Here is a 121896-nt window from a genome sequence, read left to right as displayed (position 1 = left end):
TAGACCTGCAGAAATCCACCACCATCTTCTTGGTCATGGAGGTGTTCAATAGGAGTCAGAAGGCAGAAAGCCCTTGCTGAGGACACTGAACACAAACTGAAAAATACATGAAGGCTGAGTATGCCTCTCTTGAGTTTTGACTAAAAGTCCGGGAGGAAGAGCTGATGGCGCTTAGGAAGGGAACAGAAGGAAAACACACCTTCCTGGAGCCTGAGTTCAGCCCTGTATCTTCCACAGAGCAACTGGACCAGGCACTTACCATGGGAGAGCCCTTGCACCAAGTTACCCCTGAGGGAAGAGTGCCATGCGACGCCGGAAGAGGGCATGAACAGTGAGGGCTTTGGGGAAGCCACCTTTCTCCAGGACTAGCAGCCCTCCCTGGGTACCGCAGCGCTGGCCTTCAAATCCCAGGGTGCCTTTCCACAGACGTCAGACTCCATGCTTCTTCAGATGTTATAGCTAGCACAGTTGCTAACATTATCCCATTTCATCCCCTTAAGGAGGACTTCTCTGTGGATTTATATCTAAAGTTAGTTGCTTATGTTACCTCTGTATCAGCATTAAGTCTAATGTTCACAGTGAACCATTAACCAGAATTTCTCTATACCATAGGCACGACAACCTGTTAAGAGCTGGGCATTTTGACACAATGTCATGAGCTCTGGTCTGGGTTTTTGAGGTGACATAGTACCATAATCAACACTGTGTTATGCTGAGCTGAGAGGAAATTTCCATGTTTTCTTTCTTATGAGTGAACCATCTGTGGAAGGGGATCCTTACCAAAAACCAGTGACTCTTCATCAAGTGACTATCTACAGTAAACTGCAAGAATTTAAACCTCAGACTTCAAAGAGTTACATTAAATCATTAAAAAATGCCCTGATTTCAAACTTGGGCATTTGCAGACTCTAAATTATTAAATTACATGGCTTTATGTATCCTCTTGACCCTTGGTGAATTTTCTTTTAGTCTAAGGTGCATGATCTTTTATCAACTAATTTCACCACTTCAGTATTATTTATTTATTTATGTTTACCAGTGTCCACTTCATCAGAGTGGGGCTTATGTTTTGTTATTTGCTATGTCAGGTAGAGGTATCCTCAATATTCAGTGCCCTGTTGCAGGATGTGTACCGTGTGCCATCAATGGTATTTTTCCATATAACCCATGAGCCCTTGTTATGTAGTGTCACACTCATGTTCAGTTGAATGTGTTGTGAATAGTAAGAGCTGACACACTCCCCCCCCCCCCCCCCCCCCCCCCCGTTCTAAAACATTAACTTCATTAATACCCATCCATATTCTTCTTTTCCATATCAGTGATACATAATAACCTCAGCTTTAAAAAGACTGAGCCAAAGTTTGTTGATCATCAGAGTGTCACTTGTGAGAGCAGATCATCTGCTGATGGAATTCAGGATTTAAGGGACGGATGTATTCGGACTCTGTGGGAGAGAGGAACCAGACTCAACAGGTGAGATCAATCTGTATTACCCACATACTTGGGTATTCTGGTACTCTCATGTTTTGGTGGCATACATCGCTAACATGCAAATCTGGAGTATTTACACCACTGGTCTGCATGGCGACCATATTGGTCAACCTTGACCCCACATTCTGGGATAAGGACTTCAACTAAGATGACCACAGTGGCATCTGCACAATTTCTGTGGGTTATGGAAAACAGAGGGTCTCCTGCTCGCTAAGCAAAGGCTCCCTTTGTGTAACTGTGACCTAGTCTAAGCTTCAGGAGAAATCCCAGTGGACAAACAATTACGAGAAATGGAGTCTCCATTGTCCTCAGTGTCCCAGAGAGGCTGTAGCCACAGCAACAAAAGCATCAATAAAAAGCTGCTTTTTAAGCACACTTTTGTATTATTCTCTCGTTTGGTTTAATTTGCTCCTAGGTACAAAGTTAAAAAAAAAAAGGCCTATTAGTAATAATTCCAGTCATCAAGTTAATAACTGCAATATTGGGAGTGTGGACAAGGATTCCCATCACAAGATTCAGAAATCATTCAAAAGCAATGTCATAAGCACTGGACTTTTTAGAGTGTACAGGGAGTGCTCAAGTGCATTAATGACTTGCGTCTTGTGAACTCTTGTCTGACGATGGTGTCACCAAACCGAATAGCAATAACCCTAAAGTTCAAGTTCACTGAACTTGTAACTTCTCTTTATTTTACCATGTTTCTTAAATATTAATCCAAGTACTTCAACATTCCAGCAGAAAGGAGAGACTATAGGATTCAGAAGCCTGAAAACAACCCAAAATAAAACTCGACTATAATCTAGGGGACAGGCAGGGGGGAAAAAGCAAATGTTGTAGAAGCCAAACTTCCAAAATAAACTGACCTTCAAAGCAGGTATTTACATTTACCAAACAAGTGCCAGCAGTAAACAAGTGCAATGCACTGAAAGTCAAATCATCTTAATGGCCAAACTAACCTGTTCATCTTCTAATGGGTATCATAGAGTGTAGATGAATGTTTAATCTGTTTTACATTTGGAAATCATGTTAGCCATTAAGGAATATGATAATTTAGCTACATATCTCTACATAACAATTCACACCTTTACATTTTCTTTTTAAATTTGAAATTTGGATGAACACTGACACCTGTTTATCTATTGCACTCTATTGATTACACAGGGCATCATTAGAGCAATTAGACCTTAAGGAGTTCCATAAAATCAATATCATCCAAGTACCGTGTGTGTGTGGGGGGAAGGGGGGGGGGCTTTCGAAATAATAGTGACCGTAGTTCCACATTAAGCAATAACAGACTTTGAACGGTCTCTGAGACATATATATATTGCTGCTCCAGTTTATGCTTGTGTTAAACTTCTCTCAACTTGATCAAATTTACTAGATTAGGACAGCTCACACCAGGGAAACTAGTCGTTTCAAAACAGCAGTGAAATTTTGGACACAAAGTGACAGAAACAGACCAGACTCCACAGGTAAGACGTCTCCCATTACATTTTATGATTCACTTTTGAATTTTCAATCGTTTGGTAGTTTCCCAGACTCTTGCAGAAATAAACCAATTATTTTTTCTAATACATGTATTTTCAACAAACTACCACCAAAGTAGTTTTTACTGTGTGTGTATCCTGCATTTGCCTTATTTGTCGAGACTTGCATATTCTGACTAATGAGTAATCACACACCCTGCACACCTTTAACTCTTTGTTTATTCTCTTGTCCTAGTTGTTGTATTCTCTAATAGAGCTCCTACCAGCACAGCTATGGCTTTAAACCTGTCTCGCTGCATGTACCTGTAGGGGTCGTCAGGCCGTAAACCATATTACCCATAATTCCCTGCTTGACCGCATGGGTAATCTGTACCCATCTTCTCAGGTTTCACTGTAACGGTATTGGTTACAGCAATGGAGCAGATACAGTGATGACGCAATTTTCGCCATAAAACCGCGGAAAATTCCAAACTCTTTTTTTCCGTTCTTTTCCACCTCTTTCCAGCCCCGCAATGCTGCAACTCAGCGGGTGTCTCTTTTCTCTGCCGAAGAAAAGGACAGCGTAACAAAGAAGCGAGACATTTGTACAACCAAAGTTTAATTTACTTTCTCTCGCGCAGTTGCAACTTTAACTTCTACCGGCTAGTTACACTGTAACGCACACAGTAATCGACGGAAGAAAAGGCGACCGGATCCCTTTCTACTTCTTTAAACGTCGACGAACTAAATCGAGAACCCTTAAAGATCATCGGACGAATAACGGAGCCCCGAAGATCTTCAAGTGACAAGGAAAGGAACTTCTCTCTGGACCTGCGAATCGCACTGCTCATCAGACTACCAAAGACGCACCTTCGGTCGCCACGCAATGAGCTATTCAAAGTAAGGCTGGCATCTGGGCATACTTTAGTATTAAGATCATACGCAGTTAACGTGAAGAAAGTGTTATCATTTGAATTCTTTTATGATTTTTAATGTACACGCTGTATTTCATGTACGATGCGTTTTTTTTTAGCCGTTTATTATTTTCTTGTGAAGGATAGATCTGGCATGCGTTCTCTCTCTCTCTAACTCCCTTTTTCTGATTGCACACCTCCAACATTGGGATTGCAGCGGGACTTAAGGGTTGGGTAGAGTTGTTGAGTTTAGGGCCTACTTACTTGAGACTAGCTCTCAAGTTAGACATTCTTTGGTCTCTCGCACCCATGCGATTCTCGTTGCCACCCCACTCTAGTTGGTGCCTAGCACACACGCTTGCGCACTAAATCCTCATACCACGCATACCTCTTGCTGTACACATGCGCACAGCCTCTCTCCCTCGCTCCTCCTCCTCTCTTCTGTGCGCCTGCGCAGAGCCTCTCTCCAAAGAACTCCTCCCTCTCTCTTCAGTGCGCAGCTGGGCACACGCCCACATACACGCACGCGCTCTCTCTCTCGCTCTCTCTCACACACACACACACACACACACTCACTCATCTCTGGTCTAACACTCATTCAGTTCTACACTGAATGCCTGTACATAGACTCATCACCATTTTGTTACCCTTTGATCATTCTATTTGCTGCTGATTATTGATTGTACCATATCAGTATTGGTTTGCCAAGTAGTATTGATTATGTTAATAAATAGTATCATTGAAATAAACTGTTGTCCTGTCTGTTTCTGCCGCAGTATCTACTGAATGCCAACCTCTGCCATCAAAGCACTCCCAATTACCTTCAACCTGGTTGTTCATGAGTGTTATGGGTTTAGTAGTGTAATTGCAATACATTAGTACTGCAATACTCTCTAAGACTGTAGCACAGTGTTACAGCTAGCTTATCCCATTAATCTTAGTTGTTTAATTAATAAAATATTGAACATCGAAATTAATGGTTAATAAATTTTATGAGACTGATTTATGAGACTGATTTATAGATCCTACCACACCTACATCTTTTGGTGTCTCTGTGTTAGGATATCAATTGCACCTACATACCTGTGTGTTCTAATGCTGTCTCACCTGTCGGTCGCCTATGGCTCCCACCTTCAGTTATGGGGCTTTCAAGCGACTAACCTTTGGGGTGATTACTGGTCTGCACCTGATCCCTATGTCATGGTGTGGTGTGGCTCAAATTTTGGAGGAATGAGTGAGTCTCTTACAAACACATATAACCCTTCCTGGTCAGTCAGCTTTAACTTCCCAAACGCCAATGTCGGAGACAACCTGAGAGTGGAGGTTTGGGACAAAGACCTTAACTTTGATGACTTGCTTGGCAGCTGTACCCATCCCGTGCAAAAGGGGAGCAAAACTATCACCTGTACATTCAGTGAAGGGACACTGACTTTCAGCTATAAATTTGAATAAACTCTGCTTTTGTCCATAATTCTAACCAAGCAGCCTACAAAAGTCACCCTCTTTCTTGCTCATCCTGCCTTGTCTTAGAAAGTGGATTCACTCTCTGTGGAGAGTCAGACGTGATGCAAATATTTACAACGAAGGGCAGTGATTTCACCATCTCTCTGAGTGTATATCATTTTGCATTAACTGTAGCATATGCAAAAGTGACATAAACAAAAAGGCTTTTTAAAACTGCACATTCGTCTGTCGATGTATTTCCCTCTTTAGCTTGTTGTAAAGTAAGCCATATCAGCACGTGTAACACATTTATACAGGTTACTTCAACAGTGACAATGTTGTGAGCATGGACAAGAATCTCCATGACAACAGTGTTAAACAATCAAGAAGCTTTCGGATAGTTTTTCTTTAAGAACAACCTTGTCAGTATCAGGAAACCAAACGGGTTTATAATCATCAAGAAAAAACAAAAACCTCACTGAAATATCTGAGTATCGTTAAATGTGGTCATGTTGAAACTGCAATGAAAGAAAACTGTTCAAATGAGATTTTTCAAATATGGATAATAAGAGTGATATGATTCAGAGAAAAGGAACAGAAAACACATGAAAAGCGTTGCAGTCTGCTGAAAGCTGAGTGCTATAGGAACTGAATCCAACTGAACTTCAGTACATAACAGTGCTTTAAGAAATATATACATTGTAGTTTTCTTGTTCGTTTTTAACTAAACTAAGTCATTGCCTCTTTAGCATATCACCCCTTGAAGACGTTTGTAGTCGGAAGTGAGAGGGTTTTTTTAAAGTACAACATGGTTCCACATCTTAAAATAACATAAATTTCAATCAGAAGTGACACATGTAAACACAACATAAGTGTGTCCACTCATTATGAATCACTCCTACACACACACACACACACACACACACACACACACACACACGGTGTCAGTAGCACGTGCACCAGTTGCTGTCGTCATTTGGCATCAGCACTCCAGTTATCAGCAGAATCAGATCCACAAACCACCCAGCGTCAGGAGCTTGCCCACAGCCATGCCTGTGTGGCCAGGACAAAATCTGTCCACTCCAACAGCCCAGGAAATACGAATACAGCACTGTGGTGATGAAGTAGTGTCCAGTGTATCTGTGGTGACAAGACAAACAAACACATTCACAGAGACCACTCAGCATCTAATAACAACGGCTTATATGACAAGTTTGCCCTTTAACTCTTCATTCATGTTCAAGTCTAACACTTGAAGCTCACCTTTATTTATTTATTTATTTATTTATTTATTTATATTACTTCTTCTCAGTTTGATAGTATATATTTAAGACATACTCAGTTAGTCTCACTGGGTAGAAAAGAAAGAAACAGAAGGGAACTGTTGTGTTTACAGACATAACTGAGACAGACTCCGATACTTCAGAATGTCATAGGTACTACGCTCCCTCAACACTAGGTGGCTCTGTAAGATAGTGAATAAAAAAAAGACAGCTGTAAGAACACAGAAGAAGTGAGTGAAGTATGCTATGCGATGTACGTGACCAAAAGTTGTTGTTGGAAATACAGTGAAGTACTCAACGATTCACTCATCTCCTGTGACTCAGTACCAACATAACAGGAGCCACTTCATAGATTTAGGCAATAAACTGAAATCAGGCTTCTTCCCATTCATTTGTCTCTGCTCTCGAGAGATTGCTGTGCCCACACCAGAAAATTGTATGGGATTGAATGCGGTCTGGTGAGAATAAACATCTAAAAACATGTACGGTTCACGTTTTAATACGTTTGTCCCTCAAACCGCAAAACCCTCAAAAAAGACAAAGACTTTTAAAACACAATGCAATGTCGCAGTCTTTCTACTGTTTCCCACTAATGGCAAATGTATCAGGATCAGTCTCGGGCATCAATAAGGCTTATTTATCATATACTAAGCACTTTTGCGCTGTTATACAAACCTATAACAAGCTTAGAATTGCTAGCTTTGCAATTGTCTTGGGAAGCTGTCTTGGGAATCTCGCTGATATTGAGGTCCCACCTACATACTTCTTCTGATACACTTGCTTTAATTCTCTTAGAATTGTTTGTACTGCAAGTTGTCTAGGAAATCTCTAAGTGACATATTTGGGGATCAGTACGCTTGTGGGACAGCCCCATTACAACATATTTTGGAGGTTTTACTGAAAATCGTCTGTTACAACTGCTGTAATTCTGTGGAAATTTTTAGCATCATGTCAGCACGAAGTTGCAGTAACTGATTCAGTAATCAGGGAAATAGTGATGTACACAAGTACACTATGATTGAAGCGAACTACTGCTGTTTCCTGTTTATGCCACCTGTTAACTTGAAGTGCTTTGTTGTACCCCAGAAAACAGCCTCTTGCCATGGATACTTTCCGCTGTTATCAAGTAAAGAAGTAAGGCCCTTTCCTGCTGCCTTATCACCTCAACAGGCACCCCCCTCTCTCTCCCGGGGATGACGTCACAAGGGCTCATCTAGTTCTCAGGAAGAGAAAAGCCATAATAGAATAGAATACAATATCTTTACTGTCATTAAACAAGTACAATGGTCACTGCACCGGTAAAATGAGATTAAGTTCCAACTTCCATACTCAGTGCTACAGAAAAGACAATAAATTGGTTAAAAAACAAATGTAGAACAACATTATTGCTAACATTATCCAATTTGATCCCCTTATGGAGGACTACTCTGTGGACTTATATCTAAAGTTAGTTGCTTATGTTACCTCTGCATTGTGTTCTTACAAACACAGTCCTGCACTGGACTCGAACCAGCAACCCTCAGGATGGGACGTGGGCGTGCTAGCAAGGAGGCTAAAACCCATGGGCGCGAGTTTCGATCACCTCTTAACATGTTGGGGGAGTGAGGTGTACTCACTGCGCAATACTCTAGTTGTTGGCTACCATTACACTTATCATGCTTCATTCCTGCAGCTGAGGACAGATGAAGATAAATTTAATCTGTTAATCCAATCCATGACCTTAGGTCCTAGGATCTGGGCTATCAGCTACCTCAACAATTACCACCCACATTTGATGAACTGTGTCAAGCTCTCCAGAGCAAACACCAGGCCCCTACCAACTTCCTGACCAAAGCAAGAGTGTTGGCACAGAGGAAACAAGGATGATATGAGAACCCAAGGGATTACCTAGAGGCCTTGTCAACATTTATCAGCAGGACTGCTACCCCCAAAATTATGAGCAGAACCTGTGGACTGCTTTCTTAGAGAACCTTCATGATGATATTAAATATATCGTCACTGAAGTAACAAAAGTAGCAGCCATGCTAATCCCTCAAGTAGTGGACACTGCCGAGCGCATATGGCACAGCCTTCTCCATAAGAAAATAGCAACACAAAAGCAACCAGAGGTGTTTGCTGTTAATGCTGCAACAGTATGTCTCGCCAGACAGCAACCCGCCTGCCGAGCCAAGGCAGCTGACAAGCCTCACAGCCCACTTTGAACAGACTAATGGATGCAGCCTCCTAAGGACCACTATGGACAGCCCCGCTCACTGCAGTGCAAGCGCCCAAATAACTGCAACAACCACCCTCAACAAGAGATGAGATCTCACACTGACAGACTGATGGCAATAGAGGTGTTACTGAGAGCTGAACAGCATCCTGTTGCTTCAACACCGCCACCTGGTAAGTCTCTTGGGAAAAAGAGGTCACCCAAGAAAAAGACTTCAACAGTTGAATCCAACTCCTCACAAGTATGGTTTCCAGCCTCTGCAACCACTGACCCCCCTGCCCCCCCCCCCCCTTTGGATTCCCCAGGGGCTGAGCTGCCCCTGCTGCCAGCTAGAAATGGATTGATCCAGATTTGCCCACTGATAAGAAAAGGTCCAGCTAACAGACTGTATGCAAAGGTGAAGTTAAACAATGCCATGGAAGTGGAGGCCTTTCTGGACAATAGGAACAGAAGCCTCCTCCGTGACCCACTCACTCTTCAGTGAATGTCAAAAACAGGCACATGTCAAAGGTCTACCACTGCAGCTTCAAGCCAGTGATCTGAACTTCACAGCCTTTGGCAGCACAAAGTCACAACCACTCAGGGGTATATTTCAGCCCGAATTAACACTTGGGCAATTTTCAGTCAAGCACCGTGTCTATGTGTCCTTCCATGAGGACACAATGCTTTTGCTCGGCATGGACCTCCTAAGCCGTTTCCAGGGCCTTTTTGACTGCCATGAAATTGAACAGATATGGACAAATTTGTTGGTACCCTTACAGCTCATTGAAACAATGCTTCATTCCCTCTGAAAAGTGATGAAATTAAGAGCAATTGTCTCATGTATGCCTGCATGGCTTTGGTTTGTCAGAGTAAAGCAAAGAAAGTTTGGCCTGGACAGATTTGTTGGTGCCCCTAGAAAAGATTATAAATAACCGGATAACTGTTTTCTTTAATTAGTATCACACGTCTTCAGTCTCGTAATCCGTCATTCAGTCTATTTAAATGGAGAAGAGTAGTCACTTTGCTGTTTGGTATCATTGTGTGCACCATACTGAACATGGACCAGAGAAAGCAAAGGAGAGAGTTGTCTGAGGAGATCAGAAAGAAAATTATAGACAAGCATGTTAAAGGTCAAGGCTATAAGCTAGTCTCCAAGCAGCTTGATGTTCTTGTGACTACAGTTGCAAACATTATTAAGAAATTTAAGGTCCATGGGACTGTAGCAAACCTCCCTGGACGTGGCTGCAAGAGAAAAATCAACCTCAGATTGAAGAGGATAGTACAACTGGTAGACAAAGACTGAAGGAGAACTTCCATAGAGATACAAGCTGAACTCCAAGGTCAAGGTATATCGGTGTCTGATCGCACCATCCGTCACTTTTGGAGGAACACTGGGCTCAATGGAAGAAGACCCAGGAGGAGTCCACTGTTGAAAGACACAACAGCCAGACTGAAATTTGCTAAAATGCATATTGACAAACCACTATGCTTCTAGGAGAATATCTTTTGGGCAGATGAGACAAAACTGGAGCTTTTTGTCAGGTCACATCAGGTCTGTGTTCACAGACAAAAAATGAAGCTTTCAAAGAAAAACACCATACCTACTGTGAAACATGGAGTAGGAGTCTAGGTTATGTTTTGGGGCTACTTTACTGCATCTGGCACGGAGTGCCTTGAATCTGTGCAGGGCACAATGAAATCTCAAGACTATCAAGGCGTTCTGGAGCGAAACATACTGCCCAGTGTCGGACAGCTCTGTCTCAGTCACAGGTCATAGGTCCTCCAACAGGATAATGACCCACAACACGCAGCTAAAAGCATCCAAAAATGGCTAAGAACAAAACATTTTGACTATTCTGAAGTGGCCTTCTTTGAGCCCTGATCTGAATCCTATTGAACATCTATGGAAAGAACTGAAACATACCATCTGGAGAGAGCACCCTTCAAACCTGAGACAGCTGGAGCAGTTTGCTAAGGAAAATTGGCCCAAACTACCTGTTGACGGGTGTAGAAGTCTCTGAGAGCTGCACAAATTGCTTGTCTGCAGCGATTGCCTCTAAAGGTTGTGCAACAAAATATTAGGTTAAAGGTCTCTGGCCACCTCCAGTGGGTGGAACGTAGATGCACTATGACACCTTTCTGAATGGCCTCTCTGAAGACATCAAAGATGAGCTAATCACTCAGAATCTGCCTGACACCTGTGAGGCCTTGGTGAACCTGGCCATCTGAATCGACGCACGGGCGCCAAGGTACATTTTCCAGGGGCCCTCTGAGAGCAGGGCCCCACGGTTCCGATCAGTCAACCAACCCTCCCTTCATCACCAGTCCATTCTCATACTCTGGAGCCTGGGCCCATGCAAATCAACCGTGCCCGCCTGACCCCAGCTAAGAGACAGAGAAGGATAACCACCCGTTCCTGTCTGTATTGTGGTCAACCAGGACAATTCATCGCGACCTGCCCAGTAAAGCGCTCACCAGTAGGACGAGGAGTACCGGTGAGCATGACCCCTGTCAAAATCTCCTCGACACAACGCACTCTTCTTCCTGTCACTCTGGAGTGGGAAGACCAAAGACTCGAAACTTCAGCCTTGGTCGAATCAGGTGCTGAGGAAAACTTCATTGACTCCTGCTTGGCTGCTCAGTGGGGGTTGCCTACTTCTTTGCTCAAGTCGCCATTGGTGGCCCACGCATTGAATGGACGGAGGTTAGCCAACATCACACACGTCAGCATCCTGCTGAGTCTCAGTCTTTCTTGCAACCATCATGAACAAATACTCTATATTATTGATTCCCCACAAGCACCCATCGTCCTGGGTCACCCTTGGCTATCCAAACACAATCCTCACAGACTGGTGCAGCAGCAAAATTGTGGGTTGGAGCTCATTCTGTCTCTCTTGTTGCCTCCATCATGCTCAGATTCCCGTCTTTCCAGAGTCCAAGTCCTCCGAGGAGTTTCCTGACCTCTTTGCTGTTCCTCCTGAGTACATGGACCTGAAAGCTGTGTTCAGCAAGCCCAGGGCCACGTCCTTACCCCCACATCGCCCTTATGACTGTGCCATAGATCTCCTGCCTGGCACGTCTCCTCCTAGGGGGCGCCTCTACTCTCTGTCCCGTCCTGAAACTGAAGCAATGAATAAGTACATTCAAGAGTCCCTGGCAGCAGGTATAATCCGTCCTTCTTCTTCGCCTGCAGGAACACGATTCTTCTTTGTTGATAAAAAGGATGGCTCCCTTCGTCCTTGCATCGACTACCGGGGCCTCAACGATATAACCATCAAAAATCGCCACCCTCTTCCCCTCATGACCTCAGCCTTTGAACTACTTCAGGAGGCATCCGTCTTCACCAAGCTGGATCTCCGCAATGCTTACCACCTGGTCCGAATCCGTGAAGGGGACGAGTGGAAGACTGCCTTTAACACCACTGGCCACTATGAGTACCTGGTAATGCCCTTTGGTTTAACTAATGCACTTGCTGTGTTCCAGGCTCTGGTCAATGACGTCCTCTGGGATATGCTGAACCACTTTGTCTTTGTCTACCTCGATGATATCCTGATCTTTTCTAACTCCCTTGCAGACCATGTCTCTCATGTCCGCAGAGTCCTCCAACGCCTGCTGGAGAATCAGCTCCTTGTTAAAGTGGAGAAGTGTGAGTTTCACCAGGACACAGTCTCCTTCCTTGGGTTTGTTATCTCAGCTGGCACTGTTCAGATGGATCAGAAAAAGATCAAGGCAGTATTAGAGTGGCCTACCCCTGCCAACCGTCGGGAGCTTCAACGCTTTCTGGATTTTGCTAATTTTTACCGCCGTTTTATTCGTAATTACAGCACTTTGGCTGCCCCACTCACTGTCCTAACCTCATCGGCTGCTGAATTCTCCTGGTCCCCTGCATCAGAAGCAGCCCTCCTTAACCTGAAGCAGCGTTTCACATCCGCCCCAGTCCTGATCCAGCCTGACCCTGAACTACAATTCATCATGGAGATGGATGCTTCCGACATCGGCGTTAGAGCAGTTCTTTCCCAACGCTCCCCCAAGGACAATAAGGTCCATCCTTGTGCCTTCTCCCATCGTCTCACCGCCACCGAGCAGAATTGACATGGGCAACAGGGAGTTACTGGCGGTCAAGTTGGCATTGGAGGAGTGGAGACATTGGCTGGAGGGGGCCCATGTTCCATTCCTCATCTGGACTGACCACAAGAACCTGGAGTACATCTGAACGGCCAAAAGACTCAACTCCCGTCAAGCTCGATGGTCCCTATTCTTCTCCAGATTTAACTTCACCCTGTCCTACCGTCCTGGCTCCAAAAATATCAAACCTGATGCTCTTTCCCGAAGATTCACCTCTCCAGAAGGTTCTCAAGAACCAGATGCCATTCTTCCCTCTTCCTGCCTTGTGGCCGCTGCACAGTTGGACATAGAATCCACTGTGCATGCTGCCCAGCTGAATGAGGCAGGCCCCAGTCAGTGCCCCACTAACCGTGTTTTTGTTTCCAGCATTGTAGGTTCACAGGTCCTGCAGTGGGGTCACTCATCCCAGCTGTCCTGCCATCCTGGAGTCAGATGCACGCAGGCCTTCATTGGTCGGCGGTTCTGGTGGCCATCTATGGGGAGAAGATATCCGCAACTTCGTCGCAGCCTGCTCGGTCTGTGCCCAGAACAAGACTTCCAACCAGCCATCTGCCGGCCTGCTACAACCCCTGCCCGTTCCCAAGAGACCCTGGTCCCATATCTCCCTGGACTTTGTCACCGGTCTGCCTGCATCAGAAGGTAACACTACCATCCTCACTGTTGTGGATCGCTTCTACAAGTCAGTACATTTCATTCCTCTACCCAAACTTCCTTCCGCCAAAGAAACAGCAAGTTTCATGATACAACATGTGTTCAGGCTGCATGGCCTACCTGTTGATGTGGTGTCAGACAGGGGCCCGCAATTCACATCCAACTTCTGGAAAGCCTTCTGTAAACTTCTTGGTGCATCTGTCAGTTTGTCGTCAGGTTTTCATCCACAGACTAATGGCCAGATAGAGCGGGCTAATCAACAACTAGAGACGGTGTTGCGGTGTATGGCTTCCCAGAATCCTGCCTCTTGGAGTCAACAGTTACCCTGGGCAGAGTACGCCATCAACTCCCACACGTCCTCATCCACTGGCCTGTCCCCATTCAAGTGTTCCCTTGGCTACCAACCTCCACTGTTCCCAGACCAGGAGGAGGAAGTTGGGGTGCCCTCTGCTGAGGCTTTCATTCGCTGCTGCCGTCAAACCTGGAGGCGTACTCGCTCTGCCCTTCTTCTGTCCACAGCTAAGATGAAGCACCAGGCTGACAAGCATCGCTCCAAGGCTCCTCTATATCGCCGGGGACAGTGTGTGTGGCTCTCCACCCGAGATCTTCCCCTCAGAGTGGATTCCCGCAAGTTGGCCCCTCGGTTCATCTGACCTTTTCCCATTGTCAGAGTCATCAGCCCCACTGCAGTCCATCTCAAGCTTCCTACAACCCTTCGACGCATTCACCCCACTTTTCACGTTTCCCGGATCAAGCCGTTCATCTGTTTATTTTTTTTTCCCTAATTGTAGACAGAAGGCTGAGAAACTTAAGCACCTGACACCCATCCCCTGGCTCTCCTTACTTTAGAGAGCTCTGTGATCATTTCTGTGACCCCTGAGAGAAGTCCACCGTACACAGTTATCACAGTCATGCAGCAGAGGCGTGAAATGAAATATCCAACTCCATGGGAATTTCTCTGCTGTTTTGTAACAGATGCAGTGAAATGTCACCTAACAGCTTCATTTTTTACCCCAAAGTACCCATCCCAAACCTCCTACAGTACAGTCAGTGGTTGTATTTACTTTTTTGGTGTATCCACATGCAGTAACACCTTCTTGTTTCTTAGGTATACTGTTGGATCTGACCTTGACAGCTTTTCACAAGCGACATATTTGACCTTCACAACTGTCACTGAGATCAGTCGACTAAACTAAACCTATGGATCATTAAGCTGGTCTCCCAGTATTATGGTGTTAGTCTTTGGGAAGTGTGTTCTCAGTGGTAACACTAATAGATAACTCTCAGTTCTTTTCAAGTTGGGAAGGGGTTTCCATAAATATAGACCACTCAACTATGGGTCACAGGGGAACATCGTTAATGCAGCTCAACTGAAATAGTAAAAACAGAATAGGAGTGAGAGAGGAGTACAGTATGTATAACTTTGCTTTGTGTAATATGTATGTGGCAATTAAGTCCTTTTAAAAGCCGATTATTTATTTATTTATTTTGATCTGGTTCAAAAGTTCTTTCCATTACACTGACAAAGATCTGCATGTAGCCTGTACATTTATATTACAGGTGTAGTTTAGGCTACAAATATACTGCATTCTTTTAATCCTCTGATTTATTGTCCTAAGACATAGTAACTTATACATTTGTGCATAGAGTGTTCTCATTTTAAAATGCCAGTGAAACGTTCAGAATCTAGGGGCTTAATTATGTACCGTCGAACCATAGCAACAATAGAGAAAGAGGGGGAAAATATGGCAATGGCATAGAGGTTACGCACGATGGAACCAGGGAATTGTTTCTCATAGCTGCTTTTAGTTCACTGTTGCTTTTAGTTCACACTGCGTCTTGGCTCCAGAAACAAACTATATTTCGTAAATGATATATCACCAGCACCAGTAACCTGATATGTTTCAGTGAAGTACCCGGAATGAATTTTGAAGTAGAAGTACCAACTTAAACGTTGAGTAACAGTAACGAATTTTACAGCGTATTTTCATAGGCAAAGCGAACGCTGGAACCCAAATGACTAACGGCTTGTGTGACAGTAACATTTTCTGGCCAGCAGAGGGTGTGACGCACCATACTGTATATCTGTTGACTTAAAACACAGAAGAACGCTTTGAGCGATGCTTTTATTCCTACAAAATATTGAGCAAAACCTAGATGACACACAACTCTTTGACTTATGATGGAGCAGTCTTCTTTTCTTTTACCTCAAAATCCACGATTCAAATATGTTATTACGATCATTTGAATATTGAGGGAGCCACGAAGTTATAAGGATATATATAAAAACATAAAAGAACAGTTTGAAAATTTCGGGTGCCATGGAAGTAAAAGTTGTAACCGTGGCCAGTGCTCAGAAATGCATTACATGGAAAGAAGTACACATAACTTGGAGCCCTGAGCAGCGGGTGGAAAATAATGTGTGTCTTCTCGTCTTTTGTCCCACATCTGAACAGGTTCGTGCTTGGAGAAAGCCAAAGGACAACTCTCACCCACGTAGCCAGTTAAACACACTGTTAGATTTGTTATGGTATTAGCAGTCAGCTTGTGAGTGTCAGTGGGTTTTGGTTATTGACATAATAATATTCACCGTGATAATAATTGCTAACATAACCCTCCACAGTATTCAGATCTACACGTCATGCGCATACATAGGAAATTCTAGAGTAGTAGGGGACCGGTCCAATAGCACACCAAACACAGTTCAGGACCAGGATGACAGTTTTCCAACAATGAGTGAAGCCCCTCTCGAAGTCGAAATGGTGTCCAAAAAAGTTTGATTTGATAAGAACTGTGAGTATTTATATCCCTTGTGAAAACTTCACATGAGTTTCTTTATTTGAAGTGAATTTGGTCCTGAGTGCGGAGCTAAGGATTCATTATGCACACACCATAGTCTCATAACAACCGTATATAAATGTTCACTAAATAGATCTGGATTTTTATTGCTCGCATGCACGCACACACACACACACACACACACACACATACAGGTTACCTTGATCTGAATATTAGGAAAAACAAATGTTTTATATTTTTGAAATCGATAAGCAATTTTCTTGTCTTTAGTTGTGATATGCAATGCACAATTATACATGCCTGGGCTTCACAGTCATATGCACTGAACTGATTTCAGTTTACCCTCACACCATGGTATTATCTTCGTCAGCCCTCAAAAAACTAGAGAAGGATGTGTGGCCTATTCCCACGCGCCCCTCCTCCGCCTTTTTTGTCCCCTTGCCAAACTATGTGAAACGTTATCCGAGTACCAGGTTACACTGAGTAGTTATTTTAAAACTCAGAACTCAGCTACCTCGAAAGGATCATGGAAGTAAACGCGAACGGACTACCATAGCTCCTAGCACCGCGCCGTTATTTGAAGTAAAATGAGGCAACATCAAATATTGATCCACGCTCGATTTATATTTGTTGTTCTTTCTCTATCTATGCGTCTCCAATGTCTCTGCCAGTAGTATTGCCTGGATCTTGTTGTCGTTTTACCGGGGCTTCGTTGGCCCCTCAGTTACAAGACACAGCATATAGAAGTCGCAACCGCTTCATGTCCACTGTTCCGTCGCGTATGCCTGGATCTCAATCGCGGCTGATTCCGGCACTGCTACCCGGTCGCCCCCTGCTCTCTCTCGGACTACTGCAGCTTGTTCTCGGCTGCTCCATGGTGGCGCTCTCTTTCGGGGCTCTATCCCTCAGCAACTCGCCTCCCATACGGACTTCGTGTCCGTTTTGGGCAGGGTCATCTGTGAGTATGGGTTTACATGGGAAGCTTGTGTTGCTAAACAAAAATAGAGGTAACGTTGGTTCTCACAGCCCTTAGAGGAAAGAGTCTGTTGATAACAGGGCGTGACCCGTGTCTGACTCGCAAATACAGGTATTCTTCATTTATGAGAAATTTGGGCTGAATTTAGTGCTGTATCAACAGGTATCACAGATGATACTGTGTATGTAAAAATACCAGGGATTGTTTTTGTTTCCAGAAGTATTGTTTGGTGTATATAATGCTGTCTCTGTTGTCCTGTGAATTGAGTTTATGTCAGGAATGAAATACAGGATTGGCTCTGGACCTGTATGAAAGAGTGGGGGCATTATTATACATATACGCTCTGGGAAGGAGACGGTGTACCTAGTCTAAATTCACAATGAAAGAAAAGCTTGACTAATGTTTGAAAATCTATTTATAAAGGTTTATACAATCCGGTTCAGTAGTCTGTTCACTAGGGCAATTTATTACTGCTGATGAAGAAAGAAACATGTTCATAGTTAATATGATGAAAAGTTCACGCATCTAAAATGTAAATCTACTATTCCATTTAAGGAATTTCAGGAAAGACAGAAGCCCATCAAGAAACAATAACTGTTAAATCAGAGTCTTTGTTTACTTTTTACTGAAGAGAGACTTGCCCTGTCTTGTCAGAAAGCTATACTACGTAATGGTATTAACACACCTTTCACAGAAACACAGTCAGCCAGAGAAATACTTCAGAGAAAACTGTAAGGTAATTTTGCTGTCTCTCTGAAGGAACCATAGATGTTCTTCCAGAAAAACGATCTTATCATGCATCTTATTATTTGTTTGCTTTACTGTTTACTTAAAACCTCACCTTTAAAGAACACCCCCATGGATATAATAACGTAGCCACTGTATAAAGTAAGTAATTAGATAAATAAAAATTGCCCATTGCATTTTCAAATGGAGAGGGTTTAAGTTAAATCTTTGACTGACAGATAAAAAATTCATTGAAGTAAAGCTGACTGGCCCTCACATTTGGAGAACCAGTTGGCAGCTATCCATCTCAGACTTTTTTTAAGGCTCTAGATAGGCCTAAAATTCTCATTGTTTTGTTTTAAAGTGGAGTTTTTACCATGTAGGTTTTGCCTTCCTAGTTTTCTCAGAACAGAAGGAAGAGGACCTCAGATTCTCTACTTTTGAATTATCATCACCATGTAACTTCTGTGAACTGTTGTTCTGTGTTACATGTAGCACCGTGGTACTGTAGCACCGTGGTACTGTGGGAACTATATTTTACTCCTCATTTAACACCTACTTGTGATGAGAGGAATGGTAATGAAGCTGACTTGACAGGAATTGACTAAAATTCTTTATAAAACTATTATAACATTGTGAAACCTGGCCCCAAAATATAATACCACTGTTAGCCTATGGTCTGCCATTGACATTCCATACAAGTAGTTCACTCTCACATCAGGACAACTCTACTCCTGCCCCCCTTCACAAGCCCTGATTTCCCCTAAGACGTAGACAAACAATTGCCAATTACTGGGAACCAATAGCAACTGAAATAGCAACTGTTTCCTGTTGTGATGTTAATCAGATAACAATCTGCTGATTGCACCAAGGTGACAGCTTCAGAGGAATTGTTCCTTAAAAGCAGCCAGTTTCTGCCTACACTCCTTCAAGTGTTTTGGTTATGTTGTGAGAGAGAAAAAAAGACACCCTCGGGATGATGAAATGGGAAATTTGCAAATGAATTTGTGAGTGAGTGCGGCGTCTCAGCATATTCCGTGCGATCTCTCTAAGACGTATTGCTGTGAAGGTACCATTAAGCCATGCGTTCACCGTGCAACGATGCTGTCATGCCATAGAAAAACATCCTAGGGTGGCCGTATTTTGGGAAACAGAAAATGAATTATGAGCTCTATTGTACAGTTTGACAGCAAAGAAGGGGAACAGGGCAAAGTTGCATGGGCAGGAAGTTTCATGAAGTGGGAAACTCTCCAGTTTGTCCAAGAGGAAACACATGGAAACCAAGTGTGCACAGAGAGGTTAAGAATGATGAGAACAGTTCGCACAAGAGACAAGGGCAGAGACGGGTTTGTAAGCTTAAGCGTTGTTGAGGGAAAAGTGTTTTAGGCCTAATGTGTGTACTTGCATACCGTTCTTTATTAACTTAAGTTTTTTCTTGCTTTTTTTCTTGTTTATTTATTTTCTCTTGCAGGTAATTCTCTCTGGGATAATAGGTCTAACAACATGGAGACGGCCAATGCTTCTTCTGGTATGTGGTCCGGAGTTTTCTCATTTCTCTTGGACAGCTGGCCTGCGATTTGAGTTCAAGAGAAACAGTTAGAGAAGCAACTTGCAGGAGATTTTCAATTCAGAGATCAGTAAACTAAACACGGTCCAATTTTATACTCCTTTGGGTTCAAATTTGTATTGGAAGTCCGTGCATGTATTTGTGTTTGTGTGTGTGTGTATTTGTTTGAGAAGAGTTATCTTGGCTCTGTGTTTCTCCTTCCTTAAATACTTCTTGCTTGGCACGTTCAACTAGTTTACACAGCCGAGGGTTACAACCAAATGAAATTTGACATTTTTAACAGATGTAGTGCAACTCTATGCTGGAACTTCTGGAAACGCCTGAATGTATTCCAGTTGCATAGTATTATCATTTTATGATGAATGCTGTCTAAGCTCCACATTCTACAGATTAGTGAAAGATTAATGGAGTTAAAGTTGCCTATGGGCAGATATGCCCAAAGGTTTTGGGGGGGGAAGATTAAGGTTAGGGTTATGTTTAGAGGTTTTGGCGTTTATTTCAAGACCAAATCATTATCAGCATGCCGAAAATCAGGGGCTGTCTTAAACGAAACCCATCGGTAGCAGCTTTGAAATAGTCGTGTTAATCGCACTGAAAGAGCACGCTAAATTTATTACAGACCTTCCTGCTGGCGGTAATATTGCCTTTGACTCTCACGTCCTAAAAATTCCATCTGTAGAGTTTCTTTCAGAGGTCATATGATCCCTTAACTGTCACATGATTCAAGCTGAAAGAGCAAATTCACTTTACAAATGTCAGCGTTTTGCATATTGTATAGTCAAATAAGTTTCCATGATCAGCCATGCTGAAATGTCGTTGTCAGTAAAAACAATAGCCGTGATATGGATACTCAAGTGTTTGTCTTCACTCTTTATGGGTTTTGATTATGTGTCGTTCTTATATGAGTCTGTAGTGAAATGTTCGTTCAGCTTAATTTGTCAGAAATAGAAACTATTTGACCTCTCATATATGTAGATCTGCTTATCAGTTATTTTTGCAAAGTAGAGGACGACAGTCGGTTTTCATGGTTCCGTTGTGTCTTCTAATTTCTTGATAAGGACAAAATCTCTCTCTGTCTCCCTCCTTCCCTCTCTCCCTCTCTCTCTCTCTCTCTCTCTCTCTCTCACAGGTGAATTTGTTTGTTCTGCTATCAGTGATATGTGTCCTGTTAAACTTGGCTGGGTTCATTCTCTGCTGTCAGGGTGCACAGCTGGTCTCTAACACCACTCATTGCCAGCTGGTAAGCAAACTACACATTAGAGACGCATTTTTAGCTGTGTTATCCCAACACGAACAGTAGATGTGCGTCACAGAAACAAACACATGCGCGCACACACACACACACACACACACACACACACACACACACACACACACTTTACAGATGGGCCTGCTATTGCTTACTGTTTCCCTCCCAACTAGGGGCTCTGTGGTCATTATGAAGTCTCAACACTCAAGCTTGTTTGTTTTGGTTCTCACTCATAAATCTGCAAAAGAATGATCAAGAAGATATGAATGTGCTAAGATGCCAAAACAAAGAAACCTCCACCCCTACGTGTTTCCTTTAAACTGCCTAAAGCCTGCCATGGATCACGTTTAATAAAAGAGAGAAATGCAGTCAGAGATCTGGAGGAGGTGGAAGGAGATAAAACGAAAAAACAATGTAATGATATCAGAATTTAAACTTTGATGCTATGGCAATGCCTAAATTCTCTGTAGTTTCCTGTGGCCGTCCTATCAGTGAGGTAGTAAATGATTGGCTTTTTAAAAAGAACATGACCAAAGCAAACACATTTTTCCGGGATTTATCGTACATCTCTAAAATGCTCTAAGCTGTGGCTTTCGATTATGTGCCGGGCAGACGTTTCAGTCCCAGACAGGTTATGGGGACACTTTTATGGGGTCAGTAATAGGTCACATTGTCAAAAAACACGGATGACCCCTGTTCTGGTGGCAAGGGCAAAGTTCACATGCAGTCCGTTATCCCGGTGGGGTGATTCTTAGCGACTGAGTGGGAGACCTCAGCAGACTGCTTCTAATAATATCTTTGCTGCCTATTTTCTCTAGGAAAAGCATTGTAGTGTTTACATAACTTACGATGAACTATTTTTGTTTTGTTTGTTGGTTAGCACTAATGGAAAGAGCAGGACCTGTTTATGCCTCGTACTCTGTTATGATTCAGAGGGTCTGAGGGAAGCAACAAAAAACGACTCACATTTGCTTCTTATATTCCACTCTGTCTGTGCCTCCCTTTTGTGAGGATTTGAGAATGTTAGTGAAAGTACACATAAACAAAATGAATCTTAACTATTTATTTTCTGGGTCTTTGTTATTTGTAGCTGTGCAGCTCAGAATTTAAGGTTTTAAGTCATGGAACCATAGGGTTGTTGGTTCAAATTCAAATCGCATCTGAACGGAAGAACCCTATGGGTTTTAGGTTTTAGGTTTGACAGTGAGCTGAACAGAGGAACCTGAGGGTTTTAGGTTTTAGGTTTGACAGTGAGCTGAACGGAGGAACTTGAGGGTTTTAGGTTTGACAGTGAGCTGAACGGGGTAACCTGAGGGTTTTAGGTTTTAGGTTTGACAGTGAGCTGAACAGAGGAACCTGAGGGTTTTAAGTTTTAGGTTTGACAGTGAGCTGAACGGAGGAACCTGTGGGTTTTAGGTTTGACAGTGAGCTGAACAGGGTAACCTGAGGGTTTTAGGTTTTAGGTTTGACAGTGAGCTGAACAGAGGAACCTGAGGGTTTTAGGTTTTAGGTTTGACAGTGAGCTGAACGGAGGAACCTGAGCCCTGTATCCGCTATTCCTCTGAGCTCCAGAGCGGACACAGCTGTTTTTTATGACCACCCCTGCTGCTCGCCATCTCACTCTTCCTCTCGTCCTCTCTCTCCCCCCTTTTCTCCTTCTCTCTCTCTCTGGTCCTCTCTTTCCCCCTTTTTCTTCTTCTCTCTCTCTGTCTCTCTCTCTCACCCTCTCTTTCTCCCTCTCTCTCCTTCTCTCTCTCTCTCTCTCTCTCATCCTCTCTTTTCCCCTTTCTCTCCTCTCTCTCATCCTCTCTTTCTCCCTTTCTCTCTCTCTCCCCCTCTCTCTTTCTTTCTCTCTGTGCCCTTCTCGCTCTCCCTCTCTCTCTCTAACTCTCACTCTCTCTGTCCAAGTGAGTAATAGAGTATCTTGCTCTCACCATCTGTTCCCAAAACTGGTGTTACCTTCACTGTATGAAGGTTAAAACTCAATGTGGTTCTAAGAGACACACACTTGTGTCAAATCAGGATAATCTTTGTGTGTTTATGTGTGTGTGTGTGTGTGTGGGTGCGTGTGTGTGGTGGCAATGTCTCCCATTAGTTTGGCACTAGCCTGTGTGTTTGATACAATTGTCACATTATTAATATGTTAGAGCATAAAGTTACTTTAAGCACATGATAAGCAATAGAACAGCCAGTAAAAATAAGGGATATGTGTGAAGCAATATTTGTTCTTTGCTACAGATTTTCCCACGAAAACATACTGTGTGTTTCAGAGCGAACTCGGAGACATCTGTAACTGCTGTTCAGAGAGTCCCACCACGAAATGTCCAGAAGAGAAACTGCTGAAAATCTATCCAGGACACTCATGTGGAACAATGAGAGTTCTGCTGAAGGTTTGTGTGTGTGTGTGTGTGTGTGTGTGTTTTTCTGTGTATGAACAAAATGAACATGTTTGCCAAGGCTCAGTGCTATGAAACCCTAGAGGCACAATAATGGAAAAAATAAAGTACAAAAAAATGTCTCTTTCCCATTTCTCAACACTTTATCAGTCCAAGCAGTAGATCAGATATAACCTTTTTTTTTAACTGGGGCACCAGGGCTGTTTGCTTTAGTAATGGCGTTTTCAGTTTTTGATTGAACTGGAAACACCATTTCAGATTGTTTACATTTTAGTCTATTTGGCAACTTACTTCTTCAGACGACTTTTATGCATGACTCATTTACAATTTCTTTTTCTTTTTTTTTGTGAATGAAATATATCAGTTTAATGAATGACCAGTTCTTGCAATTTTGACTCAACCTCTGATAAGGGATTCAGTGGAATGACCGATATTATATCTCAAAATGCTCTGTTTGTTCCAGAAAGTTCTGTTTGCACTGTGTGCACTTAATGCCCTGGCCACAGCAGTATGTCTGGTAGCTGCTGCTCTCAGGTATCTCCAGATCTTCACTGCCAGACGGCCCTGCACGGTGAGAAAGCCTGCACAACAGATAAAACACATTCTCACTATCCCCTCATTTCTTCTTACATGATGTAGATTGGGTGTTAATTAAGTTTAAAAAAAAAAACTCTAAGAGCTGTCAAAGAACTTAAACTTGGCGTTCAGTCAAGAGCAAGTTCTTATACTGCTTTTTTTGTCCGTGGTGATTTTTCTAGTGTGACTTTGGAAAGGACTTGACTCTTCTGCTCTTCAGGACTCTCATGTTTTATTTACTTTGAATATTCTTATAATATGGTTTTAAAAACATGAAATGGGATATCTGATAATGTAAAATACTGAGGAGTTTGTGATCTGACCTACAAGGACTTAACCAAAAGGACGGAATCAAATTCACATATAACAACATTAGAAACTTTAAACAGGATTAGAAACATAGCAGCAACAACAACAGCAACAAAAAATTCATGGGTTTGGAAATAAAATAGAAGATCATGGTGAAGATCATGGTGAGAAATGATTTAACTCTCAGATCACCTATAGCCAACTTGTATGGTCATTTTTCCGTTATTATAGTCACTATGGTAACAGCAGTTATGTTTTCGTAGCACCTTTGAGATGCATACAGTGTGGTGGCTTACTACTTCAGTGCATGTGAAATACATTCAGTCTGCTGGGTTAAGTAGCTCAAATGCCGTTTTGTTGTGCAACAGTTATAGCTATTTTGGTTTTGATGCTTTGGTGTTTATGCCAAAGAACCATAAAGTGCAAACAGTGCTTGTTAGTCTGCTCTCTCGTGGACTCTCAGCTGGCATAACGACATTAAAATCCCTAATCTTGTCGGTTCCCACTAGCATTGGACTGTACATTTTTCTGCAAAATTTGAAAAGGAAGATTTTGAAATGATTTTGAGATGTTTCCTCATGAACCTATTTTGGAATACATATGCTCAGGTTATTTCTACATTTCTATATAGGTTCAGAATATGTGTGCTCAGGTTGTTTCTCGCTGATTTCTTACCGTATCCTTCACACAAGCTCAGGCATATTCGTAACCATTCATAGTCCTTCACAAACAGTCACCCTCTGCAGGTGCTGAAATTTTTTTTCTCTTACTCTGATTGTCATTGGCAGGAGGAGCCAAGGTCAATTCCAGAGGAAGGAGAGGAACCAAACAATGTCCCTGACCCAGACGAGTTCGTTCCGCCTGCCCCACCTCCATCTTACTTCTCCACCTTTTACTCCTACACACCGCGACTGGCTCGCAGGTACTTGGCCAACACCATCTCTTCTTCTAAAATGTTCTGCGTCCACAGTTTTGCACTTTGGTGGTCTTTAAGTCCTAAAAGGCTGAAATCTCTGGGGTTCATCTAGGGGGCGCTCTCAGAAAAAAAAAAACCTCAAAACAAAACCAAAAAACAGCAGTAGTAGAATAGTGTTTCACAGAGCTATGTTTATGAGTGAGTGTGTTTCGACAGGATGTTTGGTGACAGTGTTATTCCTCTGCCGCACATATACGGTGCCAGGATAAAAGGTGTGGAGGTTTTCTGTCCGCTAGATCCTCCACCTCCGTACGAGGAGGCCACAGCAGGGACAAACCCACCCCCAGCACAGGTAAACGTTTTCACGTACCGTTCCTATTAATAATGACAGTAACAGCAGCACAGACTTAATTATTTGTTCACCGGGATTCTCTGAGCTCCATTACCTTTGCCCTGTTAAAACTATAGCATGCCAGATTCATGTGTCGCTAACCTTTAAGGTAGAGATGCCCAAATTCACTGTTCAAGGGCCAAAGTCCTACTGCTTTTCTTGTCACTACATGTGGTCTCTGACTGTCTGAAGAGCGCACGCACCTGTTCCCCTGGTAAATATCAGCATCTACTTAATAGGTGAAAATGAAAAGCAGCAGGCGTTTGGCACTCCAGAGCTGGATTCTGGCACTTTGGCTGTAGGGCCCTGATGAACAGAGTTAGAGGGATTAGTTTTACAGAAAGATGTGAAAATTATAGGGGCGAATGACCCTGGCTTTTTGGAAGCACTGTAATTGTATCAAGCGAGGAGGAGCTGTTTGAAGATCTCAGAGATCCTGGCGGAAACGCTGGGAATGATAAGGACGAAAGTCTGTTAACTGGAGGTTCTAGGTTCACATCTCGAGGACGACGGTTCACTGCCATTGTGCTCCAAAGCAAGGCATCGCTGCTCCCAAGGAATTCGACCTCTGGCTATTTAGAGTAATAATAGCAAGTTGCACTGGATGAGACCATCAGTTATGTGAATTAAAGTTCGTGTAAAACAGTCCCACACTCTGTTTGTAAGTAAATCAAGGATACAAACTTTTGGAGAACCTCCTCCAGTGCGGCCTTCTGTCCAAACCTCAGCCTGTCTCAGAAGACTATTTAACCAACAGAGCTTGCTTCTTCTGATCAGTACAACACCTCTATAGCTTTGCTTGCCTCCCCTGGATTTGTATAAAAGGAGTGTGAAAATGATTTCAGTTCGACAAAAGAATGGCACTGTCTGCTTATCGAGGCAAGATAACCTCATATCATTTTTACTGTGTGCTCTCTGAGCACATTAACAAGCAAATAGTCTGGCAGCTTATATTGGCAGACCACCCACTAAATAAAGTCCTTGCCCACAGAATGAATGTCCCTCTATATTTTTACCGTATCTAGGAAACGGAGATTCATGTGACTAATCTGACAGAGGGGCTCACAGAGTGCTCCGAGGCAGAAACGTCTGTTGATGGTAAGAACCGCCCACACTGCTGATTGTATAGAAGTAGCTTTGTATGTAAAGAATGAGTTGGACATGTTTAAATAGAAGTGTACGCGCACACACACAGGCACACACACACACACACATACAGACATACACACTAGGGGACTTCATTAGCACAATGTAAAAAATTACAGTGTCATAAATTTCTGCCCAATTATCAAATTTTCCTCTCTGTTTTTTGCTCTCACACAAAAAGGTCTGTTGGTTGGCGTTAGAATACTTTGGGTGAGAAGATAAATTCTTTTTATGGAATTAAGTTGAATTTTTCCAAACAGTTTTAAAACGCATCTACACTAAATAGCACAATTACAATTTCACTTTGCTTTTTTCATAACCAATACTTTTCATTGAACCAGGACCTTGGTCACCCCCTAAAAGAGTCTACTCTGTAAATGAAGTCACTGTTAGAAATCTTGAGTGGGTATTTGCCCTAATCACTGTGCTTGAGTGTTAATTCACCGATGTCAAAGTCACTGCTCAGCTCCATATATGCTCAGATTGAGTGGGCTATAATCTTTCTGTCACATTACAGTATCCGTCCGTGGTTAGCGCCGTTTGACTATTAAAAAACATATTTATTTTAGTATCTTTGGCACCATATAGCCCTCCCTGTTTCATCTCAAACCGCACACTCTCTCTTTCGAAAGTATATTTGGAAATGCTACGAGTAATTTCGAAGAACTCCAAGCCCTCTCTCAGAGCATTTCTTATAAATATGATCTCACACATTTGTTGAAGTTTATAGGGTATTATGTCCATCTCACTGCTCCGTTTTCCATATGTGTCTTCGAGGAACAGAGCTCTTGTTCCTAGAAGTTTAGGAGTCATTGAGGTCTATGGTAATCTGAAGAGAATGATTTGAGAAAAACAAAACAGAACTTCTGTAGACCAGATGGAATTAATCTGGAACATAAATGACTTGTCCTTACTGGGAATTGTAGAGTAATTGAGGCTTTGGAACCGGTTGCTGGCATTGGGCCGGTTTTGCATTTCTCTGTCCCAAAACTCTGGTTTTCGAACACACACTTTGTAAAACAGTTGTCTGAGAATAATTGTCAGATATATTTTAAGCTTTTAACTGGCCAATTTATTTCCTGAACTGTCTGTCATTTCAGAAGAGCGCAGTTTATAAATGATTTTATGGCGTACTCTGTCATAGCCTAAAATCACAGCTCTTTGTGTTTGTCCCTTTTTTGTGGTAAAATTTCAGTTCAAAATAGATTTCAAACAACTATGTCCAACTCTTATAAAACTACTCCAAAACCATTCGTGCACGACAGTGACTGACAGGTCACTGAAGAGACAAAGTTTGTGTTAATCCTCTGTGCAGCCTCTCTCTTATGCGCCATTGTTGAAAGTAAAGCTGTAAACTTTTCGGTCCAGACAGGTGCCTCCAAACGACACAGCTGAGCTCCACACCTCCTGTACAGCCCAGACACACACACGCCTCTGCGTCTGGCGGCAGGAGACAGCACCGGCAGCGCCTCCGCAGGTCCAACAGTGACCCTGTTCTGATGGACCTGGCCGCCAAAGGTATGGCACAGTTCTAATGTCTGAAGTTCCTGACAAACGCTTCCTGCCATGCTAGCGTTTATAAGCATGTTGATAAGCAGCGATAAGCATCTTATAGGACGTGTCGTGAGGCATTGTAAATCTGTATCATATGTCATGATTTTTTTTTATATAAAAGATTTGGTGACAGGTGTGTTCCCGGTTCCTGTAGAGTGACTTTGAGAGAGAGAGAGAAAGAGAGTGTGCATGTGTGTATGTGTGTATGTGTGCATGTATGTATGTGTGCATGTGTGCATGTGTGCATGTGTGTATGTGTGCATGTGTGCATGTGTGTGTGTGTTTGTGGAGCCTGGAGCCTGGTCTGACACTTCTCATAGTAAATCTTAAGTCCCAGGCGTCTGTCAGCAGCTAGATCAGTAAGGCTTTAAATATAGAAGCCTCTCTTTCAGGGTGGCACTGTTTTAGTAGGGACATCTGCAGGCTCAGTTTGCAGCAATGTAAAACTCAGCTCTCATTTTCTCACACATTTCTCTTCGACGTATCTCAGAGAGTCTGTGACACACACACACACACACACACACATGCGCACACACAGTTAAAAACTCCCCCCCCCCCCCCTCTACAGTGATGAGCTGCGAGGCAGCCACACAAACAGAGCTCGGCCCGGGGGGACCAGGGGGGCAGGGAGTCCCGGCAGGGGAGCCAGGAGTCTCGGTGCAGCCTACGGTGACCCTCCGTCGGGGCCGTGGCCCACGCAGACCTCGCCCCTCCTCTATGGTGGACTACCAGAGCTACAGAGATACCAAGCTACTGGTGGCCCGGTTCTTGGAGCAGTCTTCCTGTAGCCTCACCCCCGAGGTTCAGGAGCTGGTTAACAGCATTAAGAGCGTCCTGCGTTCTGATGAGGAACATATGGAGGAGGCAGTGCGATGTGCCAGCTTCATCGACCAGGTCAGACTCTTGTTTATCCATAGGTCAACTAAATCAAACGGTTTGTGGAGTGCTGCAGCGAGAAGCTGTTGTGGTGTAGCTAGGATTTTTGGATATTTTTCTGTTGCTTCCTGAAAAAGAGGTGGGGGCAGGATTGTTTCCTTTCATGTATCGTCATTTCCTAAACTGAGCTGAAAGTGAAAAAAGCCCAGCCACTAATGCAAGTTCAGTTCAATTCAATTCAATCTAATTCAGTTAAATTCAGTTCAGTTCAATTCAATTCAATTCAGTTCAACTCAGTTCAATTCAGTTTAATTCAATTCAATTCAATTCAATTCAGTTTAGTTCAGTTCAGTTTGATTCAATTAAGTTTAGTTTAATTCAGCTGAATTTACAGTAGTCATTGTCACACAGGACCTTTATAGACTTGTTGACCTGAGATCCAAACCTAAGGAAAGGCTCCCTTTGGCTATAATAGAAAGAGCCCTGAGAAGAACCAAGACTTGAAAGGCGAACCCATCCTTCTCTGGCTTGCTCAGGGCGGTTAGAGTACATGAGTAAAATGTAGTTTTCATGTTTCATGTGCTAACTTACTGGCATCCGAAATAAACTGACAGTCGTTTGCCAAATCTTTGGCTTAACAGGTTATAACTGTTTCGGAAACTGCTCAGACCGAGCAAAGCAGGCAGATGAGGCAGGGGAACCAGGTTGTCTGCACCTCTAACACGCTGCCCCTGAGGAAAAGGCCGGGTTTGCTCCATCTCCGCAGCTGTGGTGACCTGAGCACGTTCACCTGGGCAGACTTGCAGGATCGTAGGCCAGCACCTCGGGCAGGTTCACGCGCGGGGTCCCGTGCAGGCTCACGCATGGAACAGGAACGCCCCCACAGTCTGATTGGAGTGTTCAGAGAGACTGTTCTCTGAAAGGACCTGTCAGTCATACAGACATTTAAAACACTAAAAGCGGACATAAGAGCGCCCTCTAGGGTACAGGAGTAGCAGAAATTATAGCAGAAATAATCATGAGGGCTGCAGTTGCAAATGAAGTGTTGAATGATGTAAAAAAAAAAAAAAATCAAAACCATTAAAAAAAAAAAAAAAAAATCACGTGTTGTGATGTCTCAAAATAGTTTTACACTTTCCTATCCCAAGCCGTTTGTTGTACAATTTAAGATTTTTATTGCGTTTTTATGACACATCTGGACAGTTGTTGCCAGGTGTTTGCAGGATCTGTGACACTGGAAAACAAACTGGTGCATGATTTTCACAGCTAAGACTATGACTTCTTTCCATTGTGAAAGTGTCAATAATTTATTTGTGTCAGAATATTTATTGCCCTTTTCAACATAATGTATTGTGAACTACATGAAGTTAAGACACAACAGATTGCCTGTTTGAGTATGTTATCCATACTCCCCAGTTCAAGCTAATTCTATACAATCTTTTGGTTAAGTTTTTTTTTTTATTATTATTTTTTTGTTTGTTTGTAGATTTGATTCAACCACGGAAATTAAACACACATTAGAAAGTTGACCTCAAAATTGCCCCGTGTGGAATCTTGATTTCATAGTATTTCATGTGTGTCAATATTATTCATCAGAGGGATGTGAAGTATTGAGTGTTTTATTAAGATTCTCTCTCCAAACCATTCCAGTACTTTGAATGTGTATTAACTGCCATTGTCTGATGCAGAGTCAGTTTAAACGTCTGACGTATATTCGGATATCCATATCCAGTCCAAAGGCTCCTGGGAAACATGAAAAAGTCTGTATTCTTGGAACTGAGATGGGGTTGATTATGGAGGTAGTCCCTGCCTTTTTTCATTCGGGCTGGAGACAGAACATTGACGACAGTTCTGTAAAGCAAAACCAAAACATTAAAATAAATTACTCATCGCAGTTGCTTAACCACAGATACTTGCCCTTGCGTATTTTGTAACGCTTCTTCTTAGACACGTGTAATTTGAATCATACTTATAGGCACAAACCCACGACGACAGCCGACCAACTCCTCTAAACACTGTTTTTTTTTTTTTAGAGTACGAGACACGTCAAAAAAAAAATTACCCGGTTGCGGTGCCTGGGGGAATTCCGCACGTCACTGACCAGGTGTGAGTAAAGTGGATGGAAAGGGCCAGAGAGGCCCTGGAGACAACAGTATGCGGCGTTTGGCTGCCTGCTCCCCTTCTTTCTTTGCCTTAACACATAATCATTCAAAATAAAGATGCCACGATGGGGCCCTAAAAGAAACGTGACACGAGTCCAGGAACCTAAAGGACATGATGGCTTTGGAGCACGCACTCTACAGCATTCGAAGAACGCTGCCCCTTGTCCTGTCAGGCTCCCTCACGGCCGGCTGCACTTGTAGGTTATCAGGAAATGGGCGGCTCCAACAACCCCCCCCCCCCCCCCCCCGATCCCTCACATCTGCATAGTGCTAAATCTAAACAGCTGCTCTTGCCCAAGTAAGGTTTAATGGTCTGAGGGGTTTTTTTTGTTGTTGTTTTTTCTTGCTATTCAGACCAATCCATTTAACCACACCCAGCATTCTAAAACAAGTGAGATAAGGTTTATTGTAAGCGGTGGAGTGACGTAAGACTTTCTGGGTTTACTTTGAGTAAAACTCTTGAAATGCAGACCCCTTAGTTGTCTTTCGTCGCTGTTCCAGTCCAATCAGTCGCGCAACTTCAAAACTACCTCTGAAATTTAACGAAATTCACAAAGAAACTTGACCTATGGAAAACTATCCCCGTTCATACCCCCCCCCCCCCCCCCCCCCCAAAAACAGACAGAACCATGTTGACATGCTGAGACACAAGTGAAGCAACAAGCCAGTTTTGTCTGTAAGTTGTTTATTGTTGTAAATACTGATACAAACATTCCCGCTATGGTGAAGGAATGTAGCTCAATCTTCATAACGTCACAGAAAAAAAAAGCTAGCAAATAAATAAGCATCGCTGCTGCTTTACAGAAAGTGTCATTTTTTTCTCTTCTTCTTTCTTTCTGTCTTTACACATATCGACAGACATAGATAAGTATAATTACATTCAGAACAAGTGTGTTATATTCACTACAGCCATACCAAACCCACGGCGACCATCTACGTCAAGCGTTCTTCTCCTACATCTCGACTAAAAACATTTCCGGAGAGCCGTGGCATTCTACAGTACCAAAGGAGAGAAGTGGGGATTTCTGGAACATTCTTTCAATACAGCACACCACATATTCAAGCCTGTTATGTACAATGATTTTTGTTTATCATAACTGATGTCCTTTCATTTTTTTAAAAAATGCCTCGGTTACATATATCTGTCCATTCACATAATTCGTTCCTAATCCCTTCAAAGTATGTTCTGTCATAAAAAATAATTGTCCATTAAAGCTTGTTTATGCTGCCAATCCACAAATCACACAAAAGGTACTTTAATAGATTTCCTTTACAGATACACTAAGGTGCAAAAGTCCAGGACACTTTAGGGGCCAGATTTACTAACCTCATCTGCAAAAAATTCACATTATCTGCACGTCCAAAACTGCTAACATGACCGATGCTTGGTGTGTCACGCCTGCCTCGATCAGTCGGTACCAGTTTTGCATGCGCTAAAATAAAAATCTGCAACATTCCAAAGGTTTTAGTAAATCAGTCCCTGGTGAGGTGTGAGGTTGCTAACACGTTGCTGCAATCAGGGAATTGGCCAGCATTCATACATTGTAAGGTCTTCAGTGCAGCTCCAATTCATCCAGAGACAATGACAGGAACTGCAATCAGCCTGGATTCACAGCCAAATTTTGTAGGGAAAAGTATACAGTAATGACTTGTTACACTGAACGGTACAGTTTCCTTGAAATCATTGACTCATTTGATCATTAGAAGCAAATTTGGTGATAAAATCTATTTATTTCAATCATGGTGACTAGAACTGCACTTTTCCATCTGGTACCCTTTGGGTGTTGAGTTCCAGGCAACATACCACTGCCATGTAAAACATCATCCTTTCTTCCTCTATGTACCTTATACCTTGTTAGCAATACAGTTTGGCAGTTCACCTCAGGTAAAATGTTCCTTTTAAACTGAGAATGCAGTGCAGAGTTGTGTATGAATAATTCATAGAGGAAAAGTGGCAAATTTTTTTACAGGTGTCAAAGACTTTTGTCCTGTATGTCTCCACTGACTGTAGATACTGGATAATATACAGTATATATCATTGCATAAATATGTATATAAATATATATTCATATTTGATGGTCATTGTCCAACTGATTTTTTTTTTGTCTGCAGTGGATTAAACTAACATGTCGAGTCATACCCACTGTAAGCATGAGTAATAACTGATACATCGATGACATCTGAGGACCATGCGTAACAGGAAAATTACAGTAGTACTTGCACTTCAGTTTCATATATTAAACATAGTAAAAAGAACAGCAATGCAACAGGGTCAAAAAATGACTGTTATGGTTGCTTTGCAAAAGATGGGAAATGTTTATGTATTCAGACTAACTTTTTATACCAATTCAACTAGTGCTTCAGTAACAAATGTGCCAAAGTCAGAAATTCTGTGACCATTTGTTTATCCTTTATGTGTGTGGTTTTTTTTTTTTTTTTTGAGGTGTTGTTCTGATACCATGCTAGCGTACCTCCGAGGCCATAAAAACGTATGCTTCGGGAAGTCTGTAGAGCTGATACCATGATCAGAATTAGAAAAATGAGCACTGATGCAAAAGGGTTTGGAGTGGTATTCTGGAATGATCTAAAAGTGAAATTTTGAGTCTGGTCATTTTATTTTTCCTCTAAGAATGTAGTCCATCATATTCATGATGTAGCATTAATCAAGATTTGCAGTTCATTCAGACTCACTCTGACTCTCATGCCCTGTAAATAGCCGTGGTTTCGGAATGTGAGAGTGAAGCTAGTTGAAGTGCTATGCTAAATCTTTAGTGCATAAAATAAACTACAATGTTTCTCCTTAACCCTGACCACTGGTTGTGTCAAAACCTTTCAAAAATGAGTTTCTAAAGCACACGTCCAAATATCGGTCGTATTTTTGTTTCAGTTTGTGCCACAGCTTTTTATATTGATTTTCCAGGTAACTTGCAATGGTCTAGTACAGTATTTGTATGTCTTCTCATTCTCAGGCATAAATTCAGTTGTCAAACACCCAGTGAAATCTTAGTCACTGAAACTGATCGGAGGAAACGACCATTTTCTCAACTAATGAGTCCATTTCAGTGAGAACTAAACAGGGAGCCCAGAACAAAACATTCTGATTATAAAGACCATGCTATGAAATACAGTGAGGAACATGCTGCCATTACAAACACATTCACCTGGAGGAAAATAAACTCTATGGGTTTCCCAGAAATGCTAGGACTCCACTCCTCTGCTTGTTTTGATTCAGCACCAATTTAAACATGTGTACCAGGTCCTTCCACAAATTATAATAATAAAAGTAAAAACCAGGTTGTTGTTTTTTTTCCATTGTGAAATGTCACACGATGGACGGTTAAAAAAAAAAAAACTTCACAAAACAAAAGAATAAATTATGAAAAAGTGAACACAAGTATTACGCTTTCACTATTAAAATAAGTTTCATCAAACAGAACTTGTTCAAGTATAAATTGTTCAAGATAAAATGCTAGTAAAAAAAAAAAAATCAGTTTAACAATAATATGCCATAAATAAGGAAAAAATCATAAAATAAAGGAAAAAAAAATCACTATACACACGATTATGGAATGCAACATATTCACAGAACAAATAATCGGATTGCACATTAGTTGGGAAGAACACAGTTTTTATCCAAAGCAAACCACTTGTACAATGCAAACTAAAATTAAAGGTGAAATAAATTCCTGATTTTAGATTATGTTTTGTTTCAGCTGGGATTGTTTCAATTAACTGGGTGACTAAACTACATTTTAAATGTTCGAATAGCCTCTGGTTCCAAAAATGCTAGATTACTTTCTCACCTTGGTAACGGTTCTAATCACGAAGCCTATTTTATCTTACTACAGGCTGTGCAGGAAAACCCTTTTTGTTTGTTTGTTTGTTTTTTTTTCCCTTCCCAGTATGGCATTGTGATTACATTAAGGCATTAACAATTACTTGTGCAAGACTTGAAGGAATCAAAGTCCTAACGTGGAAACTGAAACTTCTAAGGGGCTCCAACCTGGCCATCTCAGTGGAATAGCTCGTTTCCTAGGAATTCTTTTTTGGAAACGACATGATTTCCAGTGCATGACTGAAACGTTTGGTCCACTTCCCTGTGGTGTTCTTATGGATAACAGCTGCGCTTAAAAAAAAACAAAAAACAGAATGAAATAAACCTGGAATGTTTGATGGTTGCCAAGCTAAGAAAAAAAAAGATCCAACACACACACACACACACACACACACACGCACACACACACGCACACACACACACACACACACACACACGCATGAAGATAAGAAAAAAGTTTCCTCCAGACTGTTTTCTCTTTCAGTATCCTCTCAAAATATATGTGTGCATGTGTCCTTAAACTTAAGGTTAAGTACAGGAATTTGATTCCAAAGGGTGAATCTGAAGCATATATTGACTTGGGTGTAACTTTTTTGACCCTCATGTAGCAAAGGAACTTGAGCTCTCTCTTTCTTTCTTTCTTTCTTTCTTTCTTTCTTTCTCTCTCTCTATGATCCTCTCTCTATTGATAATTCTCTCTATCCAGTCAGAGGAGCGCAGACACAGACATATTGCACGTCACAGCAGACACACTCACGCTGAGTAAAAAGAAGGAGACCGGGGAAAAAGGAGTCGACGATGAGGAACCGAATCTTTGTGAAAGCCAACGCATTAGCCGAGCTTCAGTCGATCCGATCGTTCAGTCACTCACCAGTAAGGTTTTGAGATCATATTTAGAGATTAACAAGAGGTGAAATAGGTCAAGACACACGGTAGCTTCAGATGTAAACAGGTTGCTCCTGGGCAGTGAGCAGTCGGTACATGGCCGCAGGCATAGTCTTCATGTGGATCTGTTTGGAGAAGAAAATGGAAATGAACAAAAGTCGGTACTGTTAAAACACGGTGTGGACACAGTGTCACACTGTGGTCTTTCAGGCTTCAACACTATTAAAAGACCATTAAAGCTGAGCTCCAATGGTGTTTGGAAGCATCTGGTGCTAAGAAGTTAGCTGTGGGTGTGAGGGATACTGTTATTGTTGTTTCTGCAGCGTGTGCCGTACTGTATTCTACAACATTCCAGAATTCCAACGCAGATGTTTCTCAAAAATTCCCTCTGACTGAAACATTCTGAAGTTTTTTTTTTTTTTTTTTTATTTTGAACTGTAGGTATTTTTGCAGCTCAGCTATGACTACCTTTGAATCCCTGAAGAAAAGAGTAACCTCAAGTGTCTAGCCATGAAAAGAACCATGGAATGTTCTTTCGCTAGTGACTTTGAACGATTATGGGATACATCTTCATGTGATATTTGGGGGTGAACAGAATTTCAGTAAGCGCTGCTAATGCTTCTAGCTAACGAATGGTGTCTATTCACTGGTGGGCAGGTCTCACCTCTCCGACTGCATTGGACAGAATGTGCACAATCTTCTCGTGTGGAGTAGCCACCACACTCTGCCCGTTGATCTCGATGATGCGGTGGCCCACACGAACGCCTCCTCGCTCAGCGATTCCACCCCTCATAAGGCTGCAAATCTGTCACAGAGAGAGAGAGAGAGAGAGAGAGAGAGAGAGAGAGAAAAAACAACATCAAGATATGAACAGCTGCATCATAAGGAAATAAATCATCTCCTGCTGAAGCGATATTACCAAATTCTGTAAAAATACAAGGGATGACTTAAAAGATCTGTCTACGTCTGGGTTTGAAGATTTTTGGTGACTAAGACCCATCCCAGCACCCTTACATGTTTCCTTTACCTTGTGTGCTTTGGTGTTACATTACTGAATTAAACTATAGAGTATATTGAGGTAATAGCAAACAAACATCACATGAGTATCTTACACTATTTTCATCAAAACTGCCTTTTATCTTGTTAATTAAGAAAGTGAGGTTATAAGAAACGTGAACACAGAAGGGAATCGACACAGGATCCAGTTATTCAACTATTTCAAATTATTCTATGATCCTGGTCTGGTCTACACTAGGGAGAAATTATAGAGTGAAGGGTACTCAAGCCTGGCTCCACAGAACTCATTAGTTCTTGTTAGAACTCGCTAGTTTTTTCTCTTATCTTCTGATATTGAGACTGATTTCTAACAGATGTTTCCACTTTTCAGTCAATCAGTGCTATATAATGATAGGTAGAATCAAAAACAAACTATACATCCATAGCAGAAGCCAAGAGTTTAATATTCCTTATCCAAGTCATGTTTTCATGTTCTTTAAGAAGCTCTTCTTTCAAATGGGCACCCACAATGCCGTTCTGTACGCTAAAGCCCAGCTGGTATCTCAAGTCTGGTCTTCTAATGAGGACCGTCGTCACTGGAGGGCATCGGACAATGTTGAGCTTAATTCTCGACTGGTTTTTCAACCCCTGGAGAAGAAAAACCAGAGCAAACTGTGTGAGACTTCCCGTTCAAATGGTCTTACATTAAACGTAGAAACATCTCTTGCCATTTGTCACCAAGCCAAGTTACAGAAAAGGCAAAACATCAGAGGGTTTATAACGCTCTTTGTGGAAGAGTTTCTTTCAGTCCTCTTATGGAATCAACCATCTCCACTCCAGACTATTCCTCACTACAAAGGTCTTAACCAAGGCTTCCCAAATGCATCCCTGCAGAGCCTACGTCCTGCTGGTTTTCATTTCCACCAACCACAGTGTCCCCTAATTGGCTGAGGGCTGTGCAAGTTTATTTTCCATGTAAAAACTGACTTTTAATAATGGCTAGGACTGAATTCTGGTGGTCATGATCTAAGTGGCTATACAATATCAACAATATCAGTAATCATCTGATCTTAAAGAGACTGGTGCTAATCCTTACAAATAAACAATCAGAGAGGTATACCTTGATTATGCTCTGGCAGGTGGAGAGAGGAAGTCCCACCAGGCTGGTCCCATTGATGGACATGATCTGGTCTCCAATGTTGAGTCTTCCGGATTTTTCCGCTGGCCCTGCATGCATCATGTTTGCTATAATGACGGTGGGCAAAATGGAGCCCCAGCCGGACTCCACGATGACCACCCCGAGAATCTCTCCTTTCTGTTTCTCTATGTAAACCTGAAACATAAAACACAAACCAGCCGCACGTACATCAAACACAAACACGACCACACGCTCGCTATGCGAAACTGCATCTGGATCACCAAACTTGCTAACAAGAGCCTAGGAATGGAAGTAAAAGTATGTGTATTCAAAATTGCTGGGTTTTTTTTCGGGATTTCTGACTTGTACGAATACGAGTCGACTCCCTTACGTCTTTGCAGTTCTCAGACTTGGAGAAGTGAATGAGGTCGTCGTTGTACATGTCCTGTGTGTTGAGGAGATCGCTGTATTCTTTCTGACTCAAGTCCTCAGGGTTAATTCCATTGGCACGCAAGAACTCTTGGTATGCTACACTGAAGGCCTGACCAATGGACTGTGCGATGAGTTGAGCCTGTGAATGAAAAAAAAAAAAAAGAAAGAAAAAGGAGGGAGAAAAGTGTCAAAACAAAAGTTAACCGGATGTCTGAGTTTTTTTGGGAAAGACCTAATTGGCTTCACTTGGAGGCTGCAAGCGGACTATCGGAAAATAAGATGACATTACCTACCTACTCTACATCCCACATCCAGACTTGAGTCATTTATATGAGAAATTCCCTTTTCTCCCAAAGCGGAATCACTAACTCCCTGTACTATACTTACTCCCCATGATGAGAAAAGCTCTGTCCCAATTTAACAGGGTGAACACTGGCACTGTCACAAAATAAAGGAATCAGCTCTTTACATCTGCCCTGTCTGCACGCATCTATATGAAAATTTCACAAGTGGAGTATTTCCCCCAGTATTCACGTGCAAAATCTGCAGACATACCACTAATGCTGAGAGCCACTGAAGTGCCACTTTATCCCGCCTCTTTGTCTGAGCCCTCCAAGAACAAAGCCAATTGTGTTCTTAGCAACATCCAACCCAGCATAGGCTTTTACTATGTTTCAATGACCCAGCCATGGTGCAGGGTAATTTACTGCTATGCCACCTTGGTGCCACTATATGATGATAAAATGAGACGCTTGGTGAAAAAGCAACTAAGAACTTTCCAGCACTCTCTTCACAAGCATTCACTAAAGTCTAGCTCAGTGGTCTTCGGTAGAATCGACCACAGACTTTCACACAAACACAGCTGACCGCAAGTCTTGACATCTCAGTGCTGATGTTTATAAAGGAGGTGCTCACGTCTTCAGACTCAAAGACGTGACAGATCATCTTGTACTGGCGCTTCTCGTCCTGGGCGGGGTCAGAGGCCTCCATGTTCTCCTGAGAGTCGGAGCGGGGCATTCTTCTCCGAGCCATCAGCACCACGATGTTCCCGATATCGGCGATGTAGGAGATGGTCCTCAGAGGGTGGTCCATCATTGTTTCCTAAAGGTCAAACAACCAAAGGAAGAAAGTTAGGTTATACTGGGATGTACTACATCCAGACAGATAATGACTGGCCTGAATTCACACTTGTGAAGCAGGCTATACCGGCCTTTTTGTGTGACCCTCAGAGCAGCTGTTAATACTAAAGACTGGAACAATACAGTAGAGTTTTTATGGTACATCATTTCTCAGAGAAACAAATCACCCCTGCAAGTTTAAATACTTTATCTTTTGTCTCGAACCTTTTCACGTGTCTGTAGCTCAACAGTTTAACACTGTTAATGACAACATGTCAGAATGTTATTGTAGTATATATATTTTTTGTTTTGAAGTTCATGACTACTTAATTGTCTCTCAGCATCATCCGGAGTCTTTCTATGTCTGGGCTCCTGCCCCAGTATAGCACCACTGCTCACTGGAGCATCACAGAGCTGCTACGCTTAGGAATACAACTCACAGTCGTCTGGTTGCTGCTGTTTTCCCATCTTACAAAACCATTATCACTGCACACAAATGACAGAAGTGCAATTGACCTTAAACAAACAAATAAACAAACCAACAAACACAGACACAAACAAAAGGAGGATGCTGTACCTGTGAGTCTGCATTGAGCACTTTGATTCTCTGAGTGGAGATGAAGAGATCGACCTCTGTCATTGGCTGAGCCTCTCCCTCAGGAGCCTATAGACACAAAGAGAAGTAAGAGCACACCGTCAATCCCTCACACGGGGCACAGTGTCAGCTTAGCCCTGCCTCGTCCATCCACTTATACAGAGACTGACAGAGAGATTGACAGAGAGAGAGCGAGAGAGGGAAAGGGAGAGAGAGAGAGGGGGGGGCAGAGAGACTGACAGAAAGAATAGAGAGGGAAAGGGGAGAGAGAAAATAATGTGAGGGAGAGGTAGAAAGTAAGAGAGAAAAACAGAAAGTTGAGCTGACATTTGACATGGCCCAAAGGTACACTGGAGGAGAACATTGCGTTTTCAAGATTCTTTCAATGAAACTGCACCTTCCCTTGCTCTGACATGACAAATAAAATCATTATCGGTCAGAGATCAAGAACCATTAAATGCTAATTCAAATCTATGAACGATTTTAATTTTCCTCAGTGAAACTCTGATGGCCTGCACAAAGTATCTTTTACTGGCGAAAACTGTGTATCTGTCTTGCATAACAAACAGGTTAGTGTTCTGGGTTAGTCTCATTCTTCACAGCACTGAGACAAGTCATCTTAGTTTAGTTGGTGAGGAAAAAAAACCCAGAAAACAAAAATAGAAGAACTGACAGAAGTATTTTTTTTTTTGACAGAGCCATCCAATACTGTGCAAAGTCAACAGAAAATTCTAGAGAAAATGCAGTGTGCAAAAACAGAAAACTGTGCCAAAGAGAAAACACTTTAAAAATATAGTCACAAACACATCACATCACCTCAGAAAGAAAAGACTTCAGAAAACAGAGAGTATCTGTGCTTTCTGCATCCAGCAAATTCTTTGTATTTGCCTTGTTAAGTTTAGCTTAGCTCAGTGTTTATGTCACAACTACTCATTTCAGTCAGCTGTGTCTGGCGAAAAAACAGTGTAATGTCGGATATGGAATGGAAGAATGGGAACAGACTTCACAGACAGGACATCTGACGAAAACACAAGAGACTAAAATCGACTAGTTGCTGGATTCAGAAATTTAGGGAATAGAAAGATACAAGAACTAAGAAACGATTAGACAGAGGTGCGGATACAAGGCAAGACGGTACAAAAAGAAAGAAAGAACGAAAGTAAAAATAAGAAACACAAACACCAAATCGATGAGGAAGTACTGCACCTTCTTCCTGTTTTTGGCTAATTTCTGGGCCGTCTGCTTGGCATGGAACAAACAAGAAACAGGAACATGGTTAGAACAAAGCAGAACCCAGGCCCAGTTCTCAAGAGAACGGGGACACCATCAGGAAGACCAGTTGTTTTGGATGCTAAAATGGAGCAGATACAATGTTTGCTGATCTGAGATCAGAAGATATGATTTCTTCTCATGGTGGTTTTTGATTAGGAGAAGGTACTGATACTGTATGCATTTCTATAATTAAATGCACATCAAAATGGAAACACACTCCACCATATTCAGTGAAAAAGATGGAACCATTGACAGATTTTATTGCTGTTGCTGCGGTATTTGTATAACATCACTTGTCAACAATATGCCTTTTTGGAATTTTTTATTTGTAAGCTACACTTCTAAATGCTAAATTCTACATAGTACTGCACTACCAAATAAAGAAAGAAATCCCTCTCCGACCCACCAGGAGGCGCACTAGATCTTTCTTGAGAGTGGGTTTAGCGCCATTGAGCAGTGCAGTGTGTTATTTGTCAACACAGATTAAAAAAAAAACAAAACAAAACAAAAAAAAAACAAAATAAAAAAACACAAGCGTTCGATCGATAGCTAGTTTGTTCTTTTTCTTGTCTCGTGAGAACAGATCAAACAAAGGGCAAAACTCTTCGTGAGCCCTCTCAGGTTACTCCAGTACCCTCCGCAGCTTTGATCCGTGGCCTCCGTGTTTGTGAAGCTACTCACGTCCGTGCGAGTCGTTCAGGATGACAATGTATCAAAATGTCATCGAGAAAGTCTGTTGTTAAATTATGCATCTGCATATAAATAAGTTATGAGAGCATTCATAATGAGTTCCATTTCAGTCTCCAAACAGGAATCCTAAACTAAGTGAGGAGACCAACCATTGGCTGGGTGCATTTTTAAAGTAACCAATCTGTCAAGGTAGAAGGACCCTACCCTCCTTTTCTTCTGGAGAGAGAGAAAGAGAGAGAGAGAGAGAGAGAGAGACAGAGAGAGAGAGAGAGAGAGAGAACATGCTGAGTTTGGACTCTATTCTCGTACAGTTTTTGGGTTCTAGCTGAAATTTTTGGGGGACGATGAATGTGTCTTGTTTGCGGAGGCTTGGGAGAGGTACAGGAAAGTCACTGCAGACATTGGATAATAACTAATGGGACTTGTCAAAACTGGTTTGAAGATTGAGATTGAGATGAATTAGACTGACACAACAGTATAATTACGCACATTAACGGAAAGTCACAGAGGAATCCACGCATTAAAGAGCTAATGTCTGGAGACTGTCAGAGCTAATCAAGTGTAATACAAGTAAATTTAAAAATGCACCTGGCCATAATGACATATTAATGACATCTTTGGAACCAATTATTTACATTTTCTTAACTGCAACTTCTCATTTATTCCGTGTACCTTATTCTTTTTATGGCTGTGTCTTTAGACATATATAATATTATATTACTGAATGTTTTTCCATGTTTATACACATGTCTACACTGACTGTTGTCTCAATCAGGCCTGTCTCTTGTTCAAATAATGAAGAAATAAAATAAATAAATAAACAGTTTTAATGGATTGTATTACTGATTGAGGACATGAAATTTTCAGTTTGTTCAGACGAATTTCCCACAGTAAAAAAATTCCACCTGTACTGTAACGAATTGTTAACCGATTGTAAACACGCAGCAAATACTAAAAAACAATATGTACTGTTGGTGGTGATACCTTGACACTCTATTTTCAAATGCTATTTCATAGTTTTCATCAACCAATCAATGAAAAGGAGGACCGATTAAATCCCTCCCTCTTTTTTTTCTCGTTTTCGTATCAGTTTGGAGCCTCTCTGCATAATCGGCGTGACTAATACGGGTGTAAAAGCATTGACATCGCTCGCAGCCATTCATTTTCAGCTCATACTCACAGACAGCGCACGATAAGAAGCAGAATAATCAATCTAACGTCATCGTTCCCCCCAGAAAATATTGGGATAATTAAGTAATACAAGATAATGGGACCAAATCGCTTTGAATACGTGAAATTCTCCACAGACTACAGCCCGTTTGGCTTTGTTTTACGGACAGGCGGCAGGGGTTCGTTCGGCTGTGGTTTTCGATGTCCGGCGCTTTGTCGTGAAATAACACTGTATCAAAATGTAGGTCTTTTTGATGACGCTGGACATGCTGAGAGGGAAAAAAGATAAATAAATAAATAAAAGAAAAATTACTGTGAATGGTACTGAGGTGAAAATGCTGAGTCACATGCCACTAAGCAACGGGAATGACTGGCATATGCATCAGGGCAATGAAACAGAGAATCTGAGATCATGGTACGGAGAAGTGAAGTGGCAAGAAATTTAGATCAGTCAGAAATCCTTATTCTTATTATGACCTCAGTAAACTGAACACTACCATATTTCACTTAGACACCAGTTATGGAATGTGTGGATTATTTTTTAAGAGTTTAACATGGTTTTCCGAATTGAGATTACGGTAAACTCAAAGTCTTTCATTTATCTACTGCAGGTAGATAAATGACCTCTTAAGACACTGAGAATCCATACGCTTACAGTTCTGCTCATCTTGAACTGTGGAATATTAAGTATATTCTAACTACTGACTTTGATCGACTATAACACTAATTTCACATCTTAATTTGAGTCAAAACGGGAAAAAAAAACCCCACATCTCAAGGGAGGTCAATGTTACTTCCATGTTGGACTGTTAAAAATAATGGTTTTTATTTCTTGTACTCATCTTCACTCAGGGTACACAATATTTATTGTGAAAGTGTTTCACAAGGTTTTTCGCTTCAACCCAAAATAGAACGCACCTGATTCAGTTAATCAGGCCCTGAATCTGAGGGTCAGGTGTGTTGGATTAGCGCTCAAACACAATCGCCCATAAGGGCAGTTCTCCAGGACTAAAACTATCTGCCCTTTTCTTGCACAGATATGCAAGTTGCTTGGTATTTGACAGTAAAATAAAACTGAAGGTATCGCTTTAGGGCTGTGGTGTGATATTGATCAGGCTTGTTGTGATTCTGTACCGAGTACTTTAACTCAAAATGTTTTGAATGCAAAAAACCCCCCCCAAAAAAAACTCCTTCAAAATACACACTGTCTGACGCATCGCACACAACCCTAAACGATCTCCTATTTCCTTTGCGTTTTAGTTATTTTTGTCCTCAAAACGACCTTCTGCAGAACATTCTTGGAACAGACCCTCGCACGGTGGCATTTAGACAGAGGAATTTAGTTCAGTGCTAGAGGTGAGCGGTAGCATTTGGGGACTTGCCTCTCTCTCCACCCACCTTAATGCGACTGACGGCCTCCTGCGCCTGCATCATTCTCACGTTTTTCGACGGGGTTTTGTCAGACAGGAGCTGAGTGGAGCCAAGGTAATTAGCAGCGAAGATGATGCCGTCGATGAGGTCTTCAGGGTCACAGGGGCCTGGAACTGGAGCAGGGGGTTGAGAGTTCACAATGTGACAGGATCGTGACTCCATGAGTCACGTTTTTACACAAACATTTATTGACAGCAAGGGGGGGAGGGGTCGCTAACAGCAGGTCTTGACAATGTATCATTCGCGCTGAAACCATGTCGGTTTTCACACTGTCTAACGGCAGTCTCTAATTTCAATGGCCGATTTGCATATAACAGCATGTATAACGTTCTATAAGGAAATGTATACCAGAGAATGGAGGGCATGGGCTAGTACAAAAATAGGTACAACTCACCTTCCACATACGTTGGGAATGAAGCCAGACTTCTCCTAGACTGCAGCCACAAAGAGAAGAAAAAAAATAAAAACTCATTCAATGTAGGTAACTTTGTAATATATTCCACACTACTGTTTATTCATGGGCAGGAGACGTCAGTTGTCTCTTGGCAAGGAAATACAGATGTGACTTTTTTTTGTAAAGGTATATCCTTACATCTGTAGAATGTTTCAGAATGTTTTTTTGTTCTTTACACAGAACAGTCTAAAAGTCAACAGTGTTTCTTTAAATTACTCAGAGCGTATGTGGCTAAGACTAGCTTGAGAATGTCTTCACACATTTGTATCGGTTTTTCCTTGGTCAAAATAGATATGATGCATCTTCGCACCAGCTGGTACACTTCTAACACCCTTTCTATCATTGTTATGGCTTCTAAACACATTCTTGCTACGTTGTACAATTTGCACTGCTGTCGTCACGAGTGAGAGACCTTCACGTCGAGCATCCCCACCTCTTTGCTCGCAGGAGAAGGTGAGTCAAAGCTGTCGCTCCCCTCGTGCAACGGCAGGTGGCGGCTGGAAGACTCTGCCCCCTGGGGTGAGGCGGAACCTGAGCCTGGAGACTACGGAAAAAAGACCACGACTTAACATTAACCACAGTGCCACTGACGACACAAGTCCCTTACCGCTGTTTGTCTGCATATTTGATAACCAAAGTCACTGCAATGCACAGAAAACCCTGTTGTGTTACCTCGCTGATGACATCAACGACCATTCATTCCTTTTAAACATAATGTGGGGGTGTGCATGCCCATATAAAAAAAAATAGCTTTATATGAAGACTGCTCTCAGAGACCGTATGAACCTGATAGATCAACACTGCTGGAAAAGCTGACGTAGGTGACAAACTCTATTCACGTTACTTCAGTCAAACAATACACAGTCAAACACCTTTAACTTCTGATCTAACTGCTGAAGGCATTGCTGTTCACTACATTTCTAGAGGTACAGAAAAGATCTACTTAAAACATGTGTACTTGATTGGAGTGGTGTTCTAATCAAAATGTTTACATCATAGTCTGATTTAGAACTGGCAAGTCCAAGTATAAGAGCAATGAAAATGAGCTCTCCCCAGGAAATCCTCCAAAAAAAAAAAAAAAAAAATTACAATTATAATTAGTTTCAATATGTTGAAATATGTGCAAAAATTCTGCCCACGCAGTTTTATCACTGTAATTACGCTAGCTCCTAACCTCGTTTCCATGGTGACGAGATACCTGCTGCATCCAAAAGTTTTCCATGTCCCAGCGTGAAGGTGCTAATGAAATTATAGTGAGCGTGCTCCCTCAAGAGACCTGTCGACTTGACGCAAGTTTAAAAAGAAACGGGTTTTCACAAGCCGTCAAGAACCAAAATGAGGAACTGTTCGAATAAATGAAAGCTCCACGTCTTCCCCCGATGACTCAGTGGGAGATCAGAATTCACAATGGCACCGGGCTAGCGGAACATGAAGGCTCCAATTACAAAGCTAAAGTGAACAAGACACATTCTCAACAGTGTCAACACACAGAGTCTACTGCTGCCCTAGTCATCAACGTACTGTGAACTTAAACAGTCAACATGACGTAACGTATATATGGAGAACATGTTACACTATCAACTGTAATTTTATTGGTTAATGGAGATAGTAGTTTTACCTTTTGGCTCTCCTATCAAAACGTGAATGGTGATCACACCATTACTTTGTTGAATAACTGTCAAATAGCTGAGTTAAGGCACCTGTCCAAAGTGGTCAATTTATATTTCACCAAGACAATCCTTGAGGTAAAAAGAAGAAGAAAAATATTTGGCATTACAATATTTAGGAGCCCACGCGTCATCCCTAACTCTGTGTGAAAGCACAGTGCGAATTCTGCTAGGGCATTAACCGTTACGCTAAAACTCGGCAACAAATTAGTGGAAATGCTCAAGTGCTACACAACAGGCAATTTCAGCAGAACACCAACAAGAATAAATACATCAGTAAACATTTTTTTTAAGGATGCCAAACGTAATATGGAACTGTGAAGTCTGTTTTGGTAGATTTACATGGAATTACATCCACATGATGCAAACTGGCCAGTACAATATGTTAAGCGGAGTAAACACCGACACGTTTTAAACACATTACCAGCTCACACTGCTGTGAGTTAAAGATGCTGTTTTTTTTTTTTTTCCTAGACTGTTATGCGAGCCTGTGAAGTGAATTATTCACATGCTGTCTTTTCTCAGAGACTCGCGCCAGCGTTAAATAAATGATTATGGGGACGGGAAAAATAACGCGCTCTGACAAAAACACAAACTAAGCCAGAACTCAAGAGTGGATTTTACTTTGAATGTTCAGGCTTAATGCTTAATAAAGTAAAACAGAAATGCCACGTTTCAAGTGGGTTTACGGTGTACTATGCTAGTGACTGTAGGAGTTGTGATAATTCAAACAGCGCGCTGGATCGATCTGTGCTTAGCTATGAAAAGTTTTCATACAGCTCATTGTACAGATTTTTAGAGTGAGAAATTAAACTGTCATTTGTGATAAATCTGCTGCATATCAAAGTTAAACTTAAACCCCCCCCCCCCCCCCCAAAAAAACCTATACATCAATAAGCCTGAGAAGCCTTTCAATCCCACTGCTAAAGCTACAAAGGAATAATCCTTTCAGAAAACTTCAACCGCTTCTCCCGTTTCTCTGATATCTGCCAAGCATGATCAAATTACAACTGTGTTAAGCTAAGTCCTAGCACACACACTGGCTTGGCATACTTTAGAGATGACTGACATTGTTTTCTAGAGGAGAGACTTTTTTTCCCCCACTTGACTAGCCAGGGAGTGCCATTTTTTTTTCAAGTCATTAACACAGAATACGAATCCTTTTACATAATTCCAAGGTTGTTGACAGATTCTCTGTTGCTAAACACGATTTTAGATCTACTTAGAATGACTATTTACCCTTTTCAATGGATGCGACTGACAAAAAAAACGAAATGAAAGATATTTTGACTAATTATAGAAGAACATTTTCTTTTTCATTTATGACACTTAATTACACAAGAGACATGAATGTGGTAGGTTGTGGCTTGCGACTCCAACGGAATCTCATTTAATTTTCATTAAATGCACAGATGTCTCTCTCCATAAAAAAAAAAAAAAGAGAAGAAAAAAAAAACATCAGAAGTTGTTCCTTAGCGTCTCATGCAGTAATTGCTTCATCACACCAAGAGTCCTGAGTCCACAGAGCCGACACTGAATGATACCCTGCACTGCTGAACAATACCCAAACAATTATTCATTTACAGCAATTAATTAACCCTGTCCTACAAGCCACTTAAGACAGACCACTGTGCTAAGTGGCAGATGCCTTGGTTTGTTTTGTGACATGACATATTACACATGTTCAGTAATTTGACAGAAGCATATGTGCAATTGATCTGATTAATCTTCTTTTTGTTTTTGGGTACTAGCAATTCAGTCTATGAGATAACATATGATACCACAAAACTAGCAGTACTCGTGGGAGCAGAGAGAGTGGTGTCTATTCATTGACTTAAAGAAGAGCAATGCTTATATGGACCTGTCTGTACATGTTTGCTAGGGTATCTGGGGGTGTGTGTGTGTGTATGTCTGTATGCATGTGTATGAAATAGAGAAGAGAGAGAGAGAGAGAGAGAGAGAGAGATGTCTGAGGGATATGTGTAGTGTTATATGTGAATGTATGCGTGTGTGAGTGTGAGTGCCTGTGTTTGATGGAGATGGAGTACAAAGCATTTGAGTCAGGACAGAATGAAAGCGAATTTGTTGAAAAGAAGTGACAGATAGAGGGAGAAGGAGGTAGCTAAAGGACAAGGAGGGTTGAGTAATAGATAGAATCCGGCGAGCATGTGAACTCTTCAATCTCACCAGCCTGGCTACTTTCAAAAGTGCACTCCACTCCTCTATTTCCCCTCTGAGGCCCTCTCTCTCTCTCTCTCTCTCTCTCTCTCTCTCTCTCTCTCTCTCTCTCTCTCCCTCTCTCTCTCTCTCCCTCTCTCTCTTTCTCTCTCTCTCTCCCTCCCTCTCTCTCTCTCTCTCTCTCTCCCTCTCTCTCTCTGTCCCTCACTCTTATCAGGCATAACCTGTTGTTGCTTGGGATGGCAGCTCCATACACACAAAGACACACACACAGACATATATACACACACACAAAGACACACACACAGACATACACACACACACACAGACACATACACATACACAGACATACACACACACAGACACACACACAGACTCAAACACACCGGTCATGTGCCACTCTCGTGCTCTTTGAGAATACAAATGAGCCCTTCAGGCACTGGACTAAGAAAAGCCATTCCATTATGTGCACAGTCTTCATTTTGTGAAAGCTGGCAATTTGTTCAGGTCCCTGGCAGGAACACTTGGTGGAAAATACGAAAGCTCGTGCCACGGCACTCCAAGGAGAACCGGGCGAGAGCCGGGACCATCGACGGCAGGACGGCATTCGCAGAGCGGATCTTAACGTTTCAAATTCAGTCATGCAATTCCCTGTACTTCTCCAAAAAAAAAAAAAGGATGAAAAATATTCCAGAAGCAAAGATTTGCTTGAGCTGTTTTAAAAGCAAATGAGATGGCGGCATTTCTAATTTTAAAAGGCCCTAGTTCTATCAAGATGCACATTTAAACTTTAAACATGTTAGCAGTGAGTTCACTTCACTTGCGTGTCAAAAATTGATGAATTCAGTTTGACAGGCTTCTCCCCAAAAATTCTTTTCAGAGTGCAAATTTAAGGCAATCATGGGAAAGAGCCAACAGAGGGAATCAGTAAAAATCATTACACACGTAATGGTGATGGCAAACAACCAAAACAAATCACTAAAAAAAAAACGATAAAATTAATATAGTTATTGAATGGTGCATGAACTGGATCAGACATACTCACATCTCCCCCTAGTGGTGGCTGTAGGTCTGCCTCAGCGGTGGGACTCAGGTCCTGCCTCATCACCCAGATGGGCTCTTTGGGTTCGTCAGGAGTGTAGGGTGAACGTACTGTCCTGGTCTTCACCTCCTCGATGGCCTCCTTGATATCCTTGATGGCCAGGGAAATAGCATCTCGCTTCTCCCTGTTGTTCCTTGCTGAAGCCAGCTCTTCCGGTGGCTGGGCCTCTTCTGCAACAGGTTCGGGAGGTTGGGCTTCTTCTTCTTCTACCCCTTCTCCTTCCCCTTGGGTGTGATGCTCTGCCTCTGGCCACTCCTCTTCCTCCATCTCCTCATCTTCCTCCTCAGTACCCAGACTCATGGCTGCTCTCTCCAGGCTTTGGGAGCTAAGGCTTTCCTTCACCTCCGCCACGATCTGGTCAATATCCTCCTCCTGATCGCAGCTGTCGGCGCGCGGGTACGGTGCGAACTCAGCTTCCTTTTCAGGACTGTCTGACTCGCCGTCTGAGCGTTCGTCGTAATGGTGCAGCCGCGATCCTACCGCCTCCTGTTGGCGGTACGAGTCCGACTCGAACAGCTTAAAGCCAGCTCGTCTCTGCTGGGGCGTCTGACCCTCCGCCTGGGAGGACGGAGCGTCCCCGATCTCTTCGTACACGTGCTCCTGGGCAGAGTAGTCGGCGTAGGCTTCCGAGTAGGACTCGTCGTCAGGCTCGTGGGAGACCCCGTCGTCGCCGGGGCCGCGGTACACGGGCTGCGTGTAAACGTAACCGCCGTAAGTGGGGTTGAGTGCCTCGGGATCGTGGCTCGTAGGTCGGTCAGCGTTCGGCAGGGGTTCGCGAGGTAGCGGAGGGGGCTGGGGCGGGTGGTGCGGATGGGCGGGTCCGCCGTGCTGTTCCGATTCCGCGCTCTCTGTGTACTCTTCCGCCTCCGGACGGAGCGGCACGCCGTAGGCGCTGTCGTCCTCCGGGTCGGGATCCAAAGCCATCACGGCGTCGCCCTCGGCACGGTCGGTGTGGTTGTGGAATCCGCTCTCCGTGCTGGCAGAGCGGGCCAGCGCGCTGTCGTTTCCTTCATCTTCCTCTGCTTCCTCCAGCTCCCTCTGCTGCTGCTGCTGCTGCTGCTGCTGCTGACTCTGGACCTGCTCCTGTTGCTGCTGCTCCGCCTCTCTCTGCTGTTGCTGTTGCTGCCTCTGTCTCTGTCTCTGTTGCTGTGCGCGCAGCCTGGCCTCACTGTCGCCTTGACGACGGTAACGCGTCACGCCCGGCCGCGGGATTGGCTGTTGCTGCGGCTGCTGCAGGTGCTGCTCGGCCTCACTGCCTTCCTCCGCCGGTCTTCGGGGAGCGCGGGTACGGTTAGCCCCTTCTCCCGCCTCGTAGCGTCGGTAACGTGGTGCCCCCGTCGACTGCTGGGCGTGGTGGTGATGGTTGTTCTCGCCGTTGTGGTTTCCGTGGTGACGCGGGCGGCCGGAACGCGAGCCGCCGCCCTCGTTGTTGGCGTTGTCATGCCGCCTTCGATGGGAAGGAGGGTGCTGGCCCTCGGGGAGCCGTCGCTCATGCTGTGCGTCTGTCGTTTCGCTGGGTTCCAAACCCCTGACACTGGCAGGGTTCTGGCTCAGCGGCGCCCCCTGGTGGTTCATGACTGAAACAGGTGTGGAGTGTCTATTCAGTGCACATCACCACCCCCTCACTGGGCTCCACTCAAAACTCAAAACAAAACCTGTAGAGGACAATGAGAAAGGCAGGCATGTCATCGTTCATATTACACAGGGCTGTTGGCAGTATTCACACTGAAAACATTCTCAAATACTTCTGATACTTCTGGTTTTTGTTCACACACACAGGACTTTGTTCAGCTCAACTGTACAAGTCTTATTAGATTCAGAGCATATATGTGAAATATGTGAGTCTAGGTTCTCTACTCATTTTGATGTTGTTAATCTTTCTTAAACACTCATACAAACACCATAACAACATATCTGATTTTCTTATTTTTTTTGTCGCTTCTGCCAAACCTTAGAATGACAGTGAAATATCACCAGATGCGACCATGAAAGGGACATTAATAAAGTTGTACAATTCACCACTAATACTGATTAAAATACCATCAAACACATAATATGAGTCTAACTTTTGAGCCAAATTCTCGAATCTCCTCTGCAATGGAAACAATGGATACATTCCCTCAAAGCAGTGAAGAGCCAGAGCTGGAGAGTGAATCAGGACAGCGCACAAACATGCATCCCATGTCTACGAACAGTGATCTCCATTGACATTCGGACCTGTCTGGTAAAGAAGCGCACATTACAATCACTACGACTGACTGCGGATAACAAGGGCGATTTAATTATTCAGATCACGCTACACCCCCCCCCCCCCCCCCCCCCCCCCGTCAAACTATGTTGTCTCATTACCATAACCTTATCTGCATGGGTCTATACTACAGAAAAGAACTACAGGGATCCTCATTCTATATTCTGTTCCGTTCGTCTTCACAACACAATAACAAAGCCCAGACACCTTCAGAGTCACACTCACTCTGACCTACTTAAAATGACTGAGACCGTGGTCTTAGGACATTTTCCTTTCTTCACTCATGAAAGATGTTTTTCTAGGAAAGACTCAGAAAACTGTGTGCCCACAACTGTACGCAGAATATAACCTTAATGCAGCTCCCAGTCAGTGAAATCAATACCGTCCTAAATAAATAATGTAACACAAAATATATCACAGCAATATTGTTGGATGTACATTGTTGGCTATCTTAAGGATGAGACTTGCGCATGAATGATATGAGATGTCTAAAGCCTATTATGTTTCTATGCAAATTATTTTATCTGTTTCTGGTGAGGAGAAATAAAAATGGCATTACAGGGATTCTTGTGTTTATAATTATGTATTAGACGTGACAAAATGATTCCATTAAACAAATTTGCTCTGATGACTAATAATGTGCATGAGTGTGTGAAGTTAGTGTACTGGTTTGTCAGGCTGCATCTACAAGTAAGAAAACCAGCAATACTGGACTACTGTGGGCCGTCCAAAGAATCAGTCAACAAGAATGATCGGGTCATTCAAACTGTGCTGTTTTGTTTTGTTTTTTTTTAAAATATATTTTAATAACATTTCGGTTTGGACAGTAATACCCCAAAGGCTACATCTCTGCTCATTAGTCGTGATAAAAGCAAAAAACAAATAAAACATGCCGCGCGCGGTGCTTCGGTTGCCACGGAGACAGTCTCCCCTTGTAGGCTGCTCTGACAAGACTGCGCAAAAATGTCGGACCGTGACCGTGAAACTTCCAGCTCATGTCACTCTCTTAGCAACCACCTTATCCTGCTAGCTCTCTCAGGAGACCCCCTCCTCAGACCCTTCTGGTGGAACACAAGTGAAAATTGGAAGGAGTTAGGGGAGAGAGGGAGAGAGAGAGAGCAATAGAGAGAGAGAGAGAGAGAGAGAGAGAGAGAGAGATTTGCGCAAGCCAGATTTAGATGAGGGTAAGTGAGGGCAGCAAATCAATCAATACAGGCCTGACGTATCCGACCAGTGGGGTCCCATAAGAGCCATCGCTTACCGCTATTGACCGCACCACCTCGCGATCACTGATATGTCACATGACAGCCGTGGTTCAATACTTTGTCTCGTCCCACTCAAATCTGGCACAACACCACTGTGTTTCTAAGAGGTTCATCTTGAATCGGAGCATTTGACCGATCGCACGCATCTAACCAAAACATCTTGTTGACAGAGTATATGCTTCTTATTGTAAAAGGGAGCAGTTGTTAAGTCTTCACACTGAAGCAAACTCTTGAAGAAAAGAAACTTTAAACTTCATTAGACTTGCAGATTTGATATTGATTTGTTTGATTCACTGTCCTGTTTATCAAATAGGTGCTCCTGATTAACGGAAATCAATGCTGCAAACAAATGCCACAGTAATCAGGCAAACATGCCTCTAATACGGATAAAATAACCAGATATAAGCAAATATTTTTATTCTGAGACGGCATCATAGCTGTTGATGTTTGAGTTGTATCATGCTTTGTCAGTCTCCTCCACCGCAAAACACATGAAACAGCCATACTGACTGAACCACCAATCAATGTACAGACAGGTAACCATATCAACAGTGCCACCAATTAGGGACATTATGTAAATCAGAGGAAAAATACCTTTGTATGCATATAGAAAGACTAGAGTAAGGTGGGGGCTAAACTAAGAGAGGGAATATCATTAAGCAAAGCCTTGTGACCGCTGTTTTATGGTGGAAAAAGACTAAAAGAGGATGGACTCGGTGAAGGTCGTCGAAAGGATGAGGAAATGATGAAAACTGATAAAAAAAAAAAAAGCCTCTCCCAAAATGGACTACCCTGCCAAGTACTAGAGATGTTGTTGCCCCGTCTTTTCTATTGCTAGTGAGCTACCTGCTCACACACCTTGCCAGTGAGGGGGTCAGCAAAATATGACAGGTAAGGGTTGACAAGTAGCACCGCTCTGAGCCACCACCCCCCCCCCCCCCCCCCCCCCCCAAATTAGCTCTCACCCCCTACACTGTCTCCATGGGAACGCTCATGTCTCCTCTCAAGGACATGCTATCCTACTGCCAAACAGCACTAAATAAACCCGAGAAACGAGATGAAAAACAGGAGGTAATGGACAGCGTGTGTCACACAGCCTAACGCACTAGCCCACAGCCATTTTAGTTTGGCAAAACGGAATAGCCTATGTAATTTTTCTTTTCATTCTTCGAGCTGAGTCGAAGCACTGGATAAAAATACAGCTAGCCCAAAAGACCTACAATTTTTTTTTTTTTTTCATTTTTTGAAATGCATTAGAGCAATGGTTCAACCCTGGACAAAGGCTGGGTTATGAGCTCAGGTCGATGCAGAGTGTGTTTGTATTTAGAGGTCAACCTCAGCATTTGGATTCTCATAACACCCAGCTGGAGGTCACAGACCCCTTACCAGTGAGGGTGGGCAATGGTAACTAACCTGAGACCCCTGCGCCCCTTCTAAGGATGACTAATACCTGCAAGGCTGTCCCTGGACGGAGAGGCAGGCTGGGAAACCGGCAGGGAGGATTTACTCCTGTCTGTGAGCCCAGTGGGGGCGGCAGGTCAAGTCGGTTCCGTAAATAAATCCGTGCTGCGGCAACCGGCCGCCAACACTCTGGAATTAATTAACGTCTGCAGGTCCACTGCAGAGAGCAGGCAGGCAGGCAGGCACTCCGCAATGTGGCCGTTGCCAGGGCGAGAAACACGGACTGTGACTTCTCACCTGACCGGTGTGTCAACCGAACCCGCAGTCAACAGCGGGTTCCAGTCAAAATTTTAGTTATTATCGCAATGCCATAACGTGCAGTAGAGCCTGAACAAATTTCCTTGTAATTTTGATTAATGAGCTCAAAAGAGCAAGAAAAGCTCAAATTAATGCAAAAACGCTACAGTTTTTTTTTTTTTTTGGCTCGTTGTGGCAGAACTTCTGGCTGTGCGTCTATTTAAACAGGCTTTGCTGCAGGTCAGAAGCAGTTGGATAAAATTGGCTTGTCAACTGTATCGGTGTTCTTAAGGCCTCTCCAGTCTTTGTGAGTGGCAAAGTACGACATTATATTATACAGATACGTAACCATTTTGATTGCACAATGCGCCCAGTAAAATCAACACAGCGTGAAAGCAAAGTTACTATTCGTGCGTTCGTAGCGTGGTATCGACGTTGACAACTATAGGGGGTCTGAATAAACAGTAACAGTCACCACACATAACCTATTCTTCTCAAGGAGTGTTCATTTTTCCTTCGACGCAAATACAGCCAATCCGTGGGGCGATGTGAGACAGGCCCTTTATGATTAACAACCGTCTCCGTCTCCGCTAATCGCCCCATTCCACACAAAGCTGCCCTGTTTATGTGTCGCAGCTGCCTTCATTTCGACGGCATGGCAAGTTTGATTGAATCGTTCTTTTAACAGGATTACTGCTGGCGGCTTCAGACGGCAGAATTGCAGCTGACGTGACGTGTGGAGAAAAAGAAGACAGACGCGCTTGTGTATTTACAATAATGTACAATGCCACTGCACATACATGTCAATGGAGAATTGTGCTAGTTGAAGAGAGGCGTAAGACAACCATCGCAGGTGCCCCGTGGGATAACTCAGAAGAGATAAAAATCCACCCACTTATTTACAAAGATTAGAACAAATTATGCTAATCATACATTATCAATTAACTGTCGTTTATGGTGCCATATGGTGAGAAACGCAACCCCACTCTTTTCCCCATAATTATAATAATTTTCTATCTAACACTGTTCTGAAAAATAAGATTTTTTATCCCACAATCGCTTGGGGTTCAGGAATTATAAACTGTTCTTGAGTTTCAAGCAACAACATTTCCATAAAGGCCATAAATTGCTCATAAATGCCAACTACTGATCATTAATATGGGGAGAAAAAAAATCAAGCCAAGTTATATTCTGGGTTCTTGAAACTGAAACGAAATAACTTTAAAGAAAACACACTATGTCAAAAAAAGCTGAACGAAATCAGCGAATCAAGATAGTATGTCATTTGTACTGAAAAAGAATATTTCTGATTATAAGGAAATCCTTTGTCTTGTGCACTCGTATCTTAAGGACATTAGCGTGAAAGATCTAAACGAAGACGGATTACATGCCGCTGTGCGGTAATCGATTCCCTGGACCTTCACACACCCACATGATCTGCTGTTCATGCCCGCCTGGAAGCAAATCAAATTTGACCAGCAGATTGCTACCGCTGACTCTGACTGCAGAGGGCTTGCACAACCAAACTAATTACATTGCCCTCAAAGGGGAATAGATAGATAGATAGATAGATAGATAGATAGATAGATAGATAGATAGATAGATAGATAGACAGATAGCTAGATATCTCTTCACAATAAGGAGATATACAGAGGATTTATGGGGAAAAAACTGACAGTTTTGAAAACGTTTTTATCGACCGTGTATGCAAGACAACAGAAACTTACATTCAAATGAATTCTAACGCTTGCATGTTTCTTTCCTGGGTAAAGAACTTGAAGTTCTAGAGAAACAATCTCGTTCTGAATTTCTGAGGATGTAGATAATTATAAGTTTTCTTTAGGCTATTTAATGAAAATTTGGGACAACAGAAATACCACTTAATTGCCCACTCTCATTCTTCTTATTATGTTTTTCTCCTCTTGTGAGCGCTCTTGCTGTGACACATGAAGGCTTATTAGGAATTCATAAAAATACACCATTGAGAATAATGACGACTGCTTATTACAGCAGAGGTCAAAAAAAAAAAAAAAAAAAAAGGTGCCATCCCAGTTCATTTTCTGCTGCAAGCGGAAACGATTACTTCCCTTGGTTTTTCTATAATTATTTCAACTTTCTGGAGAGTTGCAGGCTTGGTTAATCTGTCTCAGACCGTTGTTCTGACTTTCTCATCGAATTCCGCCTTCTGGTTATTGTCAAAGGGAATCTGTAAATGCCCAGTGGCAGAGAGATAATAATTTCTATTTTCTTAGAAAGACTCCCTCAGGCAAACACTGATAGACATCCCCCAAGGACACTTATCTCAATGTAATGTAGATTCTAGCAGGAGGCTTTTGTCAGACTAAATCAGTACTTAGTTCAAGGTTAAGAGCAATCCTGTTTCCTTTTGTTAAAGGGGAAGTTCAATGTCTTTCACATTTCTCGTTATAATGCTTAGCTCGCGGTCTTGAGATTGTCAACACAAACTTTGTCTGTCGCACCATTTGAGCAGAGAAGTATTTGCCTTCATTTTTGTTTTGTTGTTGTTGTTGTTGTCATTTCAAAACTGAAATCAGCCAAGTATATCGATGCACAGCACTAAAATGTAAAGATGTGTAAAGGTTGCACCGATGTACCTTTATGAAATATGAAGACGTGTCTTGACAAATGTATCACAAGATATACCGATAAGAGTTTAGTAACGAGTCCTGATTAAGTGCAAAGATGTGTCATTGTCACCATCAGGAGTCATCATCATCATCATCATCATCACCATAATCCATGCTTTGCTGTTTACTGGTTCTCTCCTTCATTGAAACTACGAACCAAACTGACCACTAGTGTGAACATGAAGTGCGAGTTTCATCCGAGAAGACTTCCCTTCCGGTCACATCTGAAACGATTCTCACACACCTCCGTACACACACTCCGAACACAATTTGGTAAGACTCTAACTGGTTTAGCGGGAAACATCTCTCTCCCCTTACAGTAATCCAAATCCAAATCCTTTAATCCAAGATGGGTATATCAGATGACAAACTTAGCAGATAAGGCTCAATCCTTGCAGGGCTGTGGTAGGCCAGATTAACTGCAGAACCCCGCATATTCTCAACAGAGTTGGAATCTGTATCTCAATCTCTAATCTACTAATGAAGAGTGTACAAAATTCAAGGTCATATCAACACTGCTACATTCAGCATTTTAATCCATAGCAAACAATAACCGAACAAAATGTATATAAAACACCCACAGCAGCCAAATCCGACACATAGCAGGAACCTCAGAAAAATACTTATTTGGAAGATGACAAAGCATCAGAATCTAACATTTTTTTTTAAAAAAGACAATGGTCAAATTTTATACTGTGGAGGAAAACAGAGCAGGAAGAAAAAACAACAATCTATGTTGAAATATGCCTGAAATCAAAATCTGTTATGACACCAAATATCTATTTGAAATAAACAAGGACCGGAGGCCTACGTATTAGACATTGTAAAAGATCTAGAACCATCTATGACTATGAGAAATAAAGAGAAATAAGCTCCCTTCCTGGGGAAGCAGTCGCTGATGAGAGCTTGAATTATTGAAATTGCATTTATAAGTGGCGGGGGGGGGGGGGGGGGGTGTTGACTGTGAGATCAGGGGAGAGCTGAGGACTCAGCTGAGGGGCGGGGGAGGTTAAATGTTCTGGAAAACATTTTACTGGGGGGGGTGGGGGGTGAAAGCCCTGGAGGGACTGCTCTACTGTATGTAGAAATGCTGTCTGCCTGCTGAAGATTTCCTCAGCAGCACGAAGAACAAGATCTCTCTCTCTCTCTCTGTGTCTCTCTCTCTCTCTCTCGCTCGGTCTCTCTCTCTCTCTCTCTCTCTCTCTCTCTCCCTCCCTCTCTCTCTCTCTCTCTCTCTCCTCTCTCTCACCCTCTCCCTCTCTCTCTTGTACACACACACAGTTACATATGCATGAACACACTCTAAGTTCCATCTGTCCACACTGATGAGGTGCCAGCGCATATACTTTGGTGTGTGTGTCTGTGCGTGTTGGGATATATTGGGAGAGATTTGTAGAGAGATGAAGGTTGTGGATGCTCTGATGGAGTGGCCGTCTTTCTAGACCAGTCATTTAGCGGCCCATTAGCTCTGTGGCCCTGCTCATCTGTACGTTCAAAAGTCCGGCAGATGAGATAGCCAGTCTGCTTGGCAAAGGACGACAGATACCGCGCTTCAGTGACCCTCCTCTACCTGTTCCAACTAAAAGCAATGAGCCGCCACGTCACTCCCTCTCTCTCTCTTTCTAACACACACACACACACGAACACAAACACACACATATGCACACACACACACACACACACACTCTCATGCAGAGCCACAATGTCCAGCTGGCACTATGCTTCACTCAATTCACAACCAATTTACATCAGACTGTCTCACGTAATCATTCATTACGCTTTTATAAACTCTACATGACACAGTACATCAGCTGAAATCAGAGGCACCAATTCACCTTCCAGACTCATTGATCTCTCCCAGACTCTGTGTGGAGGAGTAGCAGCAGCAGCAGCAGCCAAAACAGTGATGGATATCCAGGTACGGATGAGGGACGGTGGAGGCTGGAATCGGAACGCTGATGCCCGGTGACGAGAGCTGGGTGTGGGGTTAGGTGGCTAGGGGTCGTCGGCTACAGGGACAAAGCTCCAGTTTCCTTTATTTATTTATTTTTTTCCTTTTCGTTGGATAGAAGGAATGGTCCCGCTGCGGTAGATGCTGTGAAACGTATCAGTGTCATGGATCACACCACTGTGAAAGGAGGGAGATAAAGAGAAAGGGAAGGATTAGGTAACAAGGCGAAGAACCGCAAACAGCTTTACTTCTCAAGGTTACATGTTCCTAAAAGATCATTACCTCCAATTCACACAGATAAGATCAATGACGTTTGTCAAAATTCAGCATTTACAAAAAAAAATACACCAATAAAAAGCAACTGAACCATTGAAACTAAGGTGTGAACGCAGCGACTTGACCGCAGTTGGAGGCCTTATGTCTGTGGTTCTCAACTCCAGTATTAGGGACCCCCCCCCTGCCCCTGCTGATTGAGCTAATCAAGGGTTTGATGATTGGTTGATCAGCGGAACCAGCTCAGCCAGCGATTGGCCGGCGAAACAACAAATTTGCAGGCCGGACGCGTCCTGAGGAATAGATTGAGAACCGCCGGGCTCCCCTGCCCTGTAAAATTTTAGTTTCAGCCCAGCATTAGCAAACCTGATCCCGCCGATCGGCATCAAACCCACGATCGACAGAGGTTAAACTGCAGGGCAGGGGTTCTCCAGGATTGCAGCTGAAAACCACCGCACTACGTGTTGGATTGGAGAGACACGAGGAGAGGGGGAAGACAGATACTTCAGATTTGTACTGAGCTGCTTTCACAGCAATTGAGAACAAGGACCTGTCTGCCATTCAACAGACGAAAAAAAAAAAAGTACAGTCTGAAACGAACACACAATACCTCTCCTCTATCCAGAAGAACGTCAACTACGAAGACACAGCATTCAATAGCCCTCCTTAATCTGCTTAACTCTCAAATTAAGCATTCAAAACGTTTTGTTTTGGGGGTTTTTTCGCCTGAAGAACTTGACAACGTTCAACTCGTATTCAGCTGTCTAAACCATTATGAATGCAACATATGTGATGTGAGGCACACATCCATAACATTCAGCTGTTTCTTTCATATGGATTGTTGCTCTTGTTCATAAAACGAGCAAAGCAGCTGAGACTTTGCTGAGCTTCACAAATATAAAAATCAAAAAAGGAATCCAAACAACACAAAGGCTGTTGGATGTTGTTAAAAAAAAAAAAAATTCCCGCTGAAATACGGAATAAGAACCAGGAACGAAATAGCTGAAAGCGCATATCACAATCATTGTCGAAATCATAAAATGTCATAGCCGTATAAACGAATTATCATTCTATAAAACATTTTCATAATCACTGCTACTGTCACCAAGCCGCAACAGGACAAAACATCATTTCCCGCGGTACATTTTACCTGAGCGAGAGCAAAAAACGACACTCAGTTGTCCCTCAGTGCTCAGGAGCCACTGAACCGGTTGTATTTGTAGGACATGGCTTTATCTTACTCACTCACATTTTTCTTCCTCTCAGGCTACTGTCAGCATCTAGGCCAGAAGTTCGAAGCTCGGCTGTCCTAAACTGACACTTAGATTAGAGCCATGTGAAAGCTTCTCCCAGGCACTGTTCATTCAGCGAGCTAACAACTCTTCCCGCCTCGGGGGTTTGTGTTTGGATGTGACCGAGTGACTAAGTGAATGATGGGTATATTTGCTCTTTGCTTTGCTATCTGTTCGTGTCCAGCTCTGAGGCAGTGTGGGTGTGTGGCTCTGTCATGCTGAAGAGACCACTATACCACTGCCTGGAATGGACCGTGATTTGGAAGAGACAGCTGGGGGTGAGCTGAAGTCTAAATATGATCTACGGAACGCTGTCAAATAGCCTGGACTTGAGCGTACCTGGGTGTTCAAGTCAAAACACATACATGACCTTGGTGGACTACGAGGGAACCACGACAGGCTTCTGGGGTTTAAGACTGAGCTACATCCCATGGTTTTTTCTTTTATTTTCGGTTCTTTGGCTTGGTAACACTTTTTTTTTTAAAGTAATGTATCAGTGCCTCTTGCTCTGCTTTGTTCTTCTGGAAAACTCTCTTATGTTTAGCGTAATTTTACAGAGGAAATAATATTCGACGCATTACACACAACAATCTGTAATTAAATGGAAAGAAAAAAAAAAAAAAAAAAAAAGACTATTTTCGCAGTTAATCTCATGGTGGCATCAGCAAGGTTTTGTTTATCCTGAAGTGACAGTACAGGTGAAAACAGCTCTTCTGACTGGTAAGAAGCATTTAGTTGTCAGCCATTTTCCGATAGCTGACTCATCCATTTTAGGATCAGTGAAATGCAAAAGGAGGGATGTTTCCAGAAAGGCTTTTGGTTTCCTCTCATTCTATCCTCTCTCTCTCTCTCTCTCTCTCTCCCTCTTGCACTATAACATGATCTGAAAGGAGACTGACGCGCAAGTAATACCCTAAGACGTCTCTGAGTGCATTCTGCAATATCTTGCTTTCAAATTAGAACACTGTCGTGTAAGAGAATTAAATAATGTATTACCTGACCACTGGACATTTTGGGGCTGATATCTCTATCTAAGCTTTGTCCTCCGGAGATTTTTGAAAAGGAGAAGAAATACTGAACAATAACTGACTGACGATTACGAAAGCTACTGGTATTTCAACAGATCTTCCTTATGGTACCTCTTTCCTCTTTTTTTCCCCAAACAGATTTAGTCTCACTGGGACGCTATGCTTCAACAACTGATCCTCCATTCCAGATGCAATTTCATCCAGATCTGAGTCTTAATCCTTATCCATGAAATAAGCCATTTATGGATAAATAATTATTCCCATTCCCAATTATTTGAGCTCCTGAAAGCAGAACCACCACTTGTCTCTTTGTTCCATATGAGTCTTGCAGTTAGTGTTGAGAAAGAGAGAGAGAGAGAGAGGGAGACAGAGAGAGAGAGAGAGAGAGAGAGAGAGAGAGAGACAGAGACAGAGAGAGAGAGAGAGAGAGAGAGAGAGATGGTGGGCGGCTAGACAACTAGGTAATTGCTCCCTGTGGAACAGCAGGTGAGTATGAAGTGGCCTTACAAAGACCCACTGCATAGACTCTTGTCTTCCCTTAACACACACACAAGTTGACACTGCTAAACGTGCGCCTTCAACAAATGTACCTATTGTGTGTCAAGGTACCGCTCTTAAGTCATCTTTGAGGAGCTGGAATTAACATCAGTATTCTCAGGAGGAACGTATTAGATTTTGTGGTTTTTTTTTTTATTATTTTGACCTTTGAGCTTGAAAGAGAAATGTAGCACACAGGCTAACACGTCTTTCTTAAATTCGTCTTCCGGGTTGAGAAACACACAGCACAGCACAAAGACAAAAGCAATATTAAAACAAGAGCAACACCAAGGAGAACGCTTGTCCTCAAAGCGAGAGAATCAGGTCGATAGATTTTAATTAATCCAAATCATCAAAATTCTTAAGAGGTCTTCGGTGCTCAATGGTGGTACCATATTTCGTGAGGGTTTTTTTTTTTTTCCTGTATCCTGTTATTATCTCCTGTCCAAGGGACTGCAGATGTGACACAGCTTAGTGACTATTAACCATCTAAAAAGGGCCGTGTGTCACTCTGTTAAAACAAACAAATTAAAAAATAAATACATTTCATCAAATGGAGTCCATCGGGCATCATGTGACATTGGGCCTCTACTTGGTAATCACAAGCAAAACAGCGGTGTGATACCAGCATCAAATGAGCTGACCACATTATGCAATCTCGTGACTTATTACAGCATCAGTTTACGCTAAAGCGAGATTGACTTGTTCGGAGGGGGATCTTTCATTGTCGTTCCAGTTCGCATAGCATGTCCGTTCATTACTGTATGCACATCTAATGACCGCCAGCAGCTAAGAGGGCTAGCGAATGTATTCCCTCGCCTCTAGATACAGCTGCTCTCGTGTGGAGAGAACTTAGAATGCTCATGAATTATCGCAGCAGGTTGGGTCAGAGCTGTGCACCACCCGCTATCACACACACACACACACACACACACACACATACGCAAAGCTCAGCTAGAAAGACACTGACACAGACCATCCAAACAGGACGACTCTCCTCCAACAGACACTAATACACGTTATTTAGTAGAACAGTTTGTCAGGGATTTTTGTTTTGTTTGGTTTTGTTTTGCTGTTTTGCACACGCAAACAGTGGTAAAATGCGCAAATGTGTTTCTTTGTAAATCCGCTGTCTAATCCCTTGCGCTTTGTGTTTTGGTTACTTGCTCGGCATGGGAATTTCTGAAAAACGTATCAACAAAACACGAACGTGTCCATTTGGCACTCTCTGGTCTTTCACCAAACATCAAGGTTATGCTGTCCTCGAACGTCCAGTGTTATCAATAAGACATACAACCCCCCCCCCCCCCCCCCCCCCCCCCCAAAAAAAAAAGAGAAGAAGAAGAAATAGCTAATAGACCTTCAAAGCAATGAGACACAGTGAGACAGACAGCGTGTGTGATTGAATGAGTGAGTGAGTGAGAGAGAGAGAGAAAGAGAGAGAGAATAGTAAATGGGGGGGGGGGGGGGGGGGGGGGGGGGGAGAAAAGAATATTTTTCCCATGACTGTACACGATGCCTGTCCTCCAACAGAGCACCCATTGAAAGGTACAAAAAGTAATCCGCAACAACAACTGCCAGGCAGCTAATAATGCAGCCTACACAAAAGCTACTATTACAAATCCATCAAAGCTGTCTGGCAGATGAATCCTGTCAAAACATTACCAAACTGCTTATTTTGACAAGTCTGAGTAAAAGTTGTGGGACCACCAAAGAATACAAACACAAATAGCTTAACCAAATATCTTGCTACTGTGGAGACAGAATGAGTAAACCATCTAAGATCAAACGTACATGTTTTTGCTTTAAGAGACCGTGTTTACATAGCTGAATAAATATAACTGTAGGTGTTTCAAGTATTTTGTGAACGTTTAAGAGTTTTTGAACACTGTACACAACTGCATTGGTCACATAGCTAATACAAGAGATGACTGTGGTATTATGTCTATCAGAGGTGTTCATTAATGGTCAATTAACGCACGATCAGTCTGCTAACCCTACAACCCTGCAATTCTCTAACTATATTAATTACCTGTCAGTGTAGGTTTCTCAGGAGCCAAAGAAAAGGCTCAGAATATTACACTGATTACTGTCTATTAAAAGTATACTCATACTTGAAACATAACCCTTCCTAAAAAAATTAATTACGACTTTGAAAATGCAATTCCCTCAAAGGAGACAAAAAACCCCAACAACAACAACCCAAGAACGAAATGTAATTAAGCATTTTCAAAGCTATAAACATTCTCTGTGCCCACATTAATATGGCTACTGCAAGAGAAATTTTCATTAAAAATTCTTTTGGATTCTGCAGTAATAACACTGATCAACTCAACAAAAGAGGCAAAACCTCTAAAAATAGCATCTTCCACAAGTTAATTATCCGTCAGTAAAAGGCACATGGGTCCAAATTGGGCCTGTTTAGGTGGGCGACACACAAGTGGAAAAAATGTTTGAGTTCATAAAAACAGATGTTTCAAGGAAGCCTATGTAATAAAGCAAAACTGGTGTTCTCCCTTTGAAAGTTGAATCCTTATTTAATTCATTTCATTAACTGTATTTATAACACTATCTCAAGTTAGGGTCTCAGGTTTATCCCAATGTCATTATATTCATTCAAGAACCGTGTATAAAGAAAAGAAATATAGAAAACGTGACGAGTGGTTTCAAATGAGTTCTAGGCTAATCCCTAACAGAATCACATTCATCCCAATAGGTTTGGAACGTGTAATTACGACCCACTTATTTCATATATTATATGAGTTACTGGATCCTACAGACCTTTTGAACACCTCCGGTCCAACGCTCTTCGTCACAGTACATTTGCTCTCCTCCTGAGTATCACGCTAGCAGCTAACCTACTTTTACCGTGACATTTAAACGATGTTACAACAGCTCATTAGACTACTACAGTCCGTTTGCTATGCCACACTGCCATTTTGCTTACCGACTTTTGAACGATTCATCTTGCATCATTGATGACTTATCAATTCCATGGAGAGGTGAATATCAACATCTACGGACTTGCTGTCGCGATATTAATGCGCAGACATGTGCAGTATATGGCGTTGCTATGTTTCGGGCCACTGAAATAATTCTGCTTTATGACAGCGTTCCAATTACTTCATTTTTGCCTTGCCAAAACAAACGCTGAAATACTAGTTTAACCAGCTTAACCTCATTTTGCCCCCAAATCCCCATTAGTCCTGCTGTTCACAAGGCACTACCCTCAATAGACCTGGAGTTTATCAGATTCCATTTAAAACCTGAATAAAATTACTACCTCCTTCCGCTTGAAGAAAACATTAGAAGCTAATCAGGAATCACCCACCTTTTAATGCTCTTTTGGGGATGCCTTTGTGCAATCAGCAGAACTTCCTGTGTAGTCGTTCCATTTCCTTCTTATATTATTGACAAAACATTCTGGAAACAAAACATCTATTCTCATGTCTCTTTCTGGACCAGTCACCTCAAATAACTCTCATGACCCTTGATGTAACTATGTGGCTAAAATGTACTCTCTCGCCATCAAATTTTCAACTGAATAACTTCCCATTCTTTCATATCTATCGCAACTACCTATATCATTTGTGCTTTTTGTTTTTGTATTACTTAAAAGATACATTTTATGTTCACCAAAACAAGAAACCTTGGGAATCCTCAGGATACAATCAAAATACCTTTGATGGTTCCATAGATTTGAACGAGGTAGAAAAAAAAAAAAAAAAACCTACCCTAGAACCATAAATTAACCATCTGCTTGTGGCCAAAACATAACTGGCAAATACCCAGGAAAAGTGAAAAAAAAAAGAAAGAAAGAAAAGAAACAACATCAGCAGCAAAAAAGATCAATGAGGTTATATTCCCCTGTCTAGTGACAGAAATCTGTGGTCTTCCCTGGCTACACAAGGCAAATAATACATGAGCAAAGTCAGCCTCAAGGCCAAGCTGAGCTGCTAGTTCCCAATATCACCAAGCTGCAGCTGTTTCACTTCCATGGTTTCATATCGGCGACGCCAGGCGCAATTCAGCACACACTGCTTCAAAATTAAAGAGGCCTCAACCCCCTACAGCTTTCATATTTCAATATCACTCAGAGGGTGCCACTTTTCACATTTCGGATGACAAAGTATGAGCAAATGCCAAGTAGGTTACTCAACAGGGCAGTCATTACCTGGCTATAATTAGTAATTGACTGATGCCGGTCGGTCAGGAAAGCACGTACAGGTGAAGATGTAACTATGACGGTGGAAGGTAAAGTAATGAACGCTTGGATGCAAATGATCAAAACACAGTAAGAGGTACACACTAAATGTGAAGAAAGCAGTGAGGGTTCAAAACCTCAAAACCGGGATATAACAATATGCAGCTGGATATGTAGGATCTAATGACTCCAACACAGGACTCTGTCCCCTCCTTTCTTCTTCCTCCATTGCAGCATTAAGTCTGGTGCATGTCTGCTTCAAAGCAGATGTAATAGACCCCTGGTACACGGCAGTAGAACGGTTTAAAATAGGAATTCGGAATACCTGCTGGGGAAATTGCTTCTCCAAACATGAGATCTGAGATCTTGTAAAACACCTCAAGTCTTATTCAACATGTTTGCTGAGCCATGAAAAATGATTTATTTATTTACTTATTTATTTATTTTGACATTGAAAAATTCTTCGGCGCTATTTAAGCATTCTTTGAGATCTGCCACAAAATATTTTGTGTATTCTACTATGAATTAATATGCTACTGAGAAAGTGTGCATAGTGGTAATGCGAATTTGAGATAAGAAATTCGAATGTGTTGTCTACTGACAGACAGCTGCGTTTTTTTTTAAGAGCTGAATTTCCCAAGCTAGCTTCAAACTGTTCAAAGGAAAACCCTTTGAAACCTCAAACTTAGTGACAGGAGAGCTGCAAAAGCCCTTGATTGAGTACTGATGTATCCCAGGTATTGTTTAGAATGAATCATTTCTTCAACATTCAGCAGCAAATTCAGTTTCGCTGAATGACGCACACACCCAAAGTCACACTGACATAGACGGACAGACATGCAGACAAACAGGCAGACCGATTCGATGAACAGATAGATAAGAGGGTAGACAGGCACATGTAGATAGACACGAACTTAAACCATCCATACTTACTAATCAACCTGTGTCAAAACTCTGAAGGTTTGCAAATCTTTTTTTGCTACTATGACGGTACCTTCTTTTTTACTGTGTTGACAACTGGAGGCACTGTTCTTTAATAAGTTCAAATATCTGCCCACACACACACGCACACACGCACACACACACAGAATTCTCTCCCTTGATATCAGATGACACGCGGACTGGCAGCTCAAGCATGGTCAAAGCCCCCATCTGTGAGGAAAAATGTTTCATTCCTACATTCCAAATTCAGTTCCCTGGAATGACTTTCCGCAGGGGAAAAAAGGAGCCTGTTCAAAGTTATAAATCCAGTTCGCAAACAAGAGCTTATTTAAAAACATGGGCTGCAAGTGAAGAAGATCAAAAAAAATCCCACCTCTCCTCAAGGGAAATTTAGTCTGGAATCACCCTTGATCATCTCTCCCTCTGTGTATCTTGACAAATGTCCGTGACTGCTGACCAATGAGAGATGGCTCAGGCCCGCAACCTCTGAAAGTGCCCTGCTTTTCCGACAGCCAATCAGTTTGTCTCTAGACGACTGAATATGGGTTGTCTTGCCACAAGTGCATAGGCAAGAAATAAGCTTCTTTTACGAGGTAGAAATGAAGGAAAAGCTCCTTCCCCACTCTCTCTCTCTCTCTCTTTCTTTCCCTCTATCCCACTCTCATTGGACTCTCCCTCCATCTCTCTCTCTCGCTCTCTCATCCAAGCCTACTGCAAGTGAGACACGCACTCCTCTGTGTCTATGCTAAACAAGCTCCAAATGATATAATGAGCATTCAGTTCATTCATCCATGACAAGTGCAGTGATATTCACAAGTTTATTTACCAAAATTCGTCACACACAACTGGAAGAAAATGCCAACAGTGCCAACAAACACAAACAACAGGAATCTCCATCTCAGATGAATCCTTTTTTCTTTTTTTTTTTCCTGTCAATGTTATTGTCACAGAGCTGTCTTGTGCATTGATCTAATAAGATATGGCTAAAACAAATGACCATGGTGCTTGCTTAGCCTTGTTTACCCATTCACTGAATCAATATATTGATGTGTATTGTCCCATTCACTAGAGTAACTTCCTCCTTACAAAATGACACTATCTCAACATACTTAACCAATCACATTTCCCTCAGTAAGGGATAGCCCCTATATATGTCACGCCATATTTACATTTCGCTTTCAATATGGTATATCTGGGTATGGATTGATTTAAAGTAGCTATTGCTATTTCCTCATTACTGGATCTTATCTCGCGGGTTGGGATGCCATTAAAGCTTTCATTGTGCGCTACAATCTGTACCTATCAAACTGACGTATATATCAAACAATATCTTCTCGCCATTCCAGATTCACTTTAGATAAGACACTACATTTGGTTATGACTTAAAATAAAGCAACGAGTAGGAAGCAAACTCTGCTCAGATATATACTGTTACATTTCACATCCGAAACGTGATTCTACAACAGATTAAAAACGACACGTGATGCAAAACACGCGAGCACAATATAACTGTTTGAAACCTATGTGCAGAACAGTTGGGCGTATTAAACTGGAGTATGATCACAAACAGTAACTAGAACATTTTAGATATATTTACTCAAGCTGGTAACATGTGTCAGTTGAGATACGCCCATCTTGAAGCAAACTAAAACACGCAGGTTGACAGACTTAAGGGATAACGAATCATTGTAAAGCAGATAAAGATAAGAAGAACAATTAAATTTGCAAAGAGAGTATCTCTCTATCAAGGACTAAAATTGCATACACCAGCATTACATCAAATTACAGCCTAAAGCACATCCTCCCGGCATGTTTGCAAAAGGTTAGGTGCCAAATCTTATTTACACACGATTCAATAAACCTATTATTCAGCAGTCCCCCTAAATAACTGCGTACTGCGACACCATCCGATTCATTCTCCTAGTTTAAAAAAACCTGAACAACAACATTAAGTCGGCAGTCTAAGAATACACGTAAGCTGACAACTCATCTTAAAATTGTACTTTTTTTAAATTACGAAACTACTCTTTCTCAATTATTGACAGTGCAATTCGTGAAAGAGCACTGCATGTCAAACAGCGATTCTGCTGTCTACCTGAACAGGCAACGTCTATGTAAGGAAAGGTGCGATACTGCGGATGAATGACAAATCTGAAGTCATCAGAAACCCTCTGGGTGGTGACAAATACTGTCTATTGAATCTTGTAAATCAGAGCCGCTGTCATGAAAGAGTTTAGCATACCCATTTCGTTTTCTTGCGCATCGGTGGCCACACCAGGCTCTCCCTTCTCCCACCTGCAAAGCATCACTCCAGACAGCAACAAGGGCGCGTATTTGGCAGGAAGGCAAGTTTCAGAATGCCTACAGCGCAAGCGTATTCTAAGGACGCCATACAAAAGCGAATGGATAACAGCGCACTATTTGGCAAAAACACCAAGCCCTGTTAAACAGGGAGGGAGAAATTGAATTATATTACTACAATGCGTAAAACAGACAACAAAAATAATGCGCTTTAAAAAAGCATCACTTGTGGCACTGTCACATCTTTGAACGCGACGAGACAGATCGACAAATTTAGCAGTCGGCTTCTCTGTTTCTGCTTTGACAGATTTCTGCACCCCTCCCACACATGCAATCGCGCGCGCGCGCGCACACACGCACGCATGCACACACGCACACACACACAGAGCGAGAGGCTAGAGACCGAGAGAACAGAGAGAAAACTTTGAATTACGCTAGAATCACGATTTTACAGCATACATAAGTAATTAATCCCCGAATTTTAATCAGTTTTCCCTCGGTAACAACTACACGCATAGTATTGCAAAATACTGGGTTTCAAACCAAAAAAAACAAAAAAAAAACAAGGACCGTTGTTACTTCCCAGCCGGGACTGTATGTAATGTAAAGAGGGCGTTATAGCCTAACTGAATTACTCCTTGGGGAAAAAATCCTGCCAATGCGTTGTACCTTACAGGCACCTGAAAATTCACTATGCATAGCCACAATCACATAATCAGGATATTGAATCAGTGACTCATCCATAAAATACAAATAAACACATAGCTCGGGAAAAACCGTCCATTCACCGGAGTTCCTTGTTCACAGCGCGTTCAAAACGGCTCGCTGAAGCGATCTTGCCACATAGCTGAGACTGCATCAATAAATCCATTTACGCATATCAAATCTAATCTCACCTGCGCTTTCCTGGCAGTTTTTCAGCAACCTAACGGTACACCCGTTCCGTCTGGTTCCACCATCTTTCCTGTTTTTCACTCTGTGCGACGGCTGTCGGTCTGTTTCCGAACACAGCTCCTCCCTTCGCCACCAACGTGACATCAGAGGCAGAATTAAACAATGCGTTATGGATTTCTGAATGGGAGACATCGTTCAATGCGGGTTTGTTTACTTATCGCTACAATCAAAGTTTCATATCGCTCTCAGGTTAGTAGTTGTGCATACGAGGATTGAGTATTTTTTCTCATAATTTTGAGGCACTTCCTAAATTGTCACTTGATAAGTCCTCATGCCCGAGCGATTGTGATACCGTTAAACCTCTTGGTACGCGTGGCTTCCCGAAGTCGCACATCAGTATGGATTTATCAGTTATTATGAAAACCACAAACACACGACCAATTGTAATTATTCTGTCCGTGATTAGACATACATGAAACACACGGATCCTTTTCGTTAAGGATGCATTGGTCTAAATTCTGAATAAACTGAACTGAGATCATTCACACTCAACCACAGAACGAGGCTGCGCCATCTGTTGTGGTGTTACGTTTTGAAATCCTCTCTAAACCCTGAAATATCATATCTTCATCTCTAATTACAGCTCATTGACACAATATTTAGTATCCATATTGATCTTGGAAACAACTGCCTGTGCTCTCACGTCAAGAGCAAAATCATGTTTTAGCCCATGACTTTCACCTTTTCTGGTGATATAAATACAATATGTACATATAATGAAAACGGGCCTACTTTGTACCATGTCCTCACAGAATTTCTGAATGCATCTCGTTCTTATTGGGGGACTGAGGAGCAGATTATGTCAGATCCAAACTACTAAATTTAGCCTACCACATTCAAAGACTGGTGGTTTTTGCTGTGAACAACTGAATCTTTTGGAATAGTTCATTTAGACCATTATTATAAGGGGGCTGTATCCGACCGGCCCGACACTGCTTCAGCAGTTTAAACAGCAGTTACGAGGGCCTGTGATATATAGTTGAAGAGGGTTTACGAATAGGAAGCAGCTGTGCAAAAGTGAGACATTTTGTGGTGCTTAAGATCCCCTTGCTAGGGCCTCGTCCCAGATCTCTCCCTGAATTCTGCTCTTGCTTGCCGTGTCTGAAATTTCATTATGACAGATTACTCAGGTTTTGGAGGGTACAGACTCTCCTAATCTCTCTTGTAACTGTATCCTAGGAGCAAAGCAAGTTTTCCCTCTATCCTGAGTGTCCTGAATGAAATACGATCTTGAACGTTCACAGTTTTATGCTATGAGTAGTGACAAAATGAGTAAAGATAGAAACTGAAACACGACATGCGTAGGTTTTCAGATGAGCTTTTATTTCACATGGTAGGTAAACAGAAAAGAACAGAACAGTTACAGTGAATACAGCTCTTATTATTCTACAAATAAATATAAGTCATTAATGAATGAAATATGCTATAAATAGTAGCTATAACAGTTTGAAAGAACCTACAGTACCTCATCTAAATTAATCTAAACCAGGAGCGAGCAAGTTTCTTCTCCTGTGGAATCATATCCCAGCAGAATTTTGTTCCAGCCCTGGACACAAGCGCACCTGACTCTTTGATTCAGGTTGCCCATCAGAACCTTGATTGTCCGAATCAGGTGTGCTAAGAGTATGGAACAAATTTTGTTCACACTGTGGTCCAACAGGAGGTGGCTTTGCTTTCCCCTGACCCAAACGATGCATAACAAATAAAAAAAAAAAAAAAAAAGGCAAACCCAAAGCTACATTTCATGCTTTTGAAAGCTTGTTGAGCTTAATGACTATGTTTCTGCATAGATGTGTCGGCTGTTTCATATTCTTCACTGATGATTTGCGTTACAGTGTCGCTAAAACAAACACACATTGAGATTCCTTCAACAAATGACATGATACACAGAGCACAAAATAATATTTAAACGCTGATATTAAAGTGTCCTTTTATGCATATTAATGCAACACAAACCAATACATTTGAAGAATGCCAAGGTTATTACATAGCTTTACTAAATTAAGCAGAACACAGATTGGAGTGTGTATGGAAGCCCTAAACAAAGACAACACGCACGAAAAGAAGTAAGTCCTTCGTAAAAACAGCCATCACATTCAACAGTAAAAACTCAATGAGACATCTCTGAGATTTGATACCAAGATAGCACACCAAAACGCAAATGTTCGGCCTCTCAGAAAATCGTCATAGCTATGTGCTCTCACGTTCTGCGTTCAAAGTAGCGTGGCCTATGTGATATTCAGAACCTGTTATGTCAGTTGTTAATGGCAAACACCCCACCCCAGCTGACCGTGTACTCGAGATTCAAGACGATGCAAATGGTTCCTGCACTCCATCGTCCGTTAGTCATCCAAGAAGTCAAACTAGGTTAACGAAAGTAACGGAGACGTGTTAAAATGGATCCTGCAAATTCTGCTCGATCTGAAACTCAAACGCCGAGCTCACTCATGCCATCACCATACACTAATGCTTCTTCAGGTTTCTGTGAAATGATCCATTCAGTGAACAGTCTTTGAATGTGTAGAATAACACTGTCAACAGCTTTAACAGGCTATGACGCGGGTTCAGCCGTGCTCAGTAGCAATGCGTTGAACTACTGCAGTGTCAAACAGATACCAAGTGGAAAATAGTTATGCCAACTACAGAAGAGACAGACTGCTTCTGATTTTCTTGAGACAATTGAATATGTACCAGTTGTCGTCTTAGAGCCTTTTGTTTGTGTATGTGTGTGTTGGAGTATATGGTCTCTATGAGAGGATTACGGTATATATGGTGCGTAGCCTACGTTTGTGTGTGTGCTTCATACGATTAACTGACCGATGACTGAACGTCAATCTAACGTAAGCGCAGGTAGAAAAACACTGAAGTACAAAGCGACTCACTTTTCATTTTATAATAGGAACACGATAAAAGGCAACCAGTTTTAAAACATTTGGCTATGCGGTACATGTTAAATATATATGTTCTCCACTGACAAACAAATTAAAATTCATTTAAAACCTGCCGTGACTGGAGCTGATTTGGTTTGACTCCTCGTTGGCAGGTGGAAACCAGTACACTGGATCTGAACGTTCAGCGCTTTTTAGAGCATTGACCTGTTAGCACTGATACAGACGTGCTGGAAGCACTGGTTTTTTTTTATTGCAAATGGAGTTTTATTCACCGACCAGTAACAAGAACAGATCCACACCAAAGCCAAGAAAACTGGCAACTCCCAACCTTCAAAAAAAACCGACCAACCAACCAACCAAAAAACAAAAAAAAAAAACAAACACAAAAGAAAAACAAAAACAAAAAACATAAAAAACCTACGGCCACTCTCTCCAAGCACCAGGGTTGTTAGATACTTCAATAAAGACATAAGACTTGTACAGACACACTGCAAAGCCCCAAGCTTAACATTTCCTTAAAATCTCTTCATTTTTAAAGCAATACCATTGGTAAGTAAGTATTTTTTAGTAAAATAACACTGTTAAGATGTGCAACTGTACAAATTACTACAAAAGGAGCCAGACCTCTTTGAGAAAAAGATACTTTTGTCTGTTCCCCTTTATGTAGGCTATATGTTAGCTATAGATATGCTTACAGACAGGAATTGAGTGTCAAAAAAAACAACAACCTTAATTTAAATTATTTCAGCTACGCTGTGAAATCGGATAGAAGGTAAAGAAACCTTAACATGAAATACTATGTGAGACCATTTCTAACATGGTCAGATTAACAGTTATGGTGTTGACTACTCTAAACCTATTAGTTAAGTGATTTACCGATCAGTTTTAGTTTCAAAATCTGTTTCAGAAGTGTCTCAGAGGAACACTGTTCTTCTATAGCGCTAAATAAACTGGGACTGGATTTCAAATGTTCATCTGTTTTCAAAATGACACACCAAAGAAACAGTGAATGGTTAAAGCTACCATTGTACTTTACTTACATTTCCTTTGCATAAATACAATCTAAAGTTGAAAATAGTGTTTCTTGAGAAGCAGCAGTGGTTATGTCAGGTCTCTAGGTGAAACAAACAAACAAACAAACAAACAAACAAAAATGGTGTGACCTCATCGAGTAGGCTAGTTTAGAGAGTAAGTCGAACCAGCCACACACACCTGGCTCCCTAGTCAGGGATAAAAAGACAGTCGTGCACAACTTTGGGGGGTGGGGGGTGTATATATAACTTAAATTCCCCTTCAGAATGGAAACCCACGTCATTAGGAAAAGACAAATCTGCTGCTAGAATGGTCGAGTCACATAGGTTGTGCTTTGATGCTGAGCTTAATTTAAGAGTCTCAGTTTCCTCCAAATTTCATCCAAATGACCTGCACATGCGGTTTGGACTGGACCTTTGTTCATTGATTAATACAGTGAATGTGCTTTTTACGGCCTTTTGTAGTCGAATGTCTACTCTTTAAACCTTTCTCACAACCATATGCAACCCAAACGTTGAGCCAAGCCAGTCCCCCAGTCCCTCGGCTGACAGTTTTTTTCCCCCTTCCTTTACAGAAAAAAGGTCGTAGAAATATTGAGGCAAACCGGTCTTTTGACCGATACTGTCAAAGTTGCTCAGTTACTACTGAGTAGTTCTCTGATGATGGCTGTGCAGATGAGTTACTGTATGTAACAATAACATATGGATATTTCTGTGTGTGTCTGTTGTAATTCAAATCAAACGTTCACAGAGGAGTTGTTTATATGTTTACAGGCATCCAACGCCCAACTGTTCTGGATTACTGGAAAAAAAAAAACCAAAAAAAAAAAAAAAAACAGGAACTGGGTCAGTGTAACTCTTAAGCTCTAAAAGTCTTCACACGCACACACACACACACACACACACACACACACTCTCTCTCTCATACACGCACAAAAAGGAAAAAAAAAAAAAGGTACAAGTAAAGGCAGTCATATGACAATACACTGAAGTCCTTTTATGGAAGACCTTAAAGGAAAAAAAAAGAAAAAAAATAAGGAAAATAAAACAAATGACTGTATGAAACAAAACGAACAAACGAAAAACACACCTTCAATAAAAACTCCTAAATAAAGTACATTGTGTTGAAACGGACCTGAGATATTAAGTACCTGAACTAAAGCGGCCGCTGCACTGGGCCGAGCGTAATGAGCCGTGCTCTGTAGAGACCAGCCATGGATTTCCATTGTGAAGGGAAACGATTCGCACATTTGGAGTCCAGCCATTCTCAAAGGCGGGGCCAAACTGAGTTGGGGGTGGGACCAAAACAAACAAAACCAACAAACAAACAAACAAACAAATGACCTATCACAGAGGCCCCAACTCCTGTTGGGCAGAGTGTTTCCTGAAGCTACTGACCGACCACAGTGTCCAGCCATTTCTTATAGGCGGCAGCGAATCGGATTTGCTCTGGACTTCGGCGGTCGTCCAGGATTCTGGAGATGAACGAGTGCTCGGAGGACAGTCCCGGGTAAGGAGGCAGAGGGCCTCGTTTCAGCCGCTTGGTGTCCTGCGTGTAGCCCCCGTTTTTGCTGGCGTCCGGCGTGCAGTCCACGTCCATGGCCTGGATGTTTTTGGCTTCGCCCGCCGGACTGACCAGGGCTCCGCCGAGCAGCGGGTCGGTGTGATTGACGCTCGGTGTCAGGCGAGCTGATCCCTGGGCGTTTTCTCTCTTCCAGTGATGCCACAGATAAAAGACGTGCCGTCTGTAGAGTGGAAGGGAAAGAGAGTGAGTCTCCAGTGCGCTCATAGGGCTTCAAACGTAAAGAAAAAAAAAACAAAAACAAGAACTAATCAAAAACCATAAACAAGCAAAGTCAAAACTGAACAGAACGCTATTTAATGTATCTGACAAAAATAAGCAGAGTGTAACGGAAGATTGTGGGTTAGCGGTAATGGGATTTAAAACACAATCAGTGTGTTAGTGTAAGAGTCTCGAGAGAAAGACAATGTAATTCACAAAAGGATAATCATTAGTATTCTCCGGCTTTAATCCTCCTTTTAGTCTTCACAAGTCGTCTCTCCTCCTGAGCCGCGCTCTATCTGTCACATCTGTTGCTATATAGAGATTTTTCTATTACCAATACCCCTCCCTCCCTCCCTCCCTCCCGCCCCTCTCTGCAGCCGTGGAGCTTTACACACTGGTCACAGAACAGCTGGTTCTGGGCCACAGGGGTTGGGGGGGTGGAAGGTGGGGGAGAGTGTGTGTGTGTGTGTGTGTGTGTATGTGCGCGGCTGGGGTGTTCATCCTCCTCTTCAGTGAGCAACTCGCTCTGCAAAGCAGGCTCATCCATCAAACAATAACTCGGCCTAACAAAAACATCAGGACCCCTAAGGAGTTGGTCAAGGACAAACCACAGACACACTGCACCCTTCAAACTCACCGCTGAACCGCTCCTGGAACATGTGCTGCCTTTTTAGTCTCAACAAGGCAAAAAAAAATTTGATCCAATGCCTTTCAGTAATCATGTTATCGTCACAAGATAATTTGCATATTTGTCTCCATAGTTACTACTGGTGAGATCCTGGTTACACAGACAACATCATCACCCACTTACAATATGGAAATGCAAAAAAAAAAAAATATCACCAAGGTTTTCAGACTGAAAAATAAAACGTCTTAAAAAGTGTATTGTACATTTTCTGTCAGACTGCAACTCCAAAACATCACGACCTCTTGTGAGTCAAGCTATGAATCACTGACTGGAGAATAATTTCTATGATGGACTGAGACAGAGTCACGGAACACGCTGTCAGAACACGGAACACGGAAGGCTCTGGCGGAACACGGGACGCACTCGTGGAACCCTAACTCACCTGTGACACCACAGTGTCTCGTGTCCAGGGTAGGACTCAATCAGGTCAGTGCAGAGCTCCATCTCTTCGTGAAACAGCTGAGGAATGGCAGCCCAGGGGTGATCTTCAGTAGGTGACGCTGTGCCATCCCCGTTGGGCTGCTGCTGCCGGGGGCGGTGAGGGTCGGATCCCGACAAATGCGTCACCCTCTCCCTGGCGACGCTCAGCTCTTTGACCAGAGCGTTTAGCAGAAACTGCCGGTAGTGGAAGCCGCTGTGATCGGACACGTGCATGGACACCCACAGCCTGGTGGAGGACAGTTCATCGTGTAGCACCTATAGGAAAAGGGGAAAAAACAAAAAAAAAAAGGCCAGAGATTTTTATCTCCAGACACGAGCTGTGTTCTACACCTGACGGCCGTGCTTTGGTTCCCCGCTGTGCCACGCTTGGCGACCGTCGCTGGCTCTGGGGAACGTGACTAGCTGCGTTCCCTTGGGCGAGTGACTTGGCCAGGGTGCAGAACGTAATGGAGGTGGTGTGTGCCAGACTCGCTCCCCTAGACCGAACTGGCTGTTGTGTGAAGGGAATACTTAGGGGACTTAATGGATAACCAGGGATGCCAACCGCGGCACAACTTGGATAAAACCGTGCAGTAAAATTAAATCGATCCCCATTTTTACACACACACACACAGACCAAAGCCGCGCAGTTGGACTTGGTGCCAAATTTATTAGCGTTTCACGCGTCATCAAATAAACACAACACTAGCCCCTTCTTTAGCAGGGCTGATGATTTCTGTGTGTGCTATGAATTTCTACACAGGCTAAAGCAATGTTAGGCAGTTTCTCTTTAGGGAATACCCCACACCCCCCGAGAGGATTTTATCCCCTCCTCTGGCTAAGGAGCCTCATTCATCTTATCAAAGTCTTCAGCGTGTCTGATCTCTGAGTCTTAGAATCAGGTGTGTGAGTTTAGGCCCGTAGGGTACAATCCGACAGGAGTGTGAATCTGCAGGAGAAGGCCTCAGCACCACCATGCTAAAGGCTACAGAAAACCTTTTTTTTTTTCCCCAGGTACCCAGAGGGGAACAGCAAAAACTTGGAAAAAACTTGGAACAGCAAAACACCGTTGGACTGACTTAAATATTAATAAAGCAAAACAAATCTAAAAAAAAAAAAAAAAATCATCAAGTGCATATGGATAGTCATATCTATCTTGAACAGTATGCTGAAATCCAAGGAGAAACAACAAGAGAAAATGAAGGCAATCGGCTAAGTGCTGTCTTAAAATGATGAACTGGCAACAGCCTGTCATTCTCAGAGCTGCAAAAAGAGACATATTATAACTTTCCTCACAGACACAAGACGATGACGTTACTGACTCACTGTTACCAAATTCATCTTAAAATAACCTCACGCGAATGACCCATTAGAATCAAGACCATTGCTCTTCTGATCGGTAAATTAAGTGGCTCGATTTTGTCCACGCGCTTAGGCGTTCTCGCTGCCCTGGAACATTTGCTTGAGTGTTTTTTTTCCCTGACCTACTAAGAAATGAATTGGGACACAGAGATCAGTTATGAAATCATCTTAGAAGTTCTCTTTAAAGTCATCCAGGATTCAACCTCTTAAGCAGTGGCTGGACAGGGCTGCATCACTGATGCCAACCAGGAGAGGAGGATTCTTTTTAATGACCAACAATGAGCAACCAATCACACCTCTGGAAATGTTGCAGCACCAATACAAAAGCCTCACACACTCCCTCTTCTGAGTGACCTGCTACAGAACCAATCCCACAGACAGACTCCGCCCCAAACAGCTCTTAGCCCCTCCCTGTTTGGACGGATAAGCAATCAACAAACAAACGAGACGAACAGCCGACAAAACTGAGCCGCGGCGGCAGACTCTGGCGTAATGACAAAAACCCGACGGGCGAAAAATAAACAAACAAACAAAATAACAGAGGGGAACGACACAGTGATGCACGATGAATAAAACGTAATGCATGCGCGATTAAAAAACAAAAACAAAACCTCATCAGTCAAACTAAACAAACAAGAAATATTTTCCGTTTATCCTCCATGCATTGTTTTTTTCCCCCACTATTAGCAATGACTCATGTAACCACACAGCTTTATCATATTCATCATAATCTGTTTACACAAATATTTAAATGTGTGTCTATTTACATCTGCAGCATGTATAGTGCTCACATGTACGCTGGCATTGGTGCCGCTACACAAAGATAGCATTCTACAACTCCTAAATGCAATCAACAGGACACACGGGTGTTCAACAAAGACTCATTTATAAATTCACTTGGCCTGTGTGTAGCCACTCTGTGTCTAAAAAAAAAAAAAAGACTCGTTTACATTTAATACAGCCTTTTAAGACATGACATGTGACGTTTTGGCGTTTGATGTGAAACCACGTGTTAAGGTTTAAGTCTGCTGGCGTGCACAACGCTACCTTCAGACTGTCTTGGGCCATGTTCTGCAGTACCCAGATGCGGTGGGACCAAGCGTTGTAGTTGCTGGGGTAACGACCGGCTGCGTCTGCACAGACTCTCATCTCGTCCTGCACAGCTCTCTGCAGCCTCTCGTTCTGATGCGTCCTCTCTGCGTTGCCGTGCGTGCCTTCCGTAGGCTCTTTCCTCTCCGCCCAGTGGGGGCAGCACTCTTTCTGAAGCCACTGGAGTACCCAGCGCCTGGGAAAATCCACACAGAGTGGTTGCAGAGGGAACACACACAGAGACTCAATGCACGCCATCTTTACCAGTGCAGCAATGACTTCTCACTGCCTGACCCGCTACAGAATTAACCTGCGATTCCAACCTTACGCTCAAGGTGGCACTGTAAGCGCTGACAGAACCTCACGGCTCATTAGGTAAGACACACACACACACACAGGTACTTTTTCCCCCATTATCAGTCTGATTTTCCAAGAACTTTTCAGAAGTCACAGGTTTAATTCCGCCGAAATGCAGGTGAAAAAAGGCAGCTTCCGTGCTGTCAAAACATGACAACTTTTCATCACAGAATAAGTTGTTAAACACGCCTCCAGTACTGAATTAATGGTTTACCAAAAAAAAAAAAAGTTCACAATGTTTCCCATTTATAATAGAGGAAGCTGTGACAACACAGTCATTACTTCTCTCTCTGGAGTGATATGGGTAGCTAATTTAGGCTGAGGAGAAAAATCTCTCTCATCCGACAAAGTAAGCCAAACACATAATGAAAAGTTAAGGCGCTCTGATACTTTGGCTGCTTCTCTCTCTGAGCCAGAAGAGAATAACAACAGAACGCAGAAAAAAAAAACAAAACCCTGTGATCTCTTGTCACTTCAAGCCGTCTACACTGGATGCATGTCAAACAGAAAATAACAGGGTGAGAAACAGAATGCCATCACGCTTTTAAAACGGCAAGCTTACTTCAGTCAAATTTGTATTCAGAATTGCACAGCCTGGCTCAGTTCTTCAACGTTCTAGACACTGTTTCCTGCCACCATGTCTAGCACTGCTTCCTAAACAAATAAAAGGGATGCAAAAAAAAAAAAAAGGGAGACAAAGCTAGTGTATTTGAATTTGTTTAGGGTTAAGTCATGTTATTTCCTAGGTGAAGTAAAATAGGGCATGTCAGCTTTGGGCCGCTGCGCTCTTTAAATATTGAAACCAGTCGCTGAGAATGTTCCGGAAGCACGCGTTATTTTCATTGCGTAGTTCTAATGAATGAGTTCTGCTGCATTCATGCGACATGTATTTAGGGCAATGTGACATCCGGTGAAACAGACCAAGTGCCCCTGCATTTATCGGTCCCTGGTCATCTTAAATGCAGTGAGAATATTCTGGGTATATGGGTACTTCCTGTTTTTTTTTTAAGCCGGACTGACGTGACTAACCTGTGAATCCATGTCTCTGGACTTTTGGGGTACTTGGTCAGGGCAAGTTTTCCCAGGTAAAGATCCTTCTCCGGAGACAGTACTCCACACTGCAGAAGCTCCTTCCTAAAGAACACAAGGAAGAAAATCATTTTAATCACACACGAATATAATGCGAATTATTTAACTGGACAATTGGGCAGGAGAAATGAATGTTTTTTGACAAAGTGTGAATGTCATTTTTTTGTATGTGTGTGATTCACTGAAAGAGTAGACCAAGACAATGTGCTACTGTACCTGACATTCCAGGCGGTGGTGAAATCAGGGTTTAAGAGCAGCAATGTGCATGTGATATCTACCAATGCTAAGTGACAGGGGCGGGGGGGGGGGGAAAGAAATATCAGCTGATTAATTCACACTTCATCTATTTATTCACATCCCTGCTGCTAATGCAGACTCCTTAAATACAAAGGAACACTGTGACTCTTCGCCTCCACCGTCTGGGTCTCTCCAACACCTCTGCTATTTCGGTATGAGCTGATGGAAGACTACCGTATTATTCCGATACAAACTAAACGAATTCACGCAGGGGCTATTTTTGCGACTTTATAACTGGGTTATGCTGTACTTCCTTTTTAGAATGAACAAACTGGATCAAGTTATACTATTTTAGTATGATCTAACTTAATCTCGCAACCTCCTTTATAGCAATACCTAACTGAGTTAAGGCAACCCAATAAAGACGTCTCACCTTCCCTGTCCAGCCACTGCTTACGCTGTCTGTAGAGCAAAAGCTTGTTGTGAACGTAAGGGAGGAGAAACTTGACACACCAGCTTTCCACTCCCAGCTTATTCTCCACTAGAACGATGGGACTCCGGTTGTACCTGGCTTCCGGACACGGAATGAGGCCAATCTCATCGCTGAAAAGGAAGACGGTAATAAGTGAGGGAGAAGAGGACAATGAAGTTACAAACGAAGCCTCTGAAACCTCACGCAGAGGCCGGATATAACATCAGCTTTCCACGACGTGACCTCAGGCTCTCCGCCTTCCTGTGTAATCGTTTCATGACTTGATAACATTGACATGTCCTCTCCTTCAGGTTTTAGGTTCCCAGCACAAAAACGTACAGCATCAGCATTCAATTTTCCCCCCAGCTGCGTGAGGGAAAGAAAAGCTGTTTTTGCCAGTCTTTAAATAATCCTCCGTGTACCAGGCAATGAAGCTTACATGGGCGAACTGTAGAGACACATCTTTTTTTTTTTCTTTTTTTTTGCTGAGGCATTGAAGAAACGAGTGAAAAAAAAAAGGTGAGACACAACCTATGGGACAGGACATTAACCTTCAAGACGACACCACAGACATGGGTCAGCAAAATTTTACAGGTCAACACACCCTCAAAAGCGACTACAAAAACAGGTCTACTGCTCTCACAGGGAAGGTTGGCAGGCGCAGCATTATATAACCCAAGTTTACCTGTGAAATATTAAGTGCTGATACAAGGCTGTAAAGGGCATGGTGACACAAAACACTCTGTTCAACACTAAAACATAAAATGTGCATATTCCTCAAGACACTTTTGATTGGGAATTCTTAACTGTTAGTAATTACATCACAACAAATATCATACAATAATGATGTGAAATTTAAGAGAATTTACACTAAACGTTGTCGAAAGTTTGTAAAATGAGGTCAATTCGTCTTCTACATGAGTCTATTTATTTATTTATTTCTTGTGGAAATTTTAGAGAATTAAAAGAGCACATTAAACTAGGTCGACAAGCGCTTTATTTGTAGCCAAAACAATCCATTCAGTCATCTGATATTTAGTAAGCCACTTGTTTCTGAGCTATGACAGTAAACACAACGACTCACAGAGATCAGCGGCTACAGTTAGCTGCATATAAGCAACGCCACTTAAAAGCCGGGTACCGGTGGAAGTTAGTTCAGCACATATCATCTTGGAACAAGCTTATGCAAAGCGTAAGCTTCAAACAGCTCGGTTTTACTCCACGTTGCAATTAAAAAATTTACAAAAATGTAATGCTAAAAGACCTTAGACGGAAAAAAAATTCGCAACGGCTGCACAGCCGCCTAGCCATCTCAGTGTCACTTTCGGCAACTGCTTAAGTTCTTAATAAAACTTTCCGCGCCTACGAACAGTTCAGTGCCTAATTTTACACTTTCATGAGTAGCCTTGGGTACATAAAGTTGTTTAGTCTAAAATGGAATCTATTAGCATGGCAGCTAAATTAATTTAGCCATATAGCTAAAATGACCGTAAAGCTAGCAGGCTACCTGCGTTGGCAAGCAGGTTAGGTGGCTAGCTAGCTGCGCAAGTTGGATAAGCCTGTTTTCAATATTAGCTGGCTAGCAACGCGCTATGATTTTGCCTATGATTACAAACATAAGCAAATGTCATCAGCTCACAATTGTGTGATTAATGTAAGTAGTCAGAAGTATACATACATGTTCGGGTTTCTCTTAAACGCGTTATTGATATCTTTCACAACTCTCTGAACCAAGACATCCACCTCCTCTTCCGACTCAGCCATTTTCAGAGCATCCAAGTGACGTAGGAGATGGGTGACTCAACCTCATCCGGGAAATTTCATGGATTTTACGCATGCGTAATTTGGCAACAGTAACGCGTCATTAGCAACATTGTTGTACTATCAAGTTCCAAAGCGCGATATTGATTCACAATGTAGTATTGGAACGTAACAATTTCACCTCCCATTAAACTACGAACTTTTCGCCTCTGAAAAGTTTGTAATTTCTATAAGAGGGCGATGCCTCTTATTAAACTGTAACTCTATAGACGCATAATAAAGATGTATTACAGCCGACCAACACTAATTTCAAATTGGTAAGTAGGCTAAATATAAAACCCTAAAATTCCTCAGACACATTTGATAATATTTTTTTCTTCCTTTACTCTCGGGCTTCAAGGCACAAGAACAGAGAGGCAGAACCCAAAGATTATGATTTCACAGCCTGTCCACCCGGAAAAAGAACATTACACAAATCAACTTATAATCATTTTGGGACTTGCGTGGAAACGGTGAGTTTCATACAAATGCTATTTTTCTCTTTGTGTTTTAACTTTCAATTTTTTTTTAATATGCAGCAATATTTTCGAACACTTTTAGAGTTGGAGCACCACAACAGAAACTCAGATGTCCCAATATCTTTTAAAGAAACAGTATGAAATCAGAGAAACACCTCGATCAATGGTGCGGGCAGATAATTTCCGGAATTTGGTCTTTGACAGGTTAGCCCACTGTTAGTTAAATAATGTTTTATCTGTATTATGATGCATAAGTGATACACCTGTGCAATTTGCCTTTTGAATTCAAACTCACTGATTCTTTTTAAACCATTAGAGCCCCTTAATTTGATGACTCCACAAAGTTAAATATATGAGTTAAATCCCCTAAAAATTTAATCTAACCTATGTGCTTTTCCACACGCCACTGTATACATACCCTCAGACGCAGTAGCAGAAAGTGCTGAATTGTAGTTGTCACCACCATATGAGTGCTTATGTCAGTATGTGATTCATTTCAGAATTAGTCAACAAAAAATAGGGGCTTTTGTTTCATAATGTCGCTGTTAAAATGCAACATTTTCTGTTTGTAGGGAAACAGGGCAGTCACGTTCTGTATTACCTCGCCATGGACCTGGCCACAACAACATGTAAGGAGAAAAAAAAAAAGATCAGAAAAAAAACAGATTTGTCACTGTTTACCAGATAAGTAAGCTAAAGTGGGATCACTATATTTGATAAAGAGTTTTCAGTTAACTTTCAGTTTAGATTAGTTTAGAAATTCACTTTCGAACTTCACTGTCCTCTGTTAATTTTTGTATCTTTTGAAAATATTCTAAATTAGATGTGAGAGGCTGATGCATCTTTAGTGTTGCATTTATAAAAGCTGATCCTTTCCCTTCATTATTTGCTTCACTAATTCATTGTTATCCGTGATATAGTTTTTGATTAAACCAGGGGACCGGTGCAAGCTTGAAGTCAGTGTGTCAGTGTGGAATTCCACTTACCTGGGTCATGTCTGCTACCAGAAGAGGGAGATGTGTCCCCAGTCTCTGTGTTCTCACACAAATATTGGTTTAAATTGTTCTGGTGGTTGGGTTAAGGTGATCTAATGGTTATTTTTAGTGGTGATTTCTTGGAGAATTTGTTCAAGTTACAGTTTTGTGATGGTAGACATAAATCATTGGCCTTTGATTGTGACATAGCATTATTATGTTGTTATTCATTCATAATATCACCTATATAAATCACATGGAAAAAAAAAGATTGAGTAGAACAGCCAGATCAGGAATGTGTAAGTCTAGTCCTGGAAGGTCGCTTGCTGTTGTCTTCTTGCCTCTTGATAAGAGGCTGATTTGTACTGGGGAAGAAGGTATGTGAACTGCTCAGCCAATCAGAAAGCACGTCGGTTGATTGATTTAAAAAAGCACAAGGATCCTGGCCCTGCAGGACTGGATTTAGGCACTCTTGACCTAGATTCCGTCAGAGAATTCTAACCTCATCACTGATTCGTTAGATTTGGACAGTACAAGTGAATGAGGAGAAAACATTATCACTTAAATTCTTAATAACATAATTTGACATTATCACAAACGTGTTCAGCTCTGGTCTTCGGGATCTGGAAACTTGGAGCCTTCAAAACCTCAGTTCATAATCATACTTGGGAAAACAGGTGTTCACACTCCTCAGCCAACAAAAGACACATTGTGGTTGGTGAAAACAATAACCAACAGATCTTCTGTGCTCTAGGACCCTGGAATATGTACTGCAGTAACATGGTCACCCACTGCGTGGTTGCTTTAGTGTAGCTCTAACCCATTTGGCATAACTTTCCAAAGTACCAGCATGAACAAAAAAAAAAAAAAAAAGGAAAAGAGCATACAAGTCATTTAAAGTAGGCATGTGGAAAAAATGAGGCATAGATTTCCTGATACTGTAGGAACCGTGCTGGTTTCATTTTCAAGACGTTTTATCGACCTCTGATCCTGCAGAGAGCATGGAGAATTTGAATGTTCCCCTGACAGGCCCTTTCTTTATGTCCTTTTCAACAAATAACAGGGCACACGAGGTCAGGCAGATTTTATAGCTGAAGTAAAGTTCCAGGAAAACGACATAAGGCATTTGAGGATAATGCATAAACTGTTGAGGTTCTGTTCTAAAAGATTTAAGGGGGGAAAAAATACTAATAACCTAAACTTATCATACTTTTTAAAGTAAACATTACAACGTTAATTTCATCCTGCAGGTCAGCAAAGCTTTAAAAGAACCATAATTAGTCTGTACAGTACTGGCAACAATTATCTAGCAATTTTATGGTACTTCCTTTTCTTCATTTGGAGTAATAACAATGTACGTTTCATTGACTTTGGGCAAACAGAGATTATGAAGAAGAAGTTTTACAGAAACTGAGGAACTAATGCTCTTGTATTGTGGAGACATGGAAAAGAGCATGAACAAAACAAACTAAGAAACCGACAAGCACGTCACAACAACATGTTAGGAGCAATAGTCTCACATCTTTTCAGCTTCCATCTCTCTGGGGGCTTCGGTGTTCCCGGTCTCCAATAACCTCATGGGAATAAAATTGGACACATACAGATAAACACTGAACAAGAGACAGATATGTCCTAGCTCTTATTACCTTATTAATTAGTCAATCAGATCACCTCCCTCTCTCTGGACACCGGACCCTGGGGATTCTCTCCACAGTCTGAATGTCACTTGAGGACTTTCACATTTTAACGCTGTTACTTCTCAAAGTCTTTGCTTGTTTGTTTGCTGTGTATTTAATATTTTAGGGACTTCCGTACCACGTATACGTCGGATTACCAGCCTCAAAAGGACGCCCCCAAAGATGTAGTGAGTAAAACATAATTTGTTAATTTATTTTCATATTCAAAAGAGGATATGAAAGAGATGTAGAGAATGTTCTTAGTTCTAGACCCAAACATGAGGTGCACAGCTGTCGTGCCCTGGGGGACAATGCCATCCAACTGAACTGATAAACAGGAAAAAAAAAAGAAATGATAACATCTCGAGTGTTTGAGGACTGTATGAAGAACACAATTAAATATATTGGTCAGTCTTCATGATCTCTAACACGGTTGGCTCTTTGACCGTTAAGCTACAACATTATTTTAAGTAATGCAACGCTGGCTATATTCACAAATGGAAGTTCAATAATTGAACGATGATGAATCAGTCCAGCTGATGCATTTAAGCTGTTTATTTATTTTTACTGTTGCGTAAGATTGTAGGACTCTTTGTTATGTACCACACGCTGTTTCCTCATCTAAACTGCTTCCATGTGCGCAATATGGCACGGTAATTCCCCGCAGTAGGATGCTCTGGTGTCCGAAACATAGCAGTTTATGCTTCAAGGCCTGCAAGGTCCTCATACGCTTCACATTTGAAAAAATTTCAGCTCTCTCAGAAAGTCACCCCACATTTCAAGCAGGAAATGGAGATAGAGATTAAGGCTCAATGAAATCTCCACGAATAATATTCATATGGATAACAAAGGCTGTTTTCTAGGGACAAAGAAGTCATATTGACAGCTAAAGGGCAAGACATTTGCATATTACCAATGCACATGACACAGCATCATCTGGTTCCACAGAGAACAAAATAATGTTTATCATTTTTATGTAATGAATATCCTTCTCATGTGTAAATGCATCCTTGATACTTCACGTACCATTCATAATGCGTTTACTGAACACAGTATAAGTCCTGATAGCTGGTTTAATATACATATTGCTTAATTCTTATGTGCTAAATGTCCTGAAGCTCTCTGAGAAGTTAAAGACTGTGTAACCAAACTGAAACAAAATAGGTCACAATAGCTTTTCATTAAGAGAAAACTATAATATTTTCAGATTCTTGTTCACAATGCTCAGTGAAAGGTACCCAGAAGATCCAACCAAGCACCATACTTTATAATATATTTTGAAGAGAATGTTCATAGAAAATGTTCATATGAAAATGTTCATATAAAACTGAAATGATTTCTCTTAAATCAAAATAACAAATTTCATCCTTTAGTCACTGAGCCGCTGCATTTTCATTACTTTAACGTAACTCCTTAAATACCTCTCATCTTCTAGTGTTCTGAGAAGACCCATTGAGCTCCTTTTTATGAAAGATGCTGTACAAACAAAGTTATTATTACTGGTGACCATTTTACAAACTATTGTTGTTAATAGGATTAGAGGTAGTAGAAGTATTCAGTCAACCATCCAAGTCCAAAGTTATTACTGTCCACATTATGAATACGTATTAAATTTCCATCGCTGCTGCATTTCCGTAGATGGAGACCGAAAGCGCGCCCAATATATCACCTGACTTCAGGAGACGCCAGTCCGTGTTCACCGACGTGGCAGATCATCGGCGCAGGGGCAAAAACACCTGGCAGGATGTGAATGAAATGCATGATGGGATGGATGCTACCACCAGGAAACAATTCAGCTTCCACACCCCCACTTGTCCCTGACTCCAGCGTCTCTTTCTGGTTTCTTTATCCGTCAACACACCCACGAGTGACCCCATGAGCAGGACGGATGGACAAGAAAGCAGTAAAATTGACATTTCATGTAAAATTGTCCCCTCCTTTGTAATTTATGAGTTCAAAGTTTGCAGTTTTTCCCCATTTTAAAAGTCAGTGAAGAGTCTGACTTCAAATGGTTGGCATGTCATCACTTCCTATTCACAGCCAAATGATCTAATCTGCTCGGCTTGTTTAGGTCAATGTTGGCAGCTTTAACCTGATCATTAAAACTCAAAGGTGCAACGTTTCCACTCAGCACTGCCTTGGTCCGTGAGCAGACAACCTGTGCTATGTTATGTTAACTGTTTTCTTACGTTGTGACCCGAAATCCTCAGCTCATCAAAAAAGTGTCTGGAAACACAGGTGGTGTCAAAATGGTGTTTGGAAAAACAGAAGTAGAAACATAACATACCGGGTCTTCTATGTCTTCTACTCTATGTTTCTTGTGTAGACTGAATGTGTCTGAGAATGAATAGAATAGATCACAATTTCTTGCTGACATTTTATTTGAAACTCTTGCTCATAGCTGTTACTATGTCTGTAGCAAAGTTCCTGCTGCTTTTCAGGCTTCCAACCCCAGTTTTTTTTTTTGCTTTTTTTTTTGCGGAGTTGAAGGAGACTGAGGTGGTTTTGTTAAAATCATTAAAGTCTCACTCATATCTTTCACAAGATCTGACCTAGACATGGGTTCCCTGAACCCATTTATCTCTTGCTACATTACTCACACACACGCACACACACACATGCACACACACACACACACACACACACACACACACACACACACACACACACACATTTGTCTGCAATTCTCAGCACAGTGGTCTCTGTCTGTTTCTTCCATTATTGTACTTGCTATATCACTTTTTGAAGTTGGATCAAGTTCTAGGAACTTGTTGGCCTTGTCCACTGATTTCCTGTGGGTTTGTGAGGCTTCTGCTTTAAGGGAAAGAAAAACATCGCCGGCACGGCTGCAGGTGCTATGTTTAAATCCATGCCAACTCAGGCAGGATTTGTCCTAGTCTTACTTTGTGGAGATCTGACGGTGCCTGTTTTTATTGTGTTCTCTGGTTTCTAAGGCTGACTGCGTGTATCTCCTCAGGAGAATGACATCATTTTCCAGTGTGTCTTTACAGGACTGTCTTTAGCAACGAGCGCACAATATTACAGAAAAGAAACCCACAAGAACCTCACAGTTGCACATGCTTATTATCAACCCACATAAAGGAAGAGGCTGTTTTAAGGACGCAGGGTCTGCTACGTACGTCTTGGAACGTTTAAGCGGTTTCTATGTTACTCCTGGTGTAAAATGTTTAAATCAGTTTTAAATTAGGTCAGTCACTTGTTTGAAAATCTGTTTCGAATCAGTCATTCTTTGAGACCAGCTGATTGACTGACTGCCTTATTTATTGGCTGATTTATGGTTTTATGCACCTATAACTGACTCAGCTGAAATTTTGAACGCGTACCAGTGGTTTCATTCTCTGGTGGAATATTTGGATGGGATGAGGAGGTACGTCTAGACTTTTTCTGAAGTGGAGATGTATTTTTGACAGAACTAACCTGTGATCCTAACATAAACTCTTTTTTCCGTCTGAGGCAAAAAATAATATCCTACTGATGAAATTCCTCAACATAACAGATGTGTGCCCTTTATTTTCCCGAAGAATTTATGTTTTTTTCCCCCCCGAGCATTCTGACCGAGAATGTACAGAAAAAAAATACTTATAGTCACAATTCAAAGTCGTTGTCCAGATATTATTCTAAGTAACTTGATGCCAATTAGATGTGCAGAGTTCATTCAAGGTCTAAATGATAAAACCTTACTGCAGCCGATGGTCTTTGTTCTGTTGAGGACTGTGTTATTCATTTAGGATGAAACTATATGATTCAGACCCACTCTGTCATGATGCTCCATTAAAAGAGCATGGATGACTGAAGTCCTCTAAGGGGCAAAAGTATGTTAAACTATAGTTCCAGATACATTCACTGTTTGCTGATGGAGAAGCTTCTCAATGAGTTTTTCAGTAAAGAGAAAGACAATATTAGCACGGTAGAGAAAAGGAATATAGACTGGCATCGTAAAAAAAAAAAAATCCTTTTATTGCTGTTTTTTTCTACATGCCCATGAACTCTCAGTAAATCTTTATGTATTTGCTTCAGAAATTACAGTAACTGATTTTTAGGGAGTCTCATAGCAGACACTAGGTTATTTGCCATGGTTGTAGCCTGAATTTGCAGATAATTCAAAGTGAAACTTTTGATACTATTCAGGTAATTATGTCATGTCTCTGCAGACACATAATTGCCTCACTCGCCGAGTCATAACCAAATAATTACGGAATTTGCCGTGTAAGTGGTTGGAAAACATCAGCGTCTCTCTGATGCACTTTGGCACTGTGTCATCTAAATATTAACTGAATGTGTGGTTTAACTCAGTGTCCCGGAAATGCAATCACAATTTTCCTGACTATTTAGGATTCATTAGGAATTTATGCTCAGAGGCCAATTTACTAGGTACAGCATGTCCCTGTCACAATGAATAACCCATACCACAAAAGATTTAGGCTGAGGCAAAAGGAGACTCACCCTGTGGTAAGTGAGCACTTATATGGATAAAACTGTGAGATGTTCCATATATGGCGGTTCAAAATCAGATGAAGCTGCGACAAGACTTCTCGGATTGTTGTGATCTTTGGTGTATATCTTATCCAACTGCTCGTTTTCGTGAGAAATTTGGAAAAACGATCTACATAGACCAAAATTAGCCACGCTGTTCATTATCTTTACGTTCAAGTCCTCAGGCAACCTTTTGGCGGCCTGTGATTGTTGAAACCGCACAGAACAACAGTTGTGATCCGCCAATGATTACTGGTTCCTCTTGGGGTTTTTTTACTGTCATTCCTGGATACTTATTTTCTTCTTCTCATTGGCCAAGAAGGGTGGGGCACCCCGGAATGTGTGGGTGCTAATGTTGGCTACTTGGCTAAGAGGTCTCGAAATGCCAGTTGATGTCATCGGCAGATGAAGGTCACGTTGCTGCTCCCAGTATATTTAAGGGGTTATGGTGGATTCCTATACACAATTTATAACTCCTCTGAAATTTGACTCGAAAACTAAAGAGTAGAATGGACACTTCCCTGATAATAACTCAGTGACTTTAAATGTCTGTAGTTGTCTTTGTGTCTGGTTCTTTGAGTTTAAAAACGTGTTGCCTACTGACACATTTAGAAGGGAACAATTATATGCGGTTTGTAAGTACTACAAGTACCTATTAGCTTTGAGAGAATGAAGTCTGTTTGAAGTGTCCAGCAGGAATCTGTCTGGTGACAGAATTTAGGGGGTTTTTTTTTTCCCGAACAGGCAGCAGGTCAACATAACTCTGAGAAGCGTAATAGTGCACTGTAATTTTATATCAGCTCTTCCTCGCATTGTGTAAGTCATGAAAAATGCACCACCACAAAAGAATCATATTATTAATATGCTGTGACATCTCACATCTGATACAGGCCCTAAAAAAGCTTTTTTCAGACTTGTTTTGTATTTATTTATTTATTTATTTATTTATTTATTTATTGTATGACTTGCTTACTCCCAATTGGATAAAATCTTCAAAGAACAGCTTGTCAGAGTTGTAGAAGTACAGATTATGCTTTGCAAAGTTGAAATATGTATCGGTAGTCATGGTAACCAGACAGTTGGTGAGTAACTGATAAAAGCCAGATGTTGTGCATAAAGCTGACTATCCCGTTTTAAGATTTGGGCCTTTAACAACTGCCTCTTCTTCTGTTTGTTCTTCACGCCTTATATAGACAACAGAAAGCACTATTTCTCTGTCACATTAAAAGACTTAAAAGGGAAGCTGAGTTTGTAAACAGAACCTAAAATGCCCTTAAAATCTACATTTTGATCCTTTTTTTTGTTTTTTTGTTTTTTGTTTAAAGGAGCACTTTTGTCAAAGTTGAGAATGTTACCGTGCTAACGTAGGGAGGACCTTACCCATAAGCCCCTGCGCTCCTGTGAAGTGCTGCCAGTGCATACACAAACAGAAGAAACAAAAAGAGAAAAAGACAAAAGTACAGGAGTGAACAAAGTCCGAAATTCACTTACGGATAATTTAACAGTGCACCATGCATTTGGCATAGCCATTGCACGTTTGATACAGCCGTTCCCCAAACTGATTATCTGTAATTCACAGCTGAGGACACTGGAAACATTTTGGATCCAGATGCTAAATCAAAGCACTAGAAAATCCAATGAGCCACTTAAAATAAAATTATGGCAGAAGGACACCAAAAATTACACAATCATACATGCATTTTAAACTCTCTGGTTATGACTTCTCCTACTGGAAAATAACGGTTGGCCACTCCTAAGCATTTTTGCCTGTGTTCAGTTTATTGTCAGTCTAAGGAGTATTTTCCTTAATATCCTGTTCAACGTTGCTGGGTAAAGCTAAGATCCAGGGCTTGTTCTGGCTCCCTGGAGGCTTTCTCTTTCAGTCCCTCACCCCCTCCAAGCAGCAGAATCCTCCAATCCAGAACCATGGCCCCATGGCAGAAACAGGCAGTATACATACACCACACTCCACATCACACAGTTGCCTACCACGTGTACTGCCTGAACTGCCTGAATCTATTTACTTCATTTCAGTGTCTGACAGTTGGTGTGTGTGTGTGTGTGTGTGTGTGTGTGTGTATTTGTGTGGTAAAAGACACAGAGACAGATGGACAGGCAGACAGATATAATTATATGGTTGCAAGTGAATTTGTTTAAATGATCATTATAGGTCATGATTACACAGTCACATTAATTGGGATAATCAAACTATGCTTGTTTGCTCTTGTAAGAGAGAATTTACATCAACCCTAAGTTCAACACATAAACTTTGATTGGTGCTGTTCTAACATATGTTCTAACAGGCCGTGTCAAGAAATGTCAAGAAATGCTGGATTTACCAGTGAATACTCATGTGCTACATTATTTACTCTATATGTATTTATGATGCTATTTTGTCAATGGAAAAGTCACAGGAGTACCAAATAATATCCAGAGCCATCGTTTTAAACATCTATCCCAATGTTTACATGTATGATTTATGCCCTTCTAAACACAGACAACCACACACACACGCGAGCGCGCGCGCGCGCACACACACACACACACACGATAATACACACACACACGATAATACACACACACACACACATACACACACATCATCCAAGCTTTAGCTGCATGTATGGAACTTGTCACTTGCAGTAAAGAGGCCCCCCAGAAACTTAAACCTGAATCAAGACAGCTGTGCCACATGTTCTCCAAAGACTCCCGCACAAAGGGACAGAAAGACGAAAAAAAACCCAAAACTAATCAAACAATAACAACAGCTCCATTGTTTATAGAGACATGGAACTCCTGCATATGCCTTGCATCACAATGGATCATCTACTGTGACAAAATACAATACAATATGATTCAGTCAAAGACGACACAGTGTGATTCAGTCAAAAACAAAGATGACTTGCCATGGGAGTCCCTGTCCCCCCTTTTGATAGCTTTCTCCAACAAATCAATATGAATGACTCAATAGAAAGACAGTCTAACCTCTCTCTCTCTCTCTCTCTCTCTCTCTCTCTCTCTCCCCTCATGCACAAGATGGGAGGCTACTGGAAAATGGTGTGAGATGCATAATTGCAGTAGTTGAAATAATATCACTGTTTTCCGCAATGCTGTGGTTGTCACTGTGGTTGTAAAGTAATGGAAAGAATCTGTTCAAGCTTGGACAGTTTGGGAAAGCGTACGTTGATTTATACCTTCCACTCAGACACCCTAAATCGCAAAACTCAGCATGGAGCAGCAGCTGAAATCAGAAAAGCCAATATAGGATAATAGGGACACACACACACCCACACACACACAAACACACCCGCACACGCACACACACAGGCATGCACGCATGCACACACGCACGCATGCACGCACACACACGAACATACATTCTCTCTGACTCTCTCTCTCCCTTTCTCTTTCCAACCTCTCTCTGGAGCTGCAGCTGAAAACAAAAGCCAATACGGGATAATAGCCAATGTGGGATACTACGTTTTCTCTTTCCTCTCTCTCTCTCTCTCTCTCTCTCTCTGTCTCTCTCTCTTCCTCTCTCTCTGTACATCTGTCTCTCTCTGTCTCACACACACACATACACGCACACACACACGCATACACACATGCACACACACACACACATGCACGCACACACTCACGCAGGCACACACACACACACAGAAGAACTGACAACGAAAGTGCACAGAAGTACCTTTTGTAAATTTGCAAACAGCATCTGTATGTGAAATGCATCAAAATACAATATTTCTAATTCTCTTTGGGAACTCTGTCTCCTACTAAAAACAAATAGGCAGATGCTACAGGCATGCATGAGATCTGAAGGATCCAAAACCAGCCAAGATCTCTTGCTTTGATAATGCAGGGAGAAATATTTATGACAAATATTGAAGTAAACACAATGAAATGTTGACCGAATTACAAGAAACTGAAAATCCCATTCTACCGCTAAAATTCTATTTATTGGTTAGATTAGCCTGGTTGGTGTTTCAGTAAAAACAAACAGCGGAGTTGGCATTCTGGCATATCTACAGCAACACAGCTAAAGGCTTAGGTGACTCCATGGGCCTTGCTTCTTCTCCCTCTCTCTTCTCTTCATCTCTAGACAGGGTGGAGTGCCCATTCTTTTACATGACATGTAATGTGTACAGAAACAGAGTCAAACAAAAGCAAAGTACCGTACCAATGTCCACATATGGGCATGAAGCCAAAGGGTCTGTTGTCCTTATCTAGTGTCCTGAGAGTAAGGTCCAGTGGTGTCTGTCCTCTTGCATTATCTAGTCTGATGATCCAACGGGAGAGAAGGGAATATAGGTTGTGTCTGACTCACAGAGCAAAGCTATGCCTACATGGTTGAAAATGGCTCTGCTGCTCTATACAAAGCTGTTTTAAAGCCGAGACACTTTGGGCCAATTTATTAGAAGACGAATTGCAAGCGAGCAAAAATTCAGAGTCAGACAAAGGGCAACTGTTGACTGTTCTTTCCATAATACAGTCCCTGCCTCTATAATTAATATCCTTCTACTTCTACTCACCCAACCCCCACGGATCCCTGTGAGACCAGAGGAGGTTAACAGAGACACCCTTGAGTTCAGAGATCAGGGGAATGTGTGTTCTCTCTGTCTGTATATGTGTTTTGTTCCCGGAGCCCTTTTGGGGGTCTCTGTGGGGCTCCTGAAACCACAACCTCACATCACTGACACATCTGTTTAAAGCTTTCTCTGGCATGTTTACATTTTGAGTGGAAAGTCGCAGGAAATCCCAGCCTTCCACAAGAAGTCCATTACTGATAACGCCCGCTTTGAATCCTTACAGATCTTGAGAAGTGCTCTTAATATGACTTAAGTATGATAAGGCCGAATTCAAGTTTGACTGGTCAAAAAATGAATCCAAAGTGATTCCAATGCTTAACAGAGAAATGATGAGATTCAAGGGGTTTTTTTTGTTTTTTTTTTGGGAAATGGAGGAGAGACAATATTGTGGAGCAATATCAGATTGTATCATCATAACGTCACTGTTTTAATCCTTTAGTTTATCACAGCTGTTACAGTCAAAGATCACTGTACACATGATGTTATCATAACCTATAGGAACTAATCTTGAACTGGTAATGATAGATTGACAAAAAAAAAAAAGACCGAAATCAAAGTTATATGACGGGGCTGGATTGAGACAACTTTTAAGATCTGTCTTTCCCTTCTAGAAAACAAGGCCCATTACAAAAGACTCTGACAGATGACTTTAATTCTAAACAAAAACAGCAGACTAAAAAGAAGACACATTATCCTTGATTTTTGCATTATCTAAAGCTCCTGTCTAAGAGATGGACTACAAAAGAGACATTGCCCCTTTCAACCATATTCTGTCCATTTGATCTTAAATGTGTTGCTTTAACAACCAAATGACTTAATGTTGATTTTACCGCTCAGGGGTTTGCTTTTGTAAAACCACTTAGAGAATGTGTCTTGGTGGGGTTTTCTTTTTCTTTCCTCTCTCTCTCTCTCTCTCTCTCTCTCTTTTAATCTGAATTTGCCAACGGCCTGGTTCAGTTTACACCACTAAAAGCACAATGTTTCGTTTTGTTCCGTGACTTCATCTACATTGTTGCCTGCTCATGTAGCAGGCATGGGGTGGTACTTAAAACAATGCTTTGGATCTGCAGATAGGAGGAGATAGCCAAGTACTTTATATACACAGTACAGAGAAGAAAAAAAAAAACAAAGCAGTGGAGAAAACTGCTTCACTAACAGTTTCAAGTCAATTTACGATTTACTCTGCATGCACGTCCATAAATGATCTTACAGAGAGCAGCTAATAAGCGCAGTAAGATAAGACTGTCTCTTCTGGAGAGACAGACAGATAAACAGAAAAAGACAGCACACTGATATGTATGTGTGTGTGTGTCCATGTAAATGTGGGTGTAAGGATCTGCCCATATACACTAGAGCTGGGAATAATATGTATTTGCCCTGTTTAAGCAGTCAACCCTGTTCCTTTTCTCCTCCGCTCACTCTTTCCCTCCAAGCCTGCTCTCTCTGAGCGACCACTTTTAGTTTTCTGCATGAGGGAAAACGTGACAAGGCTTCTGTATGGTCTTTGCTGTGATGTCTGTTTGTTATTGCTCTATTGCTTCAACACAGTCATACATACATACATACATACATACTTACTTACACTTACACACTTACACTGTATAATCTGTCAAAAGATCTTTATTAGAATTGCATACAGTTTTCTCCTTAATGGGTACTATATCCATGAGAAATGAGCCTTAGATGATGTTGGAATTCAATGATTGCATGACAAGAGTGATCACTGGGTAAAAATTCCTAATAAGCAAAATTCCGCTTCGTACCACGGTGTGCGTGTGCGAACAAAAGAGATCTAGTGCTGTCATAGCAGATATTTTACTTTAGAAGACTCAGCACGCAGTGGGACAATTTCTCTCCGTGAGGCGGCGTCTCCACCGTTGACTGTTCTAAATTAGCATCCAAAAGATTGCTCCTCCTCCTCCAGCATGCCAGCGGTCCAAGCTCCTTGGGCAAAACCATGGAGAGTTCCCCACCGAGAAAAAGTGCATCTTTAGGAATTGTCGGGCTGCAAGTGTGGTGTGTTTTGTAACTCACACAAACCAATGAGTGGTTTGTCCTAACGCGGTCTGATTAACTGGCCATTCAAACAGACTGGCGTACGCAATCTGCGTTAACGAATTTAGGAACTCTGCAGCCCTCGCATCTCGTCCTGTCGCTGTCTCTCCGCTACCCCTGTCATGATTGTCTTGCACCTCGCACTTCTCCTGGGTGAGTCATCTGTTTTTCCCAATTCAGATTAGCAATTAAATTATGAATCACTAAAGTTTGGACAGTTTCATCTTTGCAGCTTTTTCTCTACTAAACAAGCTGGGCTGCAGACGTCTCTCCAACGTCAACGTGAACTTTGTTTAACCAGGACTTTTAGTGTCTTTTGACTGAACGTATTACACGAATGAACAAAGAACATTTATTTTTGACTTAAATACTTGGGAATAATTTTTTGTTCGTGGATTTAAGTCCTGAGATTTTTCAATCTTTTGACCAATTCTTAATTTTTGTTTTCTTTTCCAACAACAGTTCCACTAGTCGTGAGGGCTAGGGTGCAACTACTGCCCGGCTCGTGTACTTTTGAGAACGACACTTGCGGTTACCAATCAGATGTAGACTATGCGGCGTGGACTATGTATGAGGAAGGTAAGTCGTCCAACCCGTTTGAAACGGTATATTATGGAAGTAGCAGGCAGTTCTGCGTGTCTGAGTAACACTTTAATAAAACACAGGAGGATCTTATATAGATGCATGGTCCTTGCATTAAAAGCATGTTTGATTTCTGACTTGTTGGACATCTTTAGTTTCTACTTTATCAAGCGCGAGACTGCAGGTAGTTAATTCACCTCGCATCAGCATGATAAGAAGACTGGGGCTATTTTTATGTTCCCTAGAAGTCCCTGTCCCTGTTTCCCCTCTGTCTTTACTTATGTGACTGCCTGGTTTGAGGAATTTTAAAGTTTCTCTCTATTACAATGTTTTCTTAACCAAAAATAAGTCTAAATAAATAAAACCAAGCGACCTGCAGTCCACGCTGAATGTTGTCTCACAGGGAGGAGAGTTTTTGTGGGCAAGAAAGAACTGACATACTGAGAAGTTTGCAAGTTGTAAAGAGAAAATATACTTTAAATACTGCAATATTTAAACTCCTTTTTGTCAGGGTTGGAACTTCAGCCTGTTCATATCCAGGTCTTTGTTCATTAGTAGATTTCTGAAGGATGTCATCTTAAAATGTGTCATAGATGTGAACCTAACCATTGAGACGTAATGCCTCAGTCAAACAGATTAAACATACTTTTAAACATGATTGAAAAAAGAGAAAAAATCTAACTAAAACAAGGCATTGAGAATTAATTTCCCAATGGAAGATTCACTTTGCTTCTTTGGAAGATTCACTGGCCGGTACAGATGGATTTAGTCATCTGGTATGTCTGAATTTGGAGCAAACCAAACTTCAGTCCCAAGCCCTGTAGTCAGAATGCAGTGGAGAGAAATATGTGTGTGTGTATGTGTGTGAGTGTGTGTGTGTGTGTGTGTGTGTGTGTGTGTGTGATCCAGGCTGCAGCCTGCAGGGTTTTTCCCCCTCTCTGTCTGAAGGCCTAACACAAATTGGCTCAACTCCTCTCAGCTGCATGTCCAAAAACAGCAGCCTATTTCATAATCTGTAGACTGATATTATATTACCACTCTAAAAATATGCTTTAGTATTGTGGAGGGTCTGCACTGTCAGCGCTTGCCAAAAGTTTTCTTTGCCTCACTGTACAGTAGCTGGCATATAAATGATTTGTCAAGATATTTGTTCAGCAGAGATGACCAACTTCTCTCATGAAAAGAGAACAGAAAGCTAACTTAGCAATGCAACCTGTTGAGGTTTTTTGATTGTCGTAGGCTGCTGAAGATTGGTAATCACAGCCAAAATGCTACCCCTGATGTAAACTTTTGGATGTCCTGTAACCCTGTCTTGTTTTTCTTAATGGGTCAATAAATGGAGCCATAAAACAAAACTGGGCCAATGGCTGTGTCTCTGTTTGGTTGCCCCGGCAACACCAGGACTTTGTGGTGGAAATGTAGGAGTGTCCAAGTGGTTAATTTTAGCGTAGCAAAAGTGTAGCAGTGTTAAGAAAAAATAAATAGAAGAGGCAATTGATAAAGTTCAGTGCTCTTAGCTCTGTTCTTTCAGTGTGAGGTCCCTCTCTTTCTCATTATAGACCACTTAGAGTGGAGTGGTGAATTCAGCATGAACAGACAGCTAGAGAAAAGGACATAAACATTTTTTTCTATGGTCCTTTGGAAATTACACCTTTTGGAAAAAAGTGTGTTTTGTTTCTACGCCCCGTCACTGCGATTGCTATGCCCCCCCCCCCCCCCCCCCCCCCACACACACACACATGCGCACACACGCGCACACACACACAAACACAGAATCACCCGCAAAAATGATTTGTAATTAGTTTACAGATATAATCCAGACCTCTTGAAAGAAGCTTTCTGTCAAGTGTCTTGTTATTTCCACAGTGAAATTAGGGAGAGCAGGTTACCTTAACCTTAAGTTCTTGCTCTGAGCAGTGTGTGAAGTGTGGTAGCTGGCAAGCGTGTATGTGTTTGTGTTTGGGAGAATCTGAGTTTATCTCCGATCACAGACCGTAAAATGGGAACAAAAGTCACAGTGTGAATCCTTCTCATTGATGTACAGCCTCACAGAACATTAATGACAAGAGACTGTGGTCTTGTAGCCACTGACTCCTACATGTACTACACCCCCCCCCCCCCCCCCCCCCAAAACCAAAAAAAAAATCCCCAGTTTGGTTCTGAATGACCTCATGAGCTGGATACGGATGTCTAGACTTAGTGGCCTAGAAGTCAAACGAGCAAAGGAAAAATCATCGTTTTATGTGCCCTACAAGCGGATGATGTAACTAGCTTTGGTGCAAAAGTGGAAATTTATGGTTGAATCCCATAGGAGAGTTAGATTCTGTGCAGGCTATCAGCAGTAGTGTAGACTCTGGTGTAAATTTACAGTGTTGCATGTTGTGTAATGCTGTTCTGTGCCTGTCGTTGCATGGCATGTATTTACCGTAGCTTAACGGGGCCTGGAACGGCCGTGTATAACTTGCCAAAACTTTTGTTTCATTGTGGCGTTGCTCCCAGTTTTCCTTACAGCGGTTCCATGAAGACACCTGTTATTAGTGGGTTTGTTATGAAAAAGATGTACAAAATACAATGAAGTAAGCAGTAGAAAACTGCTTGTCCATATCAGGATAAAATAAAGCGCTCGTTCCCTGTACTAAAATAAGGATATGATATCCATCTTGAAGAAATCCATCTTGGCTTGAGAGATGAGAAGAAATATGAAGGACAAAGTGTGGTCTTTAATTGTGGATGTCATTTGAGAGAAGAAAACTGAAAGCCAAGCCCCAAGAAGACAGAGATAAGCTTGTTTTTTTTTTTTTTTTTTTTTTTTAATGTGTGTGCGTTTGAGAGGTAACAGATAGAAAAAGGGGGACAAGAAAATCAAAAGTGAAAAGTTTTTTTTTTCCAGATGACATCTGGAATGAATCACTTTCACCATGAGGAAATCTGGAAGTACCAGAGAAGGTCGTAAACGGTAACAGCGTTGAAATAGCTCTGTGATATTTGGACAAATCTTAAGCGATTGATGTGTGCTGAGTATGCGGCAAGTTGGATGCGCTCGTTTCTAAAGAGTAGTTTGTTTTGATCTGTTGAACATTTTGTGTTGGTTTCCCATGAATCTGTTTAAATTGACTTGGACTCTTGGCTTGAGTGCCTTAAGTGCTTTGGGGAAGTAGCCAAACAAATGTGTGAGGTTCAGAACTACAATAAAAAAAAAAATATTTTTCTCATGTGTCTCCAGGTGGTGGAAAGAAATGATCAGGTTCAAGACTGAGTTTTGAAAAATGGTCAAAATGTTCCATATACCTCAAAGTTGCCTGGGTTAAATTTATTCTGACAGAGTTAATCCGGTGTCACACTGAGAATTTAAACACTCTCAGAGTTAATTTCACACAGCCAAATGTGCTTTGTGATTGATATTATGACTGAAGTGACTTAACCTCCATATTCTTGATGCCATTTTATCACAGCAATTTCAACATTCACTTATTATATTATATGTCGATGCAATACGTTTTTTTTTTGTTTGTTTACTGCTTTAGGTTGTAAAGAGTGGAAACTTTCAGTTAATTAATTCGGTTTATTAGTAGTGCTTTAGTGCTTTTTAAACAAGACTCTAGACTCAAACACACACACACACACACACACACAATCACACACACAGATGTATTTGTGTATGCTTACCTAGTTGCATCATGATTTTGCTTTTAGGACGCTTCATCATGGCAGATTCGTCCCTTTTTGGAGAGATGGACAAAGCCATTCTCGTCAGTCCAAAACTGGAGCTTTTTGACTGGAGCTGCCTTCGATTGGTCTACCAGATAACCGGCTCAGGCTCCCTTCTGATCCACTTGCGACCTGAAAACGAGAACTTCGACTACCCTCTGTGGACCGCCAGGGATTCCTCTGACAGCTGGCTCATCGCCAACGTAGACCTCCGAAACATGTCCAGTGCTTACCAGGTACCCTGGCTCCAAAACCAGAACATTCACCACAGCGTCTGGAGGCGGACAGGAAAAAGGGGGAAAATAACACTCAGACACACACCAGAAGGAAACATGTTATGTAACATAACTAGGTCAGCCGTTGACTTGCTATTGGCTTTAAAAAAAATGAAGGAAGCCTATGTCTGAGTGTGATCAAAGAGTCCTTTGTAAATACCGTACTGGAAATGTTTCCGCTTTAATCATGTAATGATGCCTTTGGGAAGTTCATGTACCTCTCCGATCATTTTTTTGGGGGGGGGGGGGGGGTTAGGATGGAGGTGAACACACTGTGTGGTCAGACATCACATGCATTAGAGAAGATTAACTGAGTGTAATATGGACTGAGTGTAAACATGTGAATGGGATGGAAACTGAATTTGTTTAACCTGTGTTATGAATTATAGGTTACATATGTTTAAAAGGGTGTATGAAGAGTGTTAACACTAACACTGAGATGTATACAATCTATACCATGTGGATCTTTGCTTCTCAATGTATAGGCACATAATTATGATGACTGTCAAGTTCTAGGATCTCTGGATCTCATATATTATCCCTGTTTATACAGAGGAGCATTCTTAGCGCTAATTTAATACTGTTTAAATTTATATTATGTAAAAGACCTCGTTCCCCGATACCCATATGGGCTAATGATTTATGGCTCGTCTATTATGTAACCATTGTTAAGTTACGTGATTAATAGTATGTAGCTGTATAGTTTTCTGCCGCCAGTCTTGACTCCCAGCTATGCACCTGATTCTCTTAGTTTATGCCTTTTTTTCACACTCTTTCAGCTTCTAATAGACGGTCAACCCAGCAAAGGAGTGGGAAATAGCATAGCCATCTTTGAAATTCACATTGTGCCTGGCTACTGCATTGGTAAGCATTTCCATGTCAGAACCTTTGAGAGACATCCATGACTTCATATATTTTAGCCCTAATTCTATCAAACTGACACTGAGCAACGATGGCAGTAATGAAACTGTGACACTAAGTTATTGCTTGAAAAAAAGTCACTCGCCCCATCTAGTTCCATTTACATACCAGGGGATTTTGTGCAGAGAAATAAATCAAAATCAATTTGATTTGAACAGTTATCGTTTGCTCAAATATGATACCGATTGAATATAAGATGACTGAATCGACATTTTTCATGTCCCAAACAACAGCTCCAACAACAAAACAGTGTTGTGCATTGTAACATCATAGACTTAGACTTAGACTTAGACTGCTTTTATTGTCATTTCCACATGTGCATGACTCATACATACAGGGGAACGAGATTGCGTTACACAAGGACCACAGTGCCACATAAAACAAATAACAAATAAATACCACATAAAACAATAAATAACACACAATGAATACTGAGGGGGAAAAAAGTAATAAATATGACAACAGAAAGTACTGAGTAAAAACAGAAAGTACTGAGTAGGGACAGAAAGTACTGGGTAAGAAAGTACTAAGTAAGTAAGAGTAAAACTTCTAAAAAAAAAAAAAAACCCTACATATTACAGACCTAGACATAACAAGCACACCTGACATGGACAGTGAATTACTGGCAACAGCATTGGAGGTAGGTGAGTTGTTTGGGGGGTGTTAGTGCAGTTGATTGTGCAAAGTGCAATTTATATCATGTTAACGTATACGCATGTATGTATTTGTGTTATTTTCATTTCACGTGTAATCTTTGTATTAAAGCATAAAACTATGTTACATTCTCTTCTGTCTCAGAGTGTAACTTTGAAGAGCAACACTTGTGCGGCTACACAAACTACTGGAACCCTAATGTGAACTGGTACGTGGGAGGCAGCCTAGCCGGGGACCCTCGGTCCAATCTGCCCTCTGACCACACCCTGAACAGCGAGAGAGGTGACGTCCTGTGTCTTGAGAGTTCTGCCTCAGACAATAAGTTCTCTGTTGAACCAAATGTGATTTCAAAGATAAAAAAGGAAAAGCAATTCAAAACGCCTGATAACTGAGCGTCAGAAGTGACAGTTGTAATGAATGGACACAGAAAGAAATATGTGATAAAAAAAAAAATACATATATAAATGCGTCATAAAAAACGTATACTTGTATGTAAAAAATAAAGAGACATTAAGCTTAGCACCCAGTGCATTCTTGGGGTGTAGAATACAGTTAATTAGATGTTCATACCAAAAAGAAGCATCACGGACCAAATTTTTGTATTGTATGCTGAATTCATCATCTTTTTTCAGGTGCCATCTCTAGCTAAGCTGATACTTTCTTTCAACAGTTTGGGCAGTTGGAACCATTAGCTTGTGCCCCTCCAAGCAACCTAGCACTTTCTACAACACATTCTCCCCTAACCCACATGCTGCCTTTTGCTCTCTGTAACTCATGAGACGATCTGTATGTATCTTGAATATGCATTTCTTTAAGCCTTGGATATCCTTTTGTCCTCTGCACCAGGTCATTACATGTATGTGGATTCGGTTTACGCCAAGAGGTTCCAAGAAGTCGCAAAACTCTCATCGCCAATGACAACGACCCCCATGTCTGGCTGCCTCTCCTTTTACTACCAGAGGGACCAGGCGAGGGGAAATTTCTTTTCTGTCTTCACCAAAGACCAACTGGGTCACTATGAGGAGATCTGGAGACCGGATGTCTATGCCACACCCAACTGGAAACTGGTTCAAGTGGATATTAAAGCACCTCATGCTTTAGAGGTTAGTGTATTTCTAGCTATTTCAGTGGTGACTTTTATTTTGAATTGAAACAATGTTTCCCAGACCTGCTCACAATACATCAGATTTTAGGTTTCTCCCTAATTTAACACATCTGATTCCATTCAAGTACTTAATTATCTGAATCATGTGTGCAGAGTTCATAAGTCTCCAGGAGCGTGATAAGGAAATGCCGTGTGAATGCATAGGGAGAATGATAAGGCAGTACTGTGTGAATACATTGATCTGTTAAAAAAAAAAAAAAATAGTTACTTAAACAGAGTTTCGAAACACCTGGTGTGCGTCTAAGATGAAATATCTTATTCTTTTGAGATATTTGACATTCTTTCCATGCATGTATCATTCTACATAGTTCTCAAGGTGCCCATGTCCTTCACGTTTTTTAGTCTTAGCTGGAGCACACCTGCTCAGCTGTCCAGATCATCATCAAACAGGGGTTTATTAGAATCAGATGCACTCGTTCTTGCCCGAAATAAAAAAAAGGAGCAAGTTAGGTATTGGAGTCTTAACAATTAGACTGTGAATCACAACCTTGAAACCACAATAGTACCCATAACTAACGATAAACTCATCGATATGTATTTGTTTTAGATGTTTGTTTGAAGTTTTTTTTTTTTTTTCTTTTTTTGACAAATGTACATTTCCATTTTCTTTGACATTTTCGCCAACTTGCAAATAAAAGAAGTGGTTGGTGTAAGAGCACGCCAGTACGGCTTTGTTAAACGTGTTTTTACGTAGCTTAGTTTCTGTGGCTGACAGCTTCTGGTGTTTGCGGCTCGTTCCACGCGTTGGCTCCTTTTTATCTTGTTTTCATAATTAGATCCTGCTTTAGTCAGCAAAGGAATGTAGGCCAAAGGAGACGACAGACTGTGAATCATCATCCTTCAGGGTCTTAACGCACATCCTCAGTGTAAAAAAAAAACAACAAAAACCACACACTCAACACATTTAGCATGAAAACAAACACATGCACTTAACGCAGGGATCAAAACACATTCCCCGGACAATCAACAGCGAAAGGAAACAGGTCCTTGTTTGCCAGTAACTCAGGGCTCCTGTGTTTTGGCTTTCTGTGTGACTGAACTCACACACGAGAAGATGTTTTGTTTACAAGGGTGTAATTTCAACGTTCTGGTGGTTCGGCGACTCACTCTGAAAATAAGTTCAAATGGCTTTGAAAGACTTCACAGGATGGGTAAAACATTTGTTCATTTGACCTGTTAAGTAGGAAGCAGGTTCCAGGTGGCTTGCAGTAACCAGCATGCTATAGCTAATTGAAGGGGACATTTCTCCTCTGTGATGGGGCTCAGGGGCAGCGTTTCCAGGCTGAGGACATGCTGTGGCTGCCTGTTTTATGAGAGGGGACACTGGCAATATTCCCAAACCTACAGGAGCTTCAAAGTCCTCAGAGTCCCACATCACCAAATTGTGACCAGCTGTCCTCTTAACTATCTGATGTCCACTTGTACGTTTGAACCCAAACATATCTACTATCCTCAACCCCAAGTTTCTGCACATTGTAATGTAAACGTTATTTAAACAATAATGCAGAAATAATACAATATAGGAGGCAATATAATACAAGCAACAGGTTAGCACTGTCCTGTGATTAAGCCCCTAGAGTAGTGCCGTTCTAGCCCATATGGAAGAGTTCAGTTGTGCAGAAATTGGTTCTTATATAAGTTAAAGACTTTGACGCTTAAACATCGTGATTAGTCGTAGAGCCGTTCGTTCTCTTCATATGTTGCATTAGTGTAAACTCACAGCAGAGGGTCTGGACAGTTGTTGCTATGTTGGAGACTCTGCAGCTGGTCATCTAGTCTGTCAATAAATAAAGAGAGAGAGAGAGTGAAGAAACGCAGCCTGGATTATCTCACAAAGTGGAGGCCTTGGGTTCTTCTGTGGGTTTAACAAACAAGCATTTTACGCTCAAGAGCTCAAACAGTGCCTCTAAAAGTTTGCAACTGCTTTATTTGTGAGGTGTCCCCCCCCCCCCCCCCCCCTTCTGTCTCGTGTCTTTCCTATTTTTGTCATATGTTAACTTTGTTTGTCATCTCTCTTTGGGACTATTATTGGTTGAATGCAGCCATTGAAATGCTGATACTGAATAATTCTTATACTTTTTTTTTTTTTTTTTAGATTTCTTACCTGCTGTTTGGTAGAACAGCTCAATTTTTTCGAGCTCTGTCTTTCAACAGTGGATTTTTTGCGATGTTGGCACAAAGTAGCATAAAACTTGAATTTCTGTCTTGCTGGTCAAACGAAATGCTGCACATAACTGCCATCTTCCTTCATCTTTGTCTTTCCAGGTGGTGTTTGAGGTAGCATTCAACAGTGCCCGCGGGGGGTTTGTTGCTTTGGACGACATCTCTTTCTCTCCTGAGTTTTGCCACGAGACTGGTCAGCACAGCCAATATTTATCAAAAAAATCAAGTATTTTTTAATTTACTATGCTTATGATTCTCAACTCAAGGAAAACTTTTTTTTTTCTCTTCCCTTAATAGTTAAGCCAAAACAATCCTTTATTCTTAATGGGATTTTCTCTGATCTGTATTTTTTTTTTGCTATTGTTGCTGCTCTGTTGTAGAGCCATCCTTTGATCCTTCGATAGCTAACTGTGACTTTGAGGAGGGTTTGTGTCGGTACTATCAGGAGCTGATTGGAGGCTCCGTGTGGAACAGGGTTTCAGTCAAACCAAATGTCTACAGGATTGGTGACCACACCACAGGCGCTGGTAAGTGATGAACAACTTCAAAACCAGTTAGTGGTCCAATCTCATTGGTGCTTCCAGCCAGCTGTTAGCTACAGTTAGCAGATTTATTCTTTTTTTTTTTTTTTTACAAATTGATTATTCGGAAATTATACTGAGCCAATGTTTCTGTTTATCATGTATCAGTTTACTAAAGTGTTCCTTTTACATAAATCTAATGGGTTTTCTTTTTTTTTTTTCCTTTTTTTTACATCTGGATTGGAACATCAGCAGCAAAATTCCACTCATCTCTCTAATAGTCTAACTTTTTGAATCAGTGTTGGCAGACATAGGACCATATGAGGCTGTTTTTTTCAGACAAGGATTAAATTAAATCCTGGTTAAACTACGTTCCGAATAGATATTCCTCTTTCAAAATGTAATTTATTCCAGGACGAGTAATTATCCTTATCTAGGCAGCCAGCCCTGTGAATGTGTCCTATGGATGGTTTTCAAATTACTAAACGCACTCTCTTTAGTATTTCGGAGGATGAATTTAGAGGGAGATCAAGACTCATGGCTCTAACTTGGATATACCAAATTATACATGTTCCTATCCATATTCCAGCAACATCCATATTAAAAGGTCATTAAAATGACAGATTGGGAGGTTTAAAGTGCACAAATTCTCTCTGTGAAAATCTTTATTAATATGGTTAGCCTCATTTTAACAATTTTCCCAGAGTCCAAAGCTTCGTCTCCTCTTTGTCCTTTCTCTCTGATACACTTTAAGATCTTCTAAGAAAGATTTATTAAGAATATGCTTCTTTTACTTAGAAATAATTAGGTGGTGCACCAAAGAAACAGAAAAGCAAGAGCCATGACTGAGGGAGTCGTCCCTTTCACAATTATAGTCTAAAGGTGTTCATGGTGCAATGGAAGAAGCCAGTAGATAACAAGGGAGAAGGCCTAGTACAATGCGTGAATACAGCTTGGTATAAAAATATCGACACGAACAGATTCTCCTTATGGAGACAGAAATTAATACTGATTAGAGTTAGACTACACAATGGCTTGCTCCTTCTGCTCATATCAGAAGAGGAGATGCTTTCAGCCTTGGTCACTGAGGAACATAGAGTAGTCAGTAGAAAACGTACAAGACACAACATGGGTGACAGAGAGAGAGAGAGAGAGAGAGAGAGAAAGAGAAAGAAACAAAACGCCTAACAGATTTCTAAAAGAACAAAAATTGATTTGTAGAATAAACTTCCGCACCATCATCTCAAATCTCTCCTCCACGCCTCAGGCTCCTTCCTCCTGGCCAACACTCGTTTCACGTCCCGGCCGGGATACGTGGGTCGGCTCCACGGGCCTTTCCTGCCTGGGAACCATAAGTACTGCCTGAGATTTTACTACTCCCTGCACGGCTTCAGGAAGATCGACAACGCCCTCGCCCTCTACATCTACGACGAGAACAACGTGGCCCAGGAGAAGGTGTGGAGTTTGTCTGAAAGCACCAGAGACATCTGGACCGAGGTGGAGGTCACCTTCCAGAAGCCAATGCCCACCAAGGTATTTTATCAGGGACCTCTCACATGTCATCAACTTTGCTCAGATCTCATTTCTTGCTCAAGAAACTCCCGCAGTTTGTCTTGTTCGGTCAAAAAAAGCACACGCTGCCATTGCTTTTTTTGTTGGCATTTAAACAACTTTTTTTTTTTTAAATTTCTTAAAGAGATAGTGTTATGCTACTGGGAATGAGTTATTATACCACGGTATGAAAAAAATTCCTTGCAATCCAGCTTAAAAAGTTATTGAAGTTTATATAATTTTAGATTTTGATGTTGCTTGTCATTTTTTGGACTGACTTACTCAACTTCTGGGCATTGTTTTCTTGTTAAGAGAACTTCTCTGACCTCCGTTTGACTGAACTCAATAAGACTATGCCATTGGTAGAATTAAAACTCTGAGCGTGAGTCAGTTTCTTTTTATTACAGAGCACATTTTCCCACAATGGCAAAGCGCCCAATATTTGTCGTTGCAACTCTAATTCAATGAACGTTTGACTGAATGAAGTCGTTAAATCTGTTATCACCTCTGTTTCTTCTGCATACTTTGACCACAGCACTTCTTTATGAAATTACATTTCCATTTTACAATCCAAATTTAATTTCGTAATACAGTTTCACCATTGCGTCTTTATCCTCTATTAGGTAGTGTTTGTCACTATCTGTCGGAACTTCTGGGACTGTGGGATGGTGGGAATAGATGACATCACAGTGACCCTTGGTGACTGCCAAGTCACAGAAGGTAAGACATGCCTTATATAACTGAATAGGGGTGATGCATGCGAATGCTCACTGATTCCGTATGTTTTTTCAATGTTCTGGAATGAACCACGCACAGAATGTTTTTTCAGTGTTCCGGAATAACCCAAACACAGTAACTAGGATACTGCAATATTCATCAAGTGACCAAAGCAGTACAGGCTCTGAATTAAATAGAGGAGTCTTTTAGCTGGCCAGAGGAGCTGAGGAGAACCTATCTAAAAACTTCAGAGTATCTCTTTAAGAGTTTAAGGAGAGAAAGTTAGCGAATGGCAGAGCTTCAGCCTTACAATACTTCTCTACCCACAGATGACAAAAATAGACCATAAGAGTTGTTTTCGTTCAGAATTGGCCCTGAAAGCATCACTTTAAACCTCTGCCCATTGTTTATAGTTGTTGAAAGGAAGGCTTAGCAGAAACTTTAGCATACTGGTCAGTTTTTGTCACAGTAATGCTGTAGTCCACTGTAAGCGAGATATTAACATAATAGCAGATGTTATACTTCAGTCAGACATCCATTTTTATAAAAGATTTTGGTAAGATGGGCAGGGCCTTTTTTTTTTTTTAAAAAAAAAGAGTTTTTAAATAGCTGATCTTTACAGGCTCTCAAATATTCCATCTCTGAGGAAAACATCCATTTTTGCTAACATTGAATTAAATGGGCTGGGCTGGTGGTACTAGACAGGATTCATTCATTTTAACTCTTCCATATGCATTTGGTACTTTTTTTTTTTTTTTTTAGTGAATTTTAAAGGATATATCTTTTTATAACCATGCTTACTCCATAATAATAGGCTCAGATTCGAACATCCTTACATGGTGCCTGTGGTTTCAGCAGACTTTTATCTAGAACCAAAACAAACGGACGATTCCAATAAGTAGTCCTAATAGTTTATGCACCATGTAGTGTTTGGGCTATTATGTTATTTATTTGTTATTTTACGGGTTACATAAGACTCATATTTACAGGAAAACAGCCCCCATCCTGGCCAAGCTGACTGTCTCAGTCCGCTCAGACTCTAAACTGCACCCCTCTGGTTATTGATAAATGGAAACACCTTTGGAATCAAGCTCCAAGATCACTTATTATCAAAACTGTAAATTCAGTCAACTCAAAACAATGGTAACTGGTCCTGTCACATTTCCAGTCATCCTCTTGACTTCTGTGTGTACATGTCAGACAGGCCATGTTGCCTTATGGCTCTGTCGTCGCTTTAAACAAATTTCCATTGAGGAGAAACCAAGGTTTACTTTATTCAACTGAGAGAGAGAGAGAGAGAGAGAGAGAGAGAGAGAGAAAAGAGGGAAAACTTGCTTTGTTTTATAACCAGGTTGTGTTGTGCTTGGGGGAAACTGGCACCATATTTGTTGCTCATTGGCAAAATTCCTCACCATGTTTCAGTTTCAAGTTTATCACACGCTCCATGGCAAATGGTTTGAATTATGCTCAGCAATGAATGGATTTGTGTTTTTTTTTTTTTTGTCGTTTAAGAAAGCAAAAAAACTTTGTTTTTGATGATATGGTGAGAACTCCAGTGAAGCTTTGTATGGTGACTTTTTTTTGTTGTTGTTAATGTTATCAGGGCCTCTGCGACCCCTTCCTGGGGTCTGTAATTTCGAATTGGGAGATTGTGGTTACGCTCAGGAGAGAACGAACGGCCGCGGAGCCTGGATTCGGACGAGGGGACACACACCTACCTCCTACACTGGACCCAAAGGGGACCACACCTTAGGGGTAGGTGAGTCATCACTGACTGATCTCATGTTCTGCACCAATAGATTCTGTTTGCTGACTCTGAACAAATTCTCAACGAGAAAAGCTTTGACATGTGATATGTAGATATAATGCAGATTTGTGTTTGAATTCTCTCCTTGTATCTCACGGTCGAGACACTCTGAGGCAGAGATGACAGTCATGGTTTCAAACAATTTTCTTCTGACAGTACTTTATAAACTCAGGAAAATAAGGAAAACTCAAAAAAAAAGAAGAAAAAAAAAGAAAATTGAGATTAATGATAATAAATAAAATAAACAACAAACACTTTTCAAATAAGCCTCTTTCGGATTAAACGTCTGACTTTTTAAATTCAATTAAATTTTGAAACTCTTTTTTCATCGCATGCCTCAAATATTTGGAGTTATCCTAACATTTTGATTGTACAATGAACAGCCAAACACTGTGTTTACTTTACTGTTAAGTTACTGTAAAGTTACTGTAAAGTAAGCACTATGATAAGTCCTTCCCTTTTTAACCACGGCTAGCTTGACTTCCTTTGGTGCTAACTCATGGCTTATCATAACGTTGTCTGTGTGTGTGTGTGTGTGTGTGTGTGTGTGTGTGTTTTAAGGACACTTCATGTACATTGAGGCATCCCACATGTTGCCTGGTCACTCCGTCCGGCTGAAGTCCGCTGAGCTTCGTGGGTCGCCGGGCCCACAGTGTCTCACCTTCTTCTACCACATGTACGGTTCTGGCACCGGGGTTCTGAGCGTGCTCCTTCGCCATGGCAACAGTGACCGGGACCAGTTGTTGTGGAGACGGCGTGGCGAGCAGAGCATTTCCTGGATGAGAGCAACGGTGGACTACGACTGTCAAATTAAGCACCAGGTCAAAGTCCTTCTCCGATTGGCTGAAAATCCGACTCCTTTTGATTTTGTAAACATCTGAAGGGCGACAAAGTAAATCTGACAGGGCCACTTTTTTATACATAGTAATCCTTACTTAACCGATACACTTTTGAAATGAGTAAGGGACACAGCTCATATGTGGAAAACTTGGATTTTGGGCCTCACTTGATTGAATTTTACCTGTAAATTAATATGTATAATTGAATTATACAGTTGTCTTTCTGATCAGAGCTTCAAAGTCAAAACAATAGTTCTACTACATGGACATACAAAAACATTTGTAAATAAGTGTGTGTCTGTCTTATTTTGCAGATTGTATTTGAAGCCATCAGGGGTGCCTCAATTAGGAGTGATATATCTATTGATGATATCACGTTCAGAAAGGGACCATGCAAAGGTGAGTGTGTGTTAGAGTTAATACGAAACTCAAGAAACTATTCCGTTCAGCTTTATTACAGGACAGTAGCTACAGTGCTTCCGTGCCCTGCGTTAAAGATTAAAAAAAAATCAGAAAATCCGACTAGTTTTGACTAAACAGATTGCGTACCTATCGTCAATAGATTATCAGTCCCAAGCCAAAACGTCAGCGCTTAAGAGAAACGGGCGTAGTTTGCTCTCTCTCTCTCTCTCTCTCTCTCTCTCTCTCTCTCTCATGGCTTGGTTGACCTCTCATAATGACGTTTGTCCTGATGGCTAGCACATCATCCTCTCTGAGCTCTGCACTGCGGTGCGCGACAGGAAAGAGAACCCCCTGCACTGCAGTTTTTATACAGAGGTGCCCGTGCTGATGCCTTGCTCTGGTCCTCTGGAGATTTAGAATAGTTACCTGCGTGCTGACTTTTGCTATTTCAGCCCCTGGATTGGTCTAGTATATAAATGAATATTCTTGTCATCTTTTTTAGCCCCCCGGGACGCTGTTGCACGAGAAATGTTGCGTTTTCATATGTGTTGTGTATACAGTTGATTGTTTTGCTGCTAACAGTTTCTGCGCTTTTTTTTTTGTTTGTTTTTAAAAGGTGCAACCCGCACTGTCTCATAGATTTTTCTTCATTTCTAATGCTTATGGTTGAACTCGTACTAATTTTTGCTTTTTCTGTTTTTAGATCCAGGTGACAGTGTGCCGTACTCAGGTTTTGCTGAAAACTTCAATGAGATTGAGTATTGAGGAAGGCACTGGAATGTGTGCGTGCGTGCGTGCGTGCGTGTGTGTGTGTGTGTGTGTTTATATGTGTGCGCGAGCATGTATGTTTTTGTGTGTCTGTACATGTCATTGCAGGGAATGAATCCAGTATAACAATGGAGAAATTAATGGAGAGAACATAATTTGCCTAGAATAGATCAGTGGTTCCAAATATACAAACTAGTCATGCATGACAGCACCTATGACGCGCATTCAACTGCGTCCTCTTCTGAGAGGTAGCATGTGATGCCCAGTTAATAATGTAGCCAGATACCTGTCTGAAATCACATAGACAGTCTGGACAACTGTCTGTTTTTCCTCTCTTGTTTATGGGTTATTAAAAAAGAAAAACCTTTATGTGCTTTATATGGACGGTACCAAGCATCTTGCCTTTATCAGTTTCATACTGTTAAAGGTACATTTGCTGAAGTAAATGTTTTTTTTTTTTTTTTAATTTCTCCCTGAAATTCACCATATCTATCTCATGAGTGAGAACATTTGTGATTTTTTTTTCAGTGAAATACATGATATTTTATTTATGTGTTCACCCAAGTTTTTTTTTCCTTTGAGATGAATATTGTGATGTAGAATTTGGACACTTTTTTATTCAAATTTTTTAAGGTACTTTGTATTTTAATGAAATACGACATGATGATGTTTACAGTCAAAACTTTTCCATAAATCCCACAAAGATGAAAAATTACACACTCTTTTTTTATTGTGTGAAATATGTATTGTGTATGAGCAAAAGAATGGTCATAAGACAATGCATTATCACTATGTGAAGTACAATAGACAGTTCTAGAACTTCTAAACAACAGAGTTTAAATAATAGTGAATTGAAAATGGTCATCTTCTGTCTAATGTCACTGTCACCTTAATAAGAGTACAAAAAGAAATAAAAATTATTTTTTTCCAATTGTTTTGATGTGAGTTTTTTCTTCTTTCATGAACTGAAATAAGAATCATCCGATGGTCGATGACCATATACTGCCTCCTATTGATCAGATGAGGAATTCGAGCACTGTTTCTCCGAGCAAATTTTTCGTGGTCTGTAAGCGAGCATATTCAAAATATACTACAACTCCCAAGATCCATCTCAACTGGTGGGCGTTGACTGGCAGGACATTAAATCAATCATTGGGCTTTCTCTCAATCACATGGTACCTCTTGCTCGATCATATTTGGAGGAGGCGTTAAGGCAGTAAAACTAGAAACAATTGTCCCATACTGCGGTAGTGTGTGTCATTCCGTTGGTGAGTGAAACTCTGCTTTCCTCAGTTTTCACAATTTAATACCTGTTTCTGAAAAGCTTGCTTTATATCGTTTATATAAGTCCTCACTTAACTTTGTATCTATACCAATGTTTTCAATTTGTGTCCCCAGATGTGTAAATACACCTGTGGTTACGACTGGCACAGGCAGTTTGCATTTTTACCAGTCTTCGTGACGACTTAGATATGTACGTCTGGTTTTTTAGGAAAGTAAATACCGACACGACTGGTCTATATCGGTTCTTTACTCTTTCAAGTGAAGAGTTTTTACCTGGTAATTACTACGAAATGCAAAGAAAACAAAGTTCTATTTGTGTCTGTTAACGTTGATACTGCTGTAAAAGTACTAGCAGGCACTGCATTGTAGGCAGTCATACTGTTTTGATGTTGACCGAACACGTTTAAAAGGTTAAAATTCTTTTGTTTCAAAGCGAGCTTGATAGATCTGTCCTCGAGTAAACAGATTATTCCAGTTGTTCCTGAGAGGAAACCTTCTTAAACAACCATGTAATTGCAGTTAACATCTTCCTGGTTATCATAGTAAACTGTAAACTGTTAACCCACCTGTCTTAATAACATCAACTGTTTTCGATGGCTCTTCTGATATTTAAACTTGACGACACTTTTCCTTTTTCAGCATTAGCTGAGGAGTACCAGAATTGTGTTGGAATCTGTTTACTGTGCTGCCCCAAGATCTTGCAATAAATATGATTACCTCAATTTTATGTAGAAATATTAACCCACTTAATGGTCTGGCTGTTGATTTCACATGTTTGACCAGAGATCAGTCCACTATTGGCATTAGTTTTGGTCAATACATGCCCCCAGGTCTTGAAATGCCTCTGTAAAACTGACAGCAGCGTTGAGATCTAAAAATAGCGCACATAGAGATATATAGTTGTTGTTTCACTGCTTTCAACAAATGTGTCTTATTTTCATTTTTATAGCTTTCTAGATAAGGTGCTGCAGTTATTGTAGTCTTTAGATAACGGAATAATTTTATTGATTATGTAGTATACTTTTTACCTTTAAATGTTTTACGAACCAAATGAATTTTCTGTTAAGCTAAATGTAAAAAAAAAAAAAACCCATTAAGCATGATGAATATGAATTAGAAAATGGATAGGTAAGACACAAAAAATTAAAGATGTGCTGTTCATTGAATTTATCCAAACATTTGATGTTTTTTTTCCTCACAGGACAGCAGACGTAGCTTCGTGCAGAGCTAAAACTAAAAGGACTGAATCAGTCTGCTTCCTCTCCTGCCCTGCGTCGCTGCTTTGTAGATTACAAAACAGTTTTTAATACTTCCTGTTGGCACATCCACTGAAGAACGGTGGTTTAAGAATACCCTAAACATTCTGAGGACGTCCTCAAGATGTACCAGACTGTGCCAGGAGGTACAGGGGATGCCAACGTTGGCACCAGTACCAGCTACAGTCCTACCAGCAAGAGAGTGGGTAGACACGGGCGTCGATTTATTGTCGCAAGCATACTAGGAGTAGTGTTAGTAATTGCTGCTGTAGCAGCGTGGTGCGACTACACGGCCTCTCTCCGCAGGGCACAGCTTCTGAAAACTAAGCTACTGGACCTCAGCAAGGATGGTTTCATCATTCGCAACCAGGCTGGAGCCGTCATCTTCAAAATGGCATTTAAGTATGTTTCTATGTAACTTGACATTATGAAATGCATAATGGGATGTGACACTATGACGTGTGAAGCTCTGTTGATTTGCTGTTGTTCATTTTTTTGTATTTGTGGTGTTTCAGGTCAGGAACCCTCGACTTGGACTCCTGCTCAAGGGAAGGAGACACTCTCAGCTGTGATCGTTCAATGACAGGGAAACTGAATTTCTTTATTCAGACGGTGCAGCCGAAGGATACTGTTTTGTGCTACCGCGTGCGCTGGGAAGAGCTAGAAGAAGACCGGCCTGTCGAACATGCCATGTCTTATAATGGCTCTCACTGGTACGGAGGAGCCGAAAGTTGGTTGCAGCATTGGCCAATTGTCACTCAAGGCCAACACGAACCCAAGCCCTTCATCACTGGCGACATCTACTCCGATCCCCAAGCCTTTGGCTGTATTTTGGAGCGCTATTGGCTGTCATCCAATGCCACTGCCATAAAAATCAACGATTCCGTCCCGTTCCACCTTGGCTGGGATGATAAGGAAGGAACTCTACGCTTCCAAGCAAGGTATAACAATACTCCTTACAAACCCAACCCTGGAAGACCTCCACGAGCTGAACTCAGCTACCGTGTCTGCGTTGGCTCGGATGTCACTTCAATACACAAATACATGGTGCGTCGGTACTTTAACAAACCCAACAAGGTTCCGTCAGAGTCAGTTTTCCGCCAGCCCATCTGGTCCACGTGGGCCATGTATAAGACAGAAATTGATCAGGAGAAGCTGCTTAAGTATGCGTCGGACATCCAAAACCATGGCTTCAACTGTAGCCATCTAGAGTTGGATGACCGTTACACCAGTGGTTATGGTGAATTTGAGTTTGATCCTGTCAAGTTCCCTAATGCCTCGGGTGCGTTTCAGAGTCTTAGAGATTCTGGTTTCCAGATCACACTTTGGATCCATCCCTTTGTCAACTATAACACTACAAATTTTGGCGTTGGAGTTGAGAAAGGGTTGTTTGTACGGGAACCGAGTGGTCAGTTGCCTGCATTGATCCGCTGGTGGAACGGAATTGGTGGCATCTTGGATTTTACCAATCCAGAGGCCCGAGAGTGGTACGCTTCAAATCTGCGTGCATTCAAGACAAAATATGGAGTGACTTCCTACAAGTTTGATTCAGGAGAGGCGAGTTACTTGCCTCAGCTCTTCAGCACTTTTTCCCCTCTGCACGATCCAAACACCTTCACTCGTCGCTACACTGAAATGGCAATTCCGTACAATGACCATGCTGAGCTGCGATCGGGCTATCAGTCTCAGAACATCTCCTGCTTCTTCAGAATCATTGACCGTGATTCTGTTTGGGGCTACGACATGGGTCTCAAATCCATCATCCCCACTGTGCTCACCATCAGCATCCTTGGATACCAGTTCATTCTACCAGACATGATTGGCGGGAACGCGTACCCGAATCGCACCACGGGCGCACAGGGACTTCCAGACAGGGAGCTGTACATCCGTTGGCTGGAACTCTCCGCGTTTTTGCCAGCCATGCAGTTCTCCATCCCACCTTGGGTCTATGATGATGAAGTGGTAGAGATTGCCAGGAAGTTCACGGCTCTTCACGAAACCCTTGTGGCCCCGCGAATCATAGAGCTGGCAGGGGAGGTTCTGCAAACTGGTGACCCCATTATACGGCCTCTTTGGTGGGTTGCTACTGATGACGAAGCGGCTTACAAGATTGACTCCCAGTTCCTCATTGGGGATGACCTCATGGTGGCACCTGTACTAGAGCCAGGCAAGCAAGAAAGAGACATCTACCTTCCGGCAGGTAGATGGAGAAGCTACAAAGGGGAATATTTTGACAAAGGACCTATGTATCTTACTGATTACCCAGTGGACTTGGATGAGATTGCCTATTTTGTGTGGTCAGGATAATTAGACCATTAGACCAATCCTCTGATCATGGAACAAATCAAAAAGCAAAAGGAAATGGCCAGAGAATGTTGAAAACTGAGGGAAGGTGAATTCCAGCAAACCACAACCTCTCATTTTCCACGTTTTGTTGCGTTTTGTCCATGTGCCTTGCAATGACGATGCAAAATGATTTTTTTTTTTTTAATGACCTTGTCAACTCAATCAGATTTCTCAATCAAATCTGCAGAGTCCATAGGCCAATAATGCACACCAAAATCATGAGATACAATATTTTCATGACCTTAAAAATAACTGCTTATCACATTCAGGACCAAATGCTTACATGTGAGTTGCACAAATGGACTTTGAGCATATTGTATAAATCATGAAATGGACGCGTGAATGTGCCCAATGTAATCCAGAACCACTTGGACATCACATTCCTTTAATGTACTTTTAAATGACCTTGCTCCAATTGCAATGGATTGTGCAGAGAATCTATGATTTTAAACAGTAATTTTACTGTCAACAGTAAATTTAGACACTCCTAGTCAAGATTAATATGTAAAATATGTCATTGGAGTAATACAAAAAACACTCAATGTAACACTGAAACTTGTAGGATTTAAGGGAATATATCTATGCCTCAGCAAATTCAAATATCTTTTAAACTTACTTAAATTGTAATGTAAACGTCTTTTGAGGGATGAATCCATAATTGAAGTCTGACTTCCTCGTGAAGAAATCATTCAGTGTTTCATATGCATCTGTATCTGTAAACTGACACGAGAATTTGTTGTAGGTGCCAAAACAGATGATATATTGCAAATCTACTGAAAACAAAGCCAGTTAATCAGGGAAAGCTGTAATATGCACAAATGTCATTTCTCTGCTGTACTTGCTCCTTGCCTGGGTGTCTGCCTTGAATTTTCACTGAGGGTGGGAATACTTTGGAGTCTTGAGTACATGCTCAGACAGACACAGAGGGCTTTTTACCTTATTGTGTATGATGCTTTGTTTGAAGTTCAAACTTTATGGTATAATTACCATTGGCTGCTTATCTTGATTACTTGTCCATGCAAAAGCTGAATGAAAGAGCAATATAACCATAGAATATTAAACTTTTTTTTTTTTTAAATATAAAACCATTTTATGTAATATGATGTTTCCTGTAGGTGGGTTGTCTCTGCACTATGAACGCCCTTGTTTTAAGTGTTTTATTATGTTTACACTATGTTCGGGGCGGGGGGGCAGGGGTGGAAGAGAGGGAGAGGGAGAGGGGGGGCGGTAAGACATAACGGCACGTAATACAGAGGGAGAGTAGTTCTTTTTGTTTATTTGTTTGTTTGTATTTGTAGCAGAGATTGAGTTGCAAGCAGCAAAAATGATAAGATAGAGATTGCAGAGATTGTAGAGAAAAAGAAATTGGAAGGATGTTATCCAGGCAATGTGGGAACACTTCAGTCATAGCTGGGAAATTAGTTTAATTTCAGTTTTGCTCTCCTGTGAAAAAAAAAAGAAGTTAACGTTTTAAAGGACAGAAGGAATTGTTGTCTGATGTTTCAGTGATATATATATGATTATTTCACAATAATTATGGTGGGGGTTTTTTTTTAGCTCCTTGCCTGCACCGTCCTCTTTTTGCTTTGGGAATATGTCTTTGTTTCTTTTTTTCTTTTTCTTTTTTAAATTGTACTGTTCCATTATAGCCTTAGATGGTGTCAAAGCAGCTCTTTATATTGGGGAAAGAAGCTGCTAGACTTTGCACCTTATCTACCTTTCAAGGGGCACAAATGACTAACAGCCGAGTCTGGTGCCAGCTTTAGAACAGTGTGAGAGAGGGAGAATACAGGGTTTAGCTGTACACACCTAAAGAGTGACTTATCCAAAAGGGACTGGGTGAGGGAGGTTTGTCTAATAACGTAAAGACGTGAGAATCTATGTAATCTGGGGAATTAAAAAGTTAGAGACAAGTCTTCTTGGTGTTCGTA

At 41.7% G+C, this 121896-nt stretch overlaps 6 protein-coding genes across 6 annotated transcripts; 4 read left to right on the top strand and 2 right to left on the bottom strand.

Moving 5' to 3' along the window:
- The first annotated feature begins 16901 nt into the window (after positions 1–16901).
- Positions 16902–30097, top strand: fam189a2 (family with sequence similarity 189 member A2). The gene is made up of 11 exons (XM_030791436.1): positions 16902–17324; positions 19540–19596; positions 20765–20875; positions 23155–23274; positions 23744–23851; positions 24954–25087; positions 25298–25433; positions 26498–26570; positions 27987–28136; positions 28741–29066; positions 29690–30097. Exons 1-11 carry the CDS (start codon positions 17025–17027, stop codon positions 29966–29968), a joined length of 1794 nt encoding a protein of 597 aa, XP_030647296.1. The 5' UTR covers positions 16902–17024; the 3' UTR covers positions 29969–30097.
- Positions 30098–35983: 5886 nt separating this feature from the next.
- Positions 35984–51748, bottom strand: apba1a (amyloid beta (A4) precursor protein-binding, family A, member 1a). The gene is made up of 12 exons (XM_030791792.1): positions 50117–51748; positions 45660–45770; positions 45167–45206; positions 44740–44885; positions 41416–41448; positions 40192–40278; positions 39412–39597; positions 38456–38635; positions 38047–38259; positions 37455–37574; positions 36595–36735; positions 35984–36055 (listed from the first exon to the last, which is right to left on the bottom strand). The coding sequence occupies exons 1-12, from the start codon at positions 51746–51748 to the stop codon at positions 35984–35986; spliced, it is 2961 nt and encodes a 986-aa protein (XP_030647652.1).
- A 25078-nt stretch (positions 51749–76826) lies between these two features.
- On the bottom strand, positions 76827–84703 carry ptar1 (protein prenyltransferase alpha subunit repeat containing 1). Its single transcript, XM_030791837.1, has 7 exons — positions 84615–84703; positions 82898–83067; positions 82444–82510; positions 82168–82272; positions 80740–80977; positions 78293–78606; positions 76827–77181 (listed from the first exon to the last, which is right to left on the bottom strand). Exons 1-7 carry the CDS (start codon positions 84698–84700, stop codon positions 76827–76829), a joined length of 1335 nt encoding a protein of 444 aa, XP_030647697.1. The 5' UTR covers positions 84701–84703.
- A 276-nt stretch (positions 84704–84979) lies between these two features.
- Positions 84980–89686, top strand: LOC115827888 (protein C9orf135-like). Its single transcript, XM_030791791.1, has 6 exons — positions 84980–85014; positions 85098–85209; positions 85298–85419; positions 85788–85844; positions 87993–88053; positions 89504–89686. The coding sequence occupies exons 1-6, from the start codon at positions 84980–84982 to the stop codon at positions 89684–89686; spliced, it is 570 nt and encodes a 189-aa protein (XP_030647651.1).
- An 856-nt stretch (positions 89687–90542) lies between these two features.
- Positions 90543–115086, top strand: mamdc2a (MAM domain containing 2a; the record flags this gene model as incomplete). The annotated part of the gene is made up of 14 exons (XM_030791790.1): positions 90543–90573; positions 99478–99585; positions 103282–103532; positions 104351–104435; positions 105291–105428; positions 105993–106249; positions 108577–108667; positions 108855–109001; positions 110263–110528; positions 111170–111266; positions 112867–113022; positions 113632–113891; positions 114224–114308; positions 115015–115086. Coding segments are annotated over 14 exons (2034 nt in total), but the record flags the coding sequence as incomplete, so codon positions are not given.
- Positions 115087–117578: 2492 nt separating this feature from the next.
- Positions 117579–120993, top strand: LOC115827620 (myogenesis-regulating glycosidase). The gene is made up of 2 exons (XM_030791511.1): positions 117579–118021; positions 118135–120993. The coding sequence occupies exons 1-2, from the start codon at positions 117744–117746 to the stop codon at positions 119924–119926; spliced, it is 2070 nt and encodes a 689-aa protein (XP_030647371.1). The 5' UTR covers positions 117579–117743; the 3' UTR covers positions 119927–120993.
- The last annotated feature ends 903 nt before the right edge of the window (positions 120994–121896 follow it).

The sequence above is a fragment of the Chanos chanos genome, chromosome 14, assembly GCF_902362185.1.
Source record: "Chanos chanos chromosome 14, fChaCha1.1, whole genome shotgun sequence".
Lineage (NCBI taxonomy): Eukaryota > Metazoa > Chordata > Actinopteri > Gonorynchiformes > Chanidae > Chanos > Chanos chanos.
This window is presented reverse-complemented; position numbering and strand designations above follow the sequence as displayed.

Bases quoted from the DNA above. Each gene is read 5' to 3' on its own strand.
- fam189a2 (XM_030791436.1), top strand. From the start codon at position 17,025: ATGTCTCTGCCAGTAGTATTGCCTGGATCTTGTTGTCGTTTTACCGGG. The intron at 20,876-23,154 runs GTAAGCAAACTA...TGTGTGTTTCAG, and splicing joins ACACCACTCATTGCCAGCTG to AGCGAACTCGGAGACATCTG. The intron at 25,434-26,497 runs GTAAACGTTTTC...TACCGTATCTAG, and splicing joins CAAACCCACCCCCAGCACAG to GAAACGGAGATTCATGTGAC.
- apba1a (XM_030791792.1), bottom strand. From the start codon at position 51,748: ATGAACCACCAGGGGGCGCCGCTGAGCCAGAACCCTGCCAGTGTCAGG. The intron at 41,449-44,739 runs GTGGGTGGAGAG...CATGCCAAGCAG, and splicing joins AGGCCGTCAGTCGCATTAAG to ACGGCCCAGAAATTAGCCAA. The intron at 40,279-41,415 runs GTGCAGTACTTC...TTGTGTCTATAG, and splicing joins TAGCCAAAAACAGGAAGAAG to GCTCCTGAGGGAGAGGCTCA.
- ptar1 (XM_030791837.1), bottom strand. From the start codon at position 84,700: ATGGCTGAGTCGGAAGAGGAGGTGGATGTCTTGGTTCAGAGAGTTGTG. The intron at 82,511-82,897 runs GTGAGACGTCTT...CCTGTCACTTAG, and splicing joins GCAGTGGCTGGACAGGGAAG to CATTGGTAGATATCACATGC. The intron at 77,182-78,292 runs GTGAGTTAGGGT...TCCACTCTACAG, and splicing joins GAGACACTGTGGTGTCACAG to ACGGCACGTCTTTTATCTGT.
- LOC115827888 (XM_030791791.1), top strand. From the start codon at position 84,980: ATGTATTACAGCCGACCAACACTAATTTCAAATTG. The intron at 85,420-85,787 runs GTTAGCCCACTG...TTCTGTTTGTAG, and splicing joins CGGAATTTGGTCTTTGACAG to GGAAACAGGGCAGTCACGTT. The intron at 88,054-89,503 runs GTGAGTAAAACA...GCATTTCCGTAG, and splicing joins AGGACGCCCCCAAAGATGTA to ATGGAGACCGAAAGCGCGCC.
- LOC115827620 (XM_030791511.1), top strand. From the start codon at position 117,744: ATGTACCAGACTGTGCCAGGAGGTACAGGGGATGCCAACGTTGGCACC. The intron at 118,022-118,134 runs GTATGTTTCTAT...GTGGTGTTTCAG, and splicing joins ATCTTCAAAATGGCATTTAA to GTCAGGAACCCTCGACTTGG.